The sequence below is a fragment of the Vipera ursinii genome, assembly GCF_947247035.1.
Source record: "Vipera ursinii genome assembly, chromosome: 1".
NCBI classification, from domain to species: domain Eukaryota; kingdom Metazoa; phylum Chordata; class Lepidosauria; order Squamata; family Viperidae; genus Vipera; species Vipera ursinii.
The window spans coordinates 205,736,445-205,867,541 of NC_139512.1; the positions used below are offsets into that span (position 1 = coordinate 205,736,445).

The 131,097-nt window shown below is 39.4% G+C and overlaps 2 protein-coding genes and 1 long non-coding RNA gene across 9 annotated transcripts; all 3 read right to left on the reverse strand.

Moving 5' to 3' along the window:
• Positions 1-470: 470 nt before the first annotated feature.
• On the reverse strand, positions 471-79,705 carry FBXW11 (F-box and WD repeat domain containing 11). Of its 7 annotated transcripts, none has more exons than XM_083349298.1 (16): positions 78,742-78,971; positions 66,202-66,281; positions 65,073-65,141; positions 58,363-58,464; positions 37,973-38,035; positions 35,892-36,117; positions 20,772-20,958; positions 19,433-19,523; positions 13,351-13,488; positions 12,569-12,687; positions 11,857-12,106; positions 9,530-9,648; positions 6,002-6,112; positions 5,822-5,900; positions 5,177-5,364; positions 471-2,848 (listed from the first exon to the last, which is right to left on the reverse strand). In XM_083349298.1, the coding sequence occupies exons 4-15, from the start codon at positions 58,411-58,413 to the stop codon at positions 5,203-5,205; spliced, it is 1,596 nt and encodes a 531-aa protein (XP_083205424.1). In that variant the 5' UTR covers positions 58,414-58,464; positions 65,073-65,141; positions 66,202-66,281; positions 78,742-78,971; the 3' UTR covers positions 471-2,848; positions 5,177-5,202. The 7 variants fall into 7 exon arrangements, with proteins under 7 accessions (XP_083205424.1, XP_083205425.1, XP_083205426.1 ...); XM_083349299.1 differs by having other exon boundaries at positions 66,202-66,365; positions 78,742-78,951; XM_083349300.1 differs by lacking the exon at positions 65,073-65,141.
• A 5,444-nt stretch (positions 79,706-85,149) lies between these two features.
• On the reverse strand, positions 85,150-90,672 carry LOC310632554. Its single transcript, XR_014490870.1, has 3 exons — positions 90,589-90,672; positions 89,110-89,409; positions 85,150-88,575 (listed from the first exon to the last, which is right to left on the reverse strand). It is a non-coding gene; the product is annotated as an uncharacterized lncRNA (long non-coding RNA).
• Positions 90,673-95,220: 4,548 nt separating this feature from the next.
• On the reverse strand, positions 95,221-120,493 carry ETF1 (eukaryotic translation termination factor 1). Its single transcript, XM_083350760.1, has 11 exons — positions 120,198-120,493; positions 119,807-119,940; positions 109,194-109,369; positions 108,973-109,112; positions 107,735-107,873; positions 105,395-105,585; positions 104,589-104,718; positions 102,155-102,310; positions 100,942-101,006; positions 99,412-99,559; positions 95,221-97,149 (listed from the first exon to the last, which is right to left on the reverse strand). Exons 2-11 carry the CDS (start codon positions 119,890-119,892, stop codon positions 97,067-97,069), a joined length of 1,314 nt encoding a protein of 437 aa, XP_083206886.1. The 5' UTR covers positions 119,893-119,940; positions 120,198-120,493; the 3' UTR covers positions 95,221-97,066.
• Positions 120,494-131,097: the final 10,604 nt, after the last annotated feature.

Genomic DNA, 131,097 nt, shown 5'->3' on the forward strand with positions numbered 1-131,097 from the left:
AAAGCAGTTGAGTACCAAGGTGCCACTGTATTTGAAGATAGCTGTCATGCCTCCCGTTTTCTCCAGGCTAAACATCCTTAATACATCCAATCACTTCTCACAGGCTTTTCCTTTTAAGCTCATTATCTTGTTTTTCCCTGAACATGCTTCAGTTTGTCAATCTCCTCCCTAAATCTCAGTGCCCAGAACTGAAACCCAATATTCTAGATTATGATCTAACCAATGCAGGACAAAAAAAAACTTTTCTTGATGCAGCCTAGGATTGCTTAGTGTTTGGGTTTTTTGTTTTTGTCTTCATTACATTTGTTGGCTTGTGTTCAGTTTGGGGATCATCAAGATGTCGTTTCCTTTTGTATGAGTATTGCTGTTCTCCAAACTACGTCATCTGTAAATTTGACAACTGTTTGGAAACCTCTTATCTAAGTCCTTGACAAATATGTTCAATAGCATTGGTTACATGTATAGAAAGATGTAGATTTAGAGGGGTTTTTTTATTAAGCACATTCCACAGTACAAAGCCTTATATCATCAACAATATCTGTACATTTCAACAGTTGTCCGATAAGCTGTTCATACACAAACTTTCCAAACAGGTAATTGGCAAACATAATTACAAGTTAGAATAAGACTATCCCAGTGCTTTGAAACATTAATCTAGCAGTAACATACAGCTGATCAGCAATGATTAGCAAAACAAAGTCCAGAGTACAGCCGGTAGTATCATTCATCCCAGGAGTGAAGCTCCTTGGGTGTCAGTTACGAATTCCACGGCTACGTTACACCAAGCACAATCAATAGTAGTTTAGGCTGCATCTTCAAATACCATCATTTCCCATGGGAAAACATGAATTTCATCTTACACATGCATTAAAAATGGATGGTTGTCCGTAAATACCTTTTATTTTCAAGGCTGCAGTATCAAGTCTTTCGTGTTGCAGCTATTAGGTGACGTGGGGATGGGGGGGAAGAGGCAAAACCATTTCTGTAACTGTGGCCCATCTCAACATCTGATATGGGAAAGTGTCCTCTCAAGCATTTTGTAGATTGGATCAGATCCATGTAATATCTTTTTTTTCCCCGTGTTCAGAACTTAGGAGCTCAACAGAGTTGACTGGGAGGTGAAGAGTGGAAACCGGAAGCAGCTCAAGTTGTACCTTTCTCACGTCCGACGTGTGCTTTCATATATATTTTTTATTCGACAAACTAGGTGGTGTGCAAGTGAAATAGCCAATCGTAAGCTGTTCCACTAAATAAGCAAAATTCATTCATTGGTCATTTATATTGGTTATCAACATTCCTTGACCCCTCAACCAAAAAAAGGGGGCGGGGATAAGAGGAGGGGGGATCAGCAGTGGCAGCAAAAGGAAAGCAGATAGAATACCATATGATATCACCCACATCCATGCCAACAATTGCTCCTGGACCAACCAGTATTTTTATTTATTAATAACTTCTAAAGAACATTAAGAGAAGCTATTGAACAATGTTGCAGAGCAATAATTTAAAAACATGGAGACAATAATTTCAAAGGAGTATGTTTCTGTATAGGGAGATACTGAATTAATAGCTATGGCCAAGTCATACTTAGAAAAAAACCCCACTGTGCCATTTCCTGCTAGGTGGTTCCAAATAAATGGTTAAGGTACACCAATCATCTCCTCTAAGGTCTCAATGGAATGAGTGATTCATCTTCCAATTCAGCATACTGGCATGGAAATCACGGACAACTCACAAAGAGACATTTAAAGGGTTGATGTCTCTTCAACTTTAGACAGTGGCTTCAAGATGGTTTGCAAATATTGCATAGTGGAATAGTGAAAGAAATTCTAACTTTTTTTCTTTAAATAAAAAGGTCTTATGCTTAGAAGTTAACATTAAGATATGTCCTCCCAATTAAAAAGGAAGAAGGAAATCCTAATGAATGCCAACGCTCTCCCTTTCACAGAAAAATGTTTCTAATACATCCCAACTCCATATGGCGCCAGTAGTAAGAATGCCTGGGTACTTAAAAGCTTCTCCCTTGGCATCTGTATACAGCATCAGAAGGCCCCGACTCCCAGCCCTTGGAGGTTACAATGTTTTATGTACATTATATCTACATGCTTATACAGGTACAGTATTGGAAAGAATGAGGCAAGCACACAGGAAGGGTCTGACTATACCAAACATTAGGAGGAAGAGAAAGACAGTTGTAAGTACAGAGTACAAGTTAAAGAAAAGACAATGCTGTACATCTCTAGTTTTGATAATCTAGCCCAATTTACAATCTTTAAATTAAAGCAAATTACAGGTGCAGAAGTAAATTATTGTCCAAAAGGTTACTGAACCATTCCAAAGTATTTCTGCCAGTCCAACTGAGACTCTGAGCAAACACAGCAGGATCCGCATTAATTGTGAAATGTAAAAGCTGCGGGATGAGGTGACTTTGAAAACAAAGCTCTGTACATTCTGGGTAATGCGTTTGGCACCCACATTTCACTGAGAATGTTTTTTTCTTCTTCAGAGTCAGACAAAAGTGCAAAGCAAATATAAATTAGGTCAAGTCCATCCTTGACATCTGATTTACTCCTGGAAAAACAAGCCATGGGGTTCAGCGTATATGGGAAATCTACTCATGAAGCTTTGGATCTTGCACTGAGGTGAGGGAGGGGCTGGACTCAAGTGAATTCCTCGTCAATTCCTTAAGAGACCACTGAGTGGAGGAGGACTGGAAAAAGTTACACGGAGAGAAAGAATTGTGCTGCTTTACATCTACACAGCACCTAAAACCACTTCCAACTTTAGCTGCGGCTATTGTCTTCAGATGTGTGATAGCCAAATGTCCCGTAGTTCAAAGACTGTGGAATCCCTACAAAAAATGAAAATCATGGGTTTAAAATTAAGTTAAAACAATTACGTCTTTTTGGGAGATAGAAGGCTATGATCTATTAACAATGGAGGACAGAGTTTATTAGTTTTTGTAATTAAATTGACTCAGCAGGACCCACCTGTGCTAGAGATCACTTTGATGCAATCATTGTTTAAAAACAATGATTTTAAATTCAATTTGGTTTACTCTGCTGTTCCGACCACTTAGAACAGGGGTAGGCAACGTCGGCTCTTTTATGACTCATGGACTTCAACTCCCAGAATTCCTGAGCCAGCACAGCTGGCTCAGGAATTCTGGGAGTTGAAGTCCATAAGTCATAAAAGAGCCAACGTTGCCTACCCCTGACTTAGAACAAATAAGACTGTTTGATTCCCTTAAATTTTGATTGAAATTGTTAGCTGCTGTAGGTCCAACACAAAAAGACTTGGATCAAATAAAATAAAGCGCCTAGCAAGAATGTTACAATAATATTTGTACTGATGAATGTTTGACCAAACCAGGGTTGTGTTACACCAGGGCTTTTCAACCTTTTCACCCATTGTACCACTTTAGGATATGGCAACATCCGACTACCACCAGTCGCCTAGCAAGGTATCAAAAACTTCATGACTAAAAAAAAAAAGTGATGAAGTACAGATAGTCGACTTACAACAGTTCGCTTAGTGACTGTTCTATGTTACAACGGCACTGAAAAAAGTGCCCCCCAAGCCACAGCCAAGCAAGACACCTGCCTGCCCGCCCGGCAGTGCTCTTCCTCCTCTCCGAGGTTTTCATTGTTGTGAGCATTTCTGTTGAGGATTGGCAGCGGGGATGGGGTGTGGGGGGGTGTTTGGTTTTTATTCCCCACCCCCTCTGCTGGGTGGTTGCAGCAGGTTTTGGTCGCTTCACATGATCCTGGGACACTGACCATCATAAACATGAATCAGTTGGCAGGCATCTGAATGTAAATCACAAGACCCTGGAGATGCTGCAACATTCCAGCTGATCGGCGCTTCTTCTGGGCTCAGAAACGCCAGGATCAGCACCGAGCTCCAGCTGGAGTCTGGCACCGATCCTGGTGCTTCCACTGAGCCGACAGCCCTGCAGCTCCAGCTCATTCCCCTCCCCTGCTACTTTTCTAGGATGGCCGCGTACCACCTGCCAGGTGCCAATGTACCACAGGTGGTACCCGTACCACTGGTTGAAAAGCCCTGTGTTACACCTAACAGGTAATTGGAGACACAGAGTTCCATACAAATAAAGAATTATTTTCTCTACCAAGACGCTCAGCTTCTACTCTGACCATGGAGTAGGAAAGTCAGCCCTGCCCATATCATGCCACAGCATTTTGATCGGAAAGCAATTAGTCTCTTTATTAGCCTTCTAAGATGTTTTCACCTAAATATTTTCCTCACCCATGTAGAAACACAAGGAACTAGCAGTATATAAAATTGTCCCTCTATCATTAGTACAATTCATTGTTATTTCATATGATGTGTTATTTTACAAGGTTATAACGCCTGGCTGTAAGAATAATGGTATGATATCAGTGCAACCTTCTGACAATGAAGAGACAGGCAATAGCGAAGAGTGAAGTAGCTGGAACGGAGGAACAGTAATAAGACAACCGAAACTTATTCACACTTCTGAACATCCCTTCAAAGAATTTGAATTTTTACATTCAGCCAATAGTCTTGCCATTTTCATAATAATAGCAAAGATTTTATGAACAATTTAATTGTGATTAAAGAATTCAAGTATTACATTGTCTTAGGTCTGATCTATCTGGGCTGCAAAAATCACCAGATGGTGGAAAACATCAACTCTTTGCTGCCATCTAGTAGTCATCCGGATGTCTGCACTCCAGATATTTTAAAGGCCTAAAAAAACCCCAATAGAATGCTTCAAAATTAATTAGGGTCTATGTAGGTAATAAGATGGATCACCACTTCTATAATGCTTGATTATTGTTTACATTGAATGGACTGTAGGAATAGGACTCCTAAAATATCTGAGGAGTATCAATTTGCTTCATTTTGTGCATGTAAAACAGCATCTCTTTCTTCCTTCAGAAATATTCTGATGCTGCTAAATTGAGATCAACGCCATGGTACAAACCTGGAACATCCTATTTCAAAATATATGTGTGTATATATATATATAAATTTGCCAATTACTGGGTTTACAATAATAGAAAAGTTCACATCTATTTTTTCTTTTCTTTTTCGAAGTGAATTCACAAGTATTAATGACAATTCTTTGGGAGTGCAAGGGCCATGATAAAAAAATGGAAATTGCAGCAAATAAAAGAGCAAGATAAATGCTTACCTTGGAGAACCGTAAATTACAGAGTGTTATCTGGAGATGTAAGTGTACGTTCTGGATGGAGAGCGGGTTTCATTTTGTGCATTGGGAGGCACATTTAAAAAATCCCAGATCAAAATGGTGTCATCGTGGGAACTACTAATAATTTGAAATTCATCAAATTGGAGTCTAAACACGCGTCCAGAGTGTTCCTGAAACATGCAGAGGTTTATAGTTAATAGGGCAGATACTCAAGTTAAACATTACTTTTAGGAGTAGCTCAAAGTTTATTTGGGGGGGGCAACCATATTTGCTGCAATGTAATAGTTTACTTCACAGAAAAAGTATATATAAAGTGCAGATGACATAAAGTACATTTCCTTAAGCAAACGATACTATTTGGAAGATAGAATGCCTGGAGTAATGTTCCATAACAATAACTTTTTAGGACATTAAAAGTTCATAGGCACAGGGATATCGGGATATCCTACCTCCTTAAGATCCCCCCGCCCGCCAAGTGTACAACTCTCAGGCTCTTTACCACAGCAGTTTCAAAAGAAAAGGCTCACAATTTCCACTTATATCTAGTACTTTTATAACGAAAAAAACCTATACATAAATCCTATTGTTATATAACCATAAATTAAAGGTTCATCCAAATCTGCTTACCACCAATGTACGTAAGCATAGTGTACTTGCTGGAGCTCGAGGATCAAGAGCAGCTTGCAGGTCCCAAACTTTGATTTTGCTACAAATTAAAGAAAATGTATAAGGCGCCTTTCTAACACGTAGATAAAGTTGCAAACACAAAACAAAAAACAGCCTTGGAGAAAGCTTTGAAACACATACCCATCATAGGCTCCGCTTACAATCCTTTTGTTATCAAATCGTATACATCTAACCAGCTCTTCATGTCCTTCTAGCACTCTTAAACATGCTCCACATTCAATGTCCCAAAGTCTGGAAAAAAACACAATAGTTTGTTTAAAAAACAAGAGTGGACGCATATTAAGTGTCTACTTTTCTCTTGCAGGGGAGAGTTCACTTGCTGCCAGTCCTAGCACACTGCTACAAGGGTAACTGCCACTTGATCAAGATGAACATGCTACCAGCAAACAGCAAATGTTAATTCACAAAGTCCCACTTGTACTAAAAGTCTGCAAAACAAACTGGAACAGGCAAATTCAATTCAGTTTAATATAATCCCAGACTTTCCCTTCACTCGTTCAAACATGGCATAATATCTGAATCAATGGATTAATTTGGTAGACATCAACTTATTCTGAAATGCTGTATTTTTACTCCTATGTTTTAGTATTTAATCAGCTAAGTTGCTTGGGTATCAACATATTGGCTTGTTTCTAGTGCACTGTTTTTGCATATCCTTTCCACCACGCTTCCCTTTTCTGTAGACAAACCAATAAGATTACTGTCAGAATCCATTTATATCACATTCATAAATGTATGTTTAAAACATTATTCCCACCCCCCTGGATTCTGCCATCTCCCGAGGAAGAAGGAGCGGATGTGGATTCAGCCTGCCTTAGGTTATTTCAAAGACCAAGGGAAACCTTTTGAACTGGGGGAACAAAGGGGAGGGTTAGGGAAGAAGGCATCTGGCCTGTGTCTCCATTTGAATCTGTAAAGGAAGAAGGCAATAACAGTAAAGATCTGAAGTTCCCTTTTTCCCCACGAAAGGGATGACACAAAGTAAATGATGGGGGGCAGACCAAATGGGGTTGAGGGAAGGGGGGTTGAACCGGGAACTCTTTATAAAGTTTCAATCTGTAAAACAATACCAGGTCCTGTCTTGTATTTCCACAACCAAACATGTCCTAGTAAAAATTCCTTTTGGACTAGAACTGACTCCAAGAGTTTTTGTTTTCCTAAGACATGGATTGGGGTGGGTCCTGACAATTACCTAAGATTTTTCAATAAGACAGCCAAGGATTTATGATAGCATAAGGGTGGACATCTACGGAAGTATGTAGGAATTACGTTGGAAGTGAGTAAAGAGCATCTGGAGGAATTGGGCTTAGAAATATGAAGGAATGAGGGTTAATTCTGCCCCCTCCCCAAAACACTGGAGAATGGCCATTTCTCTCTAGAGTGTTCTTTTTTTTTCTACTAGAAGAATTGGAAAATTTGGGAAACACTGAAATGTAACTTACAAAGTATATAGATTAATCTGAATTCAGTATTGGCATAACTCTACAAAACGTCTGATTTATCACAAAGATAAATCTTGCTCTTTAAAATCTCCTCCAATTATTTTCCCACTCCCACTGTGTAGACCAGACATGTCAAACTCGCAACGTCACGCGATGTCGTGCAATGTATCGGGACTTTTTTTGCCATTACCGGCAATGGGGTGGGCACGGCTTCCAGATGACGCATCTGGCCCATGGGCCGGCAGTTTGACACTCCTGGTGTAGACCCACAAACCTGATCCTAATTTGTCTCCAGACATCTAAGGTAAATACAGTCATGGCCAAAATTGTTGGCACCCCAGAAATTTTTCCAGAAGATCAAGTATTTCTCACAGAAAAGTATTGCAGGAACACATGTTTTGCTATACACAGGTTTATTCCCTTTGTGTGTATTCGAACACAACAAAAAAGGGAGGAAAAAAAAGCAAATTGGACATAATGTCAAACAAAACTCCAAAAATGGGCCAGACAAAATTATTGGCACCCTTTCAAAATTGTGGGTAAACAAGATTGTTTCAAGCATGTGATGCTCCTTTAAACTCACCTGGGGCAAGTAACAGGTGTGGTCAATCTAAAAATCACACCTGAAAGCAGATAAAAAGGAGAGAAGTTCACTTAGTCTTTGCATTGTGTGGCTGTGCGTGCCACACTAAGCATGGACAACAGAAAGAGGAGAAGAGAACTGTCTGAGGACTTGAGAACCAAAATTTTGGACGAATATCAACAATCTCAAGGTTACAAGTCCATCTCCAGAAATCTAGATTTGCCTTTGTCCACAGTGCGCAACATTATCAAGAAGTTTGCAACCCATGGCACTGTAGCGAATCTCCCTGGTTGTGGACAGAAGAGAAAAATTGATGAAAGGTTGCAACGCAGTATATTCCGGATGGTGGATAAGCAGCCCCAAACAAGTTCCAAAGGAATGCAAGCTGTCCTGCAGGCTCAGGAAGCATCAATGTCAGCGCAAACTATCCGTCAACATTTAAATGAAATGAAATGCTATGGCAGGAGACCCAGGAGGACCCCACTGCTGACACAGAGACATAAAAAAGCAAAATTACAGTTTGCCAAAATGTACTTGAGTAAGCCAAAATCCTTCTGGAAAAACGTCTTGTGGACAGATGAGACCAAGATAGAGCTTTTTGGTAAAGCTCATCATTCTACTGTTTACCGAAAACAAAATGAGGCCTACAAAGAAAAGAACACAGTACCTACAGTGAAATATGGTGGAGGTTCAATGATGTTTTGGAGTTGTTTTGCTGCCTCTGGCACTGGGTACCTTGAATGTGTGCAAGGCATCATGAAATCTGAGGATTACCAAAGGATTTTGGGTCGCACTGTAGAGCCCAGTGTCAGAAAGCTGGGGTTTGTATCCGAGATCTTGGGTCTTCCAGCAGGACAATGACCCCAAACATACGTCAAAAAGCACCCAGAAATGGATGGCAAGAAAGCGCTGGAGAGTTCTGAAATGGCCAGCAATCTGAATCCCATTGAACACCTGTGGAGAGATCTTAAAATTGCTGTTGGGAAAAGGCGCCCTTCCAAGAGAGACCTGGAGCAGTTTGCAAAGGAAGAGTGGTCCAAAATTCCGGGTGAGAGGTGTAAGAAGTTTATTGATGGTTATAGGAAGCGACTGATTTCAGTTATTTTTTCCAAAGGGTGTGCAACCAAATATTAAGTTAAGGGTGCCAATAATTTTGTCTGGCCCATTTTTGGAGTTTTGTTTGACATTATGTCCAATTTGCTTTCTTTCCTCCCTTTTTTTGTTATGTTCCAATACACACAAAGGGAATAAACCTGTGTATAGCAAAACATGTGTTCCTGCAATACTTTTCTGTGAGAAATACTTGATTTTCTGGAAAAATTTCTGGGGTGCCAACAATTTCGGCCATGACTGTAGCTGTGAGGGAGAGGTTGGAATGTCATGGGACAGGGGGAATTTCTCTGTCCTATTGTCAGAAGTCCTATCAACAAAGAATGAACTGGGTACCATCTACACTTCTCTAAAAACACGGAATTGCTATTTTCCCTTTTTATTTTTTCCTACTTTCTACATGGTTTTCCCCCCAGTTCTCAGATATTTAGCATGTGCAAAACTAAGGCTGCTCTCATACATCAGAACATGTCCCACTGACATTGTTCAAATAAAAGCAATTTCACTACCTACCTAATGGTATTGTCTGATGATCCACTCACAACAAGTCGATCCCTATACTGGAGGCAGGCAATACCCCTTTTGTGCCCATTAAGAGTGCGAACAAATTCACATGTGCTTGTACTCCAGACCTGTGTAGAAAATAAGAGGGAGGCAATTTGGAAATTCTGTCATTTAAGGATGAAAGAGCATGGCTCAAAAATTTTGGAGAGCTTAACATGAATCCTGACGAAATTTTCATTCTATGAATCTAATTCTCAATGCTGAAAAACTTTCCTTAGTATATATAAAACTCACAAGTGGATTTTTTGTTATATTAACAACAGCATTGGACAATATCCTACATTAAATGAGTAAGAGTATTTTTGAACAGCAGGTTTTTTTCCTATTATTTGTCACAGCATGTGCCCCCAATCTGTTAAATACACCTTCCCAAATATCAGCTAGCATTAAAATCCATTCGTATGACAACTCTGGGTTGGACATCATCATCATCATCATCATGTTGGAAGGGACCTTGGAGGTCATGTAGCCCAACCCTCTACTCAGGCAGGATAGTTGTCCAGTCTCTTCTTAAAAATTTCCAGTGTTGGAGCATTCACAGCTTCTGGAGACAGGTTGTTCCACTGATTTAATTGTTCTGTCAGGAAATTTCTCCTTAGTTCTAGGTTGCTTCTCTCCTTGATTAGTTTCCCTCCATTGCTTCTTGTCCTGCCTTCAGATGCTTTCGAGAATAGCTTGACTCTCTCTTCTTTGTGGCAGCCCCTGAGATATTGGAACACTGCTATCATGTCACCCCTCACCCTTCTCTTCATTAAACTACACATACCCAATTCCAGCAACTGTTCCTTATATGTTTTAGCCTCCAGTCCTCTAATCATCTTTGTTGCTCTTCTCTGTACTCTTTCTAGACTTTCAACATCATTTTTACATTGTGGTGACCAAAACTGGATGCAGTATTCCAGGTGTGGCCTTACCAAGGCATTGTAAAGTGGTATTAACACTTCACGTGATCTTGTTAATGCAGCCTAGCACTGTGTTGGCTTTTTTGGCAGCTACAGCACACTGCTGGTTCATATTTAAGGGATTGTCCACTAGGACTCTGAGATCCCTCTCACAGTTACTACTTTTGAGCAAGGTACCACCCATACTGTACCTGTGCATTTGGTTTTTCTTGCCTAAATATAGAACCTTACTTTTCCACCATTGAATTTCATTTTGTTAGATAGCGCCCAGTGTTCAAGTCTGTCAAGATCCTTCTGTATAGATCCTTCTGTATCTTAAGCCTATCTTCTGGAGTGTTGGCTATTCCTGCCAGCTTGTTTTTTATTGCACCCATAGATGCTGTCTTACTGGTGAAACAGAACCTTAATGTTCTTCACCACCAACCCATGATACCCATTCTCCCCACCATCACATCCAATATTTTGTTGGTTTGGAAGACTTGCAAAGCGTATTTGGTGGCAAAGATACTGTAACTATGGGAATCTGGGCAAGGCGAAGTATGTTTGCTTAATACTGTGAAGCATTTGCTGTCTTGCTGAAGTTGATCCCACTGCCATCATCACTTTTCAACTTTTCAGGGATTATCATTTGGAGAAGATAAACAATGAATCTTGACTGCACAACATTATACTACCCATAGTTTGGAGATACTCATTTGCCACTGGTATTTAGCCAACTGAACTGTGGCTAAAACAGAACATTTTTTTAAAATTAAAATCTGTGATTAAAATTATAATCACAAATTAACTGCTGCTGCTGCTACTATTACAACATTTGTGTCAGGAGCATGCAAGTACTTCTGGGTTGAAAGGCTTGAATAGTGACATAATAACAACTACAACTTTATAATAACATCACTGTTGTCTGGGAGACGCCTAGTTGGGGGCTCCTTTCATTTCCCCGTTAAGTTGCCCATCAAAGTAGTACCCATGTACCTATTTGTGGTCACCAGTTTTCAAACTGCTGGGTCGGCAGGAGCTGGAGGTGTGGGGGCTCACTCCATCCCATGGGGTCCTGAACGTGAGCCTACAAATTGTCAGCCCAGTATCCTAAACATGTGAGCCATCACACTCTTCAAACAAATTAACTAATACAAATGTGCTTTATTTAATCAGTTGCAAATATTATAGACCAATCAAAGTATCCTCCAAGGACATTATGAGAACAGTATTATAGAAGTCACAAGCCATAAAAATGAATTAAAAAATCTGGATAATGTTTTAAAAGCAAAAGTAATTGAACAAATAGCTATAGAAATTAATTTAGAGAGATTTCAGATGTTAGATGTGTGCTAAATAGATTCATCACTGCTTTAGAAACTTATTACAACTTACTTTAATGGTCCTATCTCCAGAAGCAGATACAATATATTTATCATCAAAGTCCACAACATTAACAGCAGCCCGATGGCCAACTAATACTCGGCGCAAAGTGATGTCAGTTGCTGAAGCCATGTCCCAAACAGCAATAGAGCGATCCTTTGAACAGGTCACCATTAAACCATTACTAAATCGCAAGTGAAGCACTGCTTCATTATGATGAATTAAAGTGTTCAAGACTTCACCTGTATTCACATCCCAGACTCTGAGGAAAGAAAACTTGGTCAAGTGTTATGAAGCTGACAATTAGTGGAGAGTTTTTCTCTCTTTTAGGCTATACCAATTTTCAGAGTGCTATGACTACGCAACTGGTTAAATGCTGAATGATATACACAAGTTATACAAACTGTATCTATGAAATCATATGCTACCCGCGTTGGAAACAAACTTCTTGTACATCAATATTGCTTCCACTTTCGTACCCATTCAATGAAACAATTTTAATTTAACAGAGAAGCCATTCTTTGTATAGTTTTATTTTTAGGATTAATTCTGGCACAAGTCAGCTTTGTATAGGGCAGAACAGATTTCTGCCTACAACAGTAACGAAAGAAGCCAAATTAACTGAAATAAAATACTAAAGTGTTCCTTAAATATGAAAAGGCATTCCTGCATTTTCTTTACTCCATTCCTCTTTCTGCCATATTCTTGACTATAAAATGCTCACCTGACAGTAGAGTCAGACGATCCAGTTACAATTACTCTTTCATCATACTGTAGACAAAGAACGGAGCCAGTATGTCCTGTTAATACTTTCAAACATTCCAATCCGGTTTTATCCCATATCTACCATACAACAAAAAAAGAATTATTTAAATGCTGAGTTGGTGTGACAAAGATTGTAGGGCAGGACACAGACTTTTCTGGGGGTTTTTTTTTTCCTGTGCTTGTGCAATTTTGCAAGAACATAATAAAAACAAAATACTTGAGTAAAGATTAAAAAACATATACTCAAGTATTTTGTTTTTTTTAATGTTCTTCCAAAATGTCTTTTGTTTCTTCCCCTCTCTTTCTTCACACCTTCTTTCGTTTCCCTTTTTCTACTGTTGTCCCCTACTATTTGCTTTTGTATTTTTCATATTTTATATTATAAATGAATAAAACTACACAAAGACACATTTAAAAACATATATTTAGATGCCTCTATGCCAGTCTGGCATTTAACTAAATAATTATCCTGAATTTACGGTTATATGTTTATAAAAAAAATGCTTAAATAAAAATAACACATCTCCCTTTATTGCCCTGTCTCCATTAATTTAAGCCCCTCCCCGTTGGGGGGGAACCCTTAATATTTCAATTAAACATATAGGTTCTAAAATTATTTTTTTTATTAGTTTGCTGCTGCATGGGTTTTTGGAGGGATACAGGTAGATTCTGCAATAGGACAGCACACTAGATAAAATGACAAAAATGATCTCCCTGCGAATGTCAAAAAAATCCCTTTACCTTAATGGAGTTATCCCTTAGGCCGCTTATAATCTTCTCATCGTCATATTGTAAACAGTAAACACCTTTACTATTTTCAGAGCGGCACTGAATTCTTTGCAAGTTGTGCCTTCCACATCGCCAGTTAGATTCTATTGTCTGCAAGAGAGCGGAAAATGTTCGGGTGATACACAATCCTACCAGATGCCTCTGAAATTTCATCACAATGGTATCTTAAGGAAGCCTTTGCCAGCCAGTTTGCGCTTCAACTGTGGCCCCAGTTATCCGTTCTTGCCTCCTCGTTAGAATTCTCTAAAGCAGAGGTCCCCAACCTTTTGAGCATGAGGGACCAGACCCGTGGAGAGATTTTTTTGCGGAACGGAGGGGGGGGGCATAGTTTCATGTATTGCCTGCATCCCGCGGATGGGGCTTTGCTTGTTTGCGTGGACTTGTTTCTGGCATGCCGCGGCCTGGTGCCGGTCCACGGACCCGGGGTTGGAGACCCCTGCTCTAAAGTGGCTCCTTCCGAAGCTGCTTTTGGAACAAAATAGAACAGCCTACATGTTAATATGTGGGACCCAGTACTCCGAGATAACCTTTGCATCTGTAGGATTCCCGATACAATTCAAAAGTACTGGCATCATCCTATGAAGCCTTACAGTGCTTGGCGCCTGCAGGAAGGTCTATTTTCAAAGGGCCATACTAATAATAATTATCACAATAATAATTATAGAGTTGGAAGCCACCTTGGAGGTCTTCTAGTCCAACCCCCTGCTCAGGCAGGAAACCCTATACCATTTCAGACAAATGGTTGTCCAGTCTCTTCTTAAAAACCTCCAGTGTTGGAGCATTCACTTCTAGCATACTCTTCTAGTGCACCTGTTGCAGTTCCTGTTCTGTGAAAGAGGCATGATTCACAGTGACGGCCTCCACCCTTAGGAGCTCCACAAGAGAGCTGGCTGCGCCTTTGCTTTCAAATTTTAGACAAGGTCTTGAAAACAGAACTATTCAGAAGGACATAGATGCTTATTATCAGGTTTTTAATGCTGATATACAGTAAGGTTTCTATAATTCAATTTTTTATAAAAAAAATGTATATTTGCTTTAACATTTACTTTATTCAATTTGGAGGTTTAAAATTTCTTGAACAGAGAGGGAGCAACAAACCTTGGCTACGGCATTTCTCCATAAGAGAGTTCAGTGCTCATTTCTGAACCAAATGATATATTCGAGGACACAATTAATAATAAAGCTCCCCAAATTGTTCTGTGCACAGAACAGATGATTTTATTTGACTCACGCCAAACGTGGTTTTAACTCTACGCGTGGAACAAAATGAAGCTGTTTTGATTCGGGCAGAAAAATTTTGGGGATGATTACAGAGAAAAACCAAGACCATAAATGACTAAAGGTGGTAAAGGAAACAAGATACTGGGGAACGGGGGGGGGGCCGCAGGGGGTCAGAAACTATGTTGTGCCGGGACATCAGTTGGAGGGAGGGAAGAGAGGCACTGGAAGAATGGGAGCAAGGGCTGATGGGTTATGCTGAGTGAAAGCTGCTCCAGGGAGAAAGGAAGAGGCACCTGCTAGTCTTGCTCTATTCCCCTGAACAGTTCGCCTGAAACCCAGCACGACCAAGCTATCTAGATTTTGTTTCTGCCTGACTGTGGCTTGTTAGGACTATGTCTATTGCCTAACTGGTTGAGTTGGCAATATATAAACCAAGACTGTATGGTTGCAGTTAAAGCTGTAATGTATACCTTTAATAGTGAATGCACTGCGCTATACTTTCTGCTGATGTGTCAGCAATGTCCCTAATGGCCGTAAGAGGGAGCTAGAGACACGGCTTCTCTCTGTTACAATTCATGTCTCGCTGCTATTGATTACTGTTTGTCATGGTTTGTGGTTTGCTTTGGTACTGTATGCAGAACCTGACGAACTGTGATTAATGTGTTTTGACTTACTGCCTGGTAAGACGACTCTGTAGTGGATAATCCTTGGACTGTTGCTATCGGCTATGCTTTACGTATGTGTGTATGACCTGGACTGTTTCTTCGACTGTGCTATTACTTTATCCTACAAGTAAACTCTTTACACAACTCAGTGTATCTGTATGGTTGCTGTACACAATTCACTACTCTCACAATCCTGATTTTCCGTGCAAGCTCTTGTGTTTTTTTTAAGAGCAGCTCTGCACATCCTTTTCACGGCTGATCTGAAATGATTCAGCAGAACAATGACAATTTGAGTTGGGTTTGAAATGGAAACTTTTTTTATGGGTAGATGTGTAATTTCTTCCGAGAGCAGGCAACAGGATTTCATTTTTAACGTGGGCCAGTGTGCTCACATTTTTTAAAAAATGACAATAAAGGTCATCTCTTCTCTCTCCCCCCCCCCTTTTTGGGAACACCTTATTTGCTACTGTAGCAAATGAACATTATTTGTCATTTCAAACACTGGCCTCTATTCTATTTTCCTCGTTTATAGTTACTGCTCACAACTGCAGATTAAGCATAGCTAAATCTCTAAAGCAGAGCTGAGGAATGGGTAGTTTGCTAACTGGTTTTTTGGAATTTCAATTACTATCATGGCTGTTTGCCGGACTAGCTTATTTTCTTTCTTAACGTACAGGATATGAACACAGAATTAAACAGCACTTTGACAGCGTGAAGTATTACATGCGTTATATTCTTAAGGTAAAAAAAAATGCATCTGAATTTGGGAAACGTCATTTAATTTGATTCCCCACCCCAACATTTAAACTGATTAGTATCACATACATTATATGGGTCCTCCAGGCCCCAATTATTTAATTTTTAATTAATTAAAAATCCTGTTTATAGTTCTTCACACTGGTCATGTGGGCGATAGCTGAAGTGATCCAAATTTTTTGGAAGGTCACTAAGTCTTGAGGTGCAGCATGTAAGAGGACGTTCATTAATCCTAGTCAAATCAATTCTATCAAAGTGTTTAGAAAGAATTTGCTTTCCATGCGTAGACTGAAGATCAAAGCAACAGGAATGTGCTATTCCTCTTTAAACCAGAGAGCTAGGGATACAGTCCAGGCAGGTGCACCATTCCACTCTCTGGGTAGATGAGATTTCAGACACACAGCAGTGTGGTATTGCTACTGTGGGAAAAAAGTTTCATATTTTTGAGAATTTCTAAAATCCTTTTCACTGTGACAGTTGCCAATATTCTGGGAATACAGCCACAATCCACAGAAACTTTATAGCTGCAAAGAAATTGGCAGGAAGAAATACATATGAAAATACAAAGAGAAAAACATCTGAAAGAATTAAAATAGTAGTCTAGTGGGTAGATACATGGATGACCACTGGTTTGGGGTTCTATTTGCTATCAGGATTCATCTATACCCAATGTGAAATATTTGATGATACAACAGAGACCATGTAACACTGCCCAATACAGAATCCAGGTTTGGGAATCAGAGCACTGGCTATTTCAAGCACTTCTTGCCTCTTATGTAGCTACCACTATTTTCCTAATCCAAAGGATAACTACAATTACTCTGTTACATCAGTGTTGATGCTTTGCTAATCAGAGCATGGAAACCAAACCCTGAGCAAAGTTTCCTCCTTATTGACGATGCTAGTTACTCATCCAATTGTAGTTCTTCAACAAATGGCTATCTGTGAGTTCCCACAGGCTGTTTATGCACCGGTTAAATAAATCCCTATCTGGAATCTTCCACAACTGCTTAGCAGGAGTTCCATACCCCTGCATACCACACAACTTAATTTAATTCCTGACTGGCAAGGTAGATCCAAAAGAACAGTGAGGTCATGAAGTCACCTGAGACAAGCAAGGTAGAACTGCAGATTGTATGAATTTACAGACAACCAAAGAAGCGAAGCTACACATAATTAACCAGGTCTTTGTTAGGTTCTCTGGGATTCACATAAATAGGTGAGTTATGCTGACCAAACCGGATATGGCCTTTCCAAAGGCTGCAACTCTCTGGGAATGGAGATAAAAGTGCAGCACGAAAGTAGACGACGGCTTAGCCTTGGCCCATAAAGTCATCAAGCAGATGCTGTTGCTTTTGCAGAGAGCGCATGAATCAGAAAAGGGAAATGGCAGTTAGGCCACCTCGTAGCAAAGCTTAAGGACTGCAAATGCTGTAGCTATCTGAAGTGATGCTGGGAGGAAAGACCGTATCTTTTTGATGAACTGTAATCGGGGATCATGGAGAAATGGTGCCGTCAGTTCATGTATAAACTGAGAGCGCAAAGGCATTTGAAGAAATAAAATGATGTTTCATAGTGCTGGCAGATGTGGTGGAATGTGGGCCAGAGCTGGGGGGGGGAGGAGGGGGCGGCTCTTTCCTAGCAAAGCCAAGAGACCAAGAAACTTGAAATTTTTGGTAAGCAGAAAAAGAGGGAAGGTGGACACCCTCTAACACTTGGCATGGAAATATCTAGTACTATGCAGGTAACTGCTTTAGTCTGGCAAGATTTCTGTCTGTAGGCAAGCAACAAAGCAACGACTCAGAAGTAACTCCTCTTGGTTCCTTGGATCTGACAGCAGGTTAGGAAAAAAGACAGAATGTATGATGTTTTAATTCAATCAAGCTTTGATTCTGAAAGAGAGGAACTATCCTAAAAAGACCTGGTCTGACTTGACCTGGAGATATCAGAGAGCTGAAGGCTCCAAGTTCTAAAGCTTATGGAGTTAAAAGTGTGGGTGGAAATCTATCCCTGACGAACAAAGAAGTTGAGTCAGCTTGAAAGTGGGAGTTATTCTTAATAAGCGAACAAGGCAAAAAAGTGCAGTAGCTGCCCAGATCACCAAAACAGGTAACAATCACCCTCCAGGTGAGATGGGTAGCGTACAAGAAACACAAACAAACAAACAATGTAGTGGGTCGTATCCTGATTTTTATCAAAACTCTTGAGAGACCATTCGGAAGCTCCATGTACAAGTAGGATTGAGCAGGTTGGATATTTCATTATCTGGCGTTATATTTATTATTTATTGGACAAATTTCTATTTGGAACAACTATTTTAGGAGGCTTGACCTGTTTTTACTGCAGGTTTAGAGGCTGTTGGACAACTATTCTGCTTTACTGCAGGGAACTTTAGAAACGATCCCAAAGGATGCATTCAGGTCTCTGGGATCCTAATACGTGAATTATTTTCTGATTTCTTTAGTTCTATGGTATATTCTTGTCTGTTGTTAGCTTCCAAAAATGTTTATGACAATACCCGGGGGGGGGGGGAGAGGAGGAAATATCAAACAAACAAACAACCAAAGTAGGGTCTGTAGACACTGAATTTTAGAAATGTTTGTGAATTTATTAAAAAGAAAAAAACTGAAACATCACATGGACATAAGTATTCAGACCGTTTGCTCAATACTTTGTTGAAGCATCTTTGGTAGCAATTACAGCCTTGAGTCTTTTTTGGGTATGATGAGACAAGCTTTGCACACCTGCATTAGGGGATTTTCTGCCATTCCAGAGGATTTGCAAGGATATAGAAGTATAGCCAGCCATACCAACAGGCTGAAGAACAGTTTCTACCCATGGGCTATCAAGACTCCTGAATGGAAAATAACTTCATGTCAACATCGTATGATGGATTTGTGGGGCCGGCGTGTTGTGCAGTAAGTTCACATGGTGCAATAAGATTGTGTGTTTGTTTGTAGGATTCATTGTGTTGGGGGAGCACAAAGGGGGGTTCTGCTAATCTCACTGTACACATTTACTCTGACAATAAAGGTTGATTTTATTTTATTTGAAGTTCAGGTTGGATGGCGTGAAAATTCTTTTTCACTTTGTGATTATGGGGTATTGAGTGTAGATTAATGAGGAAAAAATGTATTTCAACAACTGTAGAATCAGGTTGCCTCATAACAAAATTGACAAAAGTGAAGGGGGTCTGAATACTTTCTGAATGCACTGTATGTCTTATTAATTGCACCCCTCATTTCCTCTTCAGGGAATCTAAATTTTAATTTCCAAAAATTCCTTTAAATTGTGTAACTTCCAGAAACAGATTTCTATATTTTTCCTCTTGCCTTTTACAGTATCAAATACATTTTAAACAAAGTAATGTTTTTTTTTAAAAAAAAACGTACCTCTATATCTTGTATTATCTTTGGATACAGTGACCTATAAAATGAATTAGGAGGGCCATCTGTGGGTCTGTTTTTAAACAGGTACTGATCCCTGTAAAACAGTAAGAAGAAAGAGAAGTTTACATTTTTCATACGTAAATAAAAAATGTTTGAAATGATTCTACGGATATCAGCAATATACTGACACTGTAAAGTCATCTCCAAATTCTGAATACCACTAACTTTAATTAATTCTGTTACGCTGGTTGAAAAATTCGTCACACTGATTGCCCTCCAATGAACCTACCACCAATTTTAACATTCTTCCCTCATTCTGTGTTTTTTCATTCTTAATTTTATAAAATCTCCATTCTAAAAAGCGACACCCAAAGAGAGCCAAACTGAGAATTCAATTGTCCATATTTTTTCTTTTAGTTAAATCCACAGATAGAATTAAAACTTTAAAAAGTTCTACTTCTGATTCTATTCCCCCACCTGTAAAACTATTATTGCCCTAGAGCAGGGGTAGGCAACCTCGGCTCTTTTATGACTCATGGACTTCAACTCCCAGAATTCCTGAGTCAGCATAGCTATGCTGACTCAGGAATTCTGGGAGTTGAAGTCCATGAGTCATAAAAGAGCCAAGGTTGCCTACCCCTGCCCTAGAGAGAAATTGGCTTGGGTAGCTGAATGCAACTGGAGATGTATTCTCATCTCCCTGAGGCTTAGACACTACTTTCCATAGTCTTTGACACAGAGAACGGTGTGGAAGGCTATGGATGTTCTTTCTGTAATTAAATACTAATAGTTCTGTTGCCTACAAAATACAGAGCCCCCCCCCCCCACACTGACTTTATTAGCAGACCTCAATGAAATACGCACTCACAGAGGACGATCAAAGCCAAATCAAGAAGCAAAAAGACAAGAGAAAAGAACGGGAGGACAGACTTCTTCACTAAGAATTGCACTGCGTTTTCTTCTAACCTTTACCACCATTACTGCCCAATCAGACCAGACGTGCTCAATACATTAGGGCAGTGTTTTTCAACCTTTTTTGGGCAAAGGCACACTTGTTTCATGAAAAAAATCATGAGGCACTCCACCATTAGAAAATGTTAAAAAATTTAACTCTGTGCCTATATTGACTATATATAAAGTAATTCTCTTGAATAGGAATCAAATAAACACAAAGAAAGTATTTTATAATTACTTTTCAATTTTCCCCACGGCACACCAGGCAACATCTCGCGGCACACTAGTGTGCCGCGGAACAGTGGTTGAAAAACACTGCATTAGGGAAGTATTTCCATTCCGGAGGAGGAGGAGGAAGAATGTTTATTCCTTTTGCACAGATACATACCAGCACCTCCTTTCTGACAGCCCCTTCCAGAGCGGATCAGTTCGTACCATTCTCTCAATCAGCTTCTTCCAAAGCATTCCTTCCGAAATAACCCGCTGCCATTCCTTACACACCAATTCAGCTGCACAGAGGGATCTCGCATCTAGGTAGGAGAGGATATTTTCTGCTATGTGATCTAAGCCTTGTTCTACAGAGAGAGAGAGAGAGAATTGCCAATCTTTGTGAAACAAAACACTTTAAAATCCGCAATACTTTTCCAACTGTGAAACTGTTTTGAGTTTGGGATTGCAGCTAAATGCCGCGTCGCGCACAAGAAAGTACCCCACAGAACGCTGTGACGCGATATATACAGAACTGAAGGTGCCTCCACCCCCAAATAAGATCTTTTGGACCCCCCCACCCCCCACCCCTGCATGTTACCTGAAATATATGTGTGGCTGGGAACCAGAGAGCTGCTTTAAACACGATCAAAGGGGAAAAAAATGTTCACTTTTTCCCCCCTGATAGTATTTGCTCACACTTTATATATTTATTTATATTTAAATTTATAGTTTTCAGCCACTTTTTAAACATGTGTAATTTGTTGAGTGAATATAGTAGCTGGATTGGAGTACCACATTAAGATAAAAGCGCATAAAATGAAAAGTCACACTGGACTTTGTTTAGCATGCTGAGAAATGCTCTCCAAAGCTGATCAAAGGCCAAGTCCTAAAAGAGGCCTGTTTTTTTTTTTGGGGGGGGGAGTAATTAAGGATTGAAGTGGGTATCTTAGACTCCCCATAGTCTCCCCACCTTTTTTGCCTACTGTTTTTTGGGAGTGCTGGGATTACCCTCCAAAAGCTGCTGATGACTGCATTTTTTCCTACCCTATGCGCTAAGCTGTAAGAAAAGAGTTGATATATTATACTAGTCCAGGGGTAGGCAACCTTGGCTCTTTTATGACTCGTGGACTTCAACTCCCAGAATTCCTGAGCCAGCCATGCTGAGGGGAAAGGGAGAGGTTTCCATGCTGAGCCATGCTGGCTCAGGAATTCTGGGAGTTGAAGTCCACGAGTCATGAGAGAGCCAAGGTTGCCTACCCCTGTACTAAGCCAAAAGCAAAGAACCCAACACATGGAGCAAATTGGTTCTCTGAATCTTGGCCTTTTATTTTTTATGCACATTGGTTACCAAGTAGGGGAAAACCTATTATCAAAAATGAACCCAATTGCTTATTATAAAAAAACCCCTACATCCTTTATTTATAACTAGAATAATCTGTGATACAGACTCTTAATTTATGTTATAAAAATATGTTTTACTATATCAGGGTTTTCCTACAGAAATGACAAAGATAACTAAAAAAATATCTTATCTGATAACAAGCATTTAGAACAAAAATTCAAGGAATCTCTGTTAGAAGGGCTTGCATTGCAAAATTAACATTTCAGAGTACACAGACACACACACACGCACGCACTGCAACCAAGTAATCGCATTTTGAATTGCTGTGTGGTTCAATCCAATACTAGTCATGCCAATCTCAAACATTAATTGGGCAAGGGCACCGATCAAACAAAAACCAGCCCCTAAAGTGCTCTTTCTGGTTTGACAGGTATCATCCATTCCTAGAAATACTGTAATAAGGCATGATTCCAACACCATTCAATGAAGGTATAGGTGAATATTTGCCTTAGAGCATTATTCCTTGATCAAATTTGCCAGGACAAATGAATCCTGCATTAGTCTTGGCCAGCATAAAACTGCTTATGGGAGCTTTGCTTCTTTTCATCTGACTAAGCATATCGTTTAAAGCAGATCAATTTGGCTGTTAGTTCAAAAGGGATTTACAGCTTTAGCTGCGTGAAAGTTAGAATTCATGTTCTTACCTTGGGTTCTAAAACATGCATTTGATCAAAGAATTATATATCCCTTTAAAAAAGGCAGGCAATTTATGATCCATAAAGGTAAAGGTTCCCCCGCACATGCGTGCTAGTTGTTTCCAACTCTAGGGGCCAGTGCTCATCTCCGCTTCAAAGCCGAAGAGCCAGCGCTTGTCTGAGGATGTCTCCGTGGTCATGTGGCCGGCATGACTAGACACCAAAGGTGCACGGAACGCTGTTACCTTCCCACTGTAGTGGTCCCTATTTTTCTACTTGCATTTTTACGTACTTTCGAACTGCTAGGTTGGCAGAAGCTAGGACGAGTAACAGGTGCTCACTCTGTTACGCGGCACTCGGGATTCGACCCGCCAAACTGCCGACCTTCTGATCGACAAGCTCAGAGTCCTAACCCACTGAGCATAGGACCCCACAAAAACCTTAGATCACAGAGTCAATATCTGGCAGCAAAATGTCAAATTTTCAGCAATGCCGTTCTCTCTCTACCACCTATATAGGCTAAGAACTGAAGTCTCTACCTCCCATTCCCATTCTCAACCACTCTTCAAATTACAGTCCTGATGCTTCAGGAGATGTCTTCATTGACTACTGTGATCCTCAAAAATTTTGACTCCCATTTCCTCAAATAACTCAAATATGTAGGGTGGGGAGAAGGCGTCAAAAACACCTTAGGTACTTGTAGACTTTAGTCAAGAAGTGTCATGGGGTGAGTTGTTGTTGTTAGTTGCGAAGTCATGTCCGAGCCATCGCGACCCTATGGACAACGTTCCTCCAGGCCTTCCTGTCCTCTACCATCTTCTGGAGTCCATTTAAGCTCACGCCTACTGCTTCAGTGACTCCATCCAGCCACCTCATTCTCTGTCGTCCCTTTCTTCTATTGCCCTCAATCTTTCCCAGCATTAGGCTCTTCTCCAGTGAGTGAGTAGGGCAAGGCTAATGTACTGTGAGAGTTATATAGTAATTGAAAAACAAGATCAGCACAAATCCAGCTATTGTTAAAAAAACAAAGAAGAGAAGATAACTGGGCATACGTATGCTCTTATACAAAATCATTTTCTCATCTTTCCACAAAATACGGTCCTCAAAACAGACCATATGCTAAGCACTTCCTTTGTACCTGCATTTGCATGTATTAAAGTTTCTCCATCCACTTTCTTTCTTCTTTTAAGTAAACATTCCATCAAGCAACAAAAGGTTATATATCTGCTCTAGGTTTTTTTGCCATTTATATTTAACATGCAGTCATTGATTCCATATTCTCTGTCAAACTCAGTTGCCTTAAGTCTGATATAGCAGTTCAGATACCTATTACCTGCTGCATTAAAGGAATCATCAGTTATTCATAAATAAAGTACCCATAAAGTATTCCATATAAAGATATATTGGGAATGTTCCTAACATGTATTTATATACATATAGTCCTTATTTAGCAACTGCTTTTGATAGTGACTGTTCACAAATATGACAATAATTAATGATAGTAAAAAAGTTATTCTGACATTTTTATTTTTTTATTTTAATTCCATTTATATCCCGCCCTTCTCCGAAGACTCAGGGCAGCTTACAAGCTTAGCAATAGCCTTCATTCTATGTATATGCCTGCTTATTATTTATGCCCAAATTTCTGCGCCTGACGACATGCATGCCAGAGTGAGAGTTAACAGGGGTGTTGCTAAATGAGATAACTTTGAATGAGATAGATGGCAACAACTAACAATGTTCAGTCTGTGTGTGTGTGTGTGTGTGTGTGTGTGAGAGAGAGAGAGAGAGAGACAGACAGACAGACGATTCACTTGTTAAACAAGGACTGCTGTATTCAATTTATAAGCTGCTTCAATAATCTAAACCAGGGATGTCAAACTTCCGGCCTACAGGCCGGTTGCTTCATACGGAGTCTGCAGCCACCCCAGCTCTGGCAATGCAAAAAAAGTCGCGATACGTCACAAGTTTGACACCTGTGATCTAAAGCTACTCTAGGTGATGTACAACATAGGGCTCTGAAGCCTGATTACTCTTTCACATCTATCAGAAGGAAGATGTAAACAGAAAGAGACAATCTTGCAGGTTCTGAGCCACCAAGTGCTTTTCTAAACAACGAGCACCTTCATTTCACTTGTAGCTTGAATGGCAACCAGACCAGCTTGGAGAACAGAACTATTACTTGGAAAACCAAAGTATACCCATAAATACTTCTGCCGCCAGTTGTAGCTTCAGTGTAGTTTTCAAAGGCAGTTCCACGCAGAGCACATTGCAGTAGTCCAACCGTGAGTTGACTAAGGCGTAAGTAACGTTCTGATGCAGAAAAGAGCGTAACATATTCCGCAACAAGATGGAGTTGTAAAGAGGAATGGGAAAAGCACCGAGTCCTGAAGCACCCCACAACAAAAGCTCTCAGGTTTGATCTCTCCCCATTATTAACATCACTGGAACTGGCCTCAAGAGAAACAATCACTGCAATATAGTGTGCATCCACATGCATGCATGCATGCACACGCACATACATTCATAAGTACGATTTATACTATTTCCATCCTGTATGCAGGTTTGCAACCCAGCTGAAAGATTCACATACTGTAATCTGCTTTTTCCAGAGACCCTGGAGCCCCACCATCTTTTCTGTACCTTCCCCAAAAGAGAAGGGTGAAGACCAGAACATTCAGTGGCAACTTCTTGATGTGTGTGTGTGTGGGGGGGAGAGATCACCACCAGTAGGACCATCTTGAATAGGAGTCCTCATTTAACGACCTTCATTGGAACTAGAATTTCCATCGTTAAGTGATACTTCCATTAGGCAAAACGTCATATAACCGCTTCGCTTAAGAGACAGCAGTTTTGGTAGTCCTGGTAGAAGTTGTTAGGGCAGCACTGTGCCACGGTTAGATGAGGACCTCATGCTTCTCCTGCCCTACCACACTTTTTTTTTAATTTTAATTCCATTTATATCCCGCCCTTCTCCGAAGACTCAGGGCGGCTTAGCAGTAGCCTTCATTCTGTGTATATGCCTGCTTATTAGGGCTTTCACACACACACCCAAGCGGCATTATTACAAAGTCAGCTTAATTGCCCCCAACAATCTGGGTCCTCATTTTACCTACCTCGGAAGGATGGAAGGCTGAGTCAACCTTGAGCCTGGTGGGACGCGAACCTGCACTAATTGCAGGCAGCTGGTGTTACTTAAGGAGGCATTAGCCCACTGCTCCACCAAGACACACTTGCCTCTGGTTCAACTCCTCCCCCACCAATTTATCTCTCCCCATCTCTGCCCTTCTGGCCACCCTGAACTCCACTGCCTCCAGCTGAGCTTTGCGTCTTCTTCCTCCTGCTACCGATGAGGCGTGCTTGGCCTGGCCTGGCCTGGCCTGCTACAAAGCCGGTGTTGACTGTGCAAGACCTTCCAAAATAAACCATACCAGCTTTAACTCCTCATTACTGGAAAATTCTATAATTCAGGCCTACTCATTTTATCATGCTTTGTGTTTTTTTTTCTAAATCAACAATATGCTTTCTCACATTCACCGTTCGTTCAGTCTTGGGGTCCAAATGGCCCGGTTACTTACCTTTATTTATTAAATTCATTATTTTATACTAGATCCACAAGGAAGAGTATCAGTGATCAGTTAAAACATGTGACTCGATGCAAAATAACTAAAAATTAAACAGCCCTCACGAAGATTTACATCCATTTATATCTTTCTGATTATATAGGAAAAGACTGGGTGGAGGAAATCTTGTGACTGTATTCTAATACACAGGGAAAAATATGCTCGGTAAACCCCCCCCCCCTTCTCTGTAACCAGGAGACCAAGCCCAAACTTGACACTTATGAGTCTAGGAGCAGCCTCAACTCTAGCAACATCATCTATTCTAAATCATGTGATGCTATAGCTTGCCTGATGTCTGAAACAAATGCCTTCACCGCTAACATGCTAACCGCAACTAACTTGACAAGAACAGTCTATGCAGACTAAACATTCTACTACAAATTTTTTTTTAAAAGTTCATATTGTAATTATCACTTTTTCCGTTAAAAAGAAGCCAGAAACCACAAATATTTTCCATTTTATGTGTATGTAGACAGGTGCACTTTTCAGAAAGGATGGTAGCACGAGGAAACTAGCTGAACTTTTCTCAGTTTATATAAAACTATCTTTTTTCAGAACGTTTTGTTTTTATGTTACAGTAGCCAATTATAAGATTAATTCAGAACAGCTGAGAGAATAAACTGTCAAGGCCGTTTTATATGTCCTTCAGGATTATGCAAACAACATCCCCACCACCACCTTCCCCATTTCTTTACTGGTAAGATATTAAAATTACAATTGAACATAATTTTTTCTACAGCTATTAGTGCTTGTTATTGGGGCTAGCAACATAATGCTAAGATTACAAAATGAACCAAGTAAGCCACAGAAGATGGAAACAGCTCTTCAAGCACAATGCATCTTTGTTTTGCACTGCAAATGGTTCCCCAAACAAATGTACCCTTTTAGTTGCTCTAGAACAGGGGTGTCAAACTCAATTTCGTTGAGGGCCGCATCAGCATTGCGGTTGCTCTCAGGGGGCCGGGTGTGTGTGGCCTGGGTGGGCATGGCCTACTGGGTGGGCATGGCTAAAGTGTGTATGGCCTACTGGGTGGGCATGGCCAGCTCTACATCGTTCGCATCAAGGGTGCCTATGGGGGCCTGGGCAGGAGTGGGACAGATCTGGGGGTCTCTGGCAGAAGGAGGGTCTCTGGGCCAGGGCCAAGGCAGTGGGGGCCGTTCCCTCACTGTTTCCAGGATGGCTTCGCGGGCCACATGAAACCACTTTGCGGGCCGCATCCGGCCCCCGGGCCTTGTGTTTGACATGTCTGCTCTAGAACGCAGAAAGCAAAGCTTCTGTGGAAAGGCTACTGGGGTTCCTGTTAATTATTCAACATATTTTCTGTCCCCGCCCTGAAAAAAAAAAGGCGGTATGATGTGCAGGAATCCAAAAATAAAACGGTAACAAGAAAAAACATATCAAGGCTTGGACTTCTATTAATAGCAGCACTATCAGGGGGAAAAATAAAAATCTTTCAGGTAAAGCCTGACTTTAGCATCTTGCTAGGTAGCTTCCTTGGCAGCAATACGTAAGTAGTTTGGTATGGCTTTTCTATAGCCTGGTCTTCCATCCTAACCAAGTATTAAAGAGGCCTGACCCAGCTTAGCTTCCGAGCCCAACAAGATAGTCCCGTGCTGCGATCGGCTTTGGTCAAAAACAGCATTCAAACCAAAACAAGCTACTTCTTGACAACTTTTCTAAAAATAGATGTGTTCTACAGTGCGGGAGTAACATCGAGGAGAGACAACTTCCAGTGTTTCCAAGTAAGGAATTTTATACTTGCCACAAAGGCACCCTCCCACACACAAAAAAAATTTGAGAATTGTTAATAGAAAATGTTTGTGATCAATGTATTCCAAATACTTTTAATAGGAAATTAAACGTTTGAATAAATAAAAATTAAATAATACTAACAGCAACATGGGCAAAGTGGCCCCCAAACTACCAAGAGTTGGGGTGTTGGTGGGTGGGTGTGTTCACTGTCTGAACGAATGAGTTCTCCTGATGTAGGGAGAAAATGACATTAGGGAACAAAGAAGGACTTTTTAGGGAAAAAAAAGAACTACCACTAAAATAGCACCGAGATATTGACAGTAACAGGCCAGTTAAATAGCCCCCAGGAAGCCATATTCTACAGCCTCTGTGGAATGAACGAGGAGGGACTCTAGGTTTGCCAATCAGAGGCTTGGTGACAAATAGGGCACGAGATGTAATTCTTGACTTCTACTCTGACCCAAGGCCAGCAAAAGCCATCAGGAGAATTGTAAAAGCATAGTTCCCAAGGCACAATTAGAGACATCAATCTGTTAAAGTGGTAGGCAGAAATTGGATGGGTTTGGACTGAAATGGCTTGTCAGTTTGGACTGAAAGCTCGCTTAAAGGGGATATCCTTCTTCACAAACCAGCCAATAGTATGGTCAAAGCCAGGGTGGATATGATTTAAATCAAGTCGATTTAAATCACTAGTAAAAAAAAGGTTTGATTTAAATCGACTTGATTTAAATCATAATTTTTAAAGGGCAACTGTCATCTCTGTCCCACAGTGGCTCCTCCTCTGACCTGCTGTTGACTCACTGACAGTCCCATTCACTTTAATGGGACAGCTGGTGATGGTGGCAGTGACACAACAAGGTGAGTGGATGCCGGCTAACAGGCACTGTGCCAGGATGGATCTGAAATGACAGGTGCTCTTTAAATGTAAGGACTCATTCTTGCTGGTAGTTAGAATCTTTAATATTATTATTTGTAAACAAAATGAAGGTTTCCTATTTAGAATAATAAGTTGTCAGGTTGTTATTAAAACAGCGATATCAGAACTGATTCTAGGTTAATAGGTTAATCACACGTAGTTGGAGAACTACTCAAATTTTTATTTAATTAAAACACTTAGAGCCTGGCACAGATGCATTTCTCTTCAAACAATCCTACAGTTTGTAGTGTACATAGATTTGCAAAACAATGGGATAAAGGAATATTCCTGAATTTTTTGTTTTATGATTTATCTCATGGTTACTGTGAAATTGTGTGAATGCATCAATGCAGTGCACGTTATCTCAGCTTGCAGAGCTTGGATTCATTGAATGAGTTTACCAAAAATGTAAATATTGCAGAATATACAGCCTCATGCTACATCACTAAGCTCCATTTCATGCTGAATAAACTAAATTATTAATGTATCTTAAACAGAAAACTGTCTTTAGATTGATTTTTTTACTCCAAAAGCATTTTATTAAAATAAATTTGATAAAAATCAAAAAAATCCAATTTAAATTTTAAAAATCCAAATTTTTTGATATTTTTTTAAATCATTGATTATTATCCAACCTGGTCAAAACCATAAAGTAATGAATTAGCTTATGGTAAATGTGGGAAAATCTCAGGAAATGCTAGATGTCTTTGATAGCGTAGAGTCACTGCCAAGATAACACTGAGTATATTTATAATCAGCTATATCCAAAAACTCTAATAGCTTTAATAAATCTAATATAGTTAAATGAAAGGCGTATTTCTCTGGCTTAGCATAGAGACCGTTGTCATGAAGGCATTAAAGAACCACTCAAGCTTGATTATGGAGAGAATGAGCCTCTAAGTCCACAAATCATCTAAATATGCTATCAAAAATTCGTCCAGAAAATCATAGCAAGCGTGATTCGTTTGTCTTTCAAAGACTGACAGATTTGTTTACCAATCCTAAAGGCATTACTGAATTTTCAAACTTTCACAGGACATTTTTGTATAAACCAGACTGTTAAGCTCTTCCGAAATACTCCATAGTAAAAATTGGTTACTTTCTAAGAGTTCAGAAATTTGGAGAAAGAGATAATAAATAACCTCCATGGATTACCTGAAGCAACTATCCTACTTCTTGTCAAGAAAAGGTTGAGTGCGCAACCAAGGAAATCAGGAGGAGAGATAAAGCCTTCCTGTAAGTCTTAATATCTTAAGAAACATAACACTGTATTTGCCAACAATTATTAAGTATTTCATAGGAATTTGGGCTCCAGGAATAAGATTGAAGCCATCATAAATAAATACATGTGGCATGGGTGGTAGACAGCCCATTCTCAGGACAACCAGCATCAACCAGTAGTTGCAGGCATTCCTGATGTTAGCCAATAGTGAGATGGAAAAATTGCATATAGCATGTGATAGGAACTGAGTGTAGATGCCAATCATCAATTGTCTCAACTATAACGCTTGTGTGTTGGGGGGAGAGAGCACCGGGGGGGGGGGGGGGGGAGGCTCAGCTAATCTCAATGTACACATGATGTACTTTGACAATAAAGGTTTATTATTATTAATTATTAATAAGAAGATTGACAAAGTAAACTGGGAGCGTGCTCACGTGACCTGCCAGAATTGTTAAAAAGTACGACAGCTGGCTATCACATTGGTAAAAGGCTCCTTCGCACAGCCAGCAGGTGCAATCTGCCTTCCTCCATTAAAAAGGACTAACCTTATCCCCTGTATACAGAAACTGTGTAAAGCAAAATAGCACAGTCTTCCTCTCTTAATCACTGTGTGTGTGTGTTTGTGTGTGTGTGTGTGTGTGTGTGTGTGTGTGTGTGTTTGTGTGTTTCTCTTTTGAAAGTACAGTTAACTTGCTGGAATTCTTCTGCTATTCCTTTAATTTCATTCTTAATAAATCTTGCGGATTTATTATTCTTAATGAACGTGTTCTTGGGAATAAGTGTTCCCAGGCAAGGCTTTCCAGAAGATTGAACATTTAGACCTGTAGTTGTATTCTGGTACTAGTCTGAGTAGGCAGTGCAACCAGAATGACTTGTGGTCAATATATTCTTTCTGAGTTTGGGCTCCACATGGCTCCCAGACCCTAGCGGGTAGAGACTGCATTAATTCCCAACAATCCAGAGCTAAAGCATTTAGGGCAAGGGTCCCCAACCCCCGGTCCATGGACCAGTACCAGGCCGCGGCATGCCAGCAACCAGTCCACACAAACAAGCAAAGCCCCATCCGCGAGATGCAGGCAGCACCCAAAACCACGCACCCTCCGGTCCACGGAAAAACCTCTCTCTATGGAACCGGTCCCTGGTTGCCAAAAGGTTGGGGACTTCTGATTTAAGGAATCTGTTGGTGAAACGCACATTCCCTGCAATACTTCAGATAAGGGGAATTAGCAAGGCAACCTTGTGCAGAAGGGTCAGGCTCTCCCTAGTAGAAACACTGGCCTCAGATGCAAGGCTGAAATTTCTCTCGAGCAGTTAAGTGCACCTCTGCTTACTTCCAGTTGTACAGAGGGGGTGGGGGAGGGAAAAGAAACGAAAAGGAACAGTGCAGCCTTTCCTTCCCAACTTGCAATTTTACAAATAGTTGAAAAATGTATATGGAAAAGAAAATCAAATTTATTTTTTAAAAATGCAGATGCATCGTGGCTATAAAGAAAATTAAATGCATTTCATGCAAGAGATTATGGATATACACATTCCAGGACGGAACCATTTTAAATAAAAAAAGTACTTGTATCATGTTTCAAGTTTGAAACCCACGTTTCAAATTCGGAACAGCTCCTCTGCATTCGAAACAAGCTGTTTAAATAATGTTGAATGACTCCCAAATTCGAAACCGAACCATTTCGAAGTCGAAATACTTCCGAAGGGACCAATCCCTTTAAGCAGCATTTTGAATTCAGGACACGCATTTTGAGGGTAAGATAAACATCAAATGGCGTCTATTCAGTATTGAATTTAAAATATTTTGCACATCCCTACCAGACAGCTAATAATAGAGAGAGGAAAAAATAGAGAAGGCCAAAGAAAAGAAAAGTAAGAAGTTAAAAGACGGATAGCAGGGATGAATCTGGGGAACATCAAGCAGCAGCAGGTCAGGAAAAATGTTTAATAAAAAATTATAGACTGCGAAGGAAATGGATCATTAAGAAAGTACTGAAAATAAAAGAAATGGCTCTTGTTCCAAGCGATGGAAAGAGCACTAGGGTGGGGAAAAGAAAATCAAGAGTCAAATATTGCAACAGTGAATTAGCTAGCTTATATATGACAAGAGAGAGAAAAAGATAAACAAGACAAGAAGATAGCACAGATTAAAGAGACCTGAAGTCAGAATTAAAAGCTAATGACAACCATCATGAAAAACCAACCCACTAGCAGAGAGAATGAATCACTAGCATAGTTGTCATCAAATTATCATTCTTACACATTTGGCTGAATATTACAAAAAGACAATAAAAACAAGGTTCTCTTCAGTTCTCTCTCTCTCTCTTGGAAGCATCACTTATTTATTTATTTTATTTTATTTTATTAAATTTATATACTGCCCTTTCCCGAAGGACTCAGGGCGGTTTACAGGGCATTTAAAACAACCAGTACAAATGTTGAAAACAAATTTTAAAAGATTAAATCATCCCTAAAATTAAAAACCCCAGTTAAAAATTCTCAGCCTGGGCCGGAGAGCTCAAAGAGCCAAGTCTTCAGGTCCCGGCGAAATGTGTGAAGGTCGGGGGCAGTCCTAAGCTCCGTAGGCAGCTGGTTCCAGAGGGCAGGCGCACCCACAGAGAAGGCCCTCCCCCTGAGTGTTATCCGCCGGCAGTCTCTTACCGGCGGCACCCTGAGAAGACCCTCCCTGTGGGAGCGCACTGGATGAAGGGAACTTGATGCCGGCAGCAGGTGTTCCCTCAGATATCCCGGACCCTCGCCATTCAGGGCTTTATAGGTCATCACCAGCACCTTGAATCTCACCCGGAGGGCAACCCGAAGCCAATGCAGCTCGTGGAGTAGAGGTGTTACATGGGAGTATCGGGAAACCCCCATCACAACTCGCGCGGCTGCATTCTGCACCAGCTGAAGCCTCCGAGTGGTCCTCAAGGGCAGCCCCATGTAGAGAGCGTTGCAGTAGTCTAACCGGGAGGTCACGAGCACATGAGTGACTGTGCGTAGGGCATCCCGGTCCAGATAGGAGGAACTTAAGAGTGATAACAATATTAATGATAAACTGATATTTCAGGGGACAAGGGAAAGCCATTTATTTAAAATCATTTCTACAAATGTAATCAAAGAATGTCAAACTGCCTGCCTGATTGGTTACATGCCAATGGGTTGGTGTGGAACCCCAGGCACTTTCCAAGGTGGTCTATCCCTAATCTGTCCTTCAGATCTTCCAACGATGCTTTTAGGATGGTTGATCCCCCAAAGCAGAAGATGTCTATCATTTCAATATCTTCACTGATGATTCCAAGGCTGGTTGTTGAGCTTTTTATGATGTGTTTGGTCTTCTCTGTGTTTAACTTTAGTTCCATTTTTACTGTACTTCTTGGTTCTATTATTTTGGTTCATTGCACAGTCAGCCAGATGTTCAGACTGCATCTGGCATTTTTATCCACCGGTCGAGTCCTTTCTAAGGACTTAGGATAGGCAGATGTGGATGTTGATGGTTAAGAGATATTGTTGCAGGATGTAAGCTGTTCCGAGTCAAGTTGCTTTGATGGTGAATTTGTCAATGCTGATGGAGTTCAAATGGTGCTCCAGTTGTTTTGGGATTGCATCCAAGGTGCCTATTTTCTTGTTTTCCTTGTTTCCCACTTTTTCTTCAGAGCCAACTTTCACTTTGAACCTACCAAATTGATTCCGCTCAATAAAGATTACATTAGAGGACTTAATGGCTCTGGTGTTTTTCTTAGTTAGCATTGTTGTCTACCTGGGATTTGGGATAGGCAGATCGTCACAGAATGGAAGCTAAAGCCACCTTTTGCAATTGGCTGATGACAAATTTGTCAATGCCAATGGTGCTGGCACTGGTTATTTTGGGATTGCATCCAATGCACCTATTACTATTGGTACTGCCCTTGCTTGTCTTTGCCATAGTGGCTTTATTTCTATTTGTAGGTCTTTGTATTTTGTTATCCTTTCCAGTTCTTTCTCTTCTATTCTGCTGTCTCCAGGCACTGCCACATCCACCATCGACTTTTTTGTCTTCCTTATTGACAAATGTTAACTCTCGGGTGTTATGTGGCAGGTGCATGTCTGTTTGAATTCTAAAGTCCCAAAGCAATTTAACTTCTTCATTTTCTATGACTTTCTCTATTTTATGGTCCCAGCAATTCTTGCTTGCAGGCAAATGATATTTCTTGCAGATCTTCCAACGCACTATTGCTGCTACTTTGTCATGTCGTTATTTGTAGTCGGTCGGGGCGATCTTGCAGCAGCTTACCAGGTGGTCTACTGTTTCTTCAGCTTCTTTGCATAGGTGGCGCTTACTGTCTGTCGCTGTCTTCTCAATTCTGGCTTTGTATGCATTTGTCTGGTCTCTCCAGTAGTCAGTAACCCTTCCTGGTGTACTAACCTCAGTGCATCTTCTTCACTGTCTTTCTTCACTGTCTTCCAAAGCCATTTTTTCTTCCTCAACCATCTGATGTACTTGCAACATTCCATGCCCATCTATTTGCCTTGATGAGTCCTATCGTTTTTCATTCTGCTTGAGTCCAGTCTACTATTCCAGCTGTGTATCTAATGACTGGAATTGCCCATGTGTTGATTGCCTTGATGTTTGGACTCTTTTTCTTGACTTCACTATGCTTGATGTTGTCAGTTTGAAGACTACCCAGAAATCTGTAGTAATCACCTTCATCCAGACTCTTAATGTTATGTTCACGGGGCATCTTGATTCCTTCAGATTATTATTGTTGTTGTTGTTGATGATGATGATTTAATTTTCAATTTGATTCCCTGTCTGGGACTGGTAAAAACTTAAAAGTTCAAGTCCTAACCAAGACCTAAGAGCTATTAAGGTAGTGTCTGAGTATTTAGGTATTATTATTATTATTAGCTACCCATATTTTTCAGCTTGAGACAACTCTATTACTAGAGCTTATAAAATCTTTGAATTTTTCAGGTAGCAGTGTCATCAATATACCACAGAAAATTGATGGTTCTTCCTCCATTTTAAAAACACGCTCATCTTCTTCCAATCTAGTTTCCCTTAACATAAAATCAGCATATAGGTTGAATAATTAAGGGGAGAATATAGAGTGAGAATATATCTCAGTCCTTTGCAACCTGGAACCAGTCTGTTTCACCATATTTTGCTTATAATGTGTCTTTCTCATTTGTTTATAGATTTCAGGACAATGGCATCTTTTAGGATTCCCATTTTCTAAATACATTCCACAGCTTGACCAAGTTTGAGGGTGTACAATGAACTTATTTCCAAGTAACTATTTAGAACCTGGGTGTTAGGGTGTTCTGAACAACTAATCCCACACACAACATTTTTTCTTCAAAGTGCCAAACAGAATACTAATGACAACAGATGTAAAATTTTAAAGTCAGAGAGAGGGAGGGGGAAAAAAACCTTACGTAGATCAGCTGAAAGAGCAGAGATATCACCTTACTTCCAAACAAGATTCCAATAGCAGCTAGAAAAAACACAGATAAGTACAATAGAGTGCAATCCTTTGTGAAGGTTCAAAATTAGGGAAAGCCTTAATATAGTAATTTGCAACAAATCAATTTAAAACACAAAAGTTCAAAATCTATCTTTAAATGGAACAATACTGGCATCCAGTGGCCGTCACAATTATTCAGACTGGAGTAACAAAGCATATAACAATTCCTTTAGTGATTAATAACATTTGTTAAGTTATAACTGCTTTATTTTACATTTTGTTACAACATGCAACAAAACCTACCTGGTAAAGCAGTGATAAAATCCCTTTGCAGCATGGGCTTTAAGTAGGAATTAATATGTCCATGCTGATAGTGACACATTCGTGAAATGAGGTGTTCCACAAACTCAACCTGATCTGATTCAGACCACTGGTCAAAATACTTAATACACAAGTCTTTTTCCTTTTCGTAGTTTCCTTCCGATGGTCGTTTCCTTGAGACTATTACAGATGAAGTTCCATTGCTTATCTGTTTTATGAAAAACACAAATAGAAAAAAATTAAGTTTCCTCTTCAACTTTTAGAATACTGTATTACAGATATTCTATTACAGATATGAATATCAATACCCCGGTTATCCACATTTTGCATGTGATACATTTAGTCTAAACAGTTTTGATTCGCTTCCAACAAACACCAACTGGTATGCTTCCCCCCCCCCCCAAATCCTGAAATGAGAAATTTCTCATCACCGGATACATTCTTTATATACTTGTTTCCATCTGGTTTGCATTATTAAAAATTAGCAATTGAAATACTGTCACTAGATTTATTCTAACCCCCCCTCTCCCAAATACAGAATAAATACTATTTTTCATACTTAATAAAATTCTTGACAGTAATTAAAAGCCTTAGCTGTTCATCACAGTAACTGTGTCTAAATAAGCTGTTACTAACATTCACCACGCACTAAAGTACAAACTTCAGACATGTTATGCGAAGCCTGGACACACTGTGCAAAGTTTCACACGCACTATGTGAAGATGCAGCTTTCTGAAAAAGGGTCTGATGCTGAGAAAGGTGGAAAGAATGCAAAGAAGAGGACAACCAACAGCAAAGTGGAAGGTCTCAGTTATGATGAAGATGAGTGCACCATTGGGAGATCTGAAAGAACAGGTTAGGGATGGAGCTATTGGTTGCTAGGAATTGAAAAGGACATGATGGCAGATAATCATTCGAAATACAAATATTTGCCACAATATTTTTTTACAAATTTTATACAAGCAAACTGTTGTTAAGAACTGCCAGTTGTTACCAAAAAAAGCTCTGATTAAAAAAAAGCAACACCAGGCTTGAATGGATTAGGTCAGGGGTGTCAAACTCAATTTCATTGAGGGCCGCATCAGCATTGCGGTTGCCCTCAGGGGGCCGGGTGGGTATGGCCAGGGTGGGTGTGGCCTACTGGGTGGGCGTGGCCTACTGGGTGGGCGTGGCTAGAGTGCGTATGGCCTAATGGGTGGGCGTGGCCAGCTCTACATCGTTCGCATCAAGGGTGCCTATGAGGGCCTGGGCAGGAGTGGGACAGATCTGAGGGTCTCTGGCAGAAGGAGGGTCTCTGGGCCAGGGCCAAGGCAGTGGGGGCTGTTCCCTCACTGTTTCCAGGATGGTTTCGCGGGCCGCATGAAACCACTTCGCGGGTCGGATCCGGCCCCCGGGGCTTGTGTTTGACATGTCTGGATTAGGTGATGTACCAAATCAATAAGTATTTGTTTGTCTAACGTATATAAAGCTAAGGACTAATTAAGCATCCTTGTTTGGTATTGTACAGTCTGGGTAGACAATTCCAATCTCTACAGCGTGAATACAAGATAAAATAAAAATCAAGCGTCAAGTGAATGTTTATCTCCACAGCTATTAATCTCAATGTTGAAAAGGTTCATGATCTCTTATAGAGGTATGCATCTCTATTTCTTTACCTACAGCACCACCTAGTGGCTGTAGAGAGCTATGAGATCAGCTTGAAAAGAAAAAAGATCAGAGAGAGTGAAGGGAATTCAGAATATGTAAGCAGGGGATCTGGAATGTAAGGAAAGTGGGCATAAAAAAGAGGAACCCATAGTATGTATAAACACATCAGATAGTACAGCAGACTAATAAACAACTATAAAGAAATTTGGATGAGCTTCTTGGGGTCTCAAGTGATCAAGCTAATATTTTTAGCAATTCTATCTTGTTTAGTATTAGCAAAACAAAAGCTCTTCTTACAGCTGCTCCCTACTCAATGGTCTACTCAATAAAATCAGCATTAAAGAAAACACTTCCATAGTAACTGTGCAAATTATTAAAGATAGGGTTAAATCTAAGGAAATTCGAATCAAGCCTACCTGCCACAATGTGTTTTTCTTTGGAGACTCATCTTCATTCTGATCCTCCATTACTGACGTGTTCTGGAAAAAAAAGAAGAAATACAAGTATGTTTTCTTCTGTGAACATTTCAATATGTCCTATCGTTCTCTGAGACACACCTGCACACTATACAATCCTACTTAATAGCTATATTAGCAGCAGAATTGCTAGCCACTAGTTAACTTCATCACAAATACATGTGTTTTATCAAGGGGGGAAAGGGAGCATTCTTTTTAATAGCTGAAACCCAGCATTTCAGGAGACTCCCATCTTAAAAGACAGCCTAAAATAAAGTCATCGACGTCTAATAAAAGCTACTAAACTGCCTATAACGCTATCGCATCTATCTAGTCAAACTTCTCAAAATATATCTATAGCAATAATTAATACATGAAGCTACACACCAAAGCAAGGAAGAAATATCTCATTTGGGGGAAACGAGAGAAGAGGAAAGGCCGAAAAAGGTTAACAGCAGAAAATAATTCAGACATGCAGCCATGTGAAGAAGTAGCCCCATGTAGACGTTTTCTCAAACGTATTTGGCTATAGTAATATTATTATCTTTATTCAAACAGTATATAAAAATAAAAGTGAAGTAATTGGACAAAAAAACAATGAAGAAATAGATGTTGCAATCATTTCTTTAACAACACATTAATAGACATGCCATTTCCTTGGGTGGAAAAAAAATAAGGACCTCCTTGCCAGAAACAGTACGTGGCACTGCTCCCTTTGGCAGAAACAACCTAATCTCCTCATACCAGGGGGGGGGGGCAATTCATTTTCCCCAAGGGGCCACATAAGAAACTGGGAGTGTTCTGGAAGGGTGAACCAACAGGGCTAGGAAGATGCAGAGGCACATACATACACGTACATACGTAAATTGGAAAGGAAAAAAAAAAAGCAGTTTCCTTCAAAATAAAGGCAACGTGGTTGTATTGCATGCACGGCATCCGCTTATCTACATTTGATTTCTAACTTCCGACCGACCTCAGGCAGGCTGGCCAGGGGGCTGTAAAATGCCCAGGTCTCTCTTATACTATTAACCAGGGGTCTTCAAACTTGGCTCTTTTATGACTTGTGGACTTCAACTCCCAGAATTCCTCAACCAGGCATGCTGGCTGAGGAATTCTGGGAGTTGAAGTCCACAGGTCATAAAAGGGCCAAGTTTGAAGACCCCTGCTATTAACTGTCTACCAGTCTCTGACATTGACTAGGAGGATTTTTTCCCCTCCACTCTACTATGTAGGATCTTTTCAGCTATGTAATTCATTTCTAGCAACCCCACCGTTCCCCAGCCATTCCTTGGTGGATTTACCAGAATGTTTAGGCTCACAGTCATGTTGCAAGGTCCACTTTCAGCTGAACTCCAGTCTTCTGACAGTTGTTCTCACGTTAGCCTCAAGCGCCCTCTGACACAATTAAGAATTCATAGTGGAGTCTGTGATGGACAGATGCCCAGGTCCCGATGCAGCCAAATAGCCCCAAACCAGAACGTGCTTTTGGGTTGGTATCAGGTTCTTCTAGTGAAATGCGCTATCTTTGGTTTTCACCAAACATGTGGCCAAATAAGTTTATCTTTGCCTCATCTGTCCAGAGCACACTGTTCCAGAAGTTCTGATCTTTCCTATGAAGTCTTTGCGAGCAAATTTGCCTTGCCCTGATCTTCTCTCTGGACGGCAAAGGTTCCTTTTTGGAATACCTCCCATGTGGATCTAATTTGTGCAACTTCTTTACAATGGTAGACTCATGCATTTTGATATCAACGGAAGCAAGAGCCCCCCCAGAGATCCCAGCATGAAATTCTAGGGTTCTTAAAAGAGATTTCTTTTAGCATCTTGTCTTCTGCTCTTGATCTGAACTCATTGAGGCAGTCTGGGCAAGTTGACAGTTGTTTAAAAAAACTTCTCCACTCATAGAAGGTCTCCTGACAGTGGAATGATTAATGCCCAATTTTTTTGGCCATCTTTTAAAAACCTTTCCCAAGCTCAAAGGCATTTATAAACGATCTGCAGGTCTCAGAGAGCACTTTCAATCTAAGTCTGGTGATACCACGTGCTTTAACAACAAAGAGCAACTCAAACTAAACGTCTGAGATTTCAGTAAGACAGGTTCCTCTCTAATGATGTTCTAATCACTAATCATTTGCGCTTGATGTGGTGCGCTTGATTCTAATTTTAGATATTTCAAGCAGTGATAAATGTACAGGTAGCTCTCAATTTATGACCATTATTTAAAGACCGCTCAAAGTTACGAGGGTGCTAAAAAGGGTGACTTAAGGCCAGTCCACATACTTTCAACTGTTGCAGTTTCCCTACAATTGTCTAATCAAAATTGGGGGGGTTTGGCAACCAGCATGTATTTAATGAGGGTTGCAGCAAATAGCGATTGCCATTTTCAACCTCCCCAGGAGACTTGAAACAAGCAAAGTCAATGGGGGAAGCCAGATTCTCTTAACAACCATGGGATTCACTTAATGACCGTGGAGATCCATTTAACAGTTGCAGCAAAAAAAAAAGGGTGTGACTCACTTAATGACTGCATTGCTTAGTGACAAACATTCAATTGTGGTTCTAAGTTGACGTTGAAAAGGTCAAAAAGCTTTGACTAACCTTTTCATATGACCAGTGCTTAAACATGTTGCTACGGTGTAATGGCTTAATTACGCATCGCTTGCTATCCCCTCCTGAACACGGGACCCCAATATGAATGGGAAGAAAGATCAGGTTCGGTGTCCACAGCTGCTTAATCCCTCTCCCATCCCCAAAGAGAAGCAGTAGGTTGTAGACAGTTGCTTGAACGTAGGCTGAACATCACATGCAGAATGGCACCAAAGGCTTTGAAAGCCAGCGACACATGAAGACGTTTTGAGTCTTGACTGCATTCCAGTTTCCAACAGCATAACAACAGTCACAGAACATCAGCCCTCTCAGGTAAACTAGACAGGAAAAAGGGCTAAATGAACCAATTCTACTTTATTATAAATCTAGAGTAACAGAATCTTTCAGCTTTGGAAGTACCAACTTCCTGGCTCCAGTTTCAACTGCTTGAGTTATTAGGGCAGGTCCTTCCTAAATTTTGTTTTCTGACTGTTAAGCCACTGGAGGCTCCTGTCTCTCTTGTCTGGTTATTTCCTAGGCTGCATCTCTTCCCTTTGTTCCCCAATGTAATTCACACATTCCATTATATAGAAGTACATAAAGCTGAACTATTATTAAAATTGGTTTGCTGGTTGCTCCCCCCCCAAAGACATACCAGTCTGATCCCCAAAACCTGTGGGCATTTTTTTTAAATTGCATCCAATTAGTCCAAACTGAAATTTCTAACTATGCAAACCACCCTTTACTTCTACCTATCTAACAAATAATATCTTAATAATTGGTATTAAGAAGAGCTATGAGATATGAAACCCCTATTTTCCAAGTCATCAGAAATCATACCAACTCTGACAGCAAACATTATCCACACTTCCAAATCGATTTTCATTTGCAGTCACTTTTTGTTATGTGGCAAGTGTTTAATGACTAGTGAGAAACGTTTAAGGAAAAATGCAACCTCAAGTGACAACTCTAAGCCTAGCTTTTCAGTTATATCCACCAAACACGATTTCTTCCACACTGCTGCTCCCATCTTGGTTTCCTCATGAGAAGCAACCGTCTGAGGCACTTGTGGGTGATCTCAAGATCTCTCTTTGTCTGGAAAGAAAATATGAAGAGCCAGCCTACTCATCAGCTCTTCATTTCGCCACAGTCATTAACTTCACTTTTAGCACAGCAGTCTTTATTTCTTCCCCAGAAGTCTGTCTACAACCTATCTTAAATGACTACTTTACTCTGGAGTTGAGCAGTCTCTTTCTAATGAACCTGACTACCAATAAATTATTTTATGTCATTTATTAACATCATCAACAAACACAAAAGATAAAGTATAATTAAAATAGCAATTTACAGAGAGGGAGAGAGAGAAAATAAACACATTAAATGGAAATCCAGCTAAATATTATTTATAGTGCATTATTATAGTCAAATACTAGGATTGCCAGCTAAAGGCAACAAGAAGAAATCATACAGATATTATTGGAGGTAGATTTTACAAGTGATTGCAAAAGTATGGCTACAATAAATGTTAACATAAGAAAACTTGCTGAATGCTCCCCAGAACTATTGAGAGTAAGATGTCAAAGAATAGCAACATGAAGATTCAATGGTACTTAGGTACTGTAAGCTTAAGACTATTAACTGTTAAGACTTCTTTACTGTAACTAATAGTGATAAAATTATTAAACTGGCTCCCTAATCTAACTTCAAGGCTTTTTCTGTTAAAAGTCTGATTTTTCATATCCATCACCAACAGTAATTCACTAACCAACCCACTAACCCCTAACAGAAACCAAATAAAAAAAAACCCCACCAGCTAAAATGCACATTTGAAAAGTTTAAGATATACGGGCATTATGCTTCCCTGTGGCTTTGAAAACCGCTTCCAGTCGTGGAAACACAGCATTTGCTCAATCCTATCAAATTCTAGATTTCTCCTGCCTTTTTGCAAAGTTCATGATCTTCATGAGTCCATGAAAGAATAACCACATTAACAATTTTTAAAAGTGTTTATTTGCTAGTTTGTTTTTTTTGGGGGGGGGAGACATTTCATTAGTCTTCTATTATGCCTATAGCAGTCATATAAAAATTAAACAGCATTGTTGCCTCCATGAGGTGTTTTGTATTTATTCTTAAACTAGTATTGACACATAATCTATAGATGAAAAAATTGTTGTTTTCCAACAAAAACAGTGCTAAAATGTTGCCCAACGTAAGCATTTCAATACTTTGCACCACTCAGAAGAGTAGAACTTAAGATTTCTTCAGGCATTGGTCTGAACCTATAAACTCTGAAAACTGGGTAGAAAGAATGGAACTTTCAATGGCCCCTTATTTTCCTTAGCTTCAGCAGAACTGGATTTACTTTCACTTAAATAAGAATTCTGCAGGCGATCCAAGATTTACTAAAGGAAGACCCTGGATGAGACTGAGAGATACACATGAGTGAGAAGACTTTTAAGACTTTTCACATGAATGCAGTACATAGATGGTGAGAAGAAGAATAGGTGGGATCAATGTGCACGTGCCACTTTTTTTTTACTCAATTTCAAGCCATTACATGTACAGGCTAATGTCTAAGAAACAATGTACCAGACACTTAAAAAAAACCCCACCCACATTTAATCTTGAAAGAACAGGTGGACTGCATAGAAAAAAGGAGAGGGAAACGGAATACAAGTTCTAAAAGAAGCCACTGAAATATTTATAGTGATGGAATTGTTCGTTCACAATTTTTAAAAGCAAAATCCGAATTAAGTGGCTGCTTTCATTCTCTATCTCTCTCTCTCTCTCTCTCTGTGTGTGTGTGTGTGTGTGTGTGTGTGTGTGTGTGTGTGTGTATATATATATATGTATGTATGTATGTATGTATGTATGTATGTATGTATGTATGTATGTTTTTATTGATTTACAAATCTCCATTCCAGAGGCCTTTATGCTATGCTGGAATACATTGGGAATGGCTGTATCTACTGTTGTAGCGTTTTGCACAACCATTCGAACCAAATCACCTGCAAAGAGAAAAAGAGACACTGAGAAACCTTAATGGCACAGGAATCAGAGGCAGATATTTGCTCATAATAAACTGCGGTATGGGAATAACCAAGACCCCCACCCCCACCCCAATCTTCTATACTAAATTCCTCCTGCTCCCTCCATAATGACTATCATGAGCCTGACAGGAGAAAGGAATTCAACTGCTCAGTGCTTTGTTCTAAAGCAGACATGTCAAACACAAGGCCCGGATCCGGCCCGTGAAGTGGTTTCATGCGGCCTGCGAAGCCATCCTGGAAACAGTGAGGGAACGGCCCCCACTGCCTTGGCCCTGGCCCAGAGACCCTCCTCCTGCCAGAGACCCTCAGATCTGTCCCACTCTTGCCCAGGCTCCCATAGGCACCCTTGATGCGAACGATGCAGAGCTGGCCACGGCCACCCTGTAGGCCATACGCACTCTAGCCACGCCCACCCAGTAGGCCACGCCCACCCTGGCCATACCCACCCGGCCCCCTGAGGGCAACCGCAATGCTGATGCGGCCCTCAATGAAATTGAGTTTGACACCCCTGTTCTAAAGGGTAATAATAAAGAAGATGCTATTTTAGTTTTGAATTTAAGCTTGAACTGGTGCTGACGAAAAGTATTCAGAGCCCTTTAAAAGGCAATTTCAATTTCAAACAGACCTTAAGAAACGTTCTGGATTAAAATTAGCATCTTTGTACCTCAGATAAGCATCTAAGACTTCCCACCAGTCAAAAGACGTGTAGTACAAGTTCTGATATTATCATGTTGTTTATGTCAAAGTCACACGATTGAAATATAAAAATCATTATTAGGTCATACACTATGGAGATATTTATTTGAGACTGTGCAGAAAACAAGATTTGCTACAGATGCCATTTCAAATTATGAGTCAATTTATCGCAGCAATAACGATCAGCCCACTAAAATAACCTCATCAGCTACACAGAAGTTCCCTTTGTGAGAGCTCTGTGCAAGAGTAAATTACAAAGTAAACTGTTCAAAACCAAATTAACTGAAAGAGCAACAAAAAGGATTCCCATGGCCAGGATTTGAGTACAGTGCTGAAGTACCATTTTCAAAGGCATATTCTCTAGACCCCAGATAGCTATTGAGTATGTGGACATCTGGACTATGTCTAAATGGTATTTTTGGAACCATGAAACAAAATGACAGTTTGCTGCTCTTCTTATTAATTCATTATATTCGGACAATAATGCTGAATACCTACCAAGATTTGGGCAAATATATATATATATATATATATATATATATATGTGTGTGTGTGTGTGTGTGTGTGTGTGTGTGTGTGTGTGTGTGTGTGTGTGTGTGTGTGTGTGTGTATAATGCAACATACTGGCATTCTGAACAATGAGAACTGCAACTTTCTCACACTCAACGCTTCTAAATTATATATTTTTTTTATGCAGGTCAACATGTGCCTGATGATCAAGCAATTCTGCACTCAACAGCTTTCTGAAATATAGGCAGCTGACCATGGAATCCATCCACTACCCTTTTTTCCCCAAAAAAATGAGTGGAGGGAAAAAAATCCAAATGCAAGGATACTAATGGCTCTTAGCTGGCTAAAGGAAATATATGAAGCTGTTATTTTTGCCACTGGTGCTAAAAAGGACCACCTGAATGAGGGTCCAAACTTCTGCATTTCCCATATTCACTATAAACAGCACTTTAAACATTAACTATGCAGTCAAATTTGCGGAAAGATGTGTGTTTAACTTTGTACTGAAGTGTCATTTAGCTTCTGCTCTCTTAGGCATTTATTTAAACATATAATTTGGCCAGGGATGCTTGATTTATTTTATATAAATTCCGATATCAATAAGGTTCACAGGATGGCTGTTGCGGGGAAAAATAGGAGGAGGTACGTTGGATAGATTCAGTGCCTTGAGTTATTTGTAAAAATGGGAAATGCAGGACACAAATGAATGCATAAGACATAAGGAAAAAAAAGGAGAAAAAACAAACCTTTAACTAACTGAAGGCGAAGGGAAGCCTCTACAGATTGTTCTGGCTTAACAACCACAATTAGTAGGCATGGAGTTTTGTTGTAAAACTTTGTGGTCGTTAAGTGGGTCACTAAGTGACGTGACTTGATTTTATGACTGCTTTTATTTTATGGTTGTTAGCCGAACATGGTCATTCAGTGCATCCAACATATCCAATATGTGCTTTTTGACGTTTTGCCATGCTGGAAAACGGCAAAAAACATCACAAATCTGCAGGATGCTGCAACTGGTTATAAATGTGGGCCAGTTGCCAAGTACCCAAAATGCAATTATGTGCTCATGGGAAGGGGCAGTCATAATAACTCTGAGGATAGGTCATAAGTAACTATTTTTTTCCAGTTGGATTGATCTGTTAAACATCCGGTCATTAAGTAAGGATTACCTGTATAACTTTTTGGCTAACAATTTGTTTTAATACATCCACAATAATATATGCCATCCTTAGATTTTCTCAGCATCACCCATTCTTTTTCTTTCATCTTTATTAAATTTCCCATAAAATATAATATAAGGTAAAGGTTCCCCTGCACATGCATGCTAGTTGTTTCCGACTCTAGGGGCCGGTGCTCATCTCCATTTCAAAGCTGAAGAGCCAGCGCTTGTCCGAGGACGTCTCCGTGGTCATGTGGCCGGCATGACTAGACGCCAAAGGCGCACGGAACGCTGTTACCTTCCCACCGTCGTGGTCCCTATTTTTCTACTTGCATTTTTACGTGCTTTCGAACTGCTAAGTTGGCAGAAGCTGGGACGAGTAACAGGCACTCACTGTTATGCGGCACTCGGGATTTGACCCGCCAAACTGCCGACCTTCTGATCGACAAGCTCAGCGTCCTAACCCACTGAGCCACCGTGTCCCTACATATACAAAAGAAAAAAGAAAAAAGAAAAAAAAATGGGGGGGAGAGAATAAAAAAATAGAAAAAGTGAAAAAGTGAACAAAGAAATTCTTCCACTTGCTTGTATTTGTGTTACAGCCCTATTATAAGAAAACAAGCCATATGTCCAAACATGCAGCGGTCCTGCTTCAAGGTTGAAATTTTGCTCCCAGTTGCAATAGCCCAGTCTCAAATGGTAAAGCTCGCTTGTCCATCCAATATGATCTTTGCCAACTGATCAAGTATTGCACAGGTAAAAAAAAAGTTTCCACCAATCTTACTCTGGGTATCTAATTGTAGATTACCTAAACAATACAGAACAATAACAGACCATGTTTTACAAAATAGACTAAAAAGCATAACTAAAAGAAAATGCAAATTACATTTCTGTGCCATCTTTAAAATTTACCCCAATCAGATTCACATATGCGATTCTCAATTGTACGCAAAAGAATAAGGAGCTGTATTTTAATGCAACAGTTAGCTTCTGACCATACAGGAAATATGCTGTTTTAACATAAGGTTCCCAATAGGCCATTTGTCTAAAGTGTGGTCCAACACACGGTCATAAAGTGAGTCATCATGTGACCAGACCTGATTTTATGATCATTTTACTGTGTTCGTTAAGTGAATCTCATGGTCATGAAGCATATCCGAGTAACCTAATTAACTTTGCTTGTCAGAAGTTGGTTGGTTGCAAATTGTAATGTGACCAGAAGATGCTGCAAAAGTTGTAAATGTGAAACAGGTGCAGGGTGCCCAAATTGTGATCACGTGACCATGAGAACAGTGCATCAGTCACAACTTCAAGGATGAGTCATAAGTCGCTTTTTCAACGGCCACTGGAACTTCAAACTGTCATTAAACAATCCTCAGTCTAGGACTGCTTTTATGTCTTCTATCTTTGGGGCTGCACAAATACAAGTATATTTGTCAGAAGGAACTTAAAACTTTCCATATTTAATCATTGTGTTCAGCTGTTCAAATCTCATTTGATAAATAGCATCTTAAAATGCTTGGGCATTTATGCATTTAAATATTTAACAATTTGAAAGGTATGTTTATAGTGACTCATTCATTTCAATATGCCAGCCTTAACTAAATGTATTACTCTCTGAACTTCTATATCCAAATTCTTTATGTAACAACCTTTTAAACTTGTTTTATAAAGACAGTTGGACAAGAAAAAAGGGAGACCACAGCTCCTGATATAATTTGTCAATTGTGCAATCCAAGAGGTCTCCTGAGATTTAATGTTAAACACAATTTGGGGAGTCCATCAGCATACAGGGGGGAGGTACAGAAACTATCCATATGGTGTTGCAACAACAATTTGCACCTGAACATCGGCAAGACGAAAGAGATGGTGCTAGACTTCCGAAGGAAAAAGAAAGAACCTGCCCCACTTTACATTGGGGGGGGGCTGTGTGGAGAGTTTCCTCCTTTAAATTTCTGGGAGTCTACCTCTGCGAAGATCTTACCTGGAAAGTTAATACAACCCAGGTGGCTACAAAGGCCCAACAGAGACTTCACTTCCTCAGGGTCTTGCGAAAGAACAGGTTAGAACAACGGCTAATGACCTTCTTTTAACCGGCCTACTATAGAGAGCGTCCTCTCACACTGTATTGTGGTTTAGTATGCTGGCCTGACAGCCGGTGATAGGAAAGTATTACAGAGGGTGGTGAGCACAGCACAAAACATTGTGGGCTGTCCCCTGACACCACTGGATGACATCGCCAGGGCTCGCTCCCTTGGAAGAGTGAGGAAAATTCTCAGGGATGACTCACATCCTGGACGGTATCTTTTTACTCTCCTACCATCGGGTAGGAGATATAGGAGTATAGCCAGGCTGAAGAACAGCTTTTATCCATGGGCTGTTAGGCTTTTGAACGGGAAATAATTTTATAAACTTTATGCATGATTGACTTGCGAGGCCAGTGTGTTGTGCAATTAGCTCACATGGTATAATAAGATGGAGGGTTTGTGTCACTCTGAGTTGGGGGTGGGTGCACGAAGGGAGGCTCAGCCAATCTCAATGTATACATGGTTGTACTTTGACAGTAAAGGTTCATTCATTCATTCGTTCGTTCATTTCCATAGCATTGATTTTGCACCAATAATTGTATATCCTAATTTCCCAAGAACAAATTATGTTAATTCCTAATTCAGCTCCAACTGCAGCAACTGAAAACTTCTTATTCAGACCTAAACGACTTCTCAGATGCTGTGATTGTATTTGTTTTTAGTAATGGTATTTTAAGCCTCAAACTCCACTCCATAAGATCATAGTGGTAACCCTCCTAATAATGTCTGAAACAGTTTCCATTCATGAAGAAGGGTCAGGGAATGGAATGAGAGGCTGCATTTTATTCAACAAATTCCTATCAACAATACATTTTACAGTGAGAAAGAACAATTTTAATGCAATTCTGGAAAATATCTAGATCTTGGAAAGTGTGTGTTAAGTACCACCTGCTCTTTTCAGCTTCTCTCATACTAGTCCATGTTTTTGCCTTACAAAGTTTTGTAGCCATTAGCTTGTGTCTTGAGGTTATGCTGGCAACCAGGACTGCAGGGATTGTCATTGCTAAGCAAAGTGGTCGTGTGATGTTGTGTAATACGAGTGTATCACTTAGCAGGGGCAATCCTGGTCCCACTGCTGTTGTAACCTGAGGACGACCTGTATCTGTAGTCTGAAAATGGAGGAAGGATGTCAATATCGTAAATTGTATCTTTTCAACTAAAATTCAGTTAACTGTCTCATACTTCGCCAGGGAAGTACTTTTACGCTATCTTCAAGATGACAGGTAGCAGCCAACCATATTTAGTAGGAATTTTGTTTCCCTGCATCGATTCTATACTAGCTTAATAATTACCAATAAAGTAACTAAATACCATTTGGGAATATTTTCATTCAAGCTAAGTTTGAAAACTGATATTTTCCACATTTTTAAAAAATTATAAGCTAACTACAGTAGATTTTCTTGAGCAGATTGTTACACTTTCTAATTTGTCTGAATTCAGAAAACAAGAGCCAAATCAACTTATAAACAGATATAAAACAACATCCAGCTTTACAGAATTATCACAACCTTGCTGCTCTTGCATTGCACTGGGAAGTCAAAATTCAAGGGAAAGCCTGTGAGATGGGACAAGCCCGCTGTAGCACATTCATTTTATATTAGCATTTTCTGTCTAATCAAGCAATTAAGACAGCTTTAGCACCAGCAGTTGCCTTAATAGTAGGATATGGGTATGATCCACAAGGCTTTACCATAATTTGAGGAACAAGAACCTATTAAAAATGGGAGTAAAAGTTGGAGGTTTGGCCAGTCAAAACTTGGTGTACTGGATTCTGAAAGGGGGAAAATCCAGTTTTTAAATCTGTAGATTCCGTACTGCTGTGTATTGAACTACGCATTTGTAACGTTAGAGATTATGTAAGAAAAAACAGCATAGGAAGAAGATTCACAAAAGTCTGTTCACTTTCATATGATCTAAAGGGAATAAGACATAGTACAGAATTGAAACAGAAGTTGACCTAGTTTTGTCACGCAATGCCTATGGGCAAATGTAGGTCAGTGGAACAACTACCTAATATCCTGGCAGTCATACATTTCAAACGAAGTATTTTTTTTTGGATTTGATTCACCCAATATTTAGTTATTTAACACTTATTATAGTTCTGTTTATTTAGCAACATATAAAGTCTAATTTTAAAGAGGGAAGAAGAGAAAATTAAATCAGGAGAGGAGAAAAAGTATGAGAAAAACAAAAAATAAAATTAATACAGTCCTGCAAACCTTTTGTACAAGAAACTTTTTTCTAATACTGAAATCACTTGCCTAATTTAATATTTCACAATATTCAGGCATCTTTACATATTTCCACCAATGTGCATTATCAGAGTTCAGATTATAAAAATAGTGTTCTAGGATCTTATAACTATAATTTAAAGCTTTATATAACCTAGCAGTCACATACAGTACCTTCAATAGTGTTTTGTTCTATGTCAGGGGGTAGGCAACCTTGGCTCTTTTATGATTTGTGGACTTCAATATCCAGAATTCCTGAACCAGCCATGCTGATTTAGGATTTCTGGGAGTTGAACTCCACAAGTCATAAAAGAGCCAAGGTTGCCTACTCCTGTTCTATGTCATCCTCCATATGGATTGAAATAATTGGCCAAGTTCGTTCTCTAAATGCCTTCAGTAAAAGTATAGAGAGAGATCATAAAGCAGACAGCTCTTTGTTTGGTGGTGTCTTAATTCACAGCCTAATCAGGAACCACGAAGAACACTTCCCCAACGTTGACAGGGCAAGCCACTTGCATATTAACATTCCCTAGCCCCACTCCCTAGTGCAGGCATGTCAAATTCGCTATGTCACGTGATGTCACATGACGTACCATGACTTTTTCCTCATTGCCAGCAATGGGGTGGGCGTGGTTTCGTGATGCATCCGGCCCGCAGGCCAGCAGTTTGACATGCCTGCCCTAGTACCTAACACTGATGATGTTACTTAATTGGGAAATGAAACTTCCACAAGAGAATCAACTCAGAGAGAATCAACGACCTTACTTAGTTCATTGTCCCAGCATCAAACTGCTCTTTGTGACACCAAATTAATGTTCTTATTTGACCTGGCTTCTGAATATATTAACAGAGGTACACAGTATTCAGATCCAAGAGAGGGTAAAATGCTTCAGATCCTGCATGCTGCTGTATTTGCCATTATGTCCCTGAGCTGCTGGAAAGTATAGCAATGATGCCCATGCAGGATCTGGTGCATGTTTGTCTGCTTTGCATCCATAAAGTTAATAACTTTATATACATCTGTTTTTTATCTGAGTTGCTTTATTCCTCTTAATGGTAAGGCTTGAGTTAACCATTTTAAAAAAGGCAGCTTCTGCTAAAGCTCCAGTCTGCTGATATGTTCAGTTATTATACCTCACGGTTCTTAAGTAAACTGATTAAATGGTATGCAGTACAGTGGTGACTTGCCCCATGCATTAGCAACCTAGGCTACATCCTTCATCACTGTACAATAATGTGCATAAAATATGACGCTGCCACATGGCGGTCAATCTCCAAAGCTTAATGGTTGCATACTCCAATTAGAAGCCAGTCTCAGAGAACAGTCTTTCCCAACCCCAACAGCCTTGAAATGAGCAGGTGCAACTTGTTGGTTTTCAAGTTAAAGCCAGGTGAGACTGACTCCCAAGACAAACTATGTCAGCCATATCTGTTACTTTTCCTAGTCTGTAAAAAGTGGACAAGCAGATTGCTTGATGCTGCATCATCTCCTTTTCTAAACATAAGGTAAAACACTCCAGAATTTTATGATTGTTTTCTGCATAGCATATCCAACTGTTTTGTTTTTTTAAAAAAATTCTTCCAACTATAAAACCAGAATCTACCTACCGTGACAGTGGATAGCAATGAAAAAGTGGGATGGGATGGGGCAGAAAAGGAGGTATATTTTTTTTTCCTGCTTATTAACAACAGCTTCCACATTATGGAATTCTAATAACTGCTTATACCACTGTCTTATCATAATACCTGAAAGTATTTTGCTTTGTTTTCTTAAGAGTATCATTTATCATTTATTCTTGAATGTTATGATGGCACAAAATACAATTGACATTGTTGGGGGAGAATTTCTGAGATTGAATTTTTTGCACAGAACGTTATTGTTGTCTCAGACAATATCTGTTTTGACAATTTATGTACCAATTAAACACTGGCAGAAAGATATACCAAAGTTTGTGTGGTGAGGAAAAAAACCTCACAAGTTAAATGTGAAAAAACCCACAAGTTAAATGTGAGGTGTTACAAGGTGTAAAGAAAATGGAGGATCAGAGTTATCTGATCTGTAGCTTGTTGTTTAGTTTGGATGAAAGAGTGGATATTGCTGAGAAAAAGAAGGCTTTTGTAATTAAAACATCCTGACTTGAGATTTGGGTGACATGGATATTTATGGAACAGCACAGCTAAGATTAATATACATTTTAAACATTTTATTTACTTATTATTTATCAAATTTCTAGGTTGCCTATCTCACTGATACACAAAGCCAGGTTATGTCTGAAAATACCTTTGAGGTGCCCAGCAAAAAAAAAAGCATTCTATAGAAAAGAAATGATAAGCAAACACAAATGGCTATCTTATTGTAACACATTAGGATTTTGACAGAACATAAAAGTTACAGAAAATCTGGTGGCAGAAGAAATACTTGTCAATGGTTCTCCAACGTACAGTTATTAGAAAGATTTTAGTAGACAAAAGAACTTTTTAGGTTTTAACAGTATAAAACTGAGTTTGAAACAGAACTAAGTAAAAATGATGAACATATTGCTAAAATGCATAAATTTCTATTGAAATTTAAAAAATAAAAAGCAACTTTAACCTTCATCATGACAAGTATAATTTTAGTAAATTATCACCATCTCTTTAATGTACAACAAATGCACTCTTCACATAAATTATAATTTAATTATTAACAAAATCTTAAAGCCTCGTCAATCATTCCTAATTAGCAAAAGTAAATCATTTTTGCACATCATTCTTATAGCATGCCATATTTAAATCCACATTCAATTTGATTTCAATTTTATCTGGTATAAGCTATTTTTCTCTACCAGTACTTGCCCATCATCCACTCATGAGTTTGTTCTTAATTTCTCAACCTATGAGTCCCAAATCACCAAAAAACCCAGCCATTGTTAAAACATTTTGTTCCATTTTGTATTAATGTGTCTAATCTGTGTATTTGTCTCTGTTAAGTAATCTTTCATTTTCTGCAATTCCCTCTAGTCTAATAAAGTACCATCTTATTATGTTATCTTTCCACCAAACCAAAACAATCAGAATTTTCCAAGGGGAAGATTATTATATTACAAATTACAAATTTCAAAACCATCTGGAGCCTTAGTTCATTTTTAATTCTTTAAAATCATTACTTTACGTTTTCTATTACTGTTTATTAAAAAAAAAACACCCTGTTTTTCTAATTCCTTAAACTCAAACGACAAACCTCTTTCACAAGGAGGAATTCACCCTGCATTTTGTACATCAAAAAGGCTGTGCTAAGATTGTGAGCTAACATGGAATCCCTGACTCCTACTCACTCAACTCAGAAGCTGATCACATATTCCTGCAATCTACTCAGAAGGAGAGTACACCTGGGATATCTCACACTCTCCCCTTGCTCCGGAAAGAGACTTCGTCAATCCAGAGCTTATATCCAATTACCATCTCCACTGTCGATGCCTTCCCATCCAAGAAGGGACATTGTAGCTTGCCATAAATCCGCTCTGGAAGAGTTTTTATCTTTCTTTATTAAAATCATAATATGCCTTTCCCATACCATACAATTTTAAAAGCATTGAACTTTTATATCTTTGTGTGCACATGCCTTTGTATAAAGCTTGACTCCTGGTAGTTGCCTGGACTAGCCCCTGCCATTTTGTTTGAAGATTTTCAAGAGTAGTCTGCCATTGCCCAAAAAAACCTGGCATCCCTTAACAGAGGTAACTTCCAATCTACCTGGAAGTATACATTTGACAAAAACTGGTACCCTATGGCTTCTTAACCACCGAGATACCACCAAGCAAAAGTTCACTGGAGAAGAGGATCCTTGATACAGACTAGCATTAGCTTAGCACTAAGGCTTACCAGTAAGCCAGCTGATTATGGTCAGTCTCTAAAGACCTATTTGTTTGAACAAGCCAGCCTGGTCCAATGGGTTTGGGTTTTATTACTGTTTTTATGTAATTTATTTGTTGTACTGGGCATTATGGTTTAATCTCTTCTTAATTTTTGTATTTTGGTATTTTAGTATTTATTGCCCTGTTCACCGCCCTGAGTCCTTCGGGAGAAGGGCAGTATACAAATCAAATTTATTTATTTATTTATTTATTTTAATTCCATTTATATCTCGCCCTTCTCCGAAGACTCAGGGCGGCTTACAAACTTAGCAGTACAAATTAAATAAATAAAAATAAATAATAAACAACAGATTTCACAGAGCATTTGCTCTCACTAGAGTCAATCCACTCGCTTCAGCAGTTATCAGTAGCAAATATCAAAATATTCCCTTCCACAGCTTGGGACTCCCATGACTCCCATTCCATAAAAGATGTTTAGCATGTACTGTTAACGGCTATCATCTTTTAGCAGATCTTAACATCACTATTACCCATAATGTTGCCAAATTTGGTCCTGCTCCTGCAGGAGGGAGGCAACCAAAACTGTCCCAACAAAACTGCATTTCTGTGATACACTTACAACTCTTCCCCTTTCCCCCTCTTTAACTTACGTAATTTAAACTGCCATTTTAATGTGCATTTTAGTGTGTGTGTGTATGTACATGTTAGTCACAGACTGTAATAAAGGTTTATCTTACCTTTACTACTATCCCCATCCTAGGGCTGAGAAAGAGGAAATGGGCCAAAATCACCCAGCTGGTTTCATGCCAAAGGCGCAACTTATAGTTTCCCGGTTTCTAGCCCACTGCCTTGACCAGGGCTAGGCAACCTTGGCTCTTTTATGACTCGTGGACTTCAACTCCCAGAATGCCTGAGCCAGCATGGCTCAGCTTGGAAACCTCTCCCCTCAGCATGGCTGGCTCAGGATTTCTGGGAGTTGAAGTCCACGGGTCATAAAAGAGCAAAGGTTGCCTACCCCTGGCCTTAACCATTAAGTGGCTCCGTTATCATTCATACTTTTCTGTATTAAACAATAGATTCATTCATTTCATTTATTATCTATGGTCCACATCCCATCTTTTTAGTTAACAACTTCCTCTCAAAGTAATTTACAAGCATATAAACAATATTCTTGAAAAATAAATCTAACTTCTAGGATTCTTCTTCGAGGCAGATAAAATCCATGTGGTACTAGAACGAAGGATTAGCCAAGTAGGATTTTATTATGACTGTCATCACTCTTTCTCTATAGTGATCAATCCCTCCAATATAATTAATAGCAATATAACTTCAGGTCAATAAACAAGCTCTCCAAAAAATTATTTAGGCCAATATTGCTTTTCTTCTTCTTCATTACATCACATGGAGATGAAAGTTTTGGTGAACTCTGGATCACAATCCTGAAATCTCCCTTTCATAGTTCAGTTAAGAATATGTTAAGACTTCACCTCCCATAAGTAGTCAGTAAGAGAGAAAATTAGAGAATATCAACACGTAGACTTAGGAATAACGATCCCAAGTGAATCTGACTTATCCAATAAATTCTTCACATGTAGCTTCCGAACTATTTGAATTAGGCCCCAGAGTCCATGGTCCATCAAAATTTCATATTTTGAGGAGTATTTCCCGTCTTTGAAAAACACAATACTCAGTATCTCAGAAATGTAGCATACCCATTTAAAACGTCATTTTATTTCCGATATTATTTGCCCAATTATTCATTTTGAAGGGATTTTTCTTTGAAATTTTATTTATGTGAGTGGTTTGGTGTTCCATTGTACAATTTCTGATTCTACAGTTCATTTGTGTTTAAGCACAGATATACAGTTTTTTATACTATACCAGAAAAAGAAACTGTTTTTTTTAAAAAACAAAACTGATGTTATTGTCAGACTGATCTATCAGTCACATTTTTATGAGGTTATATTTGCTTCTGCCAATATGTCATATGACTGTAATGTACAGTAATGAAAGCTAAAGTTTAGCTCCAAAATTAAAAAGGATAAATCATTTATAAGCAAAACTACAGAAAATATTTTCATGCATATATTTTCCCAATGCCAAGCCAATTCTGTGTTTGCCATCTGTAGCATTCCAAGCATATATCACATTTTCACTGATTTGACTACACACATTTCAAGAACAGCCTCATGCAGTATTTAGCGGTGACAGACTTTCCTCACTGTGAGAATCTATAATGTATATTCCAACATACAACGATCTACACTAACACAAAGCAACATAATGCACACTTTTACAAACTGTTTTAACATGCCTTTTAAGATCGTTGAAAAACAGAATTTACTTTTCATTTAGAATCAAGAACAATATAAAAAGAAATATTTGGGCTGTGCAAAATGTTACAAAGTGGCACTTAACAAAGTACAGTGACTAAACAAAAACCCCACATTTGAAGTGTCAAAGTACCTGCAACTTTTGGAAAGTTCATGTAACTTCTTCAAAGGAATTCCTTGGCTGTCTGCACACATGGTGTGCATACCTGCAGTAATTAGTAATTCGAAGGATAGTTCCTCTCATTAAAAAAGAACTTCCCATCCTCCTTCTCCAGCACGTACCTTACATCCCAGCTTCAGAGAATTTAAGTTTACGGTACATGTTAAGTTGGGGATTGAAAAGCTGCTTAACTGAACAGAAGTCAGCAGAATTATATCACAATTATAACCATATAGTCTATTTAATAAACTGTATTTCTTACAACATTCAGGATGAACTACTAATATGTTTCCTTTCAGATGAGAATGGAGAGCATCAACAAGGATATAAAGTCACAGAAGAAAATGAGTATTAACTGAGAGGGTTTGCTTTGCTTAAGAATAGAATTACAAATACCTGATGAGATAGAAAAACTCTCTTACTATTTATTACTAGTCGCTTTATTATCTGCAGAAAACAGTTACAGCTAGCACCAAATCCCTTATTTTTCTGAAAGCAATGATGAATTTTCAGATGACTTCAGGGAAATAATTTTTGAGATAAATTGTTGGGACAACTATTCTTTTCAATAATGGAGGAAGAGGAAGGAATTCTTCCTCAAATTTAAGCATATGTATAAACACTACATTCGCAAACTCCAGGTCAACTTTCAAGATTCACAATTTCTTTGCCTACTTAAATAATGTTCCATTCTTTGGCACATTGTGGAAAGACTCAATCAGTGCAGTGAAATCTCATTAAGTGAGATCTATGCAATTCACAGCAGATAATGCTTATTAGACATATTTTGTAAAAGCCCATTATTACATAAAATGATGAAGCATTTTCAGTTATTTGCAGAATTGTTTAATAAAGATCAACCATGAATGAATGGCTTTAGTTTATTGAGACATGTATGTCTGTAAATGCATGTTCTGTATGATTTTATTTTTTTTAGCTTTCCCCCTTCATTTCTAATTTTAAGCATTTTTTTATTTAGCTAATTAAAAACATTTCTATGCTCCCCTATCATTAATTCCATTGCTAAAATCACATGTATAAGATGTCAAATCTATGAATAAGACAAAATATTTTACTAATTCAGCTCTTTTTAGAAATAATCTAACTCTATACAAACAACCTTAATTTGCAACTTAAACCAAAATATCTAGTAACTGTATTGTTTGTTCAGTTTTTATTTAATTAGTCATGTCCTATTTTAAAGAAATTCAGGCCAATTAAACAGATTTCATATTATTATTAAAATGATTTAACATTTAAAAGAAAGAGCTACTTATTCCCTTTCTTTAAAATGTGTTGTCTCTGTGTGTGTGTACACTAGAGAGCATATTGTCAAAAGCAGTATATATTAAATTGATTTATACCTGCTTATTTATATGTAAAGATTTTGATGCTTCCTTTCATCCATTATTCCAATAATTGCAGCATGTAAGACACAAAATGAACACAGGCAACATGCATTCTTCATTTGCACTGAAGAAACAGGTAGAGCAAAATGCTTACCGTTTTTGGTTAAGAATAAGTGCGTATCCTACAGAGCCCTCTTAAGGAAGACTCCTGCATAAACTAATGAGAATCATACAGAAAACATTCAGAAGACTTATACAATTTAAACTGAATCCAGAGAGATTTTAACAATGACCACAGCATACGCATAACACATTTACAACAAGAAAGAAGAAAGGCACCTGGAGACATCTGACACTGGGCATGCTCTGCAGGCATCTCAGTGCGCACATGCTCTCTACCAGGTTGGAGCAGCCTAGCCACAAAGACCTTGGCACAGAACACTGCAGGATGACAAAAAGGAAGGAAGAGAAGAAGCAGTTAGAGGCCACAAGTTACTGAACGCAGGCAACTTATTAGTATACTAAAATGCATACGTAATTAACCAGCAGTATGCAACTGGCAACATTAAATCCCAGATTGTCAAAAGGTCCTAGCCACAGAACGCTGCTACTGTATTGCATACATGAACTACACATTGCAAATCACCATATTCTGAGATGGGGTTGGATTCTACGTCAGTCACACTCTGAGATCAAGATATCTTCAGTTAGTCATAATTACGGGCGTGAAAAAACTATTTTTTTTTTCAAGGAATGGTGATTTGTTTGGAGGCTAGAATCTCTCATTCGGGGCTTAGAAATTCCATGAGAGAAAGTTCTTCATCCTCCCAGTCTTGATTAGCTTTTCAAATGGACTTTGCTGAGGCTTAAATCTAACTAACACCACGCAGGGAGCCCATTGATGTTTCTTGGCAAAATAGAAAATGCCAAACAGCAGTTTCTTAGTAAAGGAGGCTCCAAGAATACCTAATTGTTTTTCCACTGGCTTAATCCCCTTCAATTCCTCAGCTCAAAAATGTAGTAAGTGGAAGTCCAACTTTGGAAAATGGAATGCAGGGCTTTCTTCTGAATACTAACTTTTTGTACAAAGTTATTGCCTCCCCTCTTCCCTTCCAATATGTCTAGCTAAGGATCTAATTCAATGTTTTGTTGATAAAATATCTTTTTTAAAAATTTAATACTAAAAATTATTTGCTGGTGAACCAAAAGCTCAGCTGAGCATGATTCTTTATTTCTATTAATACATTTCAAATCCAATACACTTAATCATAAATGCTCGACTACTGCAAATATTTATGATTATTGGATTGCATAGGTGCTATTAAAGGTGGAAAGATGATCTTTGAAAAACACCTTTAAATAATTCTAGTGGATGTCTGGTATTCTTGTTATGAAGAACTGCTTTTTCTCATTTAAAGAAAAATGAGTTATTGCACCTGACAATTCGATCTGAACTATCCAGAAATATTAGCAACTGTTATGGCGTACTGACTTATCTATTGTGTATGGGAAAAACAATTTAAACTGTTTATATTTATCTGTCAGTTTTAAATGTCTACTGCGATTTAAAAGATGGTATTTGTTAAGACTTGTATTATCCTACCATCGTATTAAAGTTCTACAAACAATTTATCAAGAGCACAGTCTAAGATTTCAAAGCATAACAAGATGGTTTATGGATTTCTTAAAGACAACATGTGTGCAGTGATAATAGCATGGCTCCTTAACTATCTTTCCAATTCTATACTGAATTTTTACAACATCTGAAATTAAAGTGATACTAAAGAAAACTATTTAAATGTGAGTTTCTTCCCAAAACAAGTTGCCTGTTTTTCCTGCTTTTAAACCACTTAGGTTTCAGAAAAAAAAAAGCGTTTGTGCTAATGCAAGTTGCAGCTTGAGTAGCATAAACCAAAAGCTGCTTCGCAAATGATTTATGCATCTATTTTCTTTTCAATATCATCCCCCAGCTCAGTCCTCATATAGGTCCTAGAACTTGAATTTAAAAAGAAGATTGATGGTTTGATACTGGTAGAAAAAAGGCCATCTTGGCTCTATATAGGAAATAGCAGCATATGAATATAACCTCAAAAGTTCCATAATTTTTTTTATGTATATATGCAGTACAAAGGTCAAGACAATCAGGAGGCTCTCAAGTTTCAGGATAAAAATGAGATAGCATTAATATAGCATCAGTGTTGTGTAAGGGCTTTCCCTCTGGAGGACTAGAAAATATCAACAAATTGGCTCTAAAAACTGCATTTCCAAAATTGTTAAAGTGGAAATTACCATACTGTCTAAATTTTTTTAAAAGTTTGATGCAACAATTTACACTTCACCGATAAAAGAATATACTCTGTATTCAGAAGATTCCAGGCTCTTTTAGCTATGAAGCTTTATTAATCAGTGTACAAAATACTAGTGAGACAGGCCAATGTTTTAAGTTAGAATAAGGAAACTGTAAAGGGTTGCATATTTATTTTTTTTACAGCCAGCACTGCAATTTGATAAAAGGGATCAAAATGAAGCAGTAGGTGTAGGGCAGGGGTGTCAAACCGCCGGCCCGCAGGCCAGATGCATCATAGCGAAACTGCGCCCAGCCCATTGCCGGCAATGACAAAAAAGTTGCGATACGTTGCGACACATCACGTGACGTTGCGAGTTTGACACCCCTGGTGTAGAGGGAATATTTTCTGGTTTCTCCTTTCCTCTCCAGTGCAACTTTACACAGCTATTTCAAAAGGCCTGTCAAACCTTCATGGCGGGTCTGGGAGGGGGGACATGAGGAGAATGCAGGTGGCAGAAAAACTGACTGAAAGAGCATTCCCTTTTTTCCACTAGACATCTGGCAGTCTGAATCCAATCCAATGTTTTTATATACAGGTATATACCATAGTACTATCACAATCTATAGGGATGCTTGTTTTCAAATTATGACAATTAAATAACAGTTGTGCTATCAGATATTCAGTTGCTACCATGTGGTTGGTAATAGCTAAATATTCAAGAACAAAGTCTCTTTTAAATCCCAGTCCAACTTCATTCGGTCCTCAATATAGAAACAGGGATCTAGAGGAATCAAACATCCTCCCTTAAAGAGCTGCAACCGGAGCAGCGTAATCTAATTACAGGGGAAAAAAACCCACCTCAAATTTATCCATATAACTTTTGATACCTAAGTATCTATTTTAATTACTTTTTAAAATATTCTAGATAATTACCTGAAAACATCCAAACCTTCTTTAATAAGAGAGGGCCAATCGCCCACCTGTCCAGTCTTTCCCAAATTGCTATCCTTGGTAGTATTAAACTGAAATTCTTTCCACCCACACTTGGGAGTATCGTAGCTGTTATCCTGCCCAAGAAAACTAAAGGATACCAATCTAAAGGGTCCTTCCTTCAATTCATCCAGATCACAATGGGCCCAAAACAAAGGTGCAATGAAAAGGAAGAAGGAAGCCGTAACATCTTTACTAGTCTGACCTAAGAGAAAATTCCAGATCCAAATACAAAAGCCAATCAGTGTGTGTGTGTGTGTGTGTGTGTGTGTACATATGCTGTTTAAATGGTGAAAAATATCACCCCTGGTAGCAATAAAGTGTTCTTATAAGCACTGGAAGCATTGTTGATGAAAAAAATTAAACATGTAAGTTCTAGAATCAAGCTTCCCCAATCTAATTCTACCCGAAAAATCTATAACCAGCAGATAAACGTAATAGTATCTACCTATGTTTGTCCTAGGGGGCAAGGGTAGGCAACCTTGGCTCTTTTATGACTCGTGGACTTCAACTCCCAGAATTCCTGAACCACCCATTCTGGCTTAGGCATTCTGGGAGTTGAAGTCATAAAAGAGCCAAGGTTGCCTACCCCTGTCCTAGGGGCTAGTATAGAGAGGATAGTATGTGAAGTTCATCCTTCCTTCTGTCAAAAAACTATCAATGCTGAGCTTTATCATGTGTTAAGCTTTCCTGAAAACAGATCATCCTCAACTTACAAGCATTCGTTTAGCAACTGTTCAGTTACAAAAAACACTGAAAGTAGTGGCTTATGATCAGTCCTCACACTTACAACCGTTGCATTGCCCCTACAGTCACATGATCAAAATTTGGGTTTTTTTTTTTTTTTGCAATCGGCATGTATTTACAATGATTGCAACAACCCAGGGTCATGGGTTTGCCATGGGATTGTCATTTGCAACCTTCCCAGCCAGCTTTGGACAACAAAGTCAATGGTGCAAGCTAGATTCATTTAACTGTCTGATTCACTCAACTGCGAGAAAAAAGTCATAACATTTAACAAAACCCCTTGGTTCAGCCATGTAAATTCTGGCCCTAACTGTGATTGTAAGTCAAGGACTACCTGTATCTAAATCTGTTTGATCAGCTTCTGTAATTCCTCACTAATTTGTGTTTTATCTTGTTTTTAAGATTTCCCAATCTCGTATTACTTCCACAACTGATGACTGTTTCAGATTTCTGGTTCCTTTGGTAGCAGTTTTCTGTCCCTCTTCTAATCCGGTTAACAACATTCAATGTTTCAAGTACGGTAGCTTATTCTTTTCTTTCCTGGAAATATATTTACAGGCCGTCCTCAACTTACGACCACAAATGAGCCCAAAATTTATGTCGCTAAACGAGTGAATTTTGCCCCATTTTACGACCTTTCTTGCCATAGTTGTTAAGCGGATCACTGCAGTTGTTAAGTTAGCGACATGGGTTGTTACGTGAATCTGGCTTCCCCCACTGACTTTGCTTGTCAGAAGGTCACAAAAGTGGGTCACACGATCCCGGGACACTGCAACCGTCGTAAGTATAAATTAGTTGTCAAGTGTCTGAATTTTCATCATGTGATCATGGGGACGTTGCAATAGTCCAAAGTGTGAAAAATGGTCATAAGTCACTTTTTCCCCAGTGTTGTGTTACCTCAGTAAATCTGATCAACTGCAGTTAATTTAAATGGAAAGTTCTGATCCACGTGTGAGGTAAGCTATAGCTACACAAACCATATGCGGTGGTTTAGTGTTTTTTTCCAAATGCTGCTACTTCTCCTCTCCTTTTACATACTTACATCATTAAATTTTAAAAGGCACTTACACCTGCTGCAACAAATCCTTCAATATGAATATTTTAGACTATTTCCTGCAAAAAGCATTTTAAGCAGTATATTTCAATATCTGTCTTGCATTTAGCTTCCAGTGTGAAAAATCCAAGTATATCTATCATTTTTAAAGTGTACTTAAGACTGTAAGAAAAATACACAAAACCAACAATGTACTTTGTTCTATTTTCAGTTTTCATCTAAGTTTTTGCAACATGGATACTGTAAATAAAGAGCTGTATTAATCTGTGGTAACCAAAAATCAGGTGCCTGGTAGCACCTTTTTTGATTGACAAAAGGGGTTCCAGCCCCTTTATTTATAAAAATGTATAAGCTTTGATGAACTGAAGCTAAATTTATCAGATGCACAGAGTGATTTTTAAAGAGGTTGAGGCAAGGCCAGGAAAGAAAGGAGTTTTGTAGATGCAGGTGACGTGTGAGATAAATTATAAATACATCAATTAGCAAGTGCAATTTGTTAAAAATCCATCCTTTTTTAAAATAATTTCTACTCATAATTTCTACTGTCTTCCCACTGAGTAACTATAATTTAGTATAGTTCCCTTTAGTATAAAAAATACCGGCTCACTGATAAAGACAATTCTGGCAGGGTTCAGGTGTCAAATTAAGCTATATTTGGTTTCAATTTTAATGTAATTTATGAAAACAGCAACTGTCAGTATCCGTAATCTGTATTTAGTCAATTTGCAGCCAATGTTATGCAACTAATTACTTAAGCTTCTGAGGACCCAAGTTGTTTGCTCAACAAATCATATTTTAAACAACCACAGCTGCACATACATGAACCTAGCCGGTGGGATTCCAGCCCCTTTAATTGCAGTTCTTAATCAACCACATAGGTAATTCCAATGGAAAAAGTATGAGTATCATTCATTTGTCTAAACCAGGGGTAGGCAACCTCGGCTCTTTTATGACTCATGGACTTCAACTCCCAGAATTCCTGAGTCAGCATAGCTGACTCAGGAATTCTGGGAGTTGAAGTCCATGAGTCATAAAAGAGCCGAGGTTGCCTACCCCTGGTCTAAACTAAAAGGAATCCAATGGCACAATTATAGTTGATCCATTTCTAAGATTTCACCAATAAGTCTCTATCAGTTTCTTTGAAATATTATTTTTAGTGTTCTTCACCTCCTCAGTTCTCTACTCCTAAACTCGTTTTCAGCGTAACTCTTTGCCTGAACAAAACAGTTAAAATAAACTGCACTCATACAAAGTTATGGGAAGCTCTAGCCCTATGTATGCATACACATGCAAGCATTAATAAATATCTTTGACTCCGATGGTCAGGTCTCTCAACACTAAGCAATGGTAGGATTTGTAGATTGGGGCTTAATTTGTTGTGTGCTATCTAGATATAAACTGGATAAATTAGCATTTCAGGAAAGTCAGCCTCCATGATTTCCGATAAGAGCCAGGAAGGCAATAATAATCTTAAAAATTCAATTTTAAAAAAATGTATGTGAATAAGTGGAAGGGAAGAGTAACTTTGTTATTATTCAAGGATTAGAATCAACACCAATTATTCATATAGGATTTTCCTTGCCATAAAAGTCAATTGCTGGAATACTAGTAGTCCAACGACATGAAGGCGGCGCATCCATAAAAGCAGAAATATATCCAAAATTCATAGCAGAGACTGACCAGAACACATATTTATGACTTCAAAACTGGGCTGTCAACCATTATGCCAGAGAAAAATACTGCTCTACTGAAAAGATGACGCAGCAAATTTATTTGTTTTTAATATATGCAGTTATGAGGTATTTTTATTCAGTAAACCAGTATGAGAAAAATATTAAGTATATAATGTATGAACACCGCCTTGTTCAATTTTCCTTTCTTCAAAAAGAAATGCCCACATTTTAGATTCATCAGTGTTCTTAAATTTCAACTAGAGATCAACAGAAAAGCCATATGCTTGCTGTACTAACATCAATACCAAGTATGTAAGTAATCCAGATGATCCTTGTAAATACTTTCAATACAGGTAGCAGTTTCTCCTGTAAGCATTAAAATGAGATTATGAGTAAAACTTCTAAACGTTGTAACTGAGCCCATTTAAGCAAAAGAACTTTCATTTTTAAATAATGAAATGTGCCACCTTTCTTATATATTAAAACTCCCAACCTTTTGTTTATACTGTCTACTTACTACATGAATATCACATAAGAACACTAACTCTGTGGACACAAGAGATGTATTTGATCCTCTTCTACCTACCAGAGATGAACTTCCCCAGTACCTTAAAAAAATATTTAAAAGATCTATTTTTGATAACTGAAATCTAACGAGGTCATCAATCTCTGTAAGAGTAAAATATTCCTAAATGAAATATTGTGAGATTTTGTGGAAAAATGCCAAAACTTCATGACTATTCAAATAAAAGTTTAAAAAAAAAAAGATTCAGCCATTAAACAACTGCCCAGACCATGGACTGTGCAATGTGAAACTACTAGTGAAAATAAAACAATGTAATTATATTGAAAAATCTTTCAAGAGAGCAGGATAATGTAAAAATGCTGTGTGCTATGAATTTTGGGGAGTTTTTATAAGCTTGTATTAAACCAGACTTGTTAATGTTCACAAAACAACGAACCAAAATGATTTAGTAAAACAAATATTTTTTTTTCTTCACTTCCTTTGGTTCCTACAGAATCATGCAACCCTGACTTGCAATTCATTTACATGCATTTAAAATTACTTATTTTAATGCTTCCATCAGAAAATAAAAATATACAAAGAGCACTTATGCACATATATTCTTTTACTATAAGTTCAGCTCATCTTTATTCTAACAAAGCCATAAAATAGAGCTTTCTGGCAAATTTTCCTTTGATCATTTAAAAAAAAAGCCACATATTTTATTCAGAGCCCACAAATAATTTTTTATTTGTCAAGGTATGTTAACTGATAAAACACCACCCATGTGGAAAAGTGCATACTGTGAACGCCTGTCATAATTTAAGTTTTAACGTTCTGAGAACTTGATGCAGAAGAACATTTTTGTTTAACCAAAAAAAAAGACATTTGTAACACTACTTAGTACAGGGAATTTCTTACCTGAAACTCTGTTTCTGTGCTTCAGATCCACCAATCCAGAATGAATGGGAAATCGAATGGGTTTTCCTTTTCACACTTGTCTGTCAAAAAAGAGCAGCCAATCATCTTCAGCTTGGTGTATCTACTTCTTTTCTTGAACGATATCCCAATATGCACACCTAATGCTGTTAGAAAGACAAGGAAACCTGTACAGCTAGCAGGATTCCAGTAGTCATTAGATCAGATGAAACAACGGATTGGTGGATCTAAGACAAGAAACTAAATTAAAAGACAAGAAATTGCACTGTTCCACACCTGAATCAACCAATCCAGAGCAAACAATTTTGTTTTTTTCACCATCCACATGAACTGAAAACAGCTAACATAGTCCCAGTATCTGTTCCAGCCTAGTACAATAAACAAATCTAGTACTACATTTGAGTTTAAAAAATATACACGTAACTCTTCAAAACTACCAGATGGCAGCACAAAAGTGGAGCTATTATAGCAAATCTGTGTAGAACATGCCCAAGATTCAAAGAGTTAACTTGAACGTGATCACAACAATTTTCTGAGAGAAGAAACTCCCTCAGTTACAAAAGAGATCTGCTATAATTGAAAAAGCCAAGGAAGGTAAGATGCTGCTTTATGAACTCATGGAACTAATTCATGTCATTCTCAAATAGTACAGAAGACATTTAACCTCTGTGTTGTAAAAGAAAGCCTAAAAGAAGAAAACTCTTATTCAAATCAAGATTGGACCGTAGAGAGAAGTGGAAGCTACTATTAAAGGTATAGTTAATTACTCCAACTTATGAGTTATTCTGTACGCCATAGTTAAGATGGGACTGGGCTCCTAACTATTCTCCCGATCAGCTGAAGAGTCACAAATGGCCATGTAGGGATGCAGACGTGTCACTGGAAACAGGACAGCTGTGGTTCTTTTTTAACCATTTTTGGTATTTTTAAAGGCTGAAATGCCAAATCACTTTTTTGCACTTAACACCATCAAAAAAGCACTATCCAAAATTCACCTAATTCCGATTTCCGAATGTCAGAGGGCCCATAAATTGCTCACACCTTTTATACATAATAATTTGCTATGCTCTAAAGTCAGCACAGGGATAGTCCTTATCTTCCTTCCATTGTGACTTAAAGCAATGAAGAGAAATGAAAGCGATAGCAAAATTTCTCATAATCTCAACATCTGGCTCTGAGAGACAGAACAGGAAAAAGAATTTACGCACAAAAACATTTTTTTTTCATACACTGATTTTACTTATCATTTAAGCTATATAGAACTGTATGGACATTTTGAAAATCTTTCTCCAGCATGATTTATATGTAGCAAAGAAACCAGACTGCCAGATATCTGTGGAGAACTTTTAGCCATTCACAACCAGCCGATAGCTTCATGTCATTTTAAAGTAGTATTAACACACAACGTGAAACTAGTGTACAAGGCAACATAAATGCTACCAGTGTCCAGCTCAGCCACGGGGCCTGCTTGTTCTAAACCAGACTTGCCTTCTTCTCATAGGGAAGGAAGCCTATCGTTCGTTTTTCAGCAGTCTTACTGCAGAGCCTGACACTGATTTGGGCTGAGAAGAAGCAATTAGCCCAACATCATCAAGCTGCCCTCCGTGCCTAAGGGAGGAGCTAGAACCTCTCTGCTCTTACTCCAGCACCATAACTACTAAACCTTGCTGGTTCTCATAGCTACAGTACAGTAAAACATCAATTTAACAGGTCCTCAATTCAGAAAAACAAAACAACAAAAAAAAACAAAACACCACAAAACCATCTTTAACCAGACATCTTCCTGAAATAATGTATAGTCCAGATGATTCATGCAAATCAATGTTAAACTACATTGCATTTTTTTTAATCCCATTTATATCCCGCCCTTCTCCGAAGACTCAGGGCGGCTTACAATCTAAAGCACAAGTAATGTAATTGTTGCAAATAATGTACTTTCAGATGTAATGGACATTTGGGATTAATAGACAACTCCACTCCCCACCAAATGATCCATTAAATCAAGGTTTCACCATGCAGGCAATAACTTTCTTTCCTGCCTACTGGGCTTTCCGTGAATAAAAGAAGGCCAAAGTTAAAAAGAAAAAAAATCCACCACAATTTGGGACAGGGGGGAGTTTATGGTCTTTTTTTAACTTTTAAATTATAAGCTACCAGAGTAATTAGAGGTAGGTGGCCTCTAAATTTGATAAAGTTTTGAAGAAAGTGAAGGAATTGAACTGAAGACCTTTTAAGAAGCAAGCTAGAGGGAAAACAAAGAAACAACCCAACACAAAACTTCACTTGTCTTTATTTACACTCAGATAGAAATAAATACTAGTAGAACAATTTCCTACTCATTTAATAATTTCTCTTGTCAAATTAAAATAACCCTTTGCAGAATGTTTTATTCGTTATTTATTCAATAAATTTCCCGGATGCATACAATCCAAGAATAGCTAATGAGAGTGCTATTTTAACTGTGCAGAGTTAAATGATCACTGGAAAAATTACAGAAAGAAGTAGCACTATATATCTCTTCCTTTCTTATTTCAAACTAAATGAAGTTGCATTTAATTAAGAGCTAAATTTTATGGAGCAAAGGCTTTGCTAAAAAGGAAGCAGCAATGTTTCTATTTATTTAAGAAATACTATGTGGAGGGAGAGGAGAAAGGAAGAGGTGAAAGGAAATTTCACTTGCATAGCATTGGATATCTGCACTATGCTTTAACATTAAGTTAAATATACACATTCAGAACACCACTGAATCTGACAGAGCTTATTCCTTTAAAAACCTCATAAACAAACAACTTGTAACAAACATATTCACAAACAACACTAAACAAATTTACAAAGCCATATACAAAAATTAGAGCTCTAATTCTTTTTAGGTGTGTAAATATTCACTCATGCAATTGATTTTTTTCTCTCTCTTCACTCCACCCACTGCATATCCTGCAAATATTGCCTGGAACATCCCAACAATTAACAACACTTTTTATTATTCTGATATAATGGCTTTATTGTTATGTATTTCTAACTGGATGAATGTGATACAGATTATAAATAAATAAAGAAAACAGACTGAGAAACATGAAAAGGTGTAGGATTGTCTTTTCCACTGATAGATGCAGTTACAACATTGAACATTTTACTTTAATAGTAAAAAATACCTTAGGAAAATAAAATACAAATTTTAATAGCTTTCATCCAAATAATCAGGTTCGTATTTATACTAGAAAGTGGTACTTGAAATCTGAATTTACAGTATGATTATTCTTGTAGAAAAACCTTAAATATCTGAAAGTGTTTCAGAAATATCTGAAGAATTTCAGAATTATCTAATGAGAAATACAATGTAATGAATCACAGGTTAAGAAATAAAAGATGAAATATTGCTTTTCTTTAATGGTGAGACCTATAGAAGTTACCAAACCTTGCTATAATTTGTAGGCTATATATTAAATCATATTTAACAGTGAACATTTAAATTTGAAGGGGCAAAATATTTTACAGACCAAGAATATGATCAGTAATGCAATCCTTCTGGGAAAAAATAATTAGAAATTGTTACCCTAAGTTGACAGACCAAGCACACCTGATTTATGCCATGTCAGTTTAGTGTAGGCTATAAATATTTGAACATATAAAATATTTCATATGAAATAAAAAATCAGTAAAAAAATTTCAAAAACAGTCCATTTATATTCAACATTGCAAAATATTTTTATGAAAATATTTGAAAATATTTTAAGACTTGGTAATAGCAAAGGTATTTCCTATCAGTGGAAAAATGAAAAAGCTGTAAATCTATCACCCATTTACCATGCTTAAAATGCTGTATAGATGTTATAAACATATGTATATACATGTGTATACATGAATAACATTTTATTTTAGATAGTATATCCATCTAAGCCAGACATGTCAAACACAAGGCCCAGGGGCCGGATGCGGCCCGCGAAGTGGTTTCATGTGGCCCGTGAAGCCATCCTGGAAACAGTGAGGGAACGGCCCCCACTGCCTTGGCCCTGGCCCAGAGACCCTCCTTCTGCCAGAGACCCTTAGATCTGTCCCCACTCCTGCCCGGGCCCCCATAGGCACCCTTGATGCGAACGATGTAGAGCTGGCCACACCCACCCAGTAGGCCATACGCACTCTAGCCATGCCCACCCTGTAAGCCACGCCCAGCCTGGCCATACCCACCCGGCCCCCTGAGGGCAACCGCAATGCTGATGCGGCCCTCAATGAAATTGAGTTTGACACCCCTGATCTAAGCTGTCAAATTGAACGGTATTGTCCCCAATGATATATTAATTATATGAATCTAATCTACAAATGAAAATACTGCAATATTACAGAAGAATATATCTTATATTAGATAGTATTTGAATATGTAATTGTGAAAAAATAGTCCACTTGTAAGTAAATCTCACTGATTTCACTGAAATATTTATCAAGGTGGAAGATATTTAAACCTGTAGGCTAAGATGATGCTTGGCTTTCCTTCTCCTATGCTCCATATCACTACCAAAATCCCATGGGCTGTATGAATGTAATAAAACAGTATCACATTTATAATTTGCTAAGGGACACACAGCTAAACCTGTTCACTTTTAGAGTCATGTAATATGAGAAATTACAAATATCACCAATTTCTGTGCCAGAAAAGAAGAAGCATTGTTTCATAATTAATATCTGTAATTTAGATACAAAATGAGTAAATACATGAATATGAATAAAATGAGGTTTTTAAATAGCTGCTGACAAATTGAATAGGAACCTGACTGAAAAGAATTACAGCTCTAAGGTTTGCTCCAGAAACTTCAGATAATGATCCTTCATACTAGAACATTAATATAATTCCAGCATATTTCTTAAACTGAGATTTTTGTCCCTGCCCACTATATTGACAATTATTATAAAATTCAAAGGAAAAGGATATAGAACGCATCTGGCAGAAAATGTATATCCCTTCATACTGCATTTTTCCCCATTGCACATTAAATATCAGTCTATTTTCAAAACTATTAGGTAAAGAAAAACGTGCGTGTATACAATTATAATTTCATATACTATATATAGCTCCTGAAAGGATCCCAAAATGGTATGAACTCATTTGCTGTCTCATGAATAAATATATTAACATCTTACACTTCTCTTTCAGATGTGTAGGTCATAATTAAAACAACTATGTTTATGATTTGTACTGCCCCCATTTGATTAGAACATGTTCTAGAATAACACAGAATATAGGCTTTTTGACATGTTTCAAGGACAGCCCTAACCTGCATCCCACAAAGTAAAGAAATCTACAAAATACCACTCCATTGACAAAACATATCATCTCTCCCCTCACTAAATTTCTTATTGAGCAGACAGGTCTATTCCTACAATACTGTGTAGAGATAGGCAATTGATAAAACATTGGTCTGAAATATACCCTCTCTTTGGGTTTGGGGTTATTGTAATTGACAAAACAAATTTCTCATAAATGTCAGATTTATGCACAGGACTTATACAAGGATGAAAACATTCCAGTTATAATTCTTGGATGGTTGGTTGGTTTGGTGGCAGAGCATTGCATGTTACTGTTTACTTAATTTCTGCAACGCAAGAGAATTTAAGAGAAGTGGCTAATGTCAAATAAACATTTAACGGAATTTTGGAGGGGGTTGTTTCCAAAGATATTATTCCTTGTTGTATTTTTATAGGTAACCAGTTGTTTAGGAAATCAATAAGATTTTGTACACCATACAGAAAAAAAAGTTATGCTGTAAATATTGATTCATTCTATTCACGTTCCTGGCAAAATGGAGGGTTCATGGTTTCAAACCCTTGAAATTAAAATTGATTAAGTGTTCAATGTGCATTTTATATTTACTTAACTATAATTATAAAACTTAGTAGTTCTATACAGTTAGAGAGCCTTTAAGAGGAGATACAAACAGGAAGAAAATAAAAAAATACATATTACGAACAACTGCAAGAATAGGAAAGTGAAAACTGATACTTTGTTGATTAACAAAAAATAAAGATAATATAGTTAGATATAATTCAAAATTCAGAACCTAAAAATCTATCTAGTTGAGAATAATGTATTCAGAAAGTAGAAAATAAAGTAACATTTAGAAACACTTATCAAACTTTTGGAGGAAATCAGATTCACTAACTGGTCTCTTAAGAAGTTCTAAGTCACTTCATTGCAGTATCAAAGCTAAAATGTTGTATGTACAAAAACTTTTATACATATACACATATATTTACCACCTCTCTATTCCCTCAGAGCTCAAGACCTACATACAAATGCCCTGCCCAATTATATCTCCACTACATGCATGCCAAAATTGATTGGGTCAAAGCCACCCAACCAATGAGTTTGTCTGAGTGGGAACTGGAATCTGGATCTTTTTCTTTCAAAAGATTTTTGTAAGAAATCAGGTATAAAGCGTTTTATATTTTGATAATAGTTTGAGATGTTATGCTAACTATTCGGTTATAGAAGTATATACACATACATAGATCCAAGAAGAGGGTGGCTTTGGATGATTTATAAAAATAAGAACATTAAATTCAATCCATTCACGATCCTGACTCAATGAAAAGATAATTAACTCAATAATTAATTAGTGTCTCTACAAATTTATCAATTGGTGGATCAACTCTATGTGTTTCAGAACTTCCGTGTCACTATCTTTGTCTTGGCACTGTAACAGACATTCAGTGCCAGTAAGCAAGCATTCCTATGAGGGTAGAGAATCAGAAAACAGACTGTCAGTATGTCACAGGTGCTAAGAAAACATTAACCAGTTGGGATCTTTCCTCTCCAGTACTTCAATCAGAAATGAATGGATGATCCCAGAAATTCCCTGTAATGATATCGAGAGCCTTTTGAACAAACTTCTATGTATCATAAGGAGAAATCCCAGATGGCAACAGGGTGAGACTCATTGGCCCTAAAAGACATTTGATAAGATTGACTTCATTCCTGCTGGTATCCGTCACAATTTCAAACTGAACTCAAAAAGCTAATGAGATTTGCTTAGACAAGAACTATGCAAGACGGTTTGTAAAATTCAGGGGGGGAGGGGAGGAGGCTATTCAATAGTGGAATAGGATGTGATAAAAAGTATCTGGGCAATTTTTTTTTATTAAGGAGACATCTAACTAACGACACAAATATAATGTGATCCCACTCTCCATTGGATAAATTTCTGTAATTGTTTTTTAAGAGGCAATTAAATCTTCATGGATGAATGCACTGTATCTTCACATTTTCTGTATTTAGTTTGGCTGCCTGGCCATCATTCTCAGTCAACAAATATATGGGTAAAAATGACAGCTATATTCAAAGGTTTGCCTTGCAACTCTCCCACTTTTTTCAGCAGCAGTTCATGTTTTCAATGCTAGAAAAGCCTTTTTAAAGTTTATCCTTTATTCTCCTTGTAAAGCATGTTTAACCAAAGCAACAAAGCGAACACAATTTGATGTTATCTATATAAAAATAACTTTTTTTAAAAAAGTCAATACTTCAATTGAAGAATATTCTTATATATTCTAGTACAGCAATAAACTATGTCTGATTTGGACGATGAACGTAACCAGCTTTTTCCACAGCTACCTAAGTTATAGGATGCAAACACAGTGAAACAAGGGCAATAGTTATCTCCATTTTAACAGACTATCAGCAATGGTAAATTATTTTACCTAACATCATCTGCTAGAATCATTCTTCTTATCCGACTACATTTTTACACAAAGTAAAGCCTAGTGCTTTAAAGCGTAATAGAATATTCAATTATAAAACATAGTGTTTCATATTTATATAGATTCACACTGATATCATATTAGTATAAATTCTTTCACAAGCTTTTTTTCATATACACAAGAGCCTTCAACCACTATAAACTAAGGTCCTGAGCTAAACAACAAATCTACTAAGGACTTGAGATAAAGACAAGGCTGTAAAATCTAGTAGCATGATCTATCTAAATTATTTTGACTTGGCATCTAAAAGAAATACAAACCGGGTATCAAAGCATTATCTGTTTGCTTGTTTTCACTGCAAAATCTGGGCTCTTAAAAAATTTCCCCAAAATATTGAAATAAATCTCACCAAAATGAAGATGGAAGAATTCACGAGAGGTCTTTCCAGGCCGCAGCCTGTTGGGAACTGGGCCACCAAAGCAGCGGGTGAGTGTGCAAAGCTTCAGTTGCACATGTGCGGGATTTAGGTTGCATGTGAAATCATTCCCCCCTGCCGCCGAAACCGCCGCCACTGCAGATCCGCGGAACCAAGAAGGTTGGGGATCCTGGTCTATACTACCCATATACTTATTTCAAACTTTCAGTTTTATTTTGTAAGGCTAAATTTACAAAATCTTTTTTTTTACTCCTCAGTGGACTACAAATCTTTTCCTCTCATGTCATAACCCACTTTTGGGAAATCCCCCAAAATGGGAATAATATTCATAACACTTTTAGAATCATATGAATATGAGCATGGCTCTTTATCCAAGCTATAAAATCCAACTGTTTTGTAAATGCAATCCACAAAGCAGAAAGGAGTAGTGTTGGATTTTATGAAAGCTATTTCTCAACTTTCAGAATTATGTATTATAATTTGGTTCCCAAGGGGGAGGAGAGGGGAAATTGAGTAAATCTAGTCTCTGCAATATAGAAATCTGTTTATATCAGACATGTCAAACACAAGGCCCGGGGGCCGGATCCGGACCGTGAAGTGGTTTCATGTGGCCCGCGAAGCCATCCTGGAAACAGTGGGGGAACGGCCCCCACTGCCTTGGCCCAGAGACCCTCCTTCTGCCAGAGACCCTCAGATCTGTCCCACTCCAGCCCCGGCCCCCATAGGCACCCTTGATGCGAACGATGTAGAGCTGGCCACGCCCACCCAGTAGGCCATAAGCACTCTAGACACGCCCACCCAGTAGGCCACACCCACCCTGGCCATACCCACCCAGCCCCCTGAGGGCAACCGCAATGCTAATGCAGCCCTCAATGAAATTGAGTTTGACACCCCTGGTTTATATCAATGACTGGTGCAATAGTTCAGTGCCTGACCTGTCCCTCCCAATGACCAGATCATATTTTATTTTTATTTTATTTATTTTAATCCCATTTATATCCCACCCTTCTCCGAAGACGCAGGGCGGCTTACAATTTAAGCACAAACCAATGTGCTTAGCAACAGCCTTCATTCTATGTATATGCCTGCTTATTAGGGCTTTCGCCCCCCCCCCCAAAGTGGCATTATTACAAAGTCAGCTTATTGCCCCCAACAATCTGGGTCCTCATTTTACCTACCTCGGAAGGATGGAAGGCTGAGTCAACCTTGAGCCTGGTGGGATGCGAACCTGCACTAATTGCAGGCAGCTGGTGTGACTTAAGGAGGCATTAGCCCACTGCTCCAGCATCATAGGCTTTTGGAAGATCCAGGAACTTTCTTCAAAGTTGCTTTCTAGCAACCTTCCCAGGACTTCTATTATGAACAGGCATTAGCTGGATTCACATATACCACAGTCGTAGAATTATAGAGCTGAAAGGGACCTTGGAGGTATTCTAGTCCAACCCCCCTGCTCAAGGCAAGAATCCTTACACCATCCCAGACAAATGGTTGTCCAATCTTTCCTAGAAAACATCCAGCAATGTTCCAGTTCCAAACTGTTCCATTGCTTAATCGTTCTCATTGTCAGAAAATTCCTCATTTCCAAGTTGAATCACCCTCTGACAGCTTATAACCATTATTGATAAGGCAGTCTGATTAGATGAGGTTTATGAATATACTAGGTTCTCACACCATGCTCAGTGAAACTAAATCAAGCCATATAATTAGTTTGAACAAGTCCAATATATTTATGTACACTAAAAGCATATTCTTTACCACGGACTTTAAGTACTGCATGAATATGCCATCAGTTTGTGGTATAAATCCTAAAATATGGTTATTATTTGATTTGTGAAACTCATACTGATCAACAATAAGGGAGGAAGAAACAGAAAAATAACCCAAGACAATAAGTTGAAGCACAATGTAGATAATTTTTGGAGAGTTCATGTTGGCAATTTCTTTGGCAGCTCAAATAATTCACAAGTAATGTCATTATCTAGCAATACACAGTGGCTTCAAACAATCATACAAGGAAGTGTTTTTACAAGCTATACTAAAAATGTACATTTACTTTCCACCTGAAAACCAATATAGTGAATATTTTAACATCTTCAACATTTGCTATAGCCATATCACCTTTAGGCCATTTTACCTACTATATGGCCTGGCTTCCACAACAATATAGAGTTCAGTAATACTGCACTTCACTAATATTATGCCAATGATAGCAAACAGCTGTGCTAAACAAACTCATTATATGTAGATCAAAACAAGTTGATTATATTGTAATTATCTTTATGTGACCTTTAACCCACAAAATTGTGTTTGACCTACTGATATTTGAAAACTTCCACTGAAAAGAAAATAAACTTACAAAGTATAATATAATTCTATCTTATAATTATAAATAGCATCCAGCCATATTAAAACTGGGAAAATATCAAATGTGCAATATTCAATCTTTGCCGAGTTATCATGCTCTACTGAAACGGAAAATGCCATCATACAATACTGCCACTTATGAACCTTTGCATTTTTGGCTTCCATTCATGGTTTGGAGGAATATAGGTTTTTTTTTAAAGACAGGATGATTGCAAAGAAAATGTCAGAAAAAATGCTGTGTGGTAAAGTAATTTGTTTTTACATTTAAATTGTTCTGCTCTAAATGTACCATTTAAAATCTGTCTGAAGGGAAAGTATTGCAGCATTTTATCTATTCAATACTTTAATAAAAATAAGTAGGGACTATCACTAATGTTTGGATATGCAAATAAAATTAATCAGGAATATTTTAAACTCTGGAAGACTGGATAGTCTCATTCATAGAAGAGGCATTCCTTTTTCAGAGCATGATACATCCAAAGATAAATTCGTGACAGATGCAATACTCATTATGAAGCGGTCCAAATTGCAGACAATTTGTGGGTTAATTCTAAGGCATTCCCAAATAGTTAAAATGATTTTTTTAAAAAAAAAAAAACAAAAAACAAAAACCACTACTAAATCTGCTGTTAGAAAAGTTCAGCTCTCAATCCACGCTCTGAATTATAAACTCAATTTAAATAGAAAGGCAAGCGGTTCCAGATACATATAAAGCTTCTAAAGTCCCAGAGACAGATCTGGTGAAAGAAGTGGCTGGAAATTTAACACAATGCAAGGAGTAAATTCCATCCAGAAGCAGAACATTTTATTTATTTATTTATTTATTTATTTATTTATTTATTTACTCTTAATTGGAAGACCGCATGGCACATTAGGCCACTCAGCGTTACCAAATGCCCCCAAATCTCTGCTTTTAACTGGCAGAAGGAAGAAAGAAAGAAAAAAAAAGGTGGGGGGGGGAGAGAGAGAGAGAAAGCATCTGATAGCTCCAAATGCAATAAACGTTGGATGACCCCGATTGGCTCTCAAGCATTTGCAGGTAAGTATTTCACCCCCTCCTCCACAAACTCCTTTTTTCTTTTCTTTTTTTTTTTGAGGAAGTGGGTGCCTTATCACGCGGTTACCTCAAGGCATCCCCTACGGCAGGGGTCGGCAAACTCGGCTCTTTTACGACTCGTGGACTTCAACTCCCAGAATTCCTGAGCCAGCATAGCTGGCTCAGGAATTCTGGGAGTTGAAGTCCACGAGTCGTAAAAGAGACGAGGTTGCCGACCCCTGCCCTAACGGGGAATGTCACCTTCAGTTCGCAGAGCGGGAAGATGATGGAGGAGGAGGAGGAGGTAGAGGGGAGAGCGACGCCCAGCCCCCGCCCGCCCCGCCCCCTACACGGGTCAGACACCTGCGCCGCTTTGTCTCGGTCGCTTAGAATGCAAACAGGCCAGCCGGAGATGAATGGGAGAAGGAAGCCAGCGAGGCCGGACCTTCCTCTCAGTCTCTGGCGCCCAAAGAAGAGGAAACGACCGGAAAAGAGAGAGAGAGAGAGAGAGAGAGAGGGAGAGAGGGAGGGAGAGAGGGAGGGAGGGAGGGAGGGAGAGAGAGAGAGAGAGAGAAAGAGAGGAGAGAGAGAGGGAGAGAGAGAGAGAGAGAGAGGAGGGGGGAGCCGGCTCCAACGCGGCTCCTTTATACTCTTCTGAGGTAAAGAGACTCTGGTCTTTCAAACGGGGGGGGGAGGGGGAGGAGGAGGAGCAAGAAATGCGCCTCAGCGCGAGACCCGCCCCCTCCAGCAAGGGAAGAGGGAGATGGAAAGCCCCCCCCCCCCGCTCTGTCGAAATCGAGGCCTACGAAGACCAGCTCCCACCGCGCCGGCGCCTCCCCTTCCTTCCTTCCTTCCTTCCTCTCTCCCCCCCCCTTTCCCCTCCCCCCCCCACGCCGCCGTTGTGGCGTCTCCGTCCCCCCCCCCAACCCCCTCAGCGAAGGGAAAGGGAGAGGATCTGCAGCGGCTTCGCACCGGCTTCCCGCGAGTCCCGCACACTCACCATCAACTCGATGGTCTTATCCTCGATCACCGACTCCGGCTCCATGGCGCGCGGCGGCTGTGGCGAAAACGGCTCCTCCTCGGCAAGGGGGGAGAGAAAACCCCCGTAGTCGTTGACCTCCCCCCCTCGGCCCGGAGAGGAGGCGGAAAAGGGAGGACAGCCGTCGCCGGCTCCGTCAGATCGACCGACTGACCCGCCGCCGCCGCCACCAGCGCCGCCGCCGCCTCCTCCTTTTCCTCGGCCGCGCGCCCGGAAGAGGAAGTGAGGTAGAGAGCCGACGCGGTTCCAACAGCAGAGGCCAACGCCGCGGCCCTCGTCGGCTGCGGGGATGCGACAACCGCCGCCACAGAGGAACCACCGCACCCGACATGCCCTGCGGCCACCCGGCGCGAAAAAAAAAAAAAGAAAGACTACAAAGGCCGGCATGCTGGGCGGCCGCTGCAGGGTGAAAGAAGGGCCAGAAAAAAAAAAACCTGTTCGGGATGGAGCGGCCTAAGAAAACTCCGTTTCCCAGCATGCATAGGTCTGTCTGGCTCTCCTCCCCCCCTCCCTCGGGAGAGGCGGGGGGTGGGGTGGTTTTCGGAACTTGCTGGAAGAATAAAGCCTCTGCGCGCTTCCTTCGAGGGCTGCGCCGGTCCACCCCTTTCCTCCCTGGGGGGGCCTTCCCGGAATTGGCCGCCAGAGATGACTAGGCTGCGGGAGTAGCACGCGGGCCGCTACCGACGTGTTGAGTCACAGGCTGGGTCCGTCTTGCCTCAAAAAAAAAACAACACCAAAAACGGGCCTAAACGGGTTTCGGTCCGCTGTTTAGCGTTCGGGGAGGGAACGGGAAGAAGAAACTCCCGGCCAATTCGGGATTCGGGATGTGGGTTGGGTGGAAATACCTGCTGTGAGCGAGTCTCCTCCGCGTCAAAGCGGTCGGGGGCTTCGCACCTCTCCGGCACGTTTTTATTTTTATTTATTTTTATTTTTAATTCCATTTATATCCCGCCCTTCTCCGAAGACTCGGGGCGGCTTACCAGCTTAGCAGTAGCCTTCATTCTATGTATATTTATTTTATTTATTTATTTTAATTCCATTCATATCCCGCCCTTCTCCGAAGACTCGGGGCGGCTTACCAGCTTAGCAGTAGCCTTCATTCTATGTATATTTATTTTATTTATTTATTTTAATTCCATTCATATCCCGCCCTTCTCCGAAGACTCAGGGCGGCTTACCAGCTTAGCAGTAGCCTTCATTCTATGTATATTTATTTTATTTATTTATTTTAATTCCATTTATATCCCGCCCTTCTCCGAAGACTCAGGGCGGCTTACAAGCTTAGCAGTAGCCTTCATTCTATGTATATTTATTTTATTTATTTATTTTAATTCCATTTATATCCCGCCCTTCTCCGAAGACTCAGGGCGGCTTACAAGCTTAGCAGTAGCCTTCATTCTATGTATATTTATTTTATTTATTTATTTTAATTCCATTTATATCCCGCCCTTCTCCGAAGACTCAGGGCGGCTTACAAGCTTAGCAGTAGCCTTCATTCTATGTATATTTATTTTATTTATTTATTTTAATTCCATTTATATCCCGCCCTTCTCCGAAGACTCGGGGCGGCTTACAAGCTTAGCAGTAGCCGTCATTCTATGTATATGCCTGCTTATTAGGGCTTTCACACACCCCCCAAGCGGCATTATTACAAAGTCAGCTTAATTGGCCCCAACAATCTGGGTCCTCATTTGACCTACCTCGGAAGGATGGAAGGCTTTTTTTTTTTCCGGGGACTGGCCGGCTTGCTTTGGAGAGGTCGGGCATCGGATGGCGAGAGGGCAGTTCCAGCTGCAGAGCTCTTGTTCACCGCCGCGCTCTAAGATGGCCCGCTCTCTCTCTCAGGTCTTTCGAGATGGAGGTGCTGCGTGAAGTTCCGATCAGGATTGCTGATGGGTTTTTTATTTATTTATAGAACGCTATACCTAAATGTGAAATGTATCGTTGCTATTTAAAAAAAAACCTGAAAGAATCCACCATTTAAAGCAGGGGTCTTCAAACTTGGCCCTTTTATGACTTGTGGACTTCAGCTCCCAGAATTCTGGGAGCTGAAGTCCACAAGTCATAAAAGGGCCAAGTTTGAAGACCCCTGATTTAAAGAAAAGTAAATAACGGTGCCTACGTTTATTACTGTGTGCTTTAAATTTAATACTGTGTGTATAAAGGTAAAGGTAAAGGTTCCCCAGGACATGCGTGCTAGTCGTTTCCGACTCTAGGGGCCGGTGCTCATCTCCGTTTCAAAGCCGAAGAGCCAGCGCTTGTCCGAGGACATCTCCGTGGTCATGTGGCCGGCATGACTAGACGCCAAAGGCGCACGGAACAGTGTTGCCTTCCCACCGTAGTGGTCCCTATTTTTCTACTTGCATTTTTACGTGCTTTCGAACTGCTAGGTTGGCAGAAGCTGGGACGAGTAACAGGCGCTCACTCTGTTATGCGGCACTCGGGATTTGACCCGCCAAACTGCCGACCTTCTGATCGACAAGCTCAGCGTCCTAACCCACTGAGCCACCGCGTCCCTTACTGTGTGTATACCGTAACGTATTTCAGAAAACAAGTTTTCTTCCCCGGGGCGTTTGATAATATGCAAAGGAACAAAAAAAAAACGCTTAACGTTCTTATTAGGCAATCAAATCATATCCGGTATTAATTATAACTGCTTCTGAGTTCTTCGTTTCTCTCTTTTTCTTTTTGCTCTTTCACTTTTGACTTGCAATCTGAGAGTTGCCCCTTAGAACGACTTTTGGAGAAGTTTTGGAAAGCTATTTTAAATGTCCTCAAATTCCAGCTAAATGTGCCTTTGACCCAGTGATTTCTCGGAATATGTTGAATCAAACCAGCTGATCCCACCACAAGCATGTTTAAAAACATTGTAAACAACAAAGTTGGCTTGGTTCCAACTGGCTACAGAAAATGGTGTGATTGTTTCCATATAACAAAGAATTATTTGATAGATGGAATTGCTGGAAAACCACACTTAAAAGGGCTTCTCAAAGTGTAATTCAGAGTGTCTACAAAGAAATGCTTCTGGAAATTTTGCATTTCTTGTGTGCCTAGTCTAAGACAAGCTTTATAAAAATTCATACGATGACTGTATAAGTACAATCAGTATAATGAGTCACCTATTAGAAGAATACAGGTTTTCACACAGCATCTTTAGAAATGTTTACAGAAAATGTGAGGGACAGGTCTAATTGAAGGCAACCTATAATGACTCCTGAGTGAGCTGGGATATCAACTCATCAACTTTTAAAAAGTATCTTTGCAGGATAGCAGCATTGTTGAGCATTTGTACATCAACCATTGATAACAGCATTTTATGATCCAGTATGGCTGTATTTGGATTTAATCATTTTGGGGGGGGGGTCTTGTTTTTCTGTTTTATGAGTACTGTACCCATTAATTCTCAACTTGCTCCACTTGATCTTTTTCCAAACTTTATATTTTAAAATGGCTGGTGCTTATTGTTTGTTTCTGTGGACTGGTGACAATTGGAAGGGCAAATTTCATTTTCTTTGAAGGTAGAATTGTATCCCTGAATAAACAAATGAGTTCTACCTTCAATTTCAGAAAAATATAGTTTGAGAAAAAAGCATCTAAAAGGAAAAATATTAAAGAGCTTATAAAAGTCTAGTGCTTGAAATATCACTTTGGAAATTTAAAATGCTAGGGAATGGTCTTTAAAAGGCAAAATAGGGCAACCTATTTTGAAACTCAACATTAAATAAAAACAATTACTATTAATAAATGTTGTTAGCATCCACAGTCATTCTTTGCTGAATTAAACTCCTGAGGATGTCTAATGACTTAGTGTGAATTGGTGATCTGTCTACCATTTGCCAATTTAAAATGTGAAATTAATGTTCATGTTTTAAAAACATACCAAAACATCCCATTCCCTGAGGGAATTCTAGAAGTACTTCTGTGTAAAATTAAGCATCTGTAGAGAATTGATTGTCATGTACAGCCTATACCTGAAAGTAACCATGGCTAAATGGCACCAGATGGTGGAATCTACCCAGGAGTGGGGAAGGTCATGGGGATGCTGAAAAGAAATGGTCTCAATGGTTTAAGAGATTAGTTTGGATTATTTGGGGATTCCTCCTATCTGGAATTACTTTAAAGATATGTCTCCAATTGTTCATCTCAGTCTTTTATTTCTTTATAAAGGATGTACAGCCTTGGCTTTTTAATTTTTAAATTGTTTTTATTAAGCTAAAATATTCTCAGTGTCTGAGAAAACCTAGGTCTTGTTTAACATATTTCTTTTTTTCCCCATTCTTTGATCTAAGCAAGTAGGGCTTATTGTCATTAATGAATATCATCAGTGCTTGGACAAAATACAATTTAAATAGGTTACATTTAAAGCATTTACTTTCTGTCTCTTAGTTTTGGGCCAGCATTCCTGTTTTCTTAAAAATCTTTCTGCTTTGTTAAAAGTTCTTTGTCTAGTCTCTTTATTATAGTAAGATTCCTAGGAGTTTTGCAATATGGAACTTTGGCTTTTACTCCAGTGTAATGCATGAGAAATATAGATCTGATTTTCCATATTTTCCAATGTATTAATATTCATCCCTTGGGAAATTAGCATCTAAATTTTATGCTCCCCTTGGTTCATATTTTTAGTTTGGAGGAAATATATTACACTGAAAAATGGTATTTTTAATATAAATGTTAAAATGTGGGATAATATTCCAAACTACTATTTTAAGCATATTTAGGAAATGTTGACATTCTTTTAAAAGACTTTACATTCATCATATTGCTGTTTTCTGTAGAACAATTAGTATTATTTATGCAAATTTTCTTAATGATCTCTGGATAACTTACATAACTACTTATAATCACAGTTTAAATTCACTCAAAATAGGCAGTCACCTTGTTTTTTTAGTGGTAACTTCCACAAGTAATCTGAATTCCAAAAGTAAACCATGGGCTACAAGCAATAATACGATATATATATTTTTTAGTCTATCCCATGGTTCTCAACCTGTGGTCCACAGACCCCTGGTGGGTTGCAATATCATCACGGGGTCTGTGAAAGCTTGAAGAAATCATTTAAATCTTGAGTTATGTCTTGGGGGGGGTGTCCATGGTCATAGTCTGCGGCCAAAAAACATATTTAAAGGGGGTTTGTGGTGAAGAAAAGTTTGACAAGCACTGATTATATCTAGGTGTTAGGAAATGGAATGGTCACTTTGTGAGTAATTTTTTATTTTTTTACTATAGGTTGAAACGAGCTACACTTACAGCTTTTCTTGCCCAGGTGTGTTATAAGCAGTCGTATAGGCTGCCACTTTTATTTATTTATATAATATGAATATATTATTTATATTTATAGTATAAATATTTATGTTTTCTTGCTTGCTTAAACAATATTCCTTCCCATGCCGTAATGAAATCCATCAGTTCTTTCATAAGACACCTTTTCATGCTGGCAGTGACAATAAATTATCTGTTAAACCAATGAATGAAGCAAAAGGTTTGTAGCATTATAGCTTTTTTCCTTTTCATTTGCATGTGTGTACAAAACATGATGGGAGACCACCTGCAACTCTGAAAGAGGCTAGACCATAATGAAATATTCTATTTTTCTTCCAAAGGACAATGACTAAATTTAGGAGGTGATGTAACCATTTTTCAGAAGTAAATTGAACATAAAGTGGATTTGCTTTATGAAAATTGCTGGGCCACTCTTGAAACAGATTAGCACACTACGGCAGAAAAAAAAGCACTTTCTGTGGTTCCCCAGGATGTTTTTCACATCTCTTAAGAGCAAATACTTCCACATAATTGCCAAGAAAATTACATGGACTTTCTCACATAGACACCGGAGGTTGAGCTCAGCTTAAGAGAGTCTTTGTTTGTTACTACACGGGTTTCAAACTCGCTGTGTCACATGATGTATCGTGACTTTTTTTGCATTGCCGGAGCTGGGGTGGGCACAGCCTCCATAGGATGCAAACAGCCCAGTTTAACACCACTGGTCTACTATATTGTTTTCATGCAAATCCTGAGTGAGGATAATGCTGTATCTAATAAAACTGCTGTGTCTCCAAATAAAGCCCAAGACCAGTATGAAGCAAGGTAAGTTCAGAATGATTTTTAACTCCCTTGAGGCAGGTGGAATAGCTTTAACTCATTTTGTCTCCAGTTCAAAATGTAGACATCTGCCTCTATAAGTAGTCTCGAGAGATGGTGCCTTAAGCCCAATGAGGCTGAAATCAATTAAAATAATTCCTTTTGGCGCTTGCTGACTATCTTGATTAAAAAGAGGGGAAATGTTAAGATTGTCAAATCAACATTTTCATCTTAAAATCAATCCTGTTTGTAACTGGTCATTGCAGTATTTTCAATAGTTGGTAAATGAGATGGAGGGAGGGAATGGAGATGAAAGTATATAGCAGCTGCTGCTGCTCCCACCAGGGTCTCCCTTGAATTCTTTGTCACTGTTCTCTCCTGCCAACATGGAATTGATTTATTTTCACTTTGCCTAACTTGTATTTATCAAATTTAGTCTCTTATTTTAGGTAATATTTTCTAAGGTTTCAAGGTAACATTCATTATACTAGATTTTTTAAAATTTAGCCACCAAATCTCTCTTGAAACTCATTTCTTGATTTTGTTTTTGAAACAAATCCTAACTATTCCCCATGATGCTATATGACAGAAAAAGTACCAGATCAGAGATGTGACACAATGACAATATATGTTCTGATGTCAGTAAAAGCACTCTTGGCCTTAACATTTTTGAATTGTGGTAGTACCATCATAAATGTTCTGTAAGATAGACTTGGAACAAACTGTGCTAAAATTATCCAGATAAAGCCTAACCTGAGGACTTGTAATTGGGGTGGACATCTTGCGTTATATATATAAAACCACAACAGGCAAGCTGAAGACACAAAGTAGATGGTGACAAGATTTCTTTTGTTTAGGTGGATGTTTGGAGATTTTATCTTTTTAAAAAATTGTTAAGAATATATTTAATGACTGATGCTGTATTTTATGTTTGTGTTCCACTTCAAAAAAATAGGAGGCAGTGTCGCAGCATTTGAGTAACTGGGTCAGAAATGGCTCCATGGCCACAAAAGAGGCTTGGCGACTCTGAGGCCTCAAACATCTTGTTTGCCCTGTTAGCAGTACTGATATCATCCCATTCTGGAATTATTGCTAAATGTACATGCACTCCTTTGTATATAGGAAATGGCTATCCAGAAATTGGGAACAAATTGAATTGGATTACTGTATGGTATGTTATTTTTGGAAGCATGGCATGAAAGAATGTAGTGCCTAAGTAGAATCTGCAGTGAAGAAAGTCATTTAACAGATGAATCAATACACAAAAGCAAACGATCTGTGAGGAGTTATAAAATAATTGCTTGAATTTTAATAGGAAAGTAACAGTAACGTAGTTAACTAATTATAATCGATATACTGAGAACATGTTGCTTAAAGCAGTTGCAGTTATACTAAATAATAATTAGATTTTTATCTAAAATTCAATGTTTATGAGTATTTTCTCATAGAGAGATGATAATCTGCTCTAACTATAATCCTATTTATGAGATCCCAGCGTTGGTTATAACAGTGGCTACCTCAGCCTTTACGAACAGTTGTTGTCCCATCAATCAGCTTACTAAAAACTTTGCCAGAAATGATACTTTGCCAGAAATTGTACAATTTAATATTCTTCCCTAATTATCCTCTATTTGGCCACCTTTTAAATGAGAACAATATTTAAACTTGATATATAAACTCCCGGAAGCCTTTGCTTTAATATCACTACAGCAGGATGAAACGTGACCATACCCAATAAAAGTGCTAGAGACTCTTGAAAGTCTCCAGCCATACCCCCGTGAAAGGAAGGGTTCTGAAGCAAGTGGCATTTGACAAGTTCTTCTGGTTCTTAATTTTCTACCTAATTTACCCCTGGCATTTGTAGCCAAAGTGCTTGCAAAGTATTGAACAGGTTTACCAGTGACTCAAATATAATGAGATCTTCATTTGTAAGTTTACCATTCACTGCAATAGGTGGCTGATAATGGTCAACAATATACACTAAAAGAACATCCAAGTAATAAAAGAAGTTGAGGAATATTCCTGCTGGAATCTCACCAAAGGCACCCTGTACAACAACTACTGAAACCCTAAAGCTAAAACTCAACCAGACACTCAGGAATTCAGATCAGATCTAAGCTCTAAATGGCTGTTATCTTGGACAAGGTTAGTGTTGTGATTCAGGGTCAGCCTGTGGGTTCGGCAGTTGGGTCGGACGACTCAGAGGAGGAGGGGGGTGTTGAAGAGCTTGCTGAGGGGGTTGGAGAGCTTGCTGATGAGAGCCCTCAGCCAGGCCCCTCCCACCTGGTCACGACGGAGACCCAGCTGTGTGAGCCTGAAGATGACCCACAGCTGGCCCTGTTCAAGGACGCCCGCCGCAGGAGGCAGTCAATCACGAGTAAACAGGAAGGCAATGGGGCACCTCGGAAGGAGGCAGAGAGAAGCCACGCCCTGAACTGTATAAAAGGGGAATGCGTGGGAGGGCTGGTTTGCTGAAGGCAACTGCTTGAATAGCTCCTGTTTCATGGTTCGTGTCTTGTTTTGCTCTGTTTTATGTTAATAAATTTGGAAGGCTTAGTTTCAGCCTCTTGCCGTTTGTAAAGGGGTTGTCCCTGCCTTTTCTGCAGGGCCGGTAGCAGGCTGGTACAGAACAGTTAGAGACTAAGCTCCCATCACCCTTTTTCCTGTTAATTACAATTTCTTAATCTGGGATAACCCCCCCCCCCCCAAATCAAAATCATTTTTTTCTGTTTTATGCAAAAAGTCCATAAGGGGTTCCAGTCAACCATAAATGCAGATATTGTTTTTTCTGCAATCAAAGAAGTTAATCTAAGCATCTCGGCAAGTTCCATCAGCTTCGCCAACCGTTCCTCCATTGTGGGTAGTGCTGGATCTTTCTATCTTTGTTCATATAATAATCTGACTACAATAATTATTTTGTACAAAAATAAAGATCCATGACTCCCCCCCCCCAACTGTTGGCCCATTATTCCCAAAAGGAAGACGTTTGGTCTCAATCGTATATTAATCTTTAAGGTCCCTGCATCGGTTGTGTTGTATGAGTTTGAGTCCAGAATTGCCCTTTTTTTTCACTTCTACCAAACGTGAGAATAAAATGTCCCTTCTTCGCATAAATTTGAAGTGCCTTTATACATTCTTGAGAATTTCTCTGATATAGCAACAGTATATAATTTTATTAAAAAATTATCACGTAAATTCCAATACTTTCAGCCACATATTGTCCCTTTGTGCCATCTACATGTTACAACCAAAATTTTTATCTGATTTTGTTTGACATTCCCCTTGACAAAATTACATATTCTCTGGATAAGATGGCCATTTGTGTTTATTATTTCTTGTCTATAAGTGCTTCTCATGCTGATAGCAAACGATAGTTTCAGGCACAATCTGGATTTTTTCCATATCCCCAATATGTTCCATATTCTCTTAAAAATCTGCATTAGCTTTAGTGTACCACAAATATGTGAGCCAAATCTCAAGTCATTTTAACTCCCGAAGCCTTCAATTCCCTATCAGCACCCACTCTTTCACCTAAACCAAACAGCAAGTTGCAGAATACAATTTCAAATCCGGTAAACCCATGCCTACCCTTTCCTTTGGTTTTGTAACCCATTATATTTTACTGTAACTTACGGTTTGTTACTCCTGACACACAAATTCAGATATATCTTTCTGCCACTGTTTAAATGGTGCTTCAGTTGTCAAAGCAGGTATTGTCTGAAATAAAAGAGATCATTCCAGGCAAGACATTCTCCCCAATAATGACAGTTGTAGTTTCACTCATCTTGACAGGTCTTTTCTGACTTCATTCCATGCTTAACATAGTTATTGTAAAATAACATACAATTCATATTTGTCATTGGGAGTCCCAATCTTTTACCACCACCTCAATCTTAAAACCCATTTTAGTTATCATTTATCTATTTTTCATCTTCTGTTTATTAATCTTGAAGCCAGTTAATGCACAAAGTCTTTTAATTCACCCATTCATATTTCAATTCCCTTTAAAGGATCTTCCACATCCAACACCAAGTCATCTGCAAAAGTTCTTGTAATTTTTTTTTTTAGTCTTCCAAAATGTTTTCATCTTGTATTTCTCTTCAGTATTTCAGTAACCAGAATAAACAAGAGAGGCGACTGTGAGCATTCCTGTCATGTTCCTTTTTTGTATTTCGCAGGGTTTGGTTAGCTCTCCATTAACAATTATTTGTACCTTAATACAGGATATTTTTCAAAAACACCATGCCCTACCTTGTTTTTGTTGACAAAGATATGTCACTCCTTGCCGTGCTACTTTGTTCATGAAAAAGAGTTGGTTTTATAATTATTGTCATTCATATAGGTCAGTGGTGGCGAACCTATGGCACGCGTGCCAGAGGCGGCACTCAGAGCCCTCTCTGTTGGCACATGTGCCACCGCTGCCAGAAACAGGTCCATCAGGCCGCCACCACCGCAGGAGCCCCTCTTAGCACAAAGGAGGTGAAGCGGACCACTAGCAAGCTCAAGTAGAAGTGGTAGAGCAGAGGTCACCAACCATTGTCGATTGGTGGACTGGAAGAAAAGGGAGGGGGAAGCATTTTATATGCATGCATGCATGCACGGGGCCGCAAGCACGCACACGCTGCAAATGGGGTGGGGGTAGTGCCTGCGTAATACTAGTCCTGCCCCATTCTTGCGTGGTACAGCGCCTGGTATCTGCACCCTGTGGCAGCCATTTTTGCGCCTTGCAGCACGGTGGGCCATTTTTGTGCCCCCCTGGCTTTTGTATGGCAGAGGCGGCATTCAGAGGCGCCTCCCTGCCCCCCCCAAGGGCACCTCAATGCTGATGTGGCCCTGGCACTTTGTGATAAATAATTGGGTTTTGGGTTGCAGTTTGGGCACTCCGTCTCTAAAAGGTTTGCCATCACTGATATAGGTTATCCCACTCTCTCATGTTGGAGGCTGAATACTTTAGTGTGCTCTATGAGTAAACTAGACCAGACTGGACAAGTTGACCACAAAACAGTTTTTAAGAGTGTGAGTCATGTCTAATGATAGGGCTGACCTACATTTAGCATATGCATGTGCCTCTGGAAGCAGAAAAACACTGCTTAAAAATGTAATAAATAAACAATGGGTTCCTGGAATAATTACACTTCCCAGGAAATTCTGACATGCAAATGGACAGGAAGAAAGTAATGAGAGGTCTCATTTGGTTTTAAGCATCATTATATTATTTGGAAACTTTTTCAAACAGCCATTAATATCCATAGCTGAGATTCTTGCTCCCAGACTGCTAATTATGTTTTTTTTAAAAAAATCACTTGAGTCACCTGGAGACAGATTCCACTCGCTCTTCTCAGAATATCAGAGAAAAACTGTTGGCAGAACGAATTGGAAGCATCCTCAGCATTTTTAAAAACTTACCCTTAGCTAATGACTGTATTAATTGAGTGGAAGGGTCATGTTTGTATTCCTGTTCAGTCATGACCATGGATTTATTCGTTCTTACCATAACACACCAGATAGGGAGCTCCTGAGAGATGTTGGTTACAAATAAAATAAATAAGGATGGGTTTTTTTAACTACCCTCCCTCCTCCCAGACCTTCTAAAGAGATGATGAAAATACAGCATTCGAAGTGTGGATTTTTAATATTTTGCTCAGAAGCCTCACTGACCGTAACTACTTGCTCCTTTAAAAAAAAATCCTTTCTCCCCATTTTAGATTCTAAATAGATGAATTCTATTACCCAATATAAAGGGACACGGTGGCTCAGTGGGTTAGGATGCTGAGCTTGTCGATCAGAAGGTTGCCAGTTTGGCGGGTCGAACCCCGAGTGCCGCATAACAGTGAGCGCCTGTTACTCGTCCCAGCTTCTGCCAATCTAGCAGTTCGAAAGCACGTAAAAATGCAAGTAGAAAAATAGGGACCATTACAGTGGGAAGGTAACAGGGTTCCGTGCGCCTTTGGCGTCTAGTCATGCCGGCCACATGACCACGGAGACGTCCTCGGACAAGCGCTGGCTCTTCGGCTTTGAAACGGAGATGAGCACCGGCCCCTAGAGTCGGAAACGACTAGCACGCATGTGCGGGGGAACCTTTACCTTTACCTTCACCTTATTACCCAATATACATGTATTTTTATAGTGGTTTGGTGGGTTCTTTAGTGGCTGCATACAGTTAATTTTAACGATAGGGGATAGTCCATTTCCCAAACTTTCCACTTTTGTATAAACCAGATGTGTATAGACATCTTTCCAGGCTTAAATAAAAAGACTTCAGGACGTCACCTGTGTCTGTGACAACTAACTGGCTCATAGGGTCAGAGATAACTGAGTAGCAAGAAAGAATAACTCTCACCATTTCCCCTCACCTGATTAAGATACTCCAAATATGTATAAGAGAGGGTACCTAATTCTGACACTTGCCTTTTAAGACATACTAGAATGATTGCCCACCATAACAAGACAACCCTACACATTTATAGGTCATTACCAGCACCTTAAATGGACTCCAGAAGATGGTAGAGGACAGGAAGGCCTGGAGGAACGTTGTCCATGGGATCGCGATGGGTCGGACACGACTTCGCAGCTAACAACAACAACCAGCACCTTGAACCCAGAAGCAAACCGGCATGTGTAACTGCCTGCATATTGTACCAGTTATAAATTCGTGATATTTAGAGCAGCCTCTTATAGAGAGCACACTGCAGTAATCAGCTCAGGTGATCAGGGCATGAGAGTACAACCTCCAAAAGGCCTGGCCAATTAGTGAACAGCTTTTAAGTTGTGTAAAAGCCCTCCTAGTCACAACTGCCCACCTGCTCATGAAATTGAGCCCACAATGCACCTACCGTACTCTGGAGGGATTTGGGGGCAGGGAATTGGAAGACTTGATATTTTTCTGATAAGTTTATATAGGTTCTCGCTAACTTTTGCCATGCTTGGCATAGATGTATCCATGAAGGAGAATATTCCTAGCTCAGGGCTGAAATGAGGGGCCCTGGGTGCTCTCTGAGCTTGCGTGTTTTGTTGCAGACGTTTCATTACCCAAACTAGGTAACATCCTCAGAGCTAGTGGTAACATCAGCACTGGTGATCTTACCTAGTTAGGGTAATGAAACGTCTGCAAGAAAACAAGCAAGCTCAGAGAGCACCCAGGGCCCCTCATAGATGTACCCTTTCGGCAAAGCCTCTAGCACCGATAGGTTGTAAGTACCCAGGTTTCTGAATTCACTGCTTAAAAGTTGGGATTCTCATTTGGCTTCATGATTTATTGTAGCACAAAAGCTCTAAGTGCTGGCAAGCTTCAGATCAAAATAGTTATCCTTTGATGGTTGATTTGGTAAGGAGAGTTGTTCCAACGTATCTTTTTTTCTGATTCCGGTACTCTATTTGAAGGGGAGTCAGAATGAGATCATTAGAAGTAGTTCTTTTACAACATCTTTATACAGCCCTAGGTCTTTGGATCTGACCAAGGTATTTGTAAAATAAGAAAGAATATTTAGGCAGTCACAGAGCAGTAGCCTGCCATTGCAGGGGTTTCTGCAAGGTGATAGGAGGTATATGGAGTAATTGCATTTGGCTCCATTCTCTCGTATTTTTCAGCATGTCTTATGATATTACCCATCCTCTTTCCTCAGACTAAGGATGTTTTTCTGGAAAAAAGATGCTTGAATTGTGCCATTTGGGAAACAGGCCCAAATACTCAATTTCCATTCATCCTTCTCCCAGAAACACCTAGGTTGAAGATAATGATATGGCCTATGGCCAAAAACCACTCAGAAGCCAGCTTGGTGTAGTGGTTAAAGTACCAAGCTAGAAGTTGGGAGTCCAGTTCTAGTCCTGTCATAGGCACTAGGCCAAATGGGTGACTTTGGGCCAGTCCCTCTCTCTCAGCCCTATGAAGGGGGCAGTAGCAAGCCACTTCCCAAAATCCTGAAATTAGTTCAGGAATCAAAGAAACAACAACAACAAAATCAATATTCCTTTGGTTTAGACTCTATTTTTTTTGTTCTTCCAAATTAACACTAGTGTAGTCGAAGAAACAAAGTTATTGAGCAGCCTATCTTTCCCTATGCTGTTGAACAAGCATCATTTTCTGTTCTATTGATTTTTTTTTTACTTTAATATATTGCCTGGATTAGACAGTAGGAACTACACTCTTACTCTACCCCATTGTTGCACAGCAAGTAAGGTACTGAGCAGCCTCCTACTCCTTTCAAGCTGCAGCTGGTAAAGGTTCCTTTCTGAACTGGGTCACTGGAAGAGGTGGCCACCAAGCCCTAACCTCTGCTCAGTACAGCACCACATCCAGTCCAATTTTACTCAAGGCCAGATCCAGAATGAAATGAAGGGAAACACTCCTGTACTTTAGCACAGCACTTTCACACTATATGGGTGCATTAAATCTAATCAAGGTAAACTATCACGGGTTTCACAGACTTTGATACAAGATTTTTCAAACTATTTTTAAAGCACTCGAAGTTTACAATAGTAGTGTCTAAAATGGGGAGTATCCTTGCAAAATTTCAGATGGATAGTGGGTTGTTGTGGGTTTTTGTTTTTTTGTTTTTTTGCAATGAAGAAACACAAGTAGCTAATGATACTTAAAGTGGAAGTATAAGGAATTAATTTATTGGTACTGCTATTCATAGCAATTGAATGAACCCGTAAGTCTGACCAACTACCAGCACTCACAAAACATAGCTAAAAGAGCTCAGATTAGGCAACATTGAGGACAGAGCATACATTTAAATGAACACTTCAGATTGTGCCACCAAGACTGGCTGTTAATCCCAAAATGCAATGACTAGGAGAACCAATGTTTTAATCACAGGGATTATTGATTTGAGGCTATACCTCTGTGAATGGAATTTGGGAAAGTCAGCCTTGGAACAGCTATGCGAAGATCCAGAATCAAAATGAAGCAAGCTCAGAACCATTTGCTCCATTCCACGTTAAGAGAAATCTGTTTCAAATTCTCTTGCTGCATCTTGCAAATTTTTAGTCAGATGAACAAACATTGGTATATTAAATCACACAAGAACTGTAAATGTGTGTCAATATTCCAGATCCAATGGTTTATGGCTTGGCAAGGTCAAAAATTAAAATACAACAAAATCAGTGCAATAGCTTTTCATAGCTAGTAGGAGTAACTTCAGTGTTTAAAAGACAAAACTGAAGTAGTATCTTGCTTTCACCTGCCAGGCGTAAGCATGAAAGAACAAGCAACCCAGTAACTCTCAGCCAACTCTGGAAATCTCATGAATGCTATTAACAACCACTGCTCAGTCCTGATTTCTCCTCATAATTCCCCCCCTACACTTTTCTAGTTGAGGCTCTAAATTGGATTTTTAATATAGCTATACACTGTTCAAGAATGATTTGTAAGTGCTGTGGATCATGCGCAAAGCACGGTCCTTCTCTTAACACAAGAGCCCATTTCATTTTAGACTTCTAATTGAGCCTGACTGAAGCCATAACCATTTAGATTATGGAACTTTAAAAGCAAGCTACCATTAAGCCATGTATTTTTATGAATAGCAAGAGATGCAAAACAGTATTTACATGAAGTCCAGATATTTCTTCCAATAATTTTCAAAGCCCACATAAGTCTTATTTCCTACCATATCTTTGGGGATATTTCCCAATTTTTCTAATACTTGGTGTGCAGGTACCTTCCACACCCAAAAATGTTGCTAACATTTCTTGTCCACAAGCAGACCTGAGGTGGGGAACCTGGGAATATTTCAGATATGACTACTCATATTGATTAAAGATGTCTAGTTAATTTAAAAAATGTTGTTACAGCTGTGGGTACGATGTATCTTCCTAACTGTAAATATGAACAGTGCAAATTCTTAACCACACAGGAATGCTCCGACAAAGGGAGGTGAAAAGGACATTATATTTTAATTTTCAGGCTTCTGCATTAATACTACAATAATTCTTTTCCTAACAAGCAAGCGATTAGAAATATGTTAATCCTAGGCAAGAAACCATAGTAATGATAGAAAATCATATAGCTGTAGGCCTTGTACTTTTAGTTCTCAAATATTTATGCTTTTGCATAGTAACTTTAAGACACTTGTGGCACATTAAAAATGGTTAAGATTGGAAGATTAAACAACTGAAGTACCTTTTAAAGAAATATTTACTCCTGAGATAAAAGTCCAAACTTCATGTGATCTGAGCTATGTTGCAAAAAATAGAATAAGATGATTTAATAGCACCTCCGCTTTTTATCCATGTTGATGTTTATGATGAGGTGCTAACTGCACGTTTGAACGCAAGTATTCTATTCAAAATCAATGCAATTTGATGAGCAGCACGTAATGCTGCAACCCTCCCCAAGTAAAATAAAGTCAAGGATCCAGTATATATTCTTAAATATGGTTTAATACTCTTCTCCATTTCTGTACATCACAACACCAAGATATCACTGCTTGGGAGCTCTCTGAAGAGGCTACGTAGTATGCAAAAGGCTAGGATTCTCATCCTTTTAATGTGTTTGTGTAAGTGTAATACATATCAGTATATATTGATATATACATCAATATATAATGCAATATATACCACCAGAGATCACACATTGATTAAAGAGATACAAAATTTTGGCATCATTTCCAAACTTAAATAGTAAAAATAAAACTACCAAAAAAAAGGAGCTGCATACCCTAAAATGTGAAACAAGCAGTATATTCAAAACTAAATTTACACCCAATTTTTCTGCTCTTGTCATGTCATAGCAGACCCATTTACAATGGCAAAATCAAAGTGTGCTGCTTTGAAGAGCTTAAGGATGCTTGTGATCACAATTTCGGCAAATCAGTCTGAATATTCATAATCATAAAGAGCTTCCACCCTAAGAGATTCCACCCAATGTGAAAACTTCCTGTGGGCAAACACATGCACTGTCTGCTTGCCAAGTTATAAAAAGATACAAATTCTATTGCTCACATTGACAGAAAGTCATTTTGGACCTTTTAAAGTATATACTGTGATGAGAAGGCTTAGTTAAGACAACTCTCCCTTCAATTCAAGTGAGGCAGGATTTGGAACGATATACAATGTTTGCAGGTTGGGAGTCTTTGACCAACACAAGAAAGATAAGGAAAATGAGAACAGAGCCAGGCATTAAAAAAATATCAAGAGTACCTTTCGAAAATCAGCCAGTCCTAAAGGAATGCAGGAAAGTGAGCTAACTGCCTTGCATGAATTATGCCGTAGTGTTGAATGTGAATCTTTGGTGCCTAACTTCTTAAAAAAAAAAAGTTTATTTCTACAGAAGCTCCATAGCCACCAGTTCCAAGGCTTATGTCGGTCACATTTTGCTAGATAATCGCATTTTAAAGCAGTTTGTGAATGTTGGCTGTTGATTCACCAAGGCAGCTTATGCAGTCCCAAAGCAAAACATAATAATAATTAAAAAAAAAACAACCTAAAGTACAGAACCAAGCGTAAGCAGTATTAGCTTGCTTGTGGAAACTGTTTATTGACTGACAAAAGGGAAAAATGAAGGCCACACAACTCATAATCCCGGTTAAGCCTGCTGAGACCCTGGCACTTCAATTTTCTTTAATGAAACACACTTCCTGATTTATACAAACAGTGTTTTTGCAGTCTAAGAATGAAATAGGTGGACCTCCCAATTTTAAAGTCACACCTTTCAGAGCTGGCACAACAGCAGAGTGTTTAATTCCTTTTACTTCCACCACTGTAGACTGGGAACAATAGGAACAAGGTCTCCCTAAGATGGTTCTTCTGCAGTCTAAGCCAAGAACGCCATGTAAATGGGTCGTATCACTGCAAAAAGCAGTAACAGATTTCCACCTATCAAAGTAAGAAACAAACCAGTGTAATTACGTTGTTTCAAATGAAGGTGGAGAGCAGTTAATGTAGCTGAAGGTTAAAAAAATCATTTTCATAAAATACAAGAGCAACCAATTTCACCATTAAGTAAAAGTAAAAACTGGGATTCTTTTTTTTTAATTAGTCCAAATGGCATTATAGAAACCTAGTAGAGTGCTGCTGTACTGACACTATGACAAATCAGTAGGGTTTGCTTTCTTTCTCTTTCTTTTTTTTTGAAAACCGATGTTCTGGATAAAGTTCTGGAAATACTCCAATTCTAAGGCAGGGATCTGTTTTGTTTTCCATCGTGAGTTTTCTCCTTGGGTTGGATGCTGGAGGGGTGAGGCACATTTGCCAGACCCAGGCCGACTACCTAGTAGTCATCAAGGTCAAAAAATTCATCATCTCCTCCTTGGTATTCCATTCCCTGGAAGTCCACTCGGTACCGCAAGATACCTTTGGAAATAAATGTTAAAGGGAAGATATTACAAATATTTCCTATTTATGAAGAACATTCAGCACCTGGTACCAAAGTATTGAACTAGGCTATATTTCCTTCCCACTAGCGTTGAACATTTTAATTCGTATTAGAGCACTCTTTGAAAACGTATACAGAAAAATCTCAGTTTAAATTGTTGGCTTCAAACAAGTTTGCCACTAATAATTCATGTCAGAGCAGTGCCGCAAATCTGACCTCTAAAAGCGTGTTGATTTGCAGCACATGATAGCATTTCATTTCAGTTTTAACCGAATCTCTCATCCATTTGTATGTCAATTATGTTAAAAAAACTTTCAACAACAGTGTAAGCATGAACTTTACCACATCTGGGAAAAGATCTTAAAACTAAATGCTGAAACAAGCGGTTCACTATGATGGGACAGAACTGGCGAAGAATATCTAACTTGAGACAGGCAAGCAAGAAATCACAGGGCAAACTATTTGTGGATTAAAGCATAGTTCCAGTCTGAATAGCATATATTTGTTCAAAAGAGTGGAATAAATACATAAGAAATGTCATAAAAGTAGCAAATGATTGAAAACATTCTTAAATTCTTATTGCAATTTTACTGTAAACAAATAGTGTGCCAACTAATGTGCTGTGAGTTATCTCCTATGTGAAATACTATTCCTGGAGATATCCACACAAAACGTTTTCACACCTCTCTTTACAGAAGAAAAGAAAACATTTGCATTTTTGTTCAATCCATCAACTATTTCTAGTCATCATCCCAAATTCAGAGAATATCTGGCATCTACAAGGGATGGAACAGGGAAGGATAGCATTGTCATAATCAGTAAGAGCAGATAATGCGGCAATCTTCATCCTGGTTAAAGTAGCAGGGTTATGCTAAATCAAAACATATAATTCATATATAAAGGTAAACTTTCAAAACTACAATGTTGCTTTCATATCAGAATATGCATGCATTCAGCAAACTCATGTCTCACCAAAGCCAACCATATTTCTTGCCATTTTTTTTAGTACAGGTAGTCCCTCAATTTACAACAGTTCTTTTAGTGACTGGAGTTACAACAGCACTTAAAAAAATTGTGACCTTTCTTCACACTTAAGACCACTGAAGCATCCCTATAGTCACATGATCAAAATTCAGATGCTGGGCAACTGGTTCATATTTAGGACCGTTAGAGTGTCTTGGGGGTCATATGACCACCTTTTGCAAATTTCTGTCAAGCAAAATCAATGGGCAAGCCGGATTCACTTAACAATCATATTACTAACTTAACCACTGCAGTAACTCACTTAACTGTGGCAAGAAAGTTTGTAAAATGGGGCAAAACTCACTTAACAACTGTTCCTTTCACTTGGCAACAGAAATTTTGGGCTCAATTGTGGTCATAAGTCAAGGACTAACTTTATACTATTAATGTGTTTTGCTCAATCTCTTTACTACATTGATCAGTGCATCTAAATATCAACCAAAGATGCTTTTCTTTAATGAGAAAAGTAACATTTACATCGTTATCTATTCTAGCACTCAGCAATAACTATTCTTACTGCACTGCAAATCTCATTAAGTTCAATAATGTATTCCCAAGCCAAGCTGGTCAAGGAAGCCTGCCAGCTATCAGATGTACAGGAAGCCTAAATTATCTGACAAAATTATTGAGATAATTATGGAAGTATTATGAACACATATTCCCCATGTAGTAATTTGCTTTAAATTCTTATTGCATTGTTTACACTAGGAATATTTACATTATCATCTTTACATAAATCAAGGACTCTCTTTAAAAAAGCTGTGGGTCATGTAACATTGATTTTTCTTCCCCTTGTGGACAAGCATATATGTGAGCAGTAATCCTCCAAGAGTTTAAAGCATGTCAATGCAACTTAAAGGACAATCAAGACTACACAAAGCATCCTCTGAAAAGAAATTTCAAGTTACGGTATTCATTATGTTGTAACTATCTGCCAAATGATGAAATATTGATAGAACTGTAAATTCTACCAATGTAAAACACCATTTATGCCAAAAAAACAGGAGTGGCCTAGTGGTCTGGAAGACTACTGCAAATAGTATTTGGCACAAATGCCAAAATAAATAATCATTTGTTGAAATAATTAATATTTCACAGGATTTTAGCATTCTCCACTGAAATTGTGTGAATTTTTCACAATCTTGCCAATTGGGATACAACAATGAAGGGCACATAGTAATCATGCACTCAAATTATTGTTTTCGTTTTCCATTTACCTCCAATCCCTCCAAATCCTTTCACAAACTGGGATCCTTCCTGCGACTTGTCTGTCACAATTTCCAACGTGGCTCCAAATTTCTTGTAGTTGTTTGCAAACCACTCAAGCAGAGGCATGCTTTCTATTAGTTCATGTTCCTGTCCCGTCTAAAAGAGATGACATTTGAAGTGTACCTATTAGCAATGTCATGTTTCAAATCAGTAGGCAATGTACTATTAGTATTTACCTCATTAGATGCAGAGCATTGTGTTGCCAAAATAAAGAAGCATGCAATAGAAAATAACCAGAATTATGCCTTTCATTCACTTTCCATAGTGTATAAACCTAGCATCACACCAAAATGAATTGTTAGCAAATCTGTGTCACTTATCTCACTGTTATACGCATGCCTCCATATCAGGACCTCATTCAGGATATTACTTATCCCCTTTAGAATCCTAAATAGTTTGGAACAGTAGGATTTAAAAACCATCATCTTTACAGAATTATCTGCTTGCTAATTCCACTGTGCCCTATTACCGTGAAAGGAGAAAGAATAAAAAAAGGTGTTTTGCTGATTATTGGGAACCCAAAACCTTGTAATTAGCAGATAATTCTGTAAAGATGATGGTTTTTAATTCCATAACGAAACTGACTTCATAGGCGCTACGTTAAGGACTTTCCCATTCTTCTCCTGGAATTCTGCAAAACCCTTAAATCCAGCAGCATCTCCTAAGAGAAGCAACCTAGAACTAAGGAGAAAGTTTCTGACAGTTAGAACAATTACAGTGGAACAACCTGCCTCCAGAAGTGGTCAATGCTCCAACACTGGAAGTTTTTAAGAAGAGACTGGACAGCCATTTGTCCGAAATGGTATAGGGTTTCCTGCCTGAGCAGGGGGTTGGACTAGATGACCTCTAAGGTCCCTTCCAACTTTATTATTATTATAAAAAAAATAAGGGTTCATCAAAGATAATAGCAGAGACTCAATAATTCCTAAAGACATAGAACAAAAAATAAAACTGTTACAGCTGTCGATCTGGTTCTTTCTAATGGCAATTATTTTCCAAAACAATTCATTCCAAGGGCATTGATTCATGTCCTTGCTCTTGCCTACTAAGGCAAGGAGGAGCACAGGGGGCCCCACTGCTTCATAAGCTAGAAGGATCATATGATAGCATGACCATAAGAAGCAGTGTGCTTAGGCAGGAGTGCTTCCAGTTCTCTTCTGAAGAAAGGAAGATTTATTTTTTTATTCATTTATTCAATTTCTATAGCCACCATCTCAGTGACTCTAGGCAGCTTATTAATAAAAATTAATTTGAGTATGTAGGAGATGGAATTTGCATTGCCTGTACTGTCGAATTCTGAACACAATGCTTTACTACGTTAATTTCCATTCCAGCACAAACTCAAAGGATTTAGAGTAGAAATACATCAACTACCCCACACTCTTCTCTTGTGATTTATCTGGGTTGTCTCTACTGAAATCACGATCATCAAAATGCCACAAATGGAGGAAAAATAAACTCTGGCTTTTGATAAATACCTCTTTATCTGTGAAGTGGGATTTATCTTTTTCTTGTTCTGGTGTCAAATAGAGAATCTTCTCTTCTGCAGGAGGGGAAAAAAGCATAATATGCATTAATAGCACAACATCCTAAAGTGAAATCAGATGATCCAATTAGCATTACACAAAATATCACCAATACAGATTAGGGATCTATTCATTATGGGGAGAAGTTGCGGTCCTTTAACCCATCTCACTCTTTTCTTTGACATAAAAGAGATGCTAGAATATTGTTTGTTAAGTAACAAAGAAGATGCAGGAGAAAATTGCTAGCTATATGGAGGCATGCCTTTTACTTTTCTAGAAGGAAAAACAGAACACACTACCGACTAAATTGGATCGGAAATTCCAAGTTTTTCCCCCTTGCATATTCAAGAAACGGCAACCCAACAGATGAGTATGAAATACTGTAGAAGAGATTTATTGTTATGAAAATGTGGAGGGATATCACATGACCAGCACACAGCATAAGCCTGAGGAAAAGAACTGAAATAAAAAAGCGGACAAACTGAAATTACTGGATGACCATGGTTTCTTCCAGATCTTTCATCCTACTACCACATGTAATGCTTCTTACTGTAAAATGGGTCTTCCTTTCTAGATCTCAATATGGATGAAGACAGATATTGTTCCCTTTTTCTGTCCTAGGCACTCAGATGAGAAGAATGAAGCTAGAACCATTAGGATAACTGCAGTTGTCTCAACTAGACATGTTCTGACCATAATCACTGTAAAATCAGAGCTACCTGCATGGATCACACCCAATGAGTACACACAGAAGTAGTCCTCAACTTTCATCTCTTTAATGACCGTTCAAAGTTACAACAGCAGCATTGAAAAAAGTGACTTATGATCTTTCTTCACATTTGTGACTGTTATAGATCCCCATGATCACATGATCAAAATTTGAATGCTTGGTTCATTATTTATGACGGTTGCAATGTCCCGGGGTTATGTGATCCTTTTTGTGATCTGACAATCAAAGTCAATGACGAAGTCAAATTCACTTAACAACCATGTTACTAACTTAACAACTGCAGTGATTCACTTAACAACTGTGCCAAGAAAGGTCAAAACAACTGGACTGACATTAATGAAAGCAGCAAGAATGCAAACATTTACAGTGACCTACAATCCACATATAAATAATAATTCCTGAAATCCCAAGAGCAAAGCGATGGGCATCACATACCTTCCGTGCCTTGGCAATGAAGTACATATCTCATTATATCCAGGTTCTCATAAACTATCAGGATTTCTACTGCTCCCATTTCTAAGGCTTTTAGAGTATCTTCAACCCCAAAACAGTATTTTCCTGTGTCCTGACTGATTTCGTCAAAGTATCGCCCTACATTTAGTGCAAACCAGAGAGAAATGTTATAAAATATGATTATTTTGCACAAAAACTAATTAATTAGGCCAAGAAGGCCATTCGATGTTAGCAGCGTTGACATTACTGAGACAGACGGTGACAAATATGTTTAGGAAGACAATGATTTATCAGATAAAAAAAATGAGGTTACATGACTATAGGACCAGATACCATTTACAATTTCTTCTTTTGGGTAGGTGGGGATGGTTCTGGGCAGCTACAAGGCATTCTTTTATATTTCAGCCCAGGTTCAGACAGCACTGGCCTCTGTTGTCGATGATTTGGATTAAAACAATTTTCTGATGATCTTTAACAGCACTGACCATAGAAATTTTCTGGACCATCTAAAAGGATTGGGGACTAGAGGCAGTGTCCTACGCAGTGTAGGGAAGAGATGTGTAGAGATATTAGGTCTACTGTGCTTGCCTCTTGCTTTTTAATGTGTACATGAGGTCACTGGGTGAGGTTATCCATCTGTTTGGGGCAGGGGTGGGCAATTAATTTCCCCAAAGAGCCACGCGAGACTGGGAATGTAGTAAAGGGTTGAACCAATAGGGCTGTGAAGATACACAGGGCTGCATACACATACATAAATTGGGGGGGGGGGGGAAAACAGCAATCATCAAAATAAAAGTAATGCAGTTGTATTGTGTGAATTGGCATACACTTATTTATATTTGATTTCTAATTCTGGATTGACCTCACATGGATCAGACAGGGACAGCTAAAGGGTGAGATATGACCCAGGGAGCGTAAAATACCCAGGTCCGGTTTGGAGTATGCTCAAAATACTCAATAGTAGCTTGCCACTAGGGTCAAACAAGATGGCTAATTGAGAGTTACTGATTAATGGACAGACTGAAATAATGGCCAGGAGAGGCTCTGGCTAACTGATTATTTTATTTTATTTATTTTATTATATTTATATACCGCCCTTTCCTGAAGGACTTAGGGCGGTTTACAGGGTGATTAAAACAAAAAATACAAAATTTAAAAACAGTTAAAAATTATATCCGTCCCTGAACAAATAAAACCCCAGTTAAAATTAAAATTAAAATTCTCAGTCTGGGCCAGAGAGCTCGAAGAGCCAGGTCTTCAGGTCCCGGCGGAATGAACGAAGGTTGGGGGCAGTCCTAAGCTCCACTGGCAGCTGGTTCCAAAGGGCAGGCGCACCCACTGAGAAGGCTGTTATGCCTTCATAACTGTTATGCCAGTTATGTCCTTTTCTGCAGAAGGAAGGCCTATTAATACTAACTTATCCCTACTTGTCTTTGTCACTGCCTTATGCTCTATATAGAACTGCCTATAAAGCCCACTCAGAAAGTAAAATCACTCCAGAATGTGATGATCAGGTGGTTGGTATTGGCACTCATCCCCAATAGCACATTATATCCTTGTTCCAGACAGTAGTTTAGCTTCCTATCTGCTTCTGAGTACAATTCAAAATGCTGATTGTCATCCATAATGTTCTATATGGTTGGCAATAAGTCTATTCCATTGGATTTCATCTACCTCATTCGTACATTTTGAGAAAACTGATTACTTCCGTGACATATGGGAGTAAAGGCCGACCAGTGCCACTATTCATTACTAACATCTACTCTTGAATAGCCTTCCCTCAAAATCAAATGTGTTCTACTGTTTCTAACTTTTGAAAATTGAATTATTCCAGAGAGATTATGGTAAGTAGGAAGCCCCTTTGGTTTGATGTTTTGAATTTTATTTTAATTGTACTACAGTTGTTTTATTAATATCCTTTGTTACTTTCTGTCTCATAATTGCAGCAGGTATAAATTTGGTAAAACACACATTTGTGTGTACGGTTTGAATGAAAGATTCTGATGTATGACTTGAAATCTCAGGTGGGGAAACAAACTTCTATTTTATGACTAGCATGGAGGTTTCTCTTTGCATAGAGTTCTGACTCAATAGCAAATTATAGTCACTACTCATACAATCACCAACACTGAAGCAATAGCATTCTTCTAGCAAGCTCAAGGAGTATGAAGCACCAACACAAAAAACAAATACGCACCGTAAACAGATGTTAAAATTTGATCAAATATTACACTGTGTTGAAAATATTTTTAATTCAGACTTTTTTTGTCTGTAACTAACAGCAAAGAATGTTGAGTGCAAAGCTGTTACCACTATTCCTTACAGACAAGATACTGTAATTCCTATAAAAACTAAATAATATGGATGCTAGATCTTTATTTTCTTTTTTTGACTACACATATGTATTTCTTCTTACCTATTAGCTTCTTTTCTTGAATGAATTTCACATTAGACAGGACCTCAGTGGACAATTCAATTGCTTGATTGAATCCATTTTCACCACCATATGAGATGTCAACTAGTTTTAATACTTTGGATTGCAACCTCTGCAAAAATAGAGGACTAATATTAGAAAAGACAAATGAACAATTAAAAATCTAAAAGTATCACACAAGATGATGAAATAAATAATGACCAGCATTATTATTTTTTTAAAAAAATCCAACCTCCAAACCATTTGTGCTTATCATCTTTTAGTGGTTTTATTATAATTTCCTTGGTTGTCATGAGCCACTCAGAGTTGTTACTATTATTAAAAATGATAAACCCCAGTAAAGCACTATAACTTTTATGTGGTTGTGGCACTTATGTGCTCTGAAGATGATGGGAGCTGTGCCAGATATTATAAACATACTGACAGCTTATATCCTGCAATATTAACTTTAACATCATCAAACAATATTTGCCTATTCCAGGTTCTTGGGAAGGACTTGATAGGTAATGAAAATGCCAAATCCAGTCTAAACATCTGGCCAACTATGCAAAAATTCATAATAATAATTCCAACGGCCCAGATTTTAAAATCTGTAAGCTCTTTTCTTTCAGTATTCTCAATGTTACTGGTTTTCTATTTTATAAATGTAGCTCCAATATCCACATATTTCAGTTATTATCAGCTTACTATTGGACTTTAGATGTATCCTAGTAAGCCATACAACTATCAATATTACATGTATAACTGCTAGTAAAATTAACAACCATCAGCAAATTACTTCTACTTACCTGATCAAACATATCTGATTGACTTAATTCAGTTTTGAAATCAGCTGACCCAGCTAACACAAGACCAGCCACGTTCACCTTGTCACCAGAAATAAACAGCTGCACAGCAGTTTCTGCTACTTTCCTTACATAGTTGTGACGTTTTTCCATTCTCAAACGAGCAAAACGCAAGGCAGACTGGCCTCCTCTCCCTTTGAAAGGCAAGAGATACAAATATGTAATATTAGCTCTGGTATCTTTCAACATTCAAATTGGAAGAGCCTTGATTGGTCTAGTCAGGGTTTTATGACTATCAGGAAAAACCTGGGTCTATCTCAAATGTCACCTGCCCAATGTCATGTAGAAAGTCATGCAACATGTTAGCAAATGTTCAAGATCAAGCTTATGTTGTGGCAGTGATGGGATACCAACCCAAAACTAATTTTCTCTACCACTGTGTCCTATCAATGTCACTCAGCAGAACTTTCCTATGTGATTCAGGAACTTTTAGGATCTGGCCAAAGCTAAAAATCATGCAGAGCCCTATAGCTCTTTTCTGCAACTCTTGGCTAGACTTTGTGCCAAACCAAACAGGCAATAACTTAAGAATCTACATACTCAACAGTTCAATCTATAGAAATGAAAAAGCTGCCTGATCAAGATTTTGGGGTGGCGTGGGACTGCTTCACTTTTTAAGATCTAGTCATGCAGATAAAATGTCTAGCAGTGTCAAACAACTGTATACAGTAATTACTTGCTTCTTTTTCCTCACAGATTATTTTATTTAATGTTCAGCTGGATTTAGGAGATTTATAAATTCCCCCACATGAATAGAAGTGACTCCAGCTTCATAAAAAGAGGCTGTAATGAGGCCAGTCCTGGAAAAAAATGGATTCAGAAAATTTAAGTAATTATAGGCCAGTGAATACAATTTCTTCCTGGACCAGATGCTTAAGTACACGATGACTGATCACATCCAAATATCCTATGAAACAGATTTTCTAGATCCATTTCAATCAGGGTTTAAGCCTGTTTTGGTGGCAAAAGAGTTATTAATTGTCCCATTGGATGTATCTTTGCTGGGATAGTACAACCCTGTTGCTTCCCTCAAACTATTGATGAATTTTAATACCATCGACCTTGCTCTTCAACATCTACGTAAAAATACCGAGACTGTTAGGAATTTACCAAATAAGGATCAATGTACTGAAGTGCTTTCATCAAAAGAAATCAGAAGTGCTATTAGTGGCTAATTTATCTGCCAAGTGAGGGGAAATCAACCTATTCTTCATGTGGTTATATCCTCCAAAGGATTAAACTCCTAGCTAGGCAGAAGGGGATTTCTGGATCCATGAGTTCAAAGTACTCATTTTGAGGTCAACTTAGAAGTGGCAAGCAGCAGCCCAGCAGTGGGGGGGGGGGGTTCAGTGTTGGAATGCCATCAGTGAAGCATCCCTGGGGTTTCTCCTTATGGTTATAATGCCTTTGTTTTGTTTGACCATTATCTTAATATATATTGTACTGTTTTTAGAAAATATTTTAAGGTTTCAAATTCTGTTAATACAATGTGTCAAAATGCGATTTTAACTGTAATCCACTTAGATCAGACATGTCAAACACAAGGCCCGGGGGCCAGATCTGGCCCACGAAGTGGTTTCATGCGGCCCCCAAAGCCATCCTGGAAACAGTGAGGGAACGGCCCCCACTGCCTTGGCCCTGGCCCAGAGACCCTCCTTCTGCCAGAGACCGCCAGATCTGTCCCACTCCTGCCCAGGCCCCCATAGGCACCCTTGATGCCAGTGATGTAGAGCTGGCCATGCCCACCCAGTAGGCCATACGCACTCCAGCTGTGCCCACCCAGTAGGCCGCGCCCACCCTGGCCATACCCACCCGGCCCCCCCGAGGGCAACCCCAATGCTGATGCGGCCCTCAATGAAATTGAGTTTGACACCCCTGACTTAGATTAATTCTAACTAGAAAGAGTAGAGGAAAAAATTCAATGAGATAAGATAGCAAGTAAGCAAATTTGGAACATTTATTTCCAAAGATGTGGTTTCTGTTCTGTACTAAGTTCACATGTAAAAAAAAATCTCTTATATTCAACGTTTAAGCATTTGTTTTACTGAATGATTCAGATGCAGATGTCTGGAGCCATTTCATAGCTGTACAGAATATCAATTGATGTTAATTTGATATCTGGCTTTAAGTCTCCATATTACTGTACTGGAATTACCCAAACACATTGAAAAAAGAAACTATTCAGGATACAACCTCTCAGATATTACTGAACTGCTTACAAGTCTTACTTCCCCAAAATTATTCTTTCTAAAAACACATCTCTCTTAATTTTTGATGCAATACCGTGCTTCTTTGGAAGATCCACTGTGAATTTGTGCAGCACCTCTCTGGTGTTTCCTTGAAGCGTTCCAAAAAGTGCACCACTACCATCTATTACAATGAAGCCGAATTTGCTATCATCTGACAATAGTGCTGTTAGGGCCTAAAAGTCAACAGGACAGAAATTGAGTTTGAACAAGCTAATGTACAACAAATCAGACAACAGAGATATTCTCCTGAAGGTATGTTTTTATTGTTTTTCTACTCCAAACTTGATTTTGGAGGTTACTTACTTACTGGGCTTATCATAATTACCCCAAACCTTTTAAACTAACAAATTAGGTTCATTTGAGCAGTTTAAGCTAACATCAATGTACGCTTTTGCACTTAAATAAAAAAACACAAATGATCTTCAAATACAATCCATACATCATTTTGTGAACAAGAGATACTCCAAGACGAATGAAGCTCAAATGATTTGGGCTGTCTGATACTACAGCTTTAATAGTATCAGTAAAGTGCCAATCTTAGAAGTGAGCACATAAAGCAACACCCTCAAGTGAGCTTGTGTACTGAATAATTTTTGGCTCACGTTGTTTACCAAGATAAAGACTGTTAGTAGTTTAGTTAGTAATGCTAAGTAATAAGAGTCACACGCAAGCGTCACATAGGCACCTAACATACAAAATTAAGGAAATAAGGCTAAAATTAGCCATGGTGGCACTATAGTTAGAATGTCGCATTGCAGGCTAATTCTGCCAACTGCAAGCAGTTTGATTCCCATCCACTCAAGGTTGACTCAGACTTCATCCTTCCGAGGTTTGTAAAATGAGGACCCAGATTGTTGGGGGCAGTATGCTGACTCTGTAAACCATTTAGAGGGCTGTAAAGCACTGTGAAGCAGTATATAAGTCTAAGTGCTATTGCTATTAGCAAATCACAATCTGACTTCTAAACTTCACTAGGACAGTCCATTTAAATCACCTGTGATATGTGACTATGTAATGCTTTGCAAAAAAAAAAATGCAGTGCAACTCAGTTCTGAGATTATATTTATGTTCACATGTTCTAATTTTTTCTTTTGTCTCCCATCTTGAAAAATGCAATTGTCAATGCATTTTCATCTGGAAGTTCTGGAACTGATGTTCAGGAAAATGGTCATGTTTTCATACATGACTAGACTTCCCAATGCTCAGTAGGTTTTCTTGCTATTAAATACATAGTATGGTTCAATTTAGAGAAAAATAAAAAAGTTAACCTACCTCTGTATGAAATTTATTATCACACAAATACAATGATGTATTTATTGGTTTAAAAGGTTCAAAGTCAATGTTCACTTTCTTCTCCTTTCCTTCTTCTGTCACAATTGTTCCACAGTAAACAACCAGACCATTTGGAGGTACTGTAAAAAAAACTTATAATCTTAAAATACTGCTGAAGCTTAAATCATTTTATGTATAATGGAATTAGCAGGATATTCTACCTTTGTTATATAATTTTAGCCGTTGCTGTACAGAAGTAATGGCGCCAAGGACTGAAAGACGATTCACTCGAGATTTAATATTTGATGCTGTGCCAAACTCATCAGCTAACATTTTTGCCACTCGGGAAATCTGGTCTTTGGGGGGAATGATCAAGGATATCATGCTGGTGCCATTGCTAAAATAAACAAAGAAACAAAAATAAAGAGTCAAACCAGCAACATCATATTTAAGGGATAAAAGAGTCAAACCAGCAACATCATATTTAAGGGATAAGATTTCCATACTAAATGTGGAAGAGATAGGCAGCCTTATAAATTACCTAATAAATGGTGGATAGGGTAATAGTTATACAGTATTCATTACATGTAACAAAACATGCTGTGTATATTATGTCAGCATATATGTTGCTGCATATAATAGCTCAACACAATGAAATTGAGGGTACTGAAATATTTCCAGGTTCTGTCAAAACCATCAGTAAATGTTTTTTTTTTAAACCCACACCCTTTTAGTTCTAGCAAGTAAGTAAATTTGATCCATTTTAATCTGAAATTATTAACAAATAATTCTTCAGCACAAGGATCAATCTTACACTTATGAAGATAGCTCTCATATACATCATGACAGAGAAAGCTCATGCAGATATACAATACTGCACAGATAACAAAGGTTTGTGCCCATAATAATGATCACATGATACTGCAATTGGGGCTTTTCATATTGGCATACCTTGATAAAGTTAAAGAAATAATGTTTGCATATCCTTTAAAACTTGCTCTTTAGTACTGTGGAAGCAACTCTTTCCCTATTCCATTTTTAATATATTCTATTCAATAAATGTCCCATTGTCCCATCTACCTTAAAGGCAATTAACAAATGACTCATTTTCATACTGGAATTTTTAGTGACAAGACATACCTTCTGAAATACAAATTTTAATGCATTATATGCCTTTCTAGAATTTTCTCTCAACATAAGGGGCATATATAGTTATTCTCTCCATTCCTGCAATTTTTGGTGTTTGGATCATCAGCTAGTCATTTACTCTTTCACCAACAGTATGGAATTTTTTTTTTAAAAAAAATATTTAAAATTCCCTGTTCATGTTTAGCATTCAGCTGCCAGAGACAGAATGTGAGCGGTATCTCTTTATCTAATCTAAGTTTCCCTGCAGAAAACAGTAAAGGTAAAATTAGTGTTGCAAAAATATGCTTTGATGGAAATTCACTAGCAGTTCCCCCTCTATCTTTTTAAAATGGTCTCAGAAATCTTCCACAACCAGTGAAAATTTTTGTCATATTGACCTTGCCAATGTCATTTAGCAGCGCTCAGCCACCTATAGGTAGTAATAGTGTCTCTAAGCAATAGATCCCACCTTCGATGAATGGGTAAAAGACCATGTTTTCAAAGCACAATGTAGCACTACTGGAGCAGCATTTTTTATTTGCCAAAACCTTTAATAAAGAGCCTTTAGTTTGATGCTCAAATCTTCACAGATATTTGAGACCTGTCAACTTTACCACACAAATAGTTCTTAGATAAAAGCAACCAATTAAATTATATCCAAGAAAATTACATGGATATAAGGAAGTGATTTAAAAGAGCTGTCTATACATTCATTTCAATAAATGATTTTTGCACAGCGTGCCAATATGTACAGAACAAATCGCAAAACTGACAATGCACTCACTACTGCTGCAGACCGTAAAAAGTTATATGGATAACTAAAAAAGGTTTTAATAGAATTAATCCTAATGGGGTTTGTTTAAAATGACTTCAGATCAAGTTCAACTACCATGTTTCCCCAAAAGTAAGGCCTACCCAAAAAATAAGCCCTAGCTTGATTTTTGGGTTGGGCCTAATATAAGCCTTACCCCAAAAATAAGCCTAAAAAATCAAGCTAGGGTGGGGGTGGAACTGCCCCACACCCACTTTACCAGACTTTCCATGAATTGACACCTGCCTCTCCTCGCTGGCCCACTTCTTCTGCAGTGTTCCCCGGCTTGCATTTTGCAGTCAGAGGTCTTTCTGTAAGGCCTCTGCAGCCGAGAACAGAACTATGGATTCAATCCGTAGCTTGGTTCTTGGCCACAGAGGCCTTTCCGGAAGGCCTCTGGATAGCAAAATGCAGGCCTGAGCTTCATTCTCAGCTGCAGAATGAAGCTGATCCTTCGGTGGCAGAAGTGGGCCAGTTGGGCGGGGCTGTTGGTGGCACTGCCATGAGGTAAGTGGAAGAGACACCCCCCGAAAATAAGACCTGGTGCCTCTTTTGGAGGCAAAAGAAAAAAGACGGTCTTATTTTCAGGGAAACACGGTAATGAGAAGAATGATATAAACATGCAGTTCTCTTGGCTACACTACTGAAATTATGAAATTGTTTGTTAATTCCCAGTATAGGTCATTGCATTAGAATTAACTGTGAGTCTCCCATCTCAGGCTGATTCTACTTAATTTCAATGTCCAGACAAGAATGGCCAGGTCCTAGTGGCAACTTACTTTTTCCAAAAAGTTAGCCATTCTTATACAATTTAATGGAGAAAGTTATTTACTCAGTATTTCCTCTAAGGTGCATCTTGCCTTTTAAGACCATTTCATACCTACCTCACAGATTAATCCATTTCAACATTACTAGGACAATAATAATAATTAAGCTGCTCAGTTTCTTAAATTAGATATATAATAAAACTATTCAAATTAAAAGTACAAAGCTGCATGAATCATCCAAGATCAAATGTGACTGTGCAACATGCACAAAAGTCAATCAAATTAACTGAATCATCAAATCAGTTTTTCATATAGCTCCTTTGCAGAACATATTCCTGCCATCTGCTGGTTAAATTAGTAAGACTGCAATGATGAAGATGAAGATCTCTATCTTAATCAAGATTCAGATTAACTTTCAGGATTCAGTAGTTTCACCTCACAAGAAAACTGATCTCCAAATCTTTCAATTATTCAGAAGATTTTGACTCCTCAATGTGTTTCAGTAATAAAACTCTGCACTGAGGAACAGAGTTAAGAGTATTGTATCTATCCACAGTGAAGGTGAAATAGCTAAAGAAATGTGAAACTACATCAGCTTCTATTTAAAAATACCTGCATATTTTAAGGCAAAAATTTAGAGTGATGTGGATATTATGAACACTTTGTGTTGAACTTTCACTACAAACAGAATTTCCCATAATCCCTTAATCAACACAGCAATTAGAAAGGAGAATTAGGACAAGATTATCTGGAATATTTTATTAATTATAAATCAGTAGCTAAGTCGCATGTTGAACTGCAAAATATAAATTTATATTTATTAAATTAATAAAATGGTAAATCTGAACTTATTTGAATCCGTACTCTTTCACATACTGTTTTAATAAAATATATTTATCCAGTTCCTACAAAGTCAACTAGCCCAATACAGCTGCTCTCTTACTTCATGCAAGCTACACTATTAAGTATCAATCAACGGTTAGTAGGCAAAGAGAAAGCCTCTAGAGTATAAGATTGTTTTCATTTGCTATAGTTACTAGTCCACTATAGCATCTCTTCAGTTACAGAAACCTGCTGTTGGATTTTTGCAGTTCACTTTGAGATTAAGTTAGGGTTTGTTAACTAGTGAATTTAGCCTCATGTAATTTTTGCAGCCACACTGTTCCCTGAAGTTTAGTTTGGGAGTAGTTAGGATGTTTTGCAATAATAACTCTTTTATGAGGGGTCCTTGGTGCTCTCTGAGCCTGCTTGTTTTCTTGCAGACGTTTCATTATTCAAACTAGGTAGTATCATCAGTACATCTTCCAATTGTAGCTCTTCATGGGCTGAGTTGATGGGTATCATACCTGATCATGGTGCTGGGCTTGTATTGCCATTTCAGGCAGCTATAGAGCCACACCTCTTCTTTGTAGCATAATATCTCTGGATGGGAGAGTCAGCATGTTCAGCCTACTTGGAGTGAACACACAGGAGTAGTATGATGTCACCTAGGAAAAGTCATCCTAGAGGAAAGGTAAAACTAGGCAAAAACAGTTTGATCTTAGCCAGGACTGGTTGGGTGATATGAAGAGCTGTTGCCAGCCATTCCAGTGGGTACAATGATGGCTACAGTCCTAGGAGTAAGTTTGACAGCAAGTAACACCTGTATATACAGAGCTACATCACCATGAGAGATCAGACCTGTCTCAGCAGAATCTGATAGTTTTGTGCTTAGTTCCAGCTAAAGCATACTGCCCTATTTGCACAAATTACTAGATTATTATTACATCTGCTAAACCCTGCTCTTTCAAGCGTACATGATGTTGATATGCCAGTCTAAGTTGGCAAAATAAAGGAACACATTTTTGTGCAGCATCAAATTATTCTAGTATAATTCTACTACGCCACTTGACACAACATTCAGTGTGAAGCATTTTACTAATTTCTAAAGCAAGCACTTTTACCATTGGGTCTTGCATCAGAAACAATAGCAATTTATTTCTTCCTCAAACTGAAGGAAATTCATTTGTATTCTTTAATGAAACAGATATGAGGACTTGATCATACATTTTTATTTCCTTATTAAATTTATATGCTGCCCATCTCGCTATCAAGCAACTCTGGGTAAATAAAAACAGCAGGCATTACTTTGTGTTTAGGTCCTTTCATAGATTGTGAGATACCTAGGATACATGGATTAACTAACTCAGAAATACAAATAAGGAACAAAGGCCTAGGGGTGAGTCAGTTAAGTAAGTAGCTTTATTTAACTTATAAATGAGGATGAGACCTAGTATTAACATCTGACAGCCTGTCATATATTCCTTTGCAAAAATACAAGTAGAAAAGACCTTGTCAAGAATTTAAAACATCTTTTCCTTTTACTGACCCCAGAAAATAGTGAGATCACCATTTTGACATAACAGGACCAGAACAATCCAAATCAGAAAATTAAAGACATCTAAGACACAAAGGGTTTTACTGATTACTGTATGCTATTCACACCAGCAAAAAATCCAATGAAGTAAAAATTTAAGTATTATGATAGTTAATAATAATGAGAAGTCAAGGCTTAGATGGATAACCATAAATTGACACTAGGAAAGCATTATATGGTAGTATTAATTAAATTTTTTAAGAGATTTTGGAGGAAAGCAGGATATTTTAGAGAAGTTTCTTTGCATTGTTTAGGAGTTAGGTTTTGACAGTTGGGATGAATTGAGTATTCCTGAGAATTCAAATCAGATGTTTTATTATTAACAAGCTTGAAACACTAGCTTTAATTTACATAGTTAATATGATTAAACAGGTACTTTATAATGCATTTTTTGCAAAATAATTAAGTTTTGTGGGAAGTTATAAAGCAGATGAAATATCCTCTTAAAAATGAACGCCAACGTATTTTGAAGAAATTTTTCAATATCTGTAATGTACCTTATTTCTCCACATATCTGATTTGTGTTGGGATATGTACACAAAATTCTCAGCCTCTCTTTTTTTTTAAAAAAAAAAAGACTAGTAGCAGGATAATTGGAAAAAAGCAAAAAGTACTCACACTCTTCCATCCAAAATGTTTTAATTGTTGCATTAACAGGGAAATGCAACAAGGAAATCCAAATAAGCATCTGATAGTAGAGAAGCTATTCCTGCAATTTTGGCAATTATCTTTGAGGATTCCATAGTTGTAGGATTTTTCTTTTTTAAAAGGTACTATGTTTCCTCATTCTATAAACGTAGGAGAGGTTAACTACCAATAGGGAGGCAAAAATTAATTTATGAAAATTGCTAGTATCAGAAATTCAAGACTTAGTCATCTAGTTTTCCTTTTAGCTTTGCTCAATTTTAACCCTAAAATGATTAATTTAGGACTCAAAGCAGTTCAAAGCCATTCCATATTATTTTTAGACAACTTGTTGTCTAAACTTGTTTTCCTGGTTTTGCAGCCTCAAGGTAGGATTGAAAGTTTTCATGACTGGAAAAAAAGGAGGATGGCCCCTAAAAGTGCTGTTCATAAAAAAAGCATAATACTGGTAATTTCACAAATGTAATTTCCTTTTAATTATTCCATATCGATAATTTTGTATCATTCTCTTTCATACACATGCTTCCTATTCATTTATAAATAACACTGAGGAAGAAGAGGAAAGTACTTAATACAAATATTATATAGCAGTTGGAAAGTTTTCCAATTTAAAATTTTCCACAAAATTCTTATCACTGTAGGCTTATATAGCCATAACCTACGGGTATGAGTGTATGTGTGTGTACACCCACATCCTAAAGATTCATCACAAGTGGTAGTACTTGCTTTTAGACCAGTTTTACTCTTTCCACCTTATTTCCCATTTCTTCCTAAATGATCCCTCGCTTTGGAGATCCTCAGCTATGTCACAAATCTGATATACAGGATAAAGATATAGCAAATACTGTTGACAGGGGAGTTCTTTCTTATATAAGCTAAAGCATTACTGAAAACTGCTTTGAGCTATTTGGAGTCAATGATTTTATAAAGCAGATTAGCAGGAATCTCTACTCAGTTATAATACTCTCTCATTTAATAAAAAAAAAACCTCCACTTAGAAACATAGCCTGTTATGAGATCACTATGCAACAATCTATATTCCAAAACAACCTGTTAGATCCTAGAAAATGTAAAAGAAACAAAAGAAAACCATTCCTCATAAGACAAAATATTCAACTTTGTGTATTTTAGTTAAGATGTTGCAAGTTTATCATGCTCTTGCCTGAAACACTCATAAATCTAAAAATGGTACACCTAAAACCAAATTTTATATGAAAAAAATCACACAATTTACAAAGCACAACTATTCTGGTATCTCACATGACTTTTTTTTTTAAGTTGCAGAACTCAAACATTATCGTATCTCCCTTGGCTTTCCCTAGCCTATAGCTTAAAGGAGTCAAGCAAACCAGAACAGACTAAAAACATTTAGTTGCTATGTTTAAAGCTTGCAGAAGATCCAAGCCCCATTTTATGTACTTTGTAAACACTTTAAGATAGAGCAACAGCAAACCCCAAACCCAAAGTAATATTCATCAGCTAGGATACATTATGTTTTTCCTAACCTTTTCAGAGAAAGCTAATTTTCTATGTTACTGAAATGTGAACTGTTTAATATTTGTATTAATAAAGTATTTCAAAAAGGAATGTATCAATATGCTTTTCATGAAAAACGACACTATCAAGATCTTTAGGAAAAGTTAGAAAATACCATGATTTTAAGATCGAATTTAGACAAAAAAGATCAATAAAGCACTTTATAAGATGATGTTTCCTCAGATATGCCACAAATTCAAGTCCTTCAGTGGATTTAGCCCATAACTCCTATTACCGGTAATATTCTGAACATACTGTTTTTAAAAATTAGTTTGTCTACTGGCCAATCTTATTTAAATGTAAAATTATTTAGCTCCAGAAATGTCAATAGATCCCTCAACAACCTGAAATACAGCATAATTATTAGCAATAATTATCTTTTGAATTGTGTTGTGCTTGATGTCTATTTTACTGATTAAAAAGTATACCCAAAAAACTGCCAATGCTTAAGTTCTCATATTGGCAATTAAGTAGAAAGATGTGATTCAAACAATTCAAAATATTTGCACCAAACTCAATTTTGGAAATTGTTTTAGCTATAAAGCATTGAAAGTTGCAATATAAAACAAAATGCAAAGCATTCTTCCACTGCTACTGAACAGAAGTAGAATGTCAACTCTATATGTTAAGAATCCAAATGTTGTTCACTTCTCCCATATATTGGATAGTCCACATATATGGCTGGACATAATTTCCTACCTGTGAATTTCTTATTTACGCGCTTCCCTCATGAAGGACAAAGGATTAAAATTAACTTTTTCCATTCTAGCATTACAGGTAAATTGCTAACACAATAAATTATAAATAAATATCAATTAGTCATAAACCCTACTATTAGATTTGATTTGGTAAGGCTCACAGAGAAATTGTAAGGGAACTGTAAAGAAGGGAAATATGCTCTCAGAGTAAACAGTTTTCTACTGGTTGAACAACAATATATTGTTCTTAGCTACTTTTTTCAAAGCTGGTTGTTGAACAAGCCATAGTGGCCTAGTTCTTATGCCAACACTAAGTCATAGTCGGTAGGTTAACAAATCCAAAAGCAAATCATGCATATTATAAGTTATAATTAGGTGGAAATTACCCCCTGTGAGTATTTAACTAATACAGTACTTTATTCAGAAGCAATAAAAATATAATCCCCAAAAACATCAACAATACTGATAATTTCTAGTGAACATACAGAGATAATTTGTCATTTTCAGTTCAGTCCTTAAATTGAACAACTATTAGCCAGGCAAGTCACATATCAAAAAAATAACTAGAGATTAATAAAACAAAGGAGACAAGCATTCTTCATGCATCTTTTCTCAAAGCCCATCATATACAACTCTATAAGGGACATAAACAATTATTAGTGACAAGCAAAACTCACCAACTGAGGAATAGAACATTCCAGAATGTTCCATACTCTCTCCAGACCATGTTGTTCTGGAGGTAAATCCTATATGTAGGAAGTGAGTTGAAGTGTCCTGAAAAGACTATTCTGAATAAAACAGAACTGTTTTGGGGCTGAAGTAGTCCAAAAATCTTCTGTTTTAGCGGGCATATTTTTGAGCAATTTCCCCCCCCCCTCCAAAAAGAGCACAATCTGGAATGTTCCAATCTCAAATCAGATTAATCAGAACTTCAGTTTCATGCCATTTCTTAGGTATCTTGGAAAAGAGAGTAATTCAGCAACATTAACATGTCCCTTTGGCACTTGAATTAATATATACATTATATTTTTTGATGAGGTCCATAAATTTTTCTAGTACGCCATTATTTGAAATTATTCATTAATACCTTCCCAAAGTCCCTTTCACACAGCTAGCATTCAATTAAGAGTTACTGTCCTTTATAACAGGCCTTCTACACAACTGCAAGGAATGGATGTGTATTAGGTTCAACAACCAAATGTAAAAACAGTCACACATTCAATTCTTTGTGTATGCAGGGCAGAAAAGCAACAAAAGCTATCTTTCTCAGTTAGCCCAAAGCCAGAATCATTCCCTTACTTGCTTCAATGGATGGAAAATTTCAGAAAAAATCTTAGGAAAAGAAACTAAGGTCACTAAGACAAGTGGTCAGCTGATCATGCCAACTCAAACATCTTGTACCTGTTGTGCCTACAACAGTATAACCTCTGTACTTTGAAAACAAGAAAGGAACAGGATTAACTTTTATAACTAAAAATTGTACTTTATCTATATGAACACATGTAATTATTTTTTAAAATGGATGACTGACTGTCCAGCAAGTACTAGTATGCAACTGAAAGTAAAATATCCCAGACTAAGACAAACAAAAAACTAGATTGGACTGCTCCATAAATTTTGAGTATAAAAACAGAATTTGTAACAACAGTGAAGTGGAAGTTCAGAGGAATACAAGACCAGGAGGGAGGAAAAACTATCAAATAATAAAGGTAATAAAGGGGGAGAGCGTTCTCTGTGGGCGCGCCAGACCTATGGAACCGCTTGCCGGTTGAGCTCCGGACGGCCCCCGACCTTCGCTCCTTCCGGCGCGATCTAAAAACGTATCTATTTGAGCAGTCTGACCTGGTCTGATGGGTTAGGGTTGGGGTTTTAAATACATCTTAATTATTGTTTTAACCTTGGGCATTTATTTAATCACTTTTAACTTTTGTATCCTGTTTTTGTATTTATTTATTTATTATTTATTTTGTATTTATTGCCCTCCCTGAGTCCTTCGGGAGAAGGGTGGTATAAAAATATAATTAAATAAAAATAAATAAATGGAGTAGTGGTGGCTGTATACACTGGCTTTTATAAAATTCATTTTCTGGATTTAGAACGAGTGCCCAAAATGTCTTTCCCATTTAAAATACCACTCCTACCTTACACCTACTAGTAATCCTCCATCTCACACACACACGCACAAAAAAAACCCCAATGAAGCTGTGCGTGTGTGAAAAAGATGAAACAGATGTGTGCGTGTGAAAAAGTGAAATGGAGATCGGTACTTACAGACTTAGCCTTAACTAGTTTTACTGTGGCTAAAAGTGTCCCAACTGCACCACAGGTGCGTCACCTCAGACAGCAAAAGAGCCACGTACCGAAATAATGGAGACGGTGGGCTCCCTCTGAAGAGAAGAAACTCCCCTCACAAACCGAGGACGAGTTATCAGAGGCAGGAGCCGCCTCTTCTCTCTCTCTCTCTCTCTCTCTGTGACACGCTTCTTCTCGGGACCCTCGCGGCTCTACACGCCTCGCCAAGCACACTCCCCAGAAACTTAAGGCCTAACTCGCCGAAAGTCGCCTCGTGTTCCAACTGTGTGGGACTGAGCAGGCGAGGACGCAGCTTAGGGCCGGAACCCTGGAGACCCGGGAAACCTTTTCCGCCAGGAGGAATTTGGGGGGGTGCATGCGTGTGGGGAGGAATTTGGGGGAGGGAGAGGAATCCCAGGCGTTAACGACCCCCTTTCCCAGCCCGCAAGGCTGCTTCCCCTCCCCCCCCGGGGGCGGCAGGTTGAGCGCCAATCCCTTCGCCGCCTCCAAGGTCCCCCTCTCTCTCTCTCTCTCTCCTTACCCGCGCGCCGCCTCGAGGCTCTTGATGAGCTTCTTGATCTTCCAGATCTCCACGTTCCTGTCGGCAGCGCTGGGATCGTCCGCCATCTTCTCCCTCCTCCTCCTCCTCTTCCTCCTCCTCCTCCACCGCCCCTCCTGCGGGTGTAATCAAAGCCGCCGAGCCGCCACGCGGAAAAAAGGATTGAGAAACGGGAAAAGGGGGGGAGGAGGGAGGGAAGCAGAGCCGTTAATCCTAGCCGAGGCCAGCCGGGCTCCCTCGGTTTCTCCCCACCCCCTCCCCACCCCCCCAGCCGAGGAGCGCGGCGGCGGCGGCGGCGACCACCACAACGGCCCTCCGCCCGCACCGCTCCCTCTGGCGGGGCGACGCTCCCGCCCCGGAGGCGCGCGCTCACCTCAGGCCTCGCCGCCTCCCCCTCCTTTCCTTCCTACTCCGGACTGCAACGAAGGGCTCCTCGCGACGGCGCTTGTGACGTCGTTCGCCGGCTTCTTCCTTCCTTCCCTTTCCCCTCCGCCTCTCCTGCTCTTCCCCCTCCCTCTCGCTTCTCCTCCGCGCTGCATGTGTTGCAATCGCCTCACATGGGGTTTCTGACATAATTTCCGGTCCCGCACCAATCTTTTTTTTGGTGTGTTTTTTTTAAAGGAAACGAGGGCCTAACGAGGAGGTGGATTTTCAGCTTGCCGACACTTCTCTCTCTCTCTCATTGGCTACGTCTCTTCCGAGGCTTCTCTTCATTGGGTGGTTCATGCCCGTGACGGCAAGGAGCCCCTCCCCCCTTCATATTAGACTGTATGCCGGGTATCGTAGTTTGTTGGAAGGGTCAGTCAGGGCGGTTAAGCGGAGCTCTCGCGTTGTCTACGTCCACGTCGTTTTTCTTGCCCGAGTGCGTGTTCTTTAAAGGGAACGCGCACACCTTTTTTTGGGAACGTGCGAAGCTGTGAGTCAAAACTTTCCACCGCGCGGGAGGTAATTGACAAAGAGAGCCCGTTTATACTTTTGCAACTATAGAAATTCTGAATTAGCTTAACGTAAGAATGAAGGCAAGCATAAATTGTGTAGTGTATGCTGCTAAGCATACACAGGAAATACCAGGGCAGCAGGGGGCTGGACAGCTAGACGGCAGAAGGACACAACTGGGTCAGTATCCCCTTTTCAATAGCGGCCGCCCCGAGGAGTGGGAAGCGTTCGTGGGGCAGCTCGAATGCTACCTACGAGCGAACGGGGTGAAGGAAGACCGGCAGAGAGCGGCGGTGCTACTCTGCAGCTGCGGCACAGAAACGTACCAGCTGGCGGTCGGTCTCTGCGCTCCTGACATCCACTCCGTCGGGTACAACGAGTTGCTGGCGAAGCTGACCGAACATTTCAAGCCCGAGATGTCCGAGATTGCCTGGCGGTATCGGTTCGAGAAGCGGGACCAGCGGCCAGGTGAGTCTGCCAAACAATACATGGCAGCCCTGAGGCAGGCAGCTCGCCTCTGCAACTTAGAAATCTGACTGCGGGATCGGATTGTCTGTGGGTTGAGGGACAGGAAGCTGCGCCAGAAAATTTTTGCCAAACAGAAACTGACCCTGAGGGATGTCCAAGAAGAATTCCTAGCCTGGGACGCGGCTGAGGAGTCCGATGCGAGGGAAGGCGGATCCATTTACCAGCTGAGAGGGTACAGCGACGCAGACGAGGCAGAGCTGGAAGTGGACGTCATCAACTGGCCACAGCGACCCTTCAACCCCAACCGAGACAATGTGAGGGAACCAAGACCAGCCACGGCGGACGAGAGAGCCCAGGAGTACAGATGCAGAGCGAACGGTCCCCGGTCTATCCAGCTCCACGGCCACAGCGTGAATCGCCCCTGGTCTACCCAGCATTGCGGTTGCGGGCCCCAGTCTACCCAGAACAATGGCTGCAGACAACCTTGGTCTACCCAGTGCTCCGGCGGCAGCACGAACAGCTCCCGGTCTACCCGTTGCATGAGCTGCGGAGAACAGCATCCCCGGTCTACCTGCCGATTCAAGTCAGCGAAGTGTCGGTCGTGCGGAAAAACAGGGCACATCGCGGCAGTCTGCAGGAGCAAGCAGCGGGACAGCCTGCACTAGGTGGAAGCCGAATTCCAGTAAGCTACAGGTACCGGGAAGCGGTCGCCGGGACTGACTGTGAGCCACACGGCGGGACAGCCGGGCATTTTTCTAACAGGGGCTCCTGTGGCGTTAACCCCGAAAATAAAACTGGGTGAGGCTGCAAGGGGTCCCCTGTATGATGCAGTTGGACTCAGGATCAGCCGTGTCCATCATCTCCGCCAGAACGTTTAATGAAATTTGCAAGCGGAGCGGCCAGCGGGTTTCCTTGAGGCCATCCAGATTGACCCTCTCAGATTTCAAAATTCACCGATTAAAGTCCGGGGGGAGGTGTTGGTGAGGGTTCAGTACAAGGGCTTCGAGGGAAAATTAAGTGTGCTGGTCGTCGAGGGCCATCGGACTAGCCTTGTGGGGTTAGGGTGGTTCAACACGCTGGGCATCGGAATCACAGGGATTAATCAGACGCAGAGCCATTTTTCTCTCGAAGCTGTCTGCATGGAATTTGCAGACGTGTTCGATGGGCAGTTGGGAAGGTACACGGGTCCCCCAATCTCATTTAGGCTAGACCCCCAGGTGCAACTCGTAAGGATGAAGGCGAGGCGAGTTCCGTTCGTGCTAAAGCAGAAGATAGAGCGGGAATTGGATAAGCTGGTAGACCAGGGGGTGTTAACACGTCGATGGAGCAGAATGGGAAACTCCCATCGTAACACCGCTCAAAGCAAATGGGGAAATTCGGATTTGCGCTGATTATAAAGGGACCATTAACCGAGTTTTAAGTGCCCACTCCTATCCGGTCCCTGCGGTCAGCAGTATCCTAGCGTCCCTACAAGGCGGGTCGGTGTTTGCTAAATTGGACCTCGCTCAAGCTTATCAGCAACTGCCGGTAGACCCAGGGGCTGCTAGAGCGCAAACGATCATCACTCACAAGGGATCGTTCTGGGTAGACTGGTTGCAGTTCGGGGTTAGCGTAGCACCTGGAATTTTTCAGGAGGTGATGGAAAAGACTCTCAAGGGAATACCAGGGGTTTGTCCTTATTTTGACGACGTCCTGATCGCAGCTAGCTCCACGGACGTACTAGCAGCCCATTTGAAGGCAGTCCTTGAGAGGTTCAGGGGGGCAGGGTTTAAGCTCAAAAGGGAGAAATGCAAGATTGGGGTAACTGAGACAGAATTCCTGGGGTTCAGAATAGATGCTCAAGGCATCCACCCATCTGCATCAAAGGTTAGGGCAATCAAAGAAGGCCCTGCTCCCAAAAACAAGCCTGAACTGCAGGCATTCTTGGGGCTCCTCAATTTCTACCACGCATTCCTGCCACACAAAGCCACAATTGCAGAACCCCTACACAGGCTGCTTGACAAGCAAGCACCCTGGAACTGGACTGACAAACATGCCAGAGCGTTTCAAACACTAAAGAACATGTTAGCAAGCAATGCCACAGTCACCCATTTCAGGGAGGACCAGCCAATCTGTCTTGCGTGCGATGCATCCCCTTATGGGATTGGAGCAGTGCTCAGCCATCTAAAGGAAGATGGAACACAGGCTCCCATCGCCTATTATTCCAGGACCCTGTCAGCTGCAGAGTGGAATTACGCCCAGATAGACAAGGAGGCACTGGCAGTGGTTGCTGGAGTAAAGAAATTTCATGATTACCTTTATGGTAGGGAATTCTTAATCTTCACAGACCATAAACCACTATTAGGATTATTCACAACAGAGAAGCAAACTCCTCAGATTTTGTCACCTAGAATGTTAAGGTGGTCAATATTTCTCTCTGCATATTCTTGCAAACTGATACACAGGCCAGGGAAGGAGATGGGGCACGCTGATGGCCTCAGCAGACTTCCCCTGATGGACAGTGAGCCGGATCCAGCACCGGCTGCTCAAATACTGGCAATTCAGGAACTGCCAGAATGCCCCCTCAACGCGAGGGACATAGCCACAGAGACCCCAAAGGACAAGGTTCTGAGCAGGGTACAATCGTGGGTGAGCAGTGGGTGGCAAGACAAATCACCAGGGCAAGAGTTCACTGCTTTTCCAGAAGGCATGAATTGTCCACACACAAAGGATGCCTCTTGTGGGGAAATAGAGTCATAATTCCCACAAGGCTCAGGGAAAAAGTTCTCCAGTCATTACACGAAGGACATCCAGGAATAGTAAGAATGAAGGCCCTGGCAAGGAGCTACCTGTGGTGGCCAGGGTTGGACAAGGAGATAGAAGCACGGGTAGCGGGGTGTTACACATGCCAGAGGACACGGCCAGAACAACCACATGCACCAGTCCACAAGTGGGAGGAAACACACACACCCTGGTCCAGGGTACATATAGACTATGCTGGCCCCTTCCAAGGTCACACATTTCTGGTAGCTGTAGACAGTCATTCCAAATGGCTAGAGGTGGTGCCTGTAAGCTAGGGGTGTCCAAACTTTTTTCAAAGAGGGCCAGATTGGATGAAGTGAACATGCTGGAGGGCCGAACATTTTTCCGAACATTCTTTGAACAATTGCAATTAAATGCAAATGAATTATTTTATGCCAAGTTAATTGCAAATGGCATACTTTCCATTTTATAACATTAAGATCAACTGTCAGCTGAGTTTTCACAATGTATTTTAAATAAATTTTTAAAAAACCTTACCTGCACTAATGTGAAGGGTGAAACTGAGATCTGTACTGCAGCAAATAGGCTCGGTCTGGTACAAAGGTAGTGGTTTTGATGCGCAAAATGTCACGCAGATGAGAGTCACTTAGTCTTGTCCTCACACGGTTCTTGTTAAAGTTCATAGCAGAGAATGTCTTCTCACACAAATATGTTGAGCCAAACAAGCTCAGCATTTTCTTTGCAAATGTCCAAATCTCCTGAAACCTGCCCTTATCCAGTTGGCGGTAAAAGTTCACGAGAGAGCTGTTGGTGACGACTGCAACCGAGCATTACTCGCAGCACAGAGAGAATCCGAGGGCGCGGCAGGCCCTTTTTCCCTGGCCACCGGGGCGTCTCCGGGGGCGGGAAAGCCGTTGGGGTCTTCCTGGCACCAGCTCGGAGACTCCGCCCGCCAGGCCCTTCTCCCACTCGGCCAGGCCAGGTGCGCACCGTCAGCCTCGCTGCACCGGCACAGACGCCGTGCCAAGCCCGGGGCGGGGGGAGGAGCGTGGCGGTTCGGCCAGCCAGGAAAAGGTGCGGGAAGCGGAGGCGGCGAGCGAGCGCGCGCTCAGGGCAAGGCGGCTGCGGACCGGTGAGGGAAGAGTGCCGAGGGAGTGGCCGGCCAGGCAGCGCTGCTGCCGAGCGGAGCTCACCCGGGGCGCCCCCTCCGCTCTGCTTGCCGGCCGGCTAGCACGTCCGGGGAAGTGGCCTACCTACCGAGAACAGGGTGGAGGACGCCAAGAGCGCAAACTTGATGCAGTTGTAGCAGCGAGTCCTCCCAGGCCGGCCCTCTCCATCTCTGCAAACAACTCTGGGCGGCTCACAATTCAAAAACATTTACTGGTATTACAATTAAAATCTTCAAAACATTTTAAAACAAAAAACAGTAAAAACCATTAAAACAATTCAAAACATTAACATCTTTTCTCCTACCCTTTCAAGTTGGTTTTGAATGTGGAATCTGATTTAGAATTTTACCCATCCAGTTGTGTATCATCTGGAAACTTACAGAATTCATCATTTCCCCCCCACAAGTCACTTTTAAAAAATAAAGGTAGGGGACGGAGGGCTGAATCTAGTCACATCCCACCTAATCTCTCTTTCTAATTTCATGAGAAAAAGTTGCCAATCACTTAGCTAAATTGGAATTGAAAAAAGTGCAGGCAACTGACTTGATCCCTGCCAGAAATGGATGTGAAACATTCAGAGATCAAGAAGAGAAAGAAAGAAAGAAAGAAAGAAAGAAAGAAAGAAAGAAAGAAAGAAAGAAAGAAAAAGAAAGAAAGAAAGAAAGAAAGAAAGAAAGAAAGAAAGAAAGAAAGAAAGAACTCCCCATTCAGACGACCAGCGGGTATTTATAAAACCAGAAACCGTTTTGATTTGCAATGCCCCATTTTAAGAGAGGCTGCAGAGTTTCCACAGGTGGCCTCTGGAAGTTGCCTGAAGCATCCAGGGTGGGATTTAGAGTTAAGGTTCTGGGTAGAAAAGCCGCCTTTTGCAACCTGGGCTGATTTCCGAACACGCCTGACTTGCAGGAATCGGTGCAAAGCAGAAACCGAAACTAAACGGGCTGCATAAAAAGGACTCGCATCCACTTGAGCTTCACAAAAGCATCGGAAACCTTCGCAGACCGAATATAATCTGTTTTGGCTCCTCTCCAGTCTGATCTTCAAAGGGCAACAAGTGCCGACGTGAGCCTCTCTCTTTCTCTCGGGGGAGGGGGTGTTTTTTTATGGTGGTTCTCACGATTTCTTTTACGAACAGATGAGCATCCAGTTGTGTCCTTAACGGAGCATAAAACTTTCTCCCGCAGGGGGTGGAAAAAGCAGAGTATCGTGTGTGTGTGTGGGGGGGGGGGAGAGGCAGAGATAGGCTGATTTTCTGGCTATGGACGGTGAACTGAATGAAGGCCCAATGAGGGGAAGGAGACAGATTCTGCAGTGGAGGTTGGGGGCGTCGCGCGTCTTCCAGGTTTGGGCGGTGACGCTAGGATGCGGCCCTCTCAGAAGGGAGGGCCGCATTTACATAGAGCAGGGAGGGCTGTCCGAGGGCCATATTAATCCGCCCCGCGGGCCGCAAATGGCCCGTGGGCCGGACTTTGGACATGCCTGCTGTAAGCAATATGACCTCAGCAGGAACCATTCAAGCATTGAGGGGGATGTTTGCCACACATGGGTTGCCTGATGTATTCGTGTCAGATAATGGAACACAATTTACTTCCTCGGATTTCCAGGTGTTCCTGAGGACCTTGGGGATTAGACACGCCACCTCGGCTCCCTTCCACCCTGCCAGTAACGGATTGGCAGAACGATTCATGAGGACAACAAAAGATGCTCTCAAGCGCATAGTGCAGGGAAATTGGAAGCAAAGACTAGCCACATTCCTCCTTCACCAACATGCAACACCTTGCACTGCCACAGGCAAACGTCCAGCAGAACTCAGATGGGGGAGACGCCTCATTACAACATTACACAGGCTTCACCCAGACAGGGTAGCCGCAACATCAAAACACATTTCAACTCAGGAGACCTCATCTGGGCTAGGAACTACAGCACGGGTCATCCATGGGTGCCAGGGAAAATATTAGAACAAACAGGACCCCTGTCCTACAGAGTAAGGTTGGAGGGGGGACTCCTTTGGAAGAGGCACCTGGACCAGCTGAGGAAAAGGGCTCCTGAAAGGGTGGTAGAGGACACACTGGGGGGTGAGGAGGAAGAGCCAACACAACAGCCAACACAAACACATTCACCTAGGAGGGTGGCTGGAGAGGCCCATTGGCAACCCCTGCCCAGGCAGGAGACTGACAGAGAAACCAGGCAGTCAACAGAACTCAGCAAATCACACACAAAGACACACAACAACCTTCCACAACAGGAGCAACGAGAAGGAGAACATAGTCATATCGCCACACCACCTGGAGAACCAGTACCAAGAAGGTCAAGCAGGCCACACAAGGCGCCAAGCTACCTCGCAGATTATGTGCGTTCGTAGGGGGGGGGGGTGGCAGAACAATCAAGTTGTATCAGTTGTAACCACATGTATGTAAATATGTACAGTGTAAATAAGTGTATATAGTATGGAGACGGTTTGACAGAGGAAAGTCCTCACTATGGGGGGAGGGGTGTAGTGCATGCTGCTAAGCATACACAGGAAATGCCAGCGCAGCAGGGGGCTGGACAGCTCCAGGCAATAACTGCTTAGGCGGGAAAGCCTGAACAGAGTGAGTCATTGACAGCCCAGGCATGGTCAGCTCTGGCGGGAAGCCAGGGTTTAAACCTATTGGCCACCTGCACTGGCGGGAAGCCCAGGTTCAAATCTATTGGTCACCATTCACCTGGGCAGGTAGAAGAAACGCCAGGTAAACCCCTTTGTCCCCAGCTTCATTCCCGAACCAAAATAAAGAAGTACTACCCAGCTCAAGTGTCCGTCTCTCTGTGTGACCACGCGACTTTGCAAGTTGGATGTTGACACGTTCCTACCTGTAAATTTTATCCAGGCTTTAAGCTTGACAATAAATTAAACTAGGACGCCAGATTTGGGGTACAAAATATGTATTAAGGCTTAATAGTTGCGAAATCCTGGTGATTGGAGGCTTGCCGCCCAGATCCTGTGGCCCTCGTTAAAGGGGGGACAGCTGCTACCCATTTTAGTTCATGTAATGGGGATGCTAAATCAGGCAGTCACATTAGTCTTAGACACTATGAGAACCTAAACTATATGATTACTTTATGATGTGATGGCTGGTAAGATCGGTTATTGAATTTTCAGCCCTTCTGTAATATTTCTTCCAATTACATAATTATACGGGATTTGATTGGAGAAAACTTACAGGTAGTCCTCAACTTACAACTTTTCATGTAGTGACCATTTGAAACTACAATAGCACTGGAAAAAGTGACTTATCAGCCCTTTTCATAATTATGACCATTGCAGTATGCCCTTGGTCACATGAACAAAATTCAAATGCTCGGTAGCTGGTTCATATTTATGACCATCATGTGATCACCTTTGCAACCTTCTGGCAAGCAGTCAGTGGGGAAGCCAGATCCACTTTACAATTGTGTTACTAACTTAACAATTGCAATGATGCGATAACTATGGCAAGAAAGGTTGTAAAGTGGGGCAAAACGTATTTAACAACTGCCTTGCTTAGCAACATAAATTTGGGGCTCAATTGTGGTTGTAAGTCAAAAACTACCTGTCTGTACACTGAATTAGTAAAATGAGAACTATATCAGATCACACCTGAAGCTCATTCAGGATCCTGATTTCCACCATCAGCTTTCCAACACTTGATCCTGGAAAGACCATAACCAGAATAGTCTAAGGCAGGGGTAGGCAACTTCGGCTCTTTTATGGCTCATGGACTTCAACTCCCAGAATTCCTGAGCCAGCATAGCTGGCTCAGGAATTCTGGGAGTTGAAGTCCATGAGTCATAAAAGAGCCGAGGTTGCCTACCCCTGGTCTAAGGCATGGGTGTCAAACTTGTGATGTCACGTGACATGTCATGACGTATCATGACTTTTTCCCCATTGCTGGCAATGAGGTGGGTGCGGTTTTGGCATGACACATTTGGCCCGTGGGCCGGCAGTTTGACACCCCTGGTCTAAGGTGTTTGGCTCTAGAACTGGATCTTTATAGGGTGTATTACTCAGTTCCATTAATACTTAGCATAAACATAACAATTTCTTGCTAGTGTCTTGTTCAGTTTTGTATTTCCAAAATATCCAAGTAACTGCTTTTCAGTTAACTCTCAAACAAGACAACCTATGATACTCTTCACTTGAATGTGTCTCCAGCATCTGGCCCAAAATCTCTGTCCTTTTCCTCTTGGATCTGTGTTTAAACAGGAAAAAAAATCTGCCTTCAAACTAAATTGAGAAGATAGAAATAATCTGCATGCTGTAGGAATTTCTAGTGAAGCTGGCATCACTTACCCAGTTTCAATTTAGCTACCACGGATAATGGATGTAGCATAAGTTTATATAAGAGTTAATAAGATAAGACTAGGTAGGGACAGATCAAGAGAATCTATAAAGTTGTTAAAAGTTGACACCAGCTTAATGGCACATAATAACTTGGATCATCACACTGAAGCATCTAGTCCACGGATGTCAAAACTTGCCACATCACGTGATGTGTCGCGACATATTGTGACTTTGCATTGCTGGAGCTGGGGTAGGTGCAGCCTCTGTATGATGCAACCGGCCCATGGGCTGGCAGTTTGACACCCCTGATCTAGTCCAATAGGCTTCAAATGAGATGTCTAAAAAACCCTTCTCAATGTGAGAAATCACTTTGAAACCCATTAATTGATATGTTTCATGACATCCTATTACAGACTTTGTTTTAAACAAAATGACAATCTTACTATTTTGCTATAAACTATCATGCTGAATCCCTTGATTCTTCCAGGACCCTGGGGAGAATACTATGGGATTAGGCCAATATCCATACTTTCCAACAGAAGTCAACAATGCACTTCCAAAAAGTACACAATGGCAACAGCATTCCCATGAATGATGTGTAATAGCTGATTTATTTGTAGTTCTCTCCAGGTCTGATCCACTTCTTATTTTGAATAATTCCAACTATTAAACAGTACTTCATCCTGAATTTCATTCATCTGCATAATGTTCAAGCAGTATCAAGAGTACCAAGCATAATGTTCAAGAAATATGAAGTGGTCAATTGCCATTAAAAAGGCTTTAATATTTCCAAGGAATTGACAATGAAGCCAGTTTTCTTCATAGGCAAAACCATGGCCAGGTTACTTTTTTCAAGGTAGCATCAGCATTTTCAGAACGTGCATATTCATATAGCTAAATCACAGGCAGGCCAATATGCCTTCCAAATGCTGAATAGCGATTCCCAATATCCCCATAAGGGTAATACTGGCCCAAATTGTTGAGAGTTGGAACAAACATTTGACAATCTACAAGTTGCTCATCATTGAGCTTAATATGTAGCAGCTAAATTGGATAGAGGAAGATGAATAGTTGTTTAAAAATGCAGTTGCCGTTTCTTACTGTTAATCTTACACAGTGCAAAACAGATAATGGAGAAACAACTCCTTTGGAAATATTCCAACCATGTGCTGAATCCATTTTCTAACATGAGACATCAAAATTCAGCATTTTATCAGATTAAAAGCTTTAAATACACCAAATTTTTGTTTATGCATTCAGCACTTTAAAAAAAATGAAATACTGACCATAGATACATAAGATTCAGGTTGCCTTCCTAATCGTTACCAGGTTTTTTGGTTAAGTTTTCATAAAATCCCAAATTCCAGTATACATACTATATATCATAGAATGGAGCTGAAACTGTTCCAAGATCTGAATTAATCTAAGTTGCCTTGCACAAGACTATATCTATCTATCTATGCAAATAGATTTAAATAGACAGTTTAATCGGGAACAGTTAATGAATTAGATCAGAAATGTGATTTCCTTTGCAATTAGTTAAGGATGGGGATTTTTATCACAAAGTTGCTTTTCAAAAGGCAACTGGACTTCCTTGGTTTTTCCCTTGTAAATGTTTTGCTTCTCATCCAAGAAGCTTCAATTCTGCTAGAATTGAA

Excerpts from the sequence above, each read along its gene's own strand:
- ETF1 (XM_083350760.1), bottom strand. The coding sequence starts at position 119,892 with ATGGCGGACGATCCCAGCGCTGCCGACAGGAACGTGGAGATCTGGAAG. Across the intron at positions 107,874-108,972 it reads ATAATAAATTTCATACAGAG|GCCCTAACAGCACTATTGTC; the intron begins GTAGGTTAACTT and ends GTTGACTTTTAG. Across the intron at positions 99,560-100,941 it reads CCCACTTCACAGATAAAGAG|ACGGGACAGGAACATGAACT; the intron begins GTATTTATCAAA and ends CATCTCTTTTAG.
- FBXW11 (XM_083349296.1), bottom strand. The coding sequence starts at position 79,167 with ATGCCGGCCTTTGTAGTCTTTCTTTTTTTTTTTTTCGCGCCGGGTGGC. Across the intron at positions 12,688-13,350 it reads TAAGGGATAACTCCATTAAG|ATATGGGATAAAACCGGATT; the intron begins GTAAAGGGATTT and ends GTTGTATGGTAG. Across the intron at positions 6,113-9,529 it reads TCATCAGACAATACCATTAG|ACTTTGGGACATTGAATGTG; the intron begins GTAGGTAGTGAA and ends GTTTTTTTCCAG.